At 39.8% G+C, this 144,179-nt stretch overlaps 1 protein-coding gene across 1 annotated transcript; it reads left to right on the forward strand.

Moving 5' to 3' along the window:
• The first annotated feature begins 6,253 nt into the window (after nt 1-6,253).
• On the forward strand, nt 6,254-112,061 carry lcor (ligand dependent nuclear receptor corepressor). Its single transcript, XM_077006627.1, has 7 exons — nt 6,254-6,391; nt 39,306-39,371; nt 43,459-43,538; nt 63,186-63,312; nt 65,410-65,754; nt 106,047-106,143; nt 106,601-112,061. Exons 1-7 carry the CDS (start codon nt 6,295-6,297, stop codon nt 107,670-107,672), a joined length of 1,884 nt encoding a protein of 627 aa, XP_076862742.1. The 5' UTR covers nt 6,254-6,294; the 3' UTR covers nt 107,673-112,061.
• Nucleotides 112,062-144,179: the final 32,118 nt, after the last annotated feature.

Raw genomic sequence — 144,179 nt, forward strand, 5'->3', positions numbered from 1 at the left:
AAAACACGGAACAGGCAGATGTAGACGGATAACAAAACGCAAAGCTCAAACTTACGAACAACAGGTGTGACGGGCTTAAACAAAAAGACCGATTCGGACATGGGAGACACAGGGACTTTTATACACAGAACTAAACTAGGGACAGATGATGACAATGACACAGGGGCGTGGTAACAAACGAGGAATCATCAAAACCAACGAGCAGGGCGGGACAAACAGGCAGGGAACACGGACATGAGGGAACCCAGAGTGACAGCTACGAGAGGGGGCGTTGCCCTACGTGACACTGCTGCTCCTGAGCCAGTTATGGGGAGACACCCCCCCCCCCCCCCCCCACTAATTGATTTGCAGCATATGTTTTCTGTTTTCAATACCACCAAAATCTTGGTGCTGCTGGTAGAGTTAATAGCACCAGTAAGGTTAAAGGATCATCACAGACAGGATCAAAAGATCGGATTTTTATTATGGTCCAATTTGAACTCATATACTACAGTGTTTAAAGCAGCAGGGAGATTCATAAAATCTAAAAATGTATGGTGCAAATGATCTCTCATATGGATAAATAATCCCCTTCTCAGAGGCGGACAAAGTACTCAATTTCATTACTTGAGTCAAAGTACAGATACCACTGGTCAAATGCTACTCCGATACAAGTGAAAGTTGCATGTTCAAAATCTTACTTAAGTGAAAGTACTGAAGTACTTGCTTTTAAAAATACTTAAGTATTAAAGTACACCTTCCTTCACATTTGTAAAAAAGTTATAGTTTAAAAGTATTATACATCCTACCAAATCCATTTTGGGCATAATAATCATACGTGTCACGTTGAGGACCCCGGCCCCTCCCTTTTGGGCATGTGTTTACGTAGTCTACGTGCATCGTCTGCGTCTGTGGATATTCCGTGGTGATGGCTATGTCATGTGATAATCCGTCTCACCTGTGAATCGTCTCGTAATCACATGGGGTTAATGTGGTTTGTCTATTTAATGTGCGCTCGCGCAGTGTCCTGTGCTCGTCGTTGTCTAAGTCTACACGTTTCTGTGTATATGGTTGAATGTTCCTCGTGCGCTATTGCGCAATCTGTGCCTGCTATTAAAAGTGACCGTTTGTTACGGAAGGATTCAGTGTCTCATCCTTCGCCCTGCCCGCGCGTCACAGAACGACGAGCCGTCTGAGACACCAAGTGGAAGATGCCAGGCTATAAACCAAAGCCAAAAAAGGGGAAGAAACCCAGCAAGCGGCATCACCGCTCTTCTCCCTCTCCTTCTCAGGAGCTGTCGCCCCTGCGGGTGGGCATGCTCGAGCTGGAGGAGGACACCCCCGGTCAGGAGGAAAGCTCCTCTCCGCGCCAGGAGGCTGTGCCTACGCAGGAGCAGCTGGAGCAGGATCCTGTCTGCGCTTTCCAGCTGGCCGCGGCACGGAGGACGCAGTACCCCGAGTTGGCAGAGGAGCTCCGCGAGGGGGCGGTGCGGATTTGGCATGAGCGCCAACGACGCCTTTCTCCAGCACGCGCCCTCTCGCCTCTGAGGGTGGACTCCTGCGTCTACGGGGCGGTCGAGTCCACCCCGGAGAACAAGTTCGGAGAGGGGGACTCCGAGGAGGAGCAGGACGAGGAGGAGGAGGATTATCCTCCGTCCATCTACTCCACTCCCACCGTGGACTATGTTGGGGAGGGGGAGGAGGAAGAGGAGTACCCTCCCTCCGTCTATGACGACACAACCGTAGACTACGGTGAGGTGGAGCAAGAGGACTACCCTCCGTCCGAGAGCGACGCGTCTACCGTCGACTACGGGGAAGAGGAGGAGGAGGAGTCGGAGGAGGACGACTATCTCCCTCCGTCCGTAGTTCCCACTCCCTCCGTAGAGGAAGGCGAGGAGGAGGAGGAGCAAGAGGGCTATCCTCCGTCCGTGGGCTCGGAGAGGTCCGAGTTCGCGGACCACGACCTCTACACCGAGGAAGACGCCTACACGGAGGATGAGGAGGAGAGCCTTCCCTCCTCCGTGGGCACTGTAAAGGGGCGGAGGACTCCGGGGGAGAACGCGCCCTCCAGATCCTCCGGGGCCAGCCCCATGGACTGTTCCCAGGGTGAGAGCCAGGCAGAGTCCATGGAAGGGATCCTGGAGGGTGAGGAGGAGAAAATGGACATAGCGGAGGAGCTCCCCCACGCTGCACCCGGTACGTCCTACAGCCACGGCGCGGCGGGCGGACGTGCCCGGTGCGGCGCGTTGCACCTGGCGGAGAGTCCGCAGCGAAGGCAGGGGGTGGACTGCCCAACGCAGTGCCAGCAGCTCCGGATCTCTCTCCCCTGCTCGCTCTCCTCCTGGCGCGCAGCCTGGCGCCCATGTCGTGTGTGTGTGTTCCCGTGTTTGTCAGTCTTCCCCTTTGTGTACCAAACCCGTTTTTCCCTCTTGTGCCACTGTGTGTGAACGTGCCTGTGTGTGTGTTTGTGAATGTGCCATTTAATGTGTTTAACATCTTTTCCCCCGTCTTCCCAGGGAGGGTGTGCTAGGCGATTCGTGACGGACGCTTCGCCAAGGGCAGTCACCTCCCAGACGCAGGACTGAGCGCGTCGGATCCGCCCATCGTCGTGGGTTCGGGGCACTCGGTCCTGTTGGCACCCCGGGACGGGTAGTGCCCTTGGAGGGGGCGTCTGTCACGTTGAGGACCCCGGCCCCTCCCTTTTGGGCGTGTGTTTACGTAGTCTACGTGCATCGTCTGCGTCTGTGGATATTCCGTGGTGATGGCTATGTCATGTGATAATCCGTCTCACCTGTGAATCGTCTCGTAATCACATGGGGTTAATGTGGTTTGTCTATTTAATGTGCGCTCGCGCAGTGTCCTGTGCTCGTCGTTGTCTAAGTCTACACGTTTCTGTGTATATGGTTGAATGTTCCTCGTGCGCTATTGCGCAATCTGTGCCTGCTATTAAAAGTGACCGTTTGTTACAGAAGGATTCAGTGTCTCATCCTTCGCCCTGCCCGCGCGTCACAATACGGTCTTTGATAATAATCCATAAGGCATATTCCAATGATGTACATCATTCAGGTAGTGGTAGCAGAAAAGTTTTAACCTACATTTTATTTTAAGGAACAAAAACATTTTCTAAAACCATAATTCACTGATTAGCCTAGCCTAACCTGTCTAAGCAAATTATGTTACCATATTAAAAGTCAATAATAAAATGATGGTTTTCTCTCTTTGCTAGTTAGGTATTTAGTCATCCAATACAACATTATGCTACAGTCAATATTAACAAAGACAAAGTAAAATTAGCAGTGCGGCATCTTGGTAGTCTAACCTTGCCACAACCTTTTGCTATGGCTACAGCCCGCCAACTCCATGCCACCCGACATGCTAGCAAACTCTTTTCAAACTAGAAATCACAGCCACATTCGAATTATTGACATTAATTCTACACTGACATTAGAATGGAAACATTATTTGACAAGATTTGATTAACCCACATGGTTTCCCTTATTGATGTTTCCGTAGTTTGAATTACTTGCCAATATAATGTTAACATTATTTATAGTGATCCTAGCAGACCTAGCAGTGGAGTGAGCAGGCAAAGTCATTTCACTAGCCTTACTGCAAAGCTCCACTGACTACATAGAAAACGGTCACTTAACAAAACATTTAGGCTGCATACTGTAATATGCTTCCTCAGGTGGGACGGTGAATTTTTGTATGCAGTAGTATAGTTTGTTTTTGGCAAACAAAGCACGCATTTAAAATGATAGGAATGATTCATCCGTTCAGAAAACTGGAACATTTTGTCGAGATACGGCCATGAGTGCAAGTACTCGAAAAAGCATGCCAGGGTTGCCAGCTCTCACGCATTGAGCGTGAGACACACGCATTTGACCGTTTTCACACGCTCTCACGCCACACTTCCGATTTCTCACGCAGAAAAAAAATCTAGTTTATTTACGTCTGATCTATATCTATCAACCACCGGCGATCGCGATATAATACTTAATTTGTGTCCATTTTTCACCGCCCCGGTAACGTTCGCCACCCCCCGATCAACAATTTACACTCGCCACCAAGTCCAGGTTCAAATCTCACTCCAAGCGATCTTGAAAAGTTGGCAGCCCTGGCATGCTCCATCACCGCCGTCTCCGTTCATGTTGCTGTTATTTAGGAAAAGAACGACTAGCGACACCGAACGTGATTTTACACCTCACAGACACATCCTTGATTGCTGATAGGCTGTCACCTGTGAAAATACTATCGGGGGAGGGGAGGAGAGTTGTGTGTGGAAGTAACGAGTAACGAGAGCTGGACAGAAATGTAGTGGAGTGATAAGTACTGTATTTGTTATTCAACTGTAGTGAAGTGCAAGTCATAAGTATTTTTTAAAAAATCAACTTAAGTAAAGTACAAATACTCAAGAACTGTACTTAAGTACAGTACTTAAGTAAATGTACTTAGTTACTGCCCACCTCTGCCCCTTCTATTCAATTACCAAACTTGGGAGGAGTTTTATTACTCTTCAAGATATTATTGGGGCAAACACCAATAATCCTTACCCTTAGTTTTCAAAGATTGTGCCTCTCATTATGTTGATAGACCCTCTTTTTTTCTACTTTAGAGTGAGATCAGCTTGGAAAGCCTATGGCTTTACATGATTTAAAGGACCATCCATTTTATATTGGATACAGAATGCTCCAAGTGTCATAATCTGTGATAAATTAAACTCCAAGAAATGTCCACATCAGGAAAGCCTGGGATAGGGATATATCAGAATTGGGAAGAGTTAGGTATAAATTCCAATATTCCCTACTGAACATCTGCTCAATGAAGATTCTCAGCTTTCCCCTACAAATAAACATGCTTGCTTTAATATTGCTCAGGCTTACAGGCTTGACTGCAGCTGAGGTAATCTGGTATTGGAAAACAAGTCACAATATTTCAGATACTTTTTGGAACGTTTTTGTCATTAGCAAGAGTCAATGATGCACACACTTTTAATTTGTACAAATTTTATGTCTAATTTAAAGGTGCTTCTGGTAAAACAATATCTGTCTGTGTACCTATTATAGTTGGATGAATTGATTTGTTGCACTCACAACCTCATTCTTCTCTTCTTGTTTCAAGGGCAGAAGCTTTTCATCCGCACCCTTTCTGGACAGAGAAATATGTCTATCATTAGGAAATGAGAGAAATACTGAGGGAGTCTGACGGAAATACAGTGAGCCAATAATTAGGCGAGAAATTCAATCAGAAATTTGGGGAGCTACCAAACTTAATAGGAATGGGCAGACAGGTAGAAAGACTTGAGGATGGGCAGACATCAGCTTGGGAAGGTACAGTAAAAAATAAATAAATTAAATAAATGTGTCATAGTTGTTAATTGTAACTTTCACCCCAATCACAGAATTTCACCCCAATCACCGCATTTTACCCATCAGTGCAGTGATAACATATATATATACACACACACACTAGTGATTACTAGGGTGCTGTGGTGCACACGTGCCCTAGCCCAGCACCCGGGGAGCAGTTGGGGTTAGATGCCTTGATCAAGGGCACCTCAGTCATGGCCTCAGGCCTGGGAATAAAACCCACAACCTTCTGGTCACAAGACCAGTTCCTGTATGTATGTATGCTGTATGTTGCTACTGTTTTTAATAGTGTACATATTGCTAGTTATACTTAATATAACTAAATTGTCTTTAGTTATCATGAATGAATAGTATCTTCTAACATTGCTAACATTTTATTGAACATGGAATTCAAATTTCACACAGAAAAGAGAAGTTAAGAAGTGTAAGAACACTGAAACCAAGGAATGGAAATGCACCCATGCATTCTAGAGAAATACAAATGTATAATTTCACAAAACAACAACAATAAACTAATGCATGCAATTCATTATAGTGAAATTCAATTTCATTGTACTGTTTTGCCTTTACAGACATCATTAAGTATTTTTGGCCGAAAATAAACTTAGAATAAGCTACATTGATTGATTGATTGCTTTGTTTTCACAACACATGTGAAGTAGTTTTGTGGGAAAGAATTAACAACGTTGCCCAAGCGGAGGACCCTTTATCCAAAACCTTAAAACCCTTCAACAAAATTAGATATTACAATTACAAATATTAGAAATAACTATGTATTTGTTTTACCTTTTAAATAGTAGTTTCAGTAACGATACATGTAGAATCATACTTTGACAAGGACAATTTAGAACATATTCCAGTACTTCAGCTCTCAGGAATACTGATTACGTATGCACGGGGAAGTACCCAGCAGTGCACGCGCGCCCGCGGGAGGGGCCGATAGAAAATGGCGAGTCTGTGCAAACGGCAGCAATGTACTATCGAGAGGCGCGGCTTTCGGCAGGAACTTGACTCGTGGCGGCATAAGCTAATTCACTGTGTAGGTAAGCTCATTTAACATTGCATGCAAAAAGGTTAATGCATTCAATATGGGCTGTGTTTTGTAATTCATACGTGCGGTGCTGGCATGGCTAGGTAAAATCTGCTGCCATTCGTGGAAAGAGAAGCGGCTTTTTGTTTCGCAAGGCTGTCTCTTAAGCCGGTCGCCTCCCTCTGGACCTTATCCAAAATTGCACTGATTTGAATATTTTAATGCGACTAATGATTACTTGGCTCACTGTCACTCGATCCCTCTGTGTTTTTTGTTTTTGTTTGTCACTTATGTTTGGCTCAAGGTTAAGGACTTGAAATATAATAATTAGAATTTGTTTATTGCGAGCGGGTGTGTCACGTGTAGGGAGGGAATTGCACTTGGGCCAATGAAAACGCGTACCGTCGCTGTGTTGCGCGCTCCCCTTTTATTGTAGGCCTGCTCTATTATTTTTCGTGGGGGAGGGCTGAGCGCGCCCCTTCCCATATTCTTGCATGTAAGGTGGTGCGCGTTACCTTCTTGTCCTCAAATCGGTAAAGGGGACGCGCATTGCTGCACTGGGGAAATGTCACAGAAAACAGTTTTGTATTTTAGGGTGGGGGATGACAAAGGAAATGACATTACGCTCAATCGCTAAGCAACCATGAGCTTGAACGCCTCGGTCTCAGTCGAAGGCATTTTATAGCGAAATGATTTATGAAATCTGCCCATTATTTTTTAACGTCATAGACTACAGAACAGCCGGTTACAGTTACAGATCTTGATAATTTATTTAGAATAGTTCTACAGCATGTGTTGCTCATGCAGGGGTTAATGTAAAAATTATACTAAAAACCATCATAGATCATAATAAATAATGTCAAAATGTTCTCATTTAAGATACTAACAGTGATGGGCTTCGAGGCTTGACCACTGTTTTAATCACACTAGTGGTCTAAATATTACTGGAATAGCGATAGCTGGAGTGATGCTAAGTGGATATTCGGGGAGTGTTTGACGCTCTGGACGTCGGGCTGTGCACTGCCCATCCCCCTTGCTGCTGTTTTTTTAGCATTGGGTAATCGTTTATATCGTTATATCCGATGATACTGAGAGATTGTAACTTCTCTAGCAGCTGGACTTTTCTTCCTTTACACACCCACGGTTTAAATGTTTGCATCGCTTTTAATGTCCCATGTCAAGTGCCCTTTTCAACATCCCGACGGTTAAGTGCTGTGCTGTTTACTGCCGATGGTAGAGACTTTATCTTATCCGTCGCTAAATATGAATCTGCGTACTGTCTTTAAACCTTAATATATCCACGTTTTGAATCTAGTTAAGGAGCTCTTAGATAAACCCTACGTTCTCTAAACGTTATGGTAACCGAATCAGTGTCAAATACCATTGAGCATAAACGGCTTTCTTGCTTTAAGTAACGCAGACTTTGCTAATTTTTACCCTTTTCCTCAAAACGCATCACATCTTTACACCATTGTCCGCATCGCTCTGCAAACTATTGCTCAACCAAACCAAACATTAAAGCTTATTTCTGAATATCAGCTTTAGATTAATATAGTCTATAATATTGTCTTTAGATTAATATAGTCTATAATATTGTCTTTAGATTAATATAGTCTATAATATTGTCTTTGTTGTTAGCAATACCGTTTTTATACCTGCCTTTACACTCTTTACACTTTACTCTCTCCTAGTCTTCCTTTAAATTCAGCACTATGGAAACCCTGCCATTTCCTTCTCTGCAGTAGCAGTCTTGTAGCTGTGCAGGTGTTTGGAGACCAGCATGAGTTTGTGTGTCTTGTCATGATCTGATGCCCATCAATGTGTAACCCATTGTCTCGGGTAATTTTTATGGCCATGATAAATGTCTTAAAAGACCAAATTCTCTCCTCTCTCTCTCAACTTTGGCTGACAAATGTGGCTGTGACTTAACATATTTTAATTTTGAATCTACATATTTGGTTTGTGATAAAACCTGAATTGCTAAATCTATTTTTATGTACTGTAATGTTAGTTTCTTTTTGGAACTACACTGCTTCATGTCAAGTATATGTAAAGTTTTACCATCAAACACTGAAGGAATCATTACCAAACCATTTCCAAGGCCATGCACCGCTGTACTTTGCTGTATTATGATACATGGTACATGCGTGTGGATGCTGTATGGTCTATAGCATTCATACTCGAGAGCAATATTTATGTGTTATAGTCTTGAAGTGTCATCTATCCATCCCTACTTTCCTTTGGTTAAAATGCAGAAAGGTGAATCAAATGTGGACACAAACAAGAGATGCAGTTTACACACAAGTCTCATAATTGCATTTTTTATCTTCAGTCTTCAGAAGCTCTGTTATGCTTGAAGTATAGATTTAATTTTCACTTTAGCACATTTGTTGGCCATATATATTCTCAGTTCAATGCCTAAAACTTGGTGTATACTGCTATTTTGATTCAGACATTAAGCACAAGCAAAGTGCTTGTTGGAAATGGTACAGCAGTTATAATGTATGGCAGAAGATGAAAGTAATTACTAAAGCTCTAAAATGGGCAATCATTGTCTAGGAGGTCAGCAGCTTAAACCATTGAAGGTTTATGTGTAATTGCTCTTGAACAGATCCATCCTTAATGTACATAAAGGACGGGTTGAAATGAAGGAGGTGTTTACCTCAAAGTATTCACTAACCTGTTTATCCATACCTTTCGTCAATGCTGTGTGAAATAATACAAGATGCTATTTTCATTATGTGCTAAAGCTTTGTACACTGGACAGCACCTAATATGCTGTGTTTTAACAGAGTAATGTAGTGTATTGGGCTCAATACACAAGCATGGCTTAAGTTAAGTCTTTGGGTCTGCTTCAGTGCAGCACAGTTGTTTAAAACCAAAGTTGCATAGCAGATTGCCAAAGTGTTTTGTGTGCTGTGACCAGAAGTTGATAATTGGGTTCTTTAACCATTTGTTTCTTGAATATCTAGATTTTTTCTGTGCTTAGTTTCCACCACATTTTCAGGAATATTGCTTTCATCACATTTTTCCTCAGTGTAACGTTATTGAAATTTCAGCAGTAATTTGTAAACTTAAATGTTGCTGGCTTTACTCTGATTTAACATTTTAAATTTTATTACTTGGATAATGAATTCATGACTTGATTCTTACACATGCATATACAACAGAGGTGATGTGCCTCCATACTAAACCAATTTCATGTCACATATATACCAGTGTTTTTCACATTTTCAAACGTCAGTGCATTACACTATTACGTACATTAAGAAGCATTACTGTGTATGAACTAGACTAACAGACATGCTCATATTCTGGTGTTATGAAATTATATTGCTTGAAGTTGAATTTTTGAGAGACTCTTTGGATACTTGTTTGGAAATGCTAAACAAGCATTCAAAACATGTAAAATGGAAATCAGGCAGGCTAGGCTTTTTTTTCAGGATTTCTTTGAGGCCCCTGTGATGGACTGGTCCCCTGTCCATGTTTGGATCTCACCTTCTGCTGCATGGTTAAACTCTGCCACCCTAAATTGTACTGAATTACTGTACTGTGATTAATGAATGAATGAGTTTAAATGAGTGTGGATATTGTTGGGCATATTTATTTTTCTTAACAGATTACAGAAGCAAGCTGTCAGCAGTTTTAGTTTCCTTTAGCAGTTTTTATTCCTTTTGTTTTTCTTTAATGACCTTTTACTTAGTTTTATTCCAATTAATTAGGGGTGCACGATATGGACTAGAATTGCGATGTGCGATAACATTGTTGGATATCCCGATATCGATGTGAACCACGATAAATTAAGATTAAAATACAGAAATGTAGTGTCTCTGAACAGCAGCACGTTAATTTGTTTTGTTTTTTACTGTGTAATGAATCCAGAATAATTCCAAATATTTTGCAGGTTTATTCAACAATAGATTCAATCTAGGTTTATACTTTCAGGAGTGAGTGACTCCGCACACCTCGTTAACCTCCGCGAACGGCGGAAGCGTTTAATCTTGCCGTGTCACATTCTTTGCAGTGTTGTCCGAAACGATATGTAGGCCTAGTAGTATAAAAAAACACCCCTCAAATACAGGGGAATGAACTTTTACCTGACCAATTTTAATGTTGCTTTGTGTTTCAGATTTGAAAAGTGCTGGAATTTAGGCTAAAGTATTTGAAAAGGCTTGAAATTGTAACTACTTCGTTTCACAACAAATATCTGTCTGACTGAACAATTCTCTTGTATTACGTTAACAAATACGAGTCTCTTGTAATTCCAGGACGAAACATGAGAGAACGTGAAGACGTTAAGATTGGGCGTTTTGAAAATAAATATCCATTAAATAATGTGATAAAAAAGCGAATTATTTCTAATCATTTAGAGTATATGTATAAATATTTAATTCAATAACGTGCTGGGAATTATTGAAATGGACCTTGAAAGTGACGTACAAGTGCTTGAATTCCACCTTGTATAGGTGTATGAACCCTGCAAACATGACTGTTCTCATTGCGCCGAGACGCGGCGCGCGCGAACTTACAAAATTCGAGAGGTGCACGACCTCGTGAATCGACAGCGCGCGAGGCAATTGCACACGGGCGAAGCCACCGCGATTACGTTATTTTCGCCAACCAGGCTTAAACCAAATCGCGTGTCTGATGAGCGTGTTCACCTCACTCCAGGGTTGCCAGGTCCTACAAAAGTTTTCCGCACAAAATCTGCGAGTGTAAGTTGTCGGCGGGGGGGGGGTGTTGCGAGTGTGAACTGGAGACAAATTAAGTATTATATCGCGATCGATTCTTAGTGTTGACTTGTAACTTCCGCAGTAGCCCAACTCAAAAGTAGCCCAAAAAACCGCACCCCGCGGCCCCAGAATTTTTACCCGCGGCTGGATTTTCAAACAAGCCCAATTTGGTGTGAAAACCGCGAACCTGGCAACTCTGCCTCACTCTGCCTCTTGCCTACTTACGTCACGTGATCATAGTCTGCAGCGCGAATAGCTCCCTCTATTGCTGGACGAGGATAATGCAATTTGAGTTTGCTGTTATTCAAGGAGTTATCGTGGCTCTTTCGATGTGTTTATCGTGAAACTTCACATCGCGATAACGATAAAAATACGATTAATCGTGCAGCCCTACAATTAATTCAATGCATGTATCCATAAAAATAATGCATGCTGTATTTTTTGTTTAATATTTTGTGGTTTTGTTATGATTTTATATATTTATTTCCTGGTTGTGTGATCACTGTTAATTGCCTGGTAAATGAGGTTCAGCTGCATTTTGTCTGGCCTGAATCTAAATACCGTAATTTCTCGACTATAGAGCGGATCTCAATATAAGCCGCACCTACAAATATAAAAAAAATGGAAAATGTTGCATAAGCCGCACCGGGCTAAAAGCCTCATATATCTACTGAACTGAATACATTTAACTGAACTGATCAGTTTGCGAACGGTGTCTGTAGCATTTCACATGCGACAGATTTGGCTTTCAGCCGGTGTTGTGCTGAATTCCGACTCACCTCATTTGTCCACGCATAAATACGCTACAGATTTATATTGTCAATTTATGTTTCTATGCATAAATAAGAGCTAGACTTTAATTATCAATCACAGCAAATGGCACGGCATTATCTATGTCTAAAGCTACACTGGCTCAAGGGTGTTATTTTAAATAATACCTCTGACCACAGGACTTTGCAGTATTACAGCAGTATTATGTCTAAATATCTAGTTGGGATAAAACTAACTAAAAAAGGGAGTGCTCAGTGAACTAAGTTATAATCACTGTAACTCCCGATTATCATCTGTAGCGTCTTTATGCGTGTGCAAACGAGGGGAGTGAATTTTCAAATTAATGAAAATGAGCACTTTCTTCTTTGATTTACAACTTTAACCTACCACCTGATTAACTTTCTGCTCTGCCCCCTGACGGGTGAAGAAAAATCTACAGAAAAGCCGCACCTCATTATAAGCCGCATGGTTCAAAGACATGGGGGGGAAAAAAGTAGCGGTGTATATAGTCCGGAAAATACGGTATATACAAATATTTCTATCTTCTGTCATATAATAATAATACATTTTATTTAATAAGCGCCTTTCAAGTCACTCGAGAACACTGTACAGTAAAATATAAAACATTAAATGATAAAAATAGAAAATAAATAAATAAAAATAAAGTAAAAGTAAAAAAAAAAAGATTTTTAAAAAATCTGTCTCTCAACCACAAGCCAGCTGAAACATGTTTTTAGCTTAGCTTTAAAAACGGCTAACGTCGAACAAGCATGCAGCTCATAGGGCAAGAGATTTCATAATTTTGGTCCAGCAACACTAAAGGCCCTATCACCAACAGTACACAGCTTGGAGGGGGGAACTTTAAGCAGGAGTAAATCTGAGGAACGGAGAGAGTGTGATAGACAGTATAGCTCAAGAGACGAACGAAAGTTGTTGAGCGGAGGGGGGGGTGGCGAACATAAAATGGACACAGATTCAGTGCTATATCGCCGGTGGATGGCGCCACAGCTAGCGAACTAGTAACGTATTGAATCATATATGTGGATCTGAGGTAAATAAACTGGATATTTTTTTTCGGCGTGAGATATCGGAAGTGTGGCGTGAAAACGGTCAAATGCGTGTGTCTCACGCTCAATGCGTGAGAGTTGGCAACCCTGGGATAGTGTGGAGTCAAAGATAACGCCTAGATCCATCACTCCCCCAGCAAACCCAAACCTTTAGGACCTATTGCACAATACTATTAATATAACTTTGCACCCAAAACTTGTATTGCTGCTATTAATATTTTTAGTTTAGTTATAATACTTTAATACTATACATAATGTAAATACACTGTTATACCATTCCACATAATCAAAACAGTCATACCATCATGCCATAATTGCCTCACCTACACCATGTTACTGATATAAACCAGCATCCGTATCTGTCCCGACAGACTAGTGAAATGTTTTATGTATATATGTTGTCTTGCACGGTTTTTATTCTTTTTAATCTTATGTGACTAAGAGGTACCACTCAGAATCTCTTGTATCATGTACAATGACAATAAATTCTACTCTATTCTAGATTACAAATCCTATCTTTTACATTGTAGCTGGAGAATCAATTAGTATGGCCTCGGATATATTCAAAAAGTTCTACTGCATCCATGCCCTAACATCAGCTAAGCAGTTAAGAAGGGCCTGGGGTGGTAGACCATGTGCAGGGTTGGTACATATTAGGGGTGGGCATAGATTAATTTTTTAAATCTTGAAATTAATCTAGATTAATCTAGATTAATCTATATTAAAATGGTTCATATGCGTGCTACCCAAGTAATGACTAAAAGTCAGTTTTTGAGATAGGGTTTCTTAATACAGGGGGTGCGTTAGACCAGGGGCTCATCTCCTGTTTCCAAAATGCATCAATGACTGCTTGAGGAAGCTGTTCTACTTTGATACTTGAAGAAAAAAAACATGCTCAATAAAATGTAGGCTACTCGTGTTCAATGGTTTATTCAGTTAAACATGAATTTGTAAGCCTACATACTGTACATTAAAAGGGGTTGATAACATGTTTATTCACCTAAACATGATATTTGAAATGTAAGCCAACATTTAGTACATTTAGCCTAACCTCACGGACGTAATTTGTAATTACGTAATTTTTTTCAAAAGCCGGTTTTGGTCCTCTGCAGTTTTAACGGTTAAAAAGAAATATTTAAATAGCGACGAATCTAGCACTAGGACCATGCAGAAAACGACCACTCCAAGCTCCGCTCCGGTAACACTTTACGTTCCTAAAAATGAATTTTCCATGAAGCAAACCTGGCGACTTCGTGGCTGCATCCATGTAAACACACGAACGATTTGTAATTCACAGGTTTGAAAACTCGTTCTCACCCCTACTGTGCAATTTGGTTAGGAATACAGCCGAGCTAAACTATCAAGTTGAAAGTCATCATAGTTTGCTTACCCATTTTGACCCAGTTCCCAACCCAACTTTAAGAATAAATTAACGGCGATAATTTTTATATCGCCCGATAAGAGTATCAAATTAACGAACGCCGTTAACGGCCCACCACTAGTACATATATAAAGTAAGATCTAATAATACAAGCAAATTCACCATCCCATAATCCCAAAATCTCAGTTTGTTAGATTCAATATGATTAATTATTTGGGCAGCAACAGCCCACTCCAGTATCTTGGATGGAAAAGGAAGATTAGAAATTGGCCTGTAATTTGCTAAAATCTTGGGGTCTAAACCATTGCTTTTTAAAACTGGGGTGATAGCAGCTGTCTTTAAAGAAGAAGGAAACTCTCAAAGACGAAGTGAGGAATTGATGACCTGGGTAACCATAGGGCTGATGGAGGTGAGACATGGTTTCACCAGGTGTGTAGGCATAGGGTCCAGCTGACAGGAAGTGGCTCTAGAGGTCTTAATGAGCTGTGAAACAAAACTATTTTGCACATTAGTAAAAGCAGATAAATAATTACCTTTATCTTGTACAATGGATAGGTCAATATTTGGTTCCACAGGAACCAGGGAGTTTTTCCTTGCCAATGTCGCCTTTGGCTTGCTCAGTGGGGGCTAGGACTTGGCACTTGTAAAGCTGCTTTGTGACAACAACTGTTGTAAAAAGCACTATATAAATAAAATTTGATTGATTGAATGAACAGCCTGGAACTGAGAATAAATTAAGTCAATCTTTTGATTAAAAAAATTCTGAAACCCTGAGCAGAGTTCAGGTGATTGAGTCAACGGAGGGCACTTCACAGGTTGAACAAACTTGTTGACCATAGAAAAAAGGGTTTTGGTGTTATGAGCATTCTGAATAATATTTGAATAATAAAATGACTTAGCTTTCTGCAATTCTAAAATGTGATCTCAATAAGTGAGGGCATGCACACTCAAGCCAGTTTTTTTCCAACGACGTTCAAGTTGCAGACCAACAGCTTTTAATTTGCGCAATTCAGGTGTATACCAAGGAGCAGGATGTGTAAAACTAACGGTACCTGTTATGAGAGAGGGGCCATTTGATGTAAGTGTTCTGTCAAAATGCAAAACTAGAGAGTCTGGTTTAATACATTCAGGTGCAGGGACCTGACTTAGCATGTCATCAAGGACTGTTGTACTGATATTCTTTAAATTACTAAAAGTAAACTGGCATGGTTCATGTTGCCCTCGCTGACAATTGGGAATAAAAAAATCAAAGAAAACAGCCTTGTGATCTGAAATAAATAAATCATTGCCATGTACGTTAAGAGAGAGCCATGAGGAGCAGACAATGTCCAAGGTATGACTTTTTATGTGTGTAGGAAAATCCAAATGTTGGATAATATCAAAAGACTGAAGCAGGTTTCAAAATTCTATGGCAAGTGAACAGTTTCCAGAATCAACATGAATGTTAAAATCACCAAGCAGCAGCAGCAGATCAGAGTACATAGGAGTGATATCAACAACTCATAGAGCTCAGATATAAAAACAGGTGACACTTTAGTTTGTTGATATATGAGCACAATGACCAAAGGTCTAGCTGCACGTACACACACTTCAAATGAAGTGAAAGGGGGAGTTGAAACAGTGTCAACTCTAAACCTCGAGCAGTGCACTACAGCAAGTCCTCCATCCCGGCCCGTTAACCAGAGTTTGTCCACATACTGATAGTTGGCAGGCAGAGTTTGATTGAGTGAAATAATCGCTCGGTTGTTTCCAGGTTTCCGTTAGACAAAGTAGGTCGATATTATAGTCCATGATAGCATCTGCAATAAACGTTAACTTATTGTTGAGAGAGTGAACATTGAGAAGTGCACATTTCACATTCTCATCAGTACTCTGTGGGGGCAGAGTTGTAGAAGTGCAGATAAAGTTTGAAGTACCTGCCGATGCCTTATAACCTTCAGAGCGGTGCATTGCCCAAATGAAGGAATATTGTTAGAGTGCTCATAAACTCGATCCTGGAAATATTTAGGTCTTCGCAGTATATCAAGATGCCGATAGACCAGTAGTGAAGCAGGTGTCTTGTCGTGCAGGTTTTTAAGTGTATAGAGCTCACCAAAAGAGTACCTTATGGTCATAATGAAACTGCTGCTGAAAATGCAGCCATCACCTCCCAGTAACCAGAGAAGTACACCCAGAAAAATCCACATAATGGGTGAGTAGCTAAATCTGTTCTAATTATCTTAATAGTTTTCCCGATTATTATTATCTTATTTACTTTACTTTTTTTACATTTTATTTTAATATTTTTATCTTTAATTTCTTTCAACATTTTCTTTTTGTCTTATCTCCTTTTAATGTTTCTTTTTATTTATACTGTAGGCCTAAAGCACTTTGAGTTGCATGTATGTATGAAAGGTGCTATACAAATAAAGATTTATTATTATTATTTTGAAATTATTATTATAGTATATCTCGGGGATTAATTTAATAACTGTTAAAAGGTAAAGCCCAAGAGCAATAAAACATTTTATTTATTTTAAGTTTAACAGGTGGAAAAGCTGCAGCCATTTGCGCCAGCGTGTCTTCCCAACCCGGAACTTACTTACATAGTGGGCAGAGAAATACCCTAGCTCCTACACATCCAGTCTTGTCCACCCCTGTTTATTTTATGTGAGGCTATGAGTTTATAACTTAACAATTCTTATTTAAAAATTTTTCTCATTAGAATACATTTTTTCAACAAATGCCTGTTTTTACATGTAGACAATAGCACTAATTCTGACCAGCAACACATTGCTCCAGCACTATTTTACTTTCAATAAAAGTTTATGAATGATTTGAGTTTGTGTTGAGGTCAGTAAAATAACTACATTTTATTTGTTTAACAGTTTTTGCAAAGCAGCTTACTGAAACACAGGTTTAGGTCCCATCAGAGCAGTCCTAAGATGACAGTGCCAAAGAAGAAACCTCCTGTATGAGGAATAAATGTTGGGAGAAGCAAGATTAAAAACAGGAATCCATTCTCAGGATTTTACTGTGAAAATAGGTGATGCGCATAGACAGTGCAGTGCAGGTATCAGGATTAGGAAGCCCAGTTAAAAGACATTGGTAAGTATCAGTCAATCAAAATGTATTTATATAGTGCTTTTTACAACAGAAAGCAGCTCACAAAGCAGCTTTACAAGTGTCCGAGTCCAAGCGCCCAGTGAGCAAGCCAAGGGCGACAGCACCAAGGAAAAACTCCTTAAGAGCATGTGGAAAAACCTTGAGAGGAACCAAGACTCAGAGGGGGGAACCCATCCTCCTCTGGCTACTGCCGGTCACCATGACAACAATAATTGAAGAGATACATAAACAAAGAAGTTATGGGAATGATCAATCTAATCTTTTTGTGTATTTATATACATTTGTTCTCTATGTAATTCTGAAAGAGATGCAGCCAAAGTAGGGGGAGTTTGGGGTGGTGAGAGGGGCCAGGGCAATGGGTTGATCCTTCATCCATAACGGTTAGGCAGGAGGTGGCTGGCCTTTCCTGCTATCCACCCTGGGCATGTCTCTCTTCATCTGAGTATTTCTCAGGTAGGAGGGCAGTCACTTGGAAAAGAAAGAGGGACAGTTAGCTCTCTATGGGACTGTGGAACAGAGGAAATGTACCTTTATGTAGGTACCTACCTCAGTAGCTGTACCTTTATATATGGGGGTATAAGTTTTCAATCTAGACTTGAGATTGAGACTGTTAAAAAAAAAAAAAAGAAAAAGTAAAAATGTTACATTTCTACATATGTATTTAGTAAAGCATGTTGTTTGGAAGTCTTTATTGAAATTGATTGTAAATGGTACAGAACAACCCATAGGCTCTGGAGATATGAAGCTGACCTGAAATAAATGCTGAAGTGAACTGAATGCAGAATCTTGGCTCAAACCAAAGAAAAAAGAATCTCAAAGTTCCATCCACTTGGATTCTTTGCACATTTACATACAATGAGTCCCCGCTTAACGACGGGGTTAGAGACTGAAAAGTCCATCGTAAAGCAGTTTTCGTCGTTAAGCGTGACCCTAGATTTAGATACGCTTTGATTGAGTATAGAAAAAAATAAAAAATTCCAATGCATGCGTACAGCGTGAGAGAGCGATCGCGTTGCCAAGATGGGCTGCGGTGGAGGCTGCGCTGCCTCAGCTTATCGTACACAACACTCCACTGTGCTGCCACTGCTCCTCCACGCACCACACGAAATAAAAAAAGTGTCATAACTCTGGTCCGTCATTAACCAGACCCGTCGTTAAGCGGGGACTCACTGTAATGCGCAAAACCTACTTTTGTGAACTAGTCTCTGGGATTTCACTTGATTTGAATATTTGTAAAATTATGTATATTTTAACTGTGGGCAGAGCAAATCAGGGAGCCAGGCACAAGAGAAGTGGGATTTTAAATTGAAATAAAAAAGGCTTAGCCAAGAAGGTCAAAGACAAAATGGAAAAAAAAAGTAAATATTCTGGAAGAGGGTAAACGTTGGATGGTGTGGCGTAGCATTAGTTTATTGTCAGGCTTATATGAAGCCTGTGAGAAGGAGACGTGGGAATAAGTCAAATGGGCGATCACGTTGGTGATTGCTGGAAGTGTTGGAACGGGTCTGGCTTGGTGCTGACCAGGACATTACAGCTGTCGTATGCTTAAGTATGGAACTTTATTTACTTAAACATCTTTTTTTTCCCCTCTCCACTCAAAAAGGAGTGGGAGGAAGAAAACTTATGTAAACCCACCCCTTGCTTCAAAATTAACATAAATTACATGGCTCACATTGCCACTTCGCATCCGCTTAAACTAAATCAATTCAAAATGAAAGAAAAAATTATACTCGTGAATACTTGCAATCCTTCAACATAAATACCAACAACGATTGGAAAGAAAGTTATCAAAACTATAAACAGTAATGAAGCACATACCAACAATGGTATGTGCAACAATACCAAATACGGCCGGCGAAAACAAGCATACCAACCATATACTAGGGCTGTCCACGACCAAGGATTTTTTTGGTCGACCAATGGTCGGCATTTACTCCAACTAATCGACCCCCCCATCCAAAAAAAAAAATAATAATCCCATTTTGACCGGGATACACATTTGTGAAGTTTTATCTTTAATGCCGGGCTGCCACATCTATGCGCATTTACCACTAACGCTGGGAGTAACCTTGTGTGACTAACAATGTTTCCTGGTTCATCTAAGCACTAGTTCTATAGCCTACACAAAAATCGGTTATCTGCTCAGTTCTTCTCCCAGTCGAAGAGTTCACGCATTGTCGTGTACAAGAGCGACCCTTTTCCCGCGGGGATTCTAAACTCTGCCATTATTTGGCTGAGTCGCTCTGCTATGTTAGCAGCTGTGTGGGTCACTCCCAAATCTTTATTTCCCAGCACGAATTAATGCAGTCAGAAATAAAATGCGCTATGACCGTCATGTGACGTTCCATCTGGTTAGATGTCCATATATCCGTTGTGAAGCTGAGTGCTTTACCGTTTTCGATCTTGCCCTGAAGTGTTTGTTTTGTTTTGCTGAATTTGCTCTTAACTGCGTGCATCACTGTTTCACGTCTTGGCAGGCTATTTCCGGGCTCAAGGCATTCAATTCGATTTTTAAATCCCTCATGACTGACGATATTCACAGGTCGCATGTCCAGCGCTGTCCTTGTCAAACAAATCACCAATGGTAAATTCGTGTCACGCCGTTGAAATTAAAAGTCCCAGAAGCCCTTTGACGAGACGCAGCTTTTTCCCTGCGACCAATTGACCAATGGAATTTGGTCGACTAGTAATTTTTTTTGGTCGACCAACGATTAATCGATTATTTGCCATCAGCCCTACCATATACCAACAAACAATTTGGTTTATAAAAATTCTGCTTCAGTCTATAAAATCTGCATGATCTACTACAGTCTGCTTTGCAAGACAGAATGACGAATACAAAAAATAAAATGTCTTTCACATTTAATTAACAAAAATAAAGTGCTTTGGTAAAATAAAATGCTTTTTGTTGTTACCAAAATTCTTGAGCTTCATTTTGCAAGCCTTGCACACGAGCTTTACTGTGTCAAGTTCGGTCTTCCCCGGCATTCAGTAAAAATGAATGATGGGACAGGTTGAATATTTCTTTCCTCCATTTGTTTTAAAATGTTTCCGTGCATGCGTGTGTCCCAGAAGCTGCTGCGTAAAGTCTCGCATAATTTTGTAATTACGTAACTCAAGACTTAACCACGACTTAGAATCGATTTTGGGACATTTAAAATCGATTCTGAATCGTAGTAAATGAGAATCGATTTTCGATATGTGAATCGATTTTTTTTTTTTGGCACACTTACTTTTAACTAGTGCTGGGCGTTATACCAGTTCGCACCGAAAACCCGTGTTTATTTTTGTTATCATAAGAATTTTTCATAAATCGGCCACACTGGTTTAAAATAACCTTCACGTGTCCGTAATGCAGCACGGTCGTTAATTGTTTCTCAAGATATGCTTTTTATTGCTGCACCGCTAAGCACACACACAACAGAGCGCAAATCTAGCTTGGTGTTGTGGCGAATTCCCGACTCCCCTTGTTTATCTGTGTTACGACCCGTGACACCACAAAGGTGAACTCAGGGGTCGCACATATGCTGTTACTATGTTCTGTGTTGTGCTGGCCAGAGAACCCACATAAAAAAATAGTAAGACACGGAAGCCAAGGTTGGAGGGATCAAGACTCAGTGTATTGCACGTATGCAAGTAATGCAAGTAACAGCTCAGAGCGCAATACACAACCCTTCAGCCCTGGGCAATGGGCTAGGAGCGGTGATGAAATAAAACAAACCAAATAAAACCCCTATGCTAAACCTTATCTCCCAACAACCCATCACATACAACAGACACAACCACTCTACACTAACCCACTATTCATCCTACTATTCACATACAGTAAACACATCACCGCCGCTTACCTGAGGTATCTAGACAAGAGTTCACCTACGTGATGTTAGATGTAAGAGTGCACTCATCTACTCTTGCCCAGCCCAGAGCAGACAAAAGAGTAACAATCAATCACCTCTTCTCAATGCAACATAACCAAAGAAAAAGACTAACAAACGAGGGAAGTGTACATAAAATCAAACAAAAGTACAGCAGCATGGCTCCCCTCATGCCTCCCTCCTCTCTCCTTGTCTTCGTCTGCTTTTATCCATTAGTCTTGATTGTAAGCCCCGCCTCCACTCAAGCAAGCCTGCAAAATAAGAGTCATGCATGCAAAGCAAACAACCCTTACCAGAAGGGCGTACCAGGTCTTGGCACGTAACAATCTGCATACGCTACAGACGCTACAGATTATATTGTCGATTTACGTTTCTATGTATAAATAAGAGCTAGGCTTTAATTATCCATCACAGCAAACTGCATTATCTATGTCCAAAGATACACTGGCTCAAGGGTGTTAATTATTTTAAATAAAATACACACTGGCTATACCGAAGTTCACCTCTGACCAGATGACTTCACAGTATTACGGCAGTATTATGTCTAAATATCTAGTTAGGACAAAACTAGAGTGCTCAATTAACTAAGTTATAATCGCTGTAACTCCCGAATATCATCTGTAGCGTCTTTATGCATGTGTAAACGAGGGGACTCGGAATTTGGCACATTTGGAAAAAAATATATATCCGTGCCTGCTGCTTGCATGCGCTAAATTAAATTGAGCAGTTTCTTCTTTGATTTACAACTTTGTCCTACCACCTGATTCACTTTCTGTTCCATCCCTGATGGGTGAAGAAACATCTACAGAAAATCCACACCTCATTATAAGCTGCATGGTTCAAAGCGTGAGGGAATAAGTAGCGGTTTATTATCTGGAAAATACGGGTAGCATTCGCAATCGCGGGGGCTCCGCTGTGGCGTGTCGAGGTCAAGTTCCGCTCTTCAGCGCTGTTGTTTGCAGGGTTCATCAACCTTTACAAGGTGGAATTCAAGCACATGTACATCACTTTAAAGGTCCATTTCAATATTTCCCAGCACGTTAAACTTAAGTTAAATATTTATACATATACTCGAAATTATTCGAAATAATTCACTTTATCTAATGGTTGGTTATTTTCAAAACGCCCAATCTTCACGTTCTCTCCTGTTTTGTCCTGGAATTTAACATAATACAAGAGAACTTTTCAAACCTGGAACACAAAGCAACATTAAAATTCGTCAGGTAAATGTTCATTCCCCTGTTTTTGAAGGATGTTTCTTTATACTACCACAGAGAACACAGCAAAGAATGTGACGCGAAAAGTATAAACGCCTCCACCGTTCGTGCAAGGTGGGTGGAGTCGAGCGCTACGGTCACTCGCGAAAGTATAACATTTTTCTAACAGTGGAATAGGGTACTCTTAACCACTCTACCGCAGTAATTCTTTTCGTAATCAATGCGGTTAACACATGCATGGGGGGAAAAACCGTCAAATACTGTGAAACCAATATAATTTTGAAAAATGCCGTGATTGTGTATCCAACCATTTGTGTATTAACCTAATTCAGCTGGCTACTTGTTATCAAGAGTAAAACGCTTTTCAACATGAGTTTGACAACAAAGTAAGTTGGCTAAATAACTTAAACTTTAACACATGCTTGACAACAGAGAATTGGAAACTGTAGTAAAACTAAAGTATAAACTAAAATAATGAGGTGGTTTATAATACCCATTGTATTAAAGGGAACCTCAAATTAAATACAATTAAAATAAATATTTTCACAAATTCAATATTAAACTGTTGAGGCTCATCTACAGTAATTTATATTTTTTTTGTTTATGTTGTATTAAATGATCGATTTACAACCACATTTTTAAATGAAATAGTACCATTTTAAAATATAGCTAGATAATTGATCTCCATTCTATGCAGTTCCTGTGCTTCTTGATCCTAATTGCAAGATTTAATATATTTGATCTCTGTCATAATTTATTACTATGCTCATTAGGTATAGCTCTATTAGCATTTTTTTTTAAAACAAGCTTTCAGTATCTGTCTATTTTATCTATGACTTTGTACGTGCTTATTTTGTTAAGCACTTATGCACTGTATCTTAGCATTTTTGTATTTGACATTCTATTGTTGTTCTTATATTACTCTATTACAGTTTTTTTCAGGATTAAATAAGTCACTTTTTAAATAAGTGATGTCTTGGCTGTTTACAATAAGATTTTTACCTTAAGTACTTTACCAGAGTTATTTGTTTACCTTTTTTAAAAATCAGTCTTAAAATTACACACACATTAAAATCTGTTCAAAAAGTTGGTTTAGCCAAAATTTTGTTATTCTTTTAATGCTTTTATCAAAAAAATTGGAGATTAGTTTTGTTGTACAAAAAACCCCTGAAATGAATCGTGATAAATCGTAATCGTCATCCTGAAAAAACAAAATAGTGATGTATTTTTGCCATATCGCCCACCCCTACTACAGACTAACTGAGTATTGGTGCTAAACATGTCCATTGCTTTATGACCACAGTGAACCGAATTTCTGACAGCTTCTTCCAAGAGCATAATGTAACCTGTCACAATCTGCATTAATGAACATGACAATGGGTTCACTGTACTAAAATGGCCTGGTGACAGACACCAGATCTCAATCCAGCAGAGATAATTAAGAATTAAGGCACTTCTGAAGGCAAAAGGGGTCTAATCTCTTACTAATAAAGTATAGCTAATAAAGTGGTTGGTGACTTTTTTTTTTTTGCTTCAAAAAACCCAAAACTTAAGCTAAGAAGGAGCAACAAAGCTCAAAAAATAATTGTTGGGTAGAGTGTACCTACATAGGTGTTGGGTAGAGTGTACCTAGGTGCTACTACAGCACACCCTATTGCTTTCTAGTCTATAATTCAGGTGACTGTATGGCATGCAGATAATATTTTTTTACCCCCAGTGGTTACTAGTATTTCAGCCTACAAAGTGTGGCCCACTAACTTCCACCCACTTACACTGAGTGCAAGCTAGTCCTAGGTATTTCACCAAACCTATGCAAGTTTGGCTTCCAGAAAAGGGAATACTGTTACAGTTCAGTTAAGAAACAAAGTAGATGGAAGGCAAAGGGCAGCCAGCTCAGATCAGCTGCTGGAAGAGGTTCTGGATGACATGAAGACTGGGCTGGTAGCCAGCAGAAAAGCTAAGTAACCGGGGGAAACCTCACAGCAGCCAGTAAGTATGGTTTGGCAGCAGCCACCAGTGCAGAAGCAAAGAGAACTGGCGGAGAAGATGTAACCAGCAGGAGTGGGTCTGGTACAATTAGGCCAGTGCAGCTGTGCAGTCTTCTGAGATACAGTGGAAAGATGTAATGTACAGCTTGTGTTGAACTTTCACTGTGTTGTGTTTGTCACAACAAGTAACAAGTAACCTTGCACATAAGGCTGATTCATACTTTTCCAGAAACATTTGAGAATTGCCTGAAATAAAATATAAAGGCTGGAATCTTCAGAATAGTAATAGGTTCTTGGCTAGACATCAAATGTTGGGAGGATGTCTAGCAAATAAGTAGTAGTAATAGGGGAAAGGGTTTGTTTTGTTGTATGTTCAAAAGAATATTGGCATGCTCCCACAAGTTTTTTCTTGGCATCTTTGTAGTCATAGTAAGAGTAATTATATAGGTGAGAGTCCTAGTTCACCATCTCGGACATCATATCACAGCAGCAGTCAGAGGTTTTGTTGTTTCCCAGCCCTTTTCGTGTAGCTCAAATTTAGTTACAAATTTAGTTAGTAACACGTTTTACAACATATGTTGTTACAATGCAGCTTTACAAATGCATGGGTCTGGATCTGTAATGAGCAAGCCGGGGTGACGGTTGCATAGAAAAACACCCTAGGGGGGTTTTGGGAAGAAACTTTGGGAGAACCAATGCTCAAAAAGAAACCCATCCTCCATTGTGGAGCCCAGCTAATAGCATACCATTCGTTATAGCAGAGATATCAAAAATACAGGCCACCGGAACCAGCCCGCATATTTTAGTAAGTTCTGTCGCTTTACCCGCTTTTTCTGTTGACCCTGGCACCCTCTTAAGTAAAATGTCTTTGTTAAAAAAGAGAAAAATGGACACAGTGTCGGGTTTTTCAAGAAAAATCGAAAGTTCATGTGTTCAGAATTGCTTCCCAGATGTGGAAAATGACACTGTAATCAGTTTTTATGCATAATGCACTAAAATAAATGTTTAGCTGGGTCATTCCTGCTATTCGGTGACATTTCAGCTCAGTAAGTTTGTATAAAACAATGTGAAACTTTTCATGATTTTATCATTTAATCTGCAGGAAGACTTGATAAACTGTAAGAAATAGACAATGGTCCAGCTCAAGATGTTGTGCTCTAATCATTTTAAACCAATTTCTTTTGATGACATAAGACAAATGTCCACTCTGTTACAAGACATTCTCATCTCTATTAATAAGTGTTCTGAATGCAGTTATTTTAATATTCATATTTTCTAAAAGTCAAAATGTCCCTCACTTTATCCTGCAAATGTATTTTAAGGAAGTATTAATAAACAAGCATTATCTAAAAAACATATGTTGTATTTTAAGTCACAGTGTAATTTCCATACATTTCATTTAGAACAAAAATGAATTTTAATGGAATTTGGTTCCATTCTTAAATGATTTAATTTTTCCAGTTCATTCCCTGCATGTAACCACAAAGCTATGCATATTAATTATTGTTTTTATTTAATTAATATATAAAAACACACAGGTAACAGGGTGGACAGAGGAGAAACAGGGTGGACAGGATGTAACAGGGTGGACATCACACCTGTGAACAACAATACAATTCATTAAAGAGAAGCAACTCATGTCCCCCACCCCCCACTTTCAACCATAAAATGTACTGAGCACCTAAAGTAAATATCAAGAACATTTTCAGTCTAATGATTTCCTTTGTGTCCACCCTGTTACTGTGCAAAACAGTAACAGGAGGGACATTTTATGCTAAATTTAACATTACTACTTGTGTGATGCTAGTTCATGTTATTTTATAGCGACCACAGAGGAAGATTTTTAACATGTTTATTAACTATATTTTTCAAATTACAAAAAATAATTAGTTTCCACTATAAATATGCATAACAGAATGGACATGTTATGCTTTACCACATTAGTGAACCTTTCTAAAACACTGAAAAAAGACTGAATAAGGAATGGTACTCACTTTGCTTCTTGCAGATGATTTTCCTCAAAAACTAATGCTACTTCCTAAGAGTCATGTGACTAGAGGAGGAGTCAGGGGGGCGTGTCCAGACAGATTTTCCATTACAGTAACAGGGGGGACAGTCAACTCGGGGACAAAACTTATTTTAAAGATTTTTAATGTTAAAAATGCATTGATATAAAAAAATAACATTTGGTGAAGAATATTGTAAATAAAGCAACACAACAATACTTTTTTTTTTTGAATTTTTAAATTTAGTATTACATACATTTGTAAATGAATTTGAGGAAACATGATTGGGGACATGGCAGTCTAGCCTACTTGAGCTAAAATCACAGTATTAATTTTAAATTAAATAATCCTGGGAACACACCATTGTTTTCTATGGTAGAGGGGAGGATAATCATGTAGGACAAGCTTTTAGAAATAAGTATTAGTTAATTTTTACACAAAATATATAATATTTTGTCATGGGGACTCAAATGGCACCGAATAGCAGGAATGACCCAGCTGAGTAAAAGTGTTGAAATTGCACATACTTAAGAAGTAAAAAGTTTGAAACTCAGATTAAGTTGTATGCGGACCCCAGACCTAAAGGAGTTTGACACCCCTGTTTTATAGTGCTATTTATAGGCCAAGTAGACCTCTGATGTAGGCGTCAGGTATTTGAGTGGGACCAGTTTCTTGGGCGATAATTGCGTTATCATGTACACTGTTGACATTGGCAAATCCACTGGCAGATCATAGCATTTGTGCTTTGTGGCAAGTATTTGCATAATGCAAAATACAGGTTAAATTTGCAGAGATTAACCATCCATATATAGTACACATACCAGTAATTAGCATGTGATTAGCATGTGGCTGTAGCACATAACTAAACTAAAGGGAGGAGCTGGAGGTGACCACAGTCATGAGGGCTCACTGTGCTACTGCATTCCACACAAAGAGCGCAGAGGTGTGTGGAACATTACAGACATTTATGTTTTGGAGAACAACTGCTTGTCGTAGTCTCTCTTCTAGATGGTTTTATTGACTTGTCAAAGGCTTTGTAAATAGGCTCATAAGCACATGAAACAGTCTAAACAATACAGTGTAAGTTGTCGACGGGGGGGGGGGGGAGGGGGTGGACGAGTGTGTAAAATGGAGACAAATTAAGCATTATATCGCGATCCATTCTTAGTGTTGACTTGTAACTCCCGCAGTAGCCCAACTCAAAAGTAGCCCAAAAAACCGCACCCCATGACCCCAGAATTTTTATCCGCGGCTGGGTTTTCAAACAAGCCCAATTTGGCATGAAACCGCGAACCTGGTAACTATGGTAGTATAAAGTATAAACTGGTAGTATAAAGAAACACCCCTCAAAAACAGGGGAAGGAACATTTACCTGACGAATTTTAATGTTACATTGTGTTTCGGGTTTGAAAAGTGCTGGAATTTAGGCTAAAGTGAGGGCAGCCCTGTTCTTAATCAGAATGTAGACAGCGTGACGCGTCAGTACGCAACATGTAACAATTGTTAAATTGTATTTTTCCATTTTATTAAAAAGGGCACCAAATTATTTATATCTATTTATGTTTTGAGGGTGTGTTTTATTTATTTATATTAAGTTTGAGGTTGCATTGTGTCAGTGCTTAAACTATGTTGGAGAAAGCCTTCTAAAATTTACTGAATGTTCTCACTTATTTACAATTGTTTTTTGCTTGTTTCTGGTTGCACTTTAACCCCAAAGGGGAAATCTAAGTGAAAAATAAATTAAAACTTTTTTAACCATTCCTTTATCATCTGTAGTGTTTTAGTAGAGGAAAATAAATCTATTAAAATCGAAAATCGGATAAAAAAAAAATTAATCGAAGATTTTTTTGGAGGGCCATATCGCCCAGCTCTAGGTGCTCTAGATAAAATAAAATAAAAAAAAACCCAATTCAACTATTAGTCGACTAAAGGGAAAATCTGACGAATCAGATTCGACTATGAAAATCCTTTGTTGAATACACCTCTACTAGGTATCTTCAGGAGAGCTGGGAGCAGATTGGGTGTAGTTGAGGACTCGTGCTGGTGCCCTAGTTGTCAAATTAGGGCTGGCTGCAGCAATTAAGCAGAGGAAGTTTGGCATGCTATATGCATGCATGTTTGTGGTCATAAGAAAATCCCCAGTGTGCTTTCTGAAAACAGTCAGTGTACTACTGCAAGATGATAAACATACACAGTGTAAAATTACAACTGTTAATTGTGGTGACTAATTTTTACTAATTCTCATACTGCATTTATAACTACCTAATAAACTTGGAAAATGTATGATTAGAAGTATTAGGGTTTTTTGTAGGTGTATGAAACAGGGTGGTGTTCTCTAAGCTATTTTTTTTTATTGTAAAAAAAAAACTGCAAAAAGTGCTGAATACTGCATGGATAGCCTTGAACAGTCATAAATATAGAACCTCAGTACCTTTATATTGTTGTGTCAATTAATTATGAAAAGTTAATCACAAATTTTTGTGTTTTAATTGTGTTAACATCAGTAACGATAATAAAACAACGGCAACAACAGTATTAATAACTGACAAATCAAATATTGATGATTCCATTTTGTCCATCAAGTCCAGTTTTTAGGAAAAACTCATTGAAAACAGTCCTTGATGTTCAGAACCCTACAATGGTGCATCACTGAGATTGTGTAGATGAGTTCATGTGAGTGAATTCTCTCCTTCATCTTCAGGAAGGGCTGGGAGCAGTATGGGTGTAGTTAAGGACATGTGCTGGTGCCCTACTTGTCAGTTTGATCTATTTTTATGGTTGTTCCTAAGTTTATTCAGTTGAAGAAGTGAACTGGAAGACTCCTCTGATCTATAGTAACATTCGATCTGGTTTCTAGGAGAAACATCAGCAGCAGTCTGAGTTGGACCTGTGTTTTATAGGGAGATGGGGCTGTGTTATCATCGATATAAACCTTGTGGAATGTTTATGGGATGATGCTAGCTAAAATGCTTTCACTGTGTGCTACCATGATTTCTTGTTTGAAGGTGAAATTACATTTTCTTTTTTAATCTATCTCTTCCTCAGAGTGGCCATACAGAGTAGTTTAGTATGGGTCAGAAAAATACACAAATGGTGACAAAATATGTACAGAAATGTTGAATGTATTAACAAAGTTTTCACAAAGAACAGAGTGACATTTACAGGCCCGTAGCCAGGGGGGATCGAAGGGTTCGTTCGATATCCCCCCCCCCCCCGGCGCCCTCCGTACACACATGCCCCCTCAAGATAGGTAGACTATTCAATGAATGAATTGTTAATCTCCGGTGAATATACAGACGAACAAATAAGGACAGCAACATCAGACTCACAACAAACTTAATAACAGTGTTGCCAACTCTCACGCAATGAGCGTAAGACACACGCATTTGACGGTTTTCACGTGCTCACACTCCATACATCCGATTTCTCAAGCTGAAAAAAATCTTGTTTATTTATCTCCGATCTACATCTATGATTCAATGAGTTACTAGTTCACTCTGGCGCCAACCACTGGCGATCGATCGCTTTAAGCCAGGTTCACACTGCACGACTTTTCAGTCGTCAGGTTTTTGTGCCGTTCGCACTACACGACTGGTTGTGCTGTAATCGCGAGTCTTTCAGTTGTTGTGGCTTTCACACTACATGACTGATCGGCGACGCGGGCTCACGAAGACTCAGTCGCCGACTGCTAGATATTAAACATGCTAGATATCTGCCGGTCGTCCGCGATGAGTCGGCGACCAGTCGGCGACGGCTCGGCGAGCGTCTTTCAGCAGTTCACACTACACGAAATGAGCGAGCGACGAGTGATCGCCGATTTGCCCCGACCACAGTTTCTGTCGGCGATCTACAAAAAACAGTCGGCGACTGAAAAAACAGCCTAAAATCGTGTAGTGTGAACCGGGCATTAGGCGCAGCATAGAGGAAACATATAAGACATAACCCCCCCGTCACCGTTTGACACACACACCACCCCCACCCCACCCCACCCCCCCGTGCCCCCAAATCAAATCTCAGTCTTAGTGATTTTGAAAAGTTGGCAACCTTGCTTATAATGAATAAAATCAGGGCCTGAATTTCAGTGCTGGATTGCGGGAATTGCGCACTATTTCTTCGATTCCCGCAATTTTATCCATAATAATGCGGGAAACTCCCGCACACAATTACAGCGAAAACGTTCAGCAAAACAATAGCTCTGTTTGTATTGTGAGACGGACAGATAGTCGGACAGACCGACGCCCGTACTGGACGCTGCACTCGGCGCTCTCACTCTTCCTAGCACCGCAGCGGCGACGTTGATCAAACTAATCCTCAGGATTCACACACAGGTGACTGTAGTAAACTAAAGCAGCAGTCCAAAGATATGTTTCAGTCCAACTGGTCAAGAATATATCCTTGGCTCAAACTTAATAGCGGTGAAATGAGCTGCTCGATTTGTAAAATGTACGGTGCTGTGCCTTTTACCAGCCAATGCTACAAAACATCGACTTTTTAAGTTGCCACTCGGCTAGTGTCTCTCATACGGCAGCACTGAAAGAAAGCGCGAGGCTGATCTGAAAGAGGTGGTCAATAACGGAGGAGAAGGGCAGAAAAACAGATTACTAGGGTTGCCAACTTTATCACTGAGTGAGATTTGATTTTAGGAGGGAGGGAGGGAGGGGGGTGGCGGCGTGTGTGTAAAATATTGGCCGGGGGCGGGGTGTGCGTGTGTAAATTGTTGGGGGGGTGTAAAATGGACACATTTAAGTATTATATCAGAGCGATATAAGCGAACTAGTAACTCATTGAATCATAGATGTAGATCAGAGGTAAATAAACTAGATTTTTTCAGCGTGAGAAATCGGATGTATGGCGTTTGTGCGTGTGAAGACGGTCAAATGCGTGTCTCACGCTCATTGCGTGAGAGTTGGCAACCCTGGATTACTGCAATGCATAAAATTCTGCCTGATGCCCAGTCAGCTGATTGTGATGTGATGACACATTTCAGCACACAAAACAGATGTAAAATTAAGTTATAACAAGCCTAACCAATGTATGCTAATTTCAGCTTGGCCCTCCAAGAGAGCAGTTGGAATGTTTTTTTTTTGTTTTTTTGAAAAGAAAGACCAAGGAGAGGACAGATCAGGGTAGAGAAGAACCAAGAGACAAGTTACAATGTATATATATTAAATACATATATATGTGTGTGTGTGTGTGTGTGTGTGTGTGTATATATATATATATATATATTAGTGGTGGGACTTTAACGCGTTAATTTCGATTAATTAATTACAGGAAAATTAACGCACTAAAAAAATTAACGCATTTTAACGCACGATACACTTTTGCATCGTGGAATGTTTCTCAGTGCACGAGTTCCAGGCGTACAGATTATATGGACGCACGATAAGATGAGCATGATGCAGATGACTGAAGAGGCTACGCTGGTGGATGGGAAATTTAAATATAAGAAACTTCCAGATGGAAGTTCAAACAAAAATAGTGTTATTTACACTTTATGTAGGAAGGAGTTCGCTTATCACAGGAGCACTTCCACCCTTCGTTACCACCTCAACGCAAAACATGTTGCAGCTAAAGCTGGGCGTACACTGTACGATATTTTAAATCGTGTACTCAGCTCCAGCTCAAACTGTACGACTAAATCGCAGGGAGAGTCGGCTCGTGGAGCTGCTTCAACAGTGCGATACTCTCACGAGGAGCGATTTGAATGTCAAACATGTTTGATATTCTTGCGACGCTGCGATTTCTGATCGGGAGTTGGTCGTGAGGTGAGAATCGCTCCTCGTTTACCTGTGTAAACGATACGATGCACGACACGCGATTGAGCCGAAACTAGTGAAAAATCGGCTGAAAATGGGCCAAAAATCGCACAGTGTACGCCCAGCTTAACGCGCAGGTCAGTAATGATAACTTAACTGCTAAATGTATTCCTAGTACGATAGGGTGACCTAAACGTCCGCATTTCACATCCTGTCCCGGTCGTCCCGGGTTTTTTTTAAAGTGAGGAAATGTCCTGGTTTTTAAAGTACCTTCATTGGACCATTAAGACTGGATTAAACTTTCGCGAGTGACCGTAGCGCGCGACTCCGCACGCGTTTATACATGACGCGTCATATTATTTGTGTTGTTCGCTCTCTGTGGTCGAAGATAAAGGCTTACAAGAAGCGCTGCACATTGCGTCAACTGATGCAAGTTATGAACTACCGTCCAGGGGTGAGTTTCCCAAAACGTTCTTAGCACCAAGTACTTCTTAACCTCGTACGTAAGAACGAGGGAAAAAAAACAGGTTATTGTGAAAGGGAAGTAAAACAGGTTATTGTGAAGAGCGCCACAAATGTGGCTCTGACTGGGGATCACTGGACCTCTGTTAGCAACAAGAATGATCTTGGTGTGACAGCTCATATTATAGATGATGAATGGAAGATCCAGTCATTTGCTTTGAGCATGCAGAAGACCACTTCTAGGCACTATGGAGATGCCTGTGGCAGAGGCCTGGGAAATTTAAGAAAAGTATACCATCTAAAATGGTATTAAAAAACATCTTCTGATTTACTTCAATTCTTCCAATATCCTGAGCAAAACTCCCAAAATTAAACAACATTTTTGGTCAGAATTTCCAATGTTCTGAACTGTTTTCTGCACTCATATATTGGTCTGTGTAGTAGACTGGTGGAAAAATACACAAGATGTTGAAGTTTGATTATGTTCATTGATTCATTCATCATTCAAACTTAAATTAATATTTCTCATGTTAAATACTGAAATGCGATTAAAATGTGATTAATTTCGATTAATTAATTACAAAGCTTCCGATTAATTCGATTAATTTTTTTAATCGCGTCCCACCCCTAATATATATATATATAATGTATTTAGGTTCACCAGAAGTATCCCCCCCCCCCCCCCCCAAAATGTAGAAATTCCCCTTATGTGACACATTTAAGGGGTATTCCCACTCATTTTGAAAAATGAATTTCAGGCCCTGAAAATATGTGTCAATTAAAAGGTTTGAAGTGTGCTCGTGTATTTAGGGGGCATTGGAGTAGAGAGCCAAATTAAGTCCACTTTTGGGGGAAAAAGATCCCCCCAATCACAATGCTGGCTACGGGCCTGATTTATATTGGTGATAATGGGCAGATGGGTACAAGCCAAATGGAGTTGTTGAATTAAAAAAAAGTTAAATTAAACAAGAATTTAATTGTATTATTTAATAATAATTTAAAAAGTAAATTTAATTATGCTTGGAGGTCCAGTCCTTTCTGGAATGTTCTGGAGTAGATTTATTTATTTATTTATTTGTCTAAACATTAGTATAGAATCAGATGCTTGTCTCATTTCCCCAGTTGGATTTTTAAAGATATGTAGGCCATGTAAGTTTGGATTTTTTTCTCTCTTTATAATAAACACCTTCATTTTAAAATAGCATTTTGTGCTTACCTGTGTTGCCTTTGACTAATATTTAAATTGGTTTGATGTTCCGAAACATTTAAGTGTAACAAACATGGAAGAAATCAGGAAGGGGCAAACACTTTTTCACACCACTGTAGTTTATCTGTTGCTATCTTACAGATGTCATGTGTGTCATATTTTGTCAATTGTGATTTTTCACTGCAATCAAAATTTGTCCCATTACCCATCTGACTATCTTGACTATAGTGCATCTCAATATAAGCCACACCTACAAAGTTTTAAAAGAAATGGAAAATGTTGTATAAGCCGCACCAAGCTAAAAGCCACATATGTATACTGAACTGAATATGTTTAACTGAACCGATCAGTTTCCGAACCGTGCCTGTATTATTTCATGTGCATTTTACGAGTTGTGCTGAATTCAGACTCCCCTCGTTTATCCGTGCATAAAGACACTACAAATGATATTGTTGATTTACGTATCTATGCATAAATAAGAGCTAGACTTTAATTATCCATCACAGCAAACGGCATGGCATTATCTATGTCCACAGCCACACCGGCTCAAGGATGTTAATTATTTTAAATAAAATACACCTTTGACCTACCACCTGATTAACTTTCAGCTTCGCCCCCTGACGCGTGAAGAAAAATTTACAGAAAAGCTGCGCCTCATTATAAGCGTAAAAAACTGTAAAAAAAAAAAAATCCTAAAAAAACGGTAAACGACTGGCAGCAGGGGCTGCCAAACAAAAACTTTAAATTTAAAGTGAAAAACCCTGATTTAAATTAAGTGGAAAAACAATAAATTTACAGAAAAATTCATTAAACATTCTGCAGAGAAATACCGTTATTTTACAGATTTTTCCTGGATTATTATGATTTACCACTTTTAATAAAGTGACAGCACTAATATTTTTGCAGAGAAATATCGTTATTTTACAACTTTTCCCTGAAATATTATGATTAAGCAATTTTTTAAAAGTGACAGCACTAATAATTTTGCAAAGAAATACCTTTATTTTACAAATTTTCTCTGAATTATTACAATTAAACACTTTCAATAAAGTGACAGCACAAAAAGTTCTGCAGAGAAATACCGTAATTTTACAGATTTTTCCTGTCTATATTCATAACTTCCAGGACAAACTCAAATGTGCAATGCAAACTGCAAAGTTATTTTATACAAATGAAAAAGTATATTATACCAATGTTGAGCACCTCAATGTCCTCTATCATCACTTTTAATCATTTAAATCCCCAGACTGTACTCAGTGTCTTTCTCCATCACAACTACAAACACACAACACTGATGTGAAATGAAAGATACACTCCTTATCATTTACATGTAGGGCATTTAGCAGATGCTCTTATCCAGGGCGCCTTACAAAGTGCTTTGCCATCTGTTCACAGAATTAATTCTAAATAGTACATAGGTCAGAATTCAAGATACCCTTGGACCAGAATACTACTAAACTACAGAAATCAATGCAAATACCTAGAAGTACACAAAACATAGGCTGAATATTGCTAAACTACAGGAATTAAAATGGATACCTACAAGAAATGCAAATTCACATAGGTACTATATCATACAACGGAAACAACTATGACAAGTGCTAGAGATTTAGTCTGTTCTACAGATGAGTCTTCAGTCTACATTTGAAGACTGCTAAGGACTCTGCAGTCTGGACAGCCAATGGAAGCTCATTCCACTATCTCTGAGCCAGGACAGGTCTTGAAGTTTGTTGTCCGTGAGACATTAAGCATGGCGTTTTAAGCCAAGCCGTACTTGAGGTTCAAATTACTCAAGGTTTGGATGGGGCTTTGACCATGGCCATCATGTAGGGAGGGGTTGGTCCATTTTTGGCTTTGCAAGCAAGCATCAAGGTTTTAGATCTGATGTATGCAGCTACTGGAAGGCAGTAAAGAGAATGCAGCACTGGAGTGACATATGAACTTGGGGAGATTGAAGACCAGTCGTGTTGCTGCATTCTGGATCAGTTTGTAGAAGTCTGATGACCCATAGAGAAAGATCCATAAGGAAGCATTTGCAGTAGTCCAGCTTTGAGATGATGAGAGACTGTACAAGCACCTGGGTAGCTTCCTGTGAAAGAAAGGGTTGTATTCTCCATATGTTGCAGAGAAGAAATCTGCAGGATCTGGTCATTGGCCTCTCAGAAGTGAAAAGCAGAAGTCTGCCTGTTTAAAAGTTGCAGACAAAATCCAAAGTTAGCTGCTGTTAATTTTGTGCCAATAACATTACAAATATTATAGTTCTTATGAGCTGAAATATTTACCATGATTTGGTATAAATGATAAGTCTTTGAATCATCATTTACATGGTTAGATTCTGAATCTTTGTAGGTAGAACATTTATTGATATTGAAATTACTACTCAAAGTTCATCCTTGGAAAACAATTGATGTCTAGGGGTTAGGGCTGCCATGATTAGTCGACTAGTCACGACTATGTCGACTACTAAAATAGTCGACGACTAATTTATTAGTCGATGCGTCGTTTTTTTTCCTCTCCAAACTGCTGCGACAGTTTCCACTGCTGCGTCTGCGTTTCTGTCCTTGACGCACATGCGCAGTTTAGTGGAAACCGGGGTAGACAGTTGACGACATCCCAGGACGTTATACAGACAGGTTCTGGTATCGTGGCTACCCGGCTACGGAACTCAAAAGTGCGGGATCATTTTCCGTAGTCGGGTTCCGAAACGCGTGCAATATCTGCAAGGCAGAACTTGCCTTCCACGGCAGCACAACCACGTACCTGAAGCATGTTGTGGCTACTTGTGACAACGATGAATAGGGACCGTCATCTCTGTAATCTAAATTGCTCGTTAGCTGCTAAAGTTACCATAAACAGAGCGTTAACTTAGTACTTACTTATCGCAGGGTTGCCAACTTTTTTTTCGGCGTGAGATATCGGATGTGTGGTGTGTGAGCGTGTGAAGACGGTCAAATGCGTGTGTCTCACTCAATGCGTGAGAGTTGGCAACCCTGCTTATCGTGGTAACTGTAAAAGTTAACATTAGTGATGGCGATTGGTTTAATTAGCCTTAGCACGCATTCGTGTATTTTCTGTAACGTCAGTGAGACCAAAACTTTATTTTTGTGAATAACTCCTTAGTTTCAGGTCCCTACCTAATTTGATTTAAATGTAGCGAAGTTTGATGCCAGAGACTAATGAAAGAAAGAAAAACCTAAAAAAAAATTCTTTATTAATGTAGGCCTATTTATTTTTGTGTTTTTTAAGGCAGTGCCTTATCCTTATTTTAATAATTGTTTGTTGCAACAAGCTGCATATTTCATTAAAGGTATAATGAACTATGATCTTAATATAATAGCAGTTGCATTCTAGTGTGATAAGCTGTATGTTTTATATTCAATTAACGTACAATCCGACTAGTCGACTAATCGTAAAAATTAATCGGTGATTAGTCGACTATTAAAATAATCGTTTGTGGCAGCCCTACTAGGGGTACAAGTGTGCAGGTTAACAAAGCTCTTTCAAAGAGACAAAAAATGTGATACGTTCACCTTATCGGAGTCCCTTTGAAAGCCTACAGAGCTTTGTTAAGCTTATACATCTGGACATCAGCTTTCATCCAAGAATGAAAACTGCAAAGCCATTTCAAAGAGGGATCAGACTTCTCTGTTATTTTGAATCATGACAATGACATCTGCTTAATCTTGGAAAACACACATAAACAGTGAAGAGAAATTCAGGACGTGGGGGATCCCCAAGATCCAGTGTAGTGGTGTAGCAGGGAGAGTCACTCACCTCAACATAATGGCCAGATTGATTTGAACTGTGAGCTGGCGCTCCTGCTCTGGGCTGTGACGCTCCTGTTCTGCGCTGTGATGCTCCTGCTCTGGACTGTGTTGCATTCTTGCTCTGTACAGTAAACAAAATGTAGGCCAAACTTGGTGCATATTGTTTTTTTGTTTTACATATTTAACATATGAGAAAGCATATTTATTCCCTAAGGGTTAAAATGCAATGGACAAAATCTTCACAATGATCCCAATAATTGTGTTTTTATTTTTTTACACAAACCATACCTGGTCTCCTTCACCCTTTCTTTCTTCAGTGCAGATCTGCATTAGCGTAACTGAGAAGTGGTCCAGCTGCAACATTAATTTTAATTGCATAGGATTTTCTCTATTAAGCTGGAAAGGTTTTGACAAAAAAATACTGCAGTTTTAAGTCTATTCATATTCATTACATATTGTAACGGCGTCGAGTCAAAAGGACCAGAATGAGCCATGACGCCAACGTTGGCGAAATGTTATTTTATAAGCAACACACTAAAAGCATAAACAAGTACCAAATACACTGATTCTAAGGGGGAAAGGGAGGGGGAACACTAACCCACATACAACACACATCCAGGGAAACAGGGAACTCACTGCGGGGCCTGCTGGGAGGCCTGTAGACTCCACCCCTCAACGCTGCCCATTGGCGGACGGTACAATATTTTGAGGGAAGAATAAATTTTATAAGCTACATTATATAAGCTGCACCCAGACTACATGTCATTGTGTCAAAGTATAATTTTGTCAGTGTTGTCCCATGAAAAGATGTACTTAAATTTCTGCAGAAATGTTAGGGGTGTACTTTTGTGATGCACTGTATATATTACACACTATATATAAGGTTATTGTCTAGGTACTGGAAAATAACATGCTGTTGAATGAATTTTAGCTTATTTTGATCATTAAAACCAGTCATATTAACTCAAAAAAATGTATTGTTGAATTTAGTCCAGCAAGCCTGTTAAAGTGCTATCCAACAAAATCGCAAAGCTTGTACACAATAATTTCTGTACAATTGTAAAAATGCATGACATTTGACCGACAATACAAGCTTTTGTTATTCCCCAGACCACTCACAAAGCATTGAAGAATACCTGTGACTGGCCAGTGCACTTGCATTAAATGCATTAGATGCTTAACAGTTAAACACTGCTGTAGTGTGGTGCTGGGGTTGGTTGCGATGTGCAAAAATACACCTAAGTGCAACATATTAAGACTTTTCCTCAGGTTTCTCCTTCTCCTTCCCCCCCATTACTTTTTATAGTCTTTTCTTCTCTATATGGTGGAATGAATGTACTACACAATGCTGTTGCCTAGCAATAGAGCTCATTTTAGTATATACACTTAGTAAAAAAATAAGTGACTAACAATGTTATATTAGAAAAGGGTTTATTAAATCCTAATGTTAAGGTTGGGGAGGGTTTATTTGTGTGGGTGGGTGCGTGAGTGAAAGACATGCAGTATGTATAAGTATACAATTATATGCATCTCCTGTCACCATCCATCACAGCCCCAAAGCGCTAATTTTCCATTTGTGTCCTTTGCAGGTTTTGAGAGCATTTTGGAAGGGCTGTTTGGGCCAGGGCTAGTAAAAGATCTTACACTTTTTCAAGGTAAGCTTAATATAATTTTCAAGGGGCCATTAATTTAAAATGGATGGATGAAGAGTCAGTTAGCAATCAGGACAAAAATAAATAAAAAGGCTTTTGAATATTGAGTGTCATGGCAACAAGCCAACAGAAAATAGCAGCAGAAGTTGGCTTTTTTTTGTCTTTTCCCACATTTGCTTTGTTGCTGTGAAAATAATTTAGCCATGAAATGTGAAATGGCTGCAATTAAAACAAGAAAAAAATAATGGTGCTTCCAACCAGCAACAATTCTTTCATTTATAAATTACTCACCTAGAAGTCTGATGATGTGTTTTATTGATGTGAAGCTTGTGAATGTGGTGTGCTTGATGTTACATCAACACACTTTGTCCTCTGGAACAAATTTGGCGTGTTGCATCAAATTTACACAATATTATAACTATATTTGTAGATATTTTTAAGATTTTATTTGGTATATGGTTCGTTAATATTTAGATACCATAGCAACAAATGATGAAATAAAAATAATAAAATAAAAATATTTTACATTTACATAAAAAAAAATACATTTTTTTTTACATTTTAAGTAGTTTCAAGACTAATACAGAATTTATTTATACTGTGTGTGTGTGTGTGTGTGTGTGTGTGTGTGTGTGTGTGTGTGTGTGTGTGTGTGTGTGTGTGTGTGATATATATATATATATATATATATATATATATGTCAGTGTCATATATATGACACTGACACTTGTTAAAGATGCAGTAGTACTGGGCTTGAAGATAAACTAGTGCCAGTCTAAACTCAACTATCACATCACTATGATGATGAAGATAAACTAGTGCCAGTCTAAACTCAAGTATCACATCACTATGATAATGAAGATAAACTAGTGCCAGTCTAACCTCAACTATCACATCACTATGATGATGACGATAAACTAGTGCCAGTCTAAACTCAAGTATCACATCACTATGATGATGAAGATAAACTAGTGCCAGTCTAAACTCAAGTATCATATCACTATGATGATGAAGATAAACTAGTGCCAGTCTAACCTCAACTATGACATCACTATGATGATGACGATAAACTAGTGCCAGTCTAAACTCAAGTATCACATCACTATGATGATGAACTTCAGCTATCATGTCATTGTGATGCCTGTGGTCTGAGTAATCCGCATACAAATTATATTTTGTCAGCACTGGTTGTGTGGTCAGAAAATTACCACTTAAAGGGCAGATAATGGGTTAATAGGATTTGAAATGTATGTTGAGCTGTGAGAAAAGCCATTTGACAAGATATGGTGTGGTTCTGCATTGATGCATATCATGACTGTCCTAGCTGATACTGTAAAAATAGTATCTTGTCTGATCTCCTCAATTCTTGCATATTTGTCAAAGTAATTATCTGACAAAATGGATAAAATCCTCTTGCAACACATGATGTAATTTCAAAGCGTTTAATTTCTGATGCTGGATTGCCTTTATTATTTGGATGGTTGTAGTGCTACACAAGTCACTTGCAGGGTTGCCAACTTTTGACGTTCGCTTGGAGTGAGATTTTAACCTGGAGGAGGTGGCGAGTGTAAATTGTTGAGGGGGGGGGGGGGGGGGGGGGGGTGGCGAACGTAAGTTGTTGAGTGGGGGGGGGGGTGTGTGATGTAACGTAGCGAACGTAAAATGGACACAAATTAAGTATTATATCGCGATCTGTCGATCGACTGTGGTTGGCGCCAGAGCGAACTAGTAACTCATTGAATCATATTTATGGATCAGAGGTAAATAAACTGATTTTTTTTTCTGGCGTGAGATATCGGAAGTGTGGCGTGACGGCGTGTGAAAACGGTCAAATGCGTGTGTCTCACGCTCAATGCGTGAGAGTTGGCAACCCTGCACTTGTGCTTTATCTTAAGATTATGGACTGGTGAGCATTGTTATGATGTTAGAGTAGACTGAGGTTTTTAATCCAGGCCTTGAAGCAACAAAGCATTCCCCGTAGTCACACCACTACCACCACATTCGACAATTGGTTTTATTGGTTTGGAATGCTGTGTTTTCAGTCCAGATCAAATTTATTTGTGTGGAGGTTTTGTACAACACACCACAAATCATTTAGTAAATTTGTTTGTGCTGGCTCTATGCCCCTAATTAGCAAGCCAAGGTGAGTATGCAGAACTCTGTGCTACCTGTATCATGTGCATTCATTGTACTCTGTCTCATAAAGAAGAAAGTAGTTTACATAAAGATCATGTTTTAGAAGCACTTTCCAGGTTCTATTCCTTCTCTGCACATATCATAACATTACATAGTAAAGAACTTTTTAGGTTATCAGCTCCTGCACAGCTTTAACTAATTAATAAGCACAGATGAAAAAAAAACAATAAATACATTGTCATTTTAAACAATTAATGAAAGCCTTGTAGATATTAATGTTTCCTAAAAGTCTTATTACCTTTATTTTGAAACATACAGGACAAACTATTTAAACATGTAAGAATCATTATAAAATTGCTGCAGTAATAAAACACTATTTCATTTTGTCACTGGTGCTACTATACAAGATACTTTCAGGCTCCTTCGTAACTGATGGGCTTTTCAAAGAGAAGTACAACCAAAATACAGTTGATGCACTGCTGAGGAAGCACCCACTGTTCTGTGTTGCAGTTTGGATTTATTGTCTGACATGGTAAAAACAAAATTATGTTTTCTTAACATGTAGTTCTAAGACAGGCTGTTTACAGCTTGGCTTCGTTTGCATTGTGTGTGTAGATCACATTTAGATTTAATTTCGTTACATGAAAAGCCAGGTATAAACACCCTCAGCAGCTGCAAGAATATGAGAAGTATAAAATTAATTCACAGTATATTCAAATACGATCTGGATATCAAGGTGTAAACAGACCCTTGGAGTCTGTTAATTAATGGTAACTCATTGTTGTTTGCCTACAATTATCTAATGTTAGATAGCTATCTCACAGAGCTACAGATTTAGCAGTTATAATACATTCATTTAGGTTTGATTGCTGATGGATGGTTTAACAGTGTGGATGAGTTGGCAGACTAATATTTAGATAAGGGTAACCACAAAAGAATAATGAAATGACATAAGAATAATCAGATAACATGCATTGCACGCTGTACAATCAATAATATAAAACTACAAAAAATTAAGGCAAAATAAACCATTTTAATAGAGCTGGAAAAAGAACAGCAGAAGAGTGGATTTTTTTCAGTCCAGTAGCAGTGGTGTGTTTGGAAGTAGTGAATTAGTAATAAAAAAAATAAAATTTAAAAATACATGGAAATGCCCACCTATATTGTAGGTCAGCCTAAGCTTGGCAATCCAGATTTCTGGATCGTTCACTGTTTTAAGTGCTTGTACCATCACCAGTTTTCACCATTACCATGGCTTATCTGCCATGTTGGCTTTGTGGTCAGTACTGAGGTGTAAGTTAATAGGATGGAGGCAGCTAATGGTTACACATCCTTTAAAGAGCTTAGCTTTGATATCATTAAATGTAGTTTTGGGTTTTGGCTAAGTCCTCATTGATTACAATCTGGTCAGTTTACTTTTGTGTTCCACAGAGTAGACTCTTTAAAAGCAGTGGCAGCAACAAGGCTAAATTTTTCAGTGGGACTTTGGTAAAGGACCTTTGGGGAAAATGGCATTTAAAACAACGCATGTGCAAAGGTAAAAAGGCGTTGAGAATCCCCAACAACTGAAATTGTCTCATTGTCTAACGTTGTTGTTCCAAATTTTGTGATATGCTAACATAGTATTTCATTATTTTACATTAATGTCTTGCTATGTCAATATATTATACTGAAATAACAGCACTGTTTAGGGCTTCATTACTTTTAGTGGCTCATGTTGCTTAAAATAAACACCAGTACATTATGATGGTCTCTGAATGTACATGCTTTTAAGGCTTTTATGTTATTGCTTTAAACGTCCCTTTGAGGACAGAAAATTATTTCATGGTTTTAATATTTGTATTACTGATGTCCTTTTCTTTGGCAATAAAATTTTCAGAGCTTTTAAGATATGAGGGTGTGTTACTGTCCCCAGCCATAAGATGCTCTCTCTCCTCCGCCCAACTCCCTGCAGATTGTGAGCCAAAGGGGGTTTCAGATTGGTCATTTGATGAAAATTGTCTCTTCTGCTGCTTAAGACGAGAGAAAGTGAAGGTAAAGGATTTTTCTTTCTGGCATTTCTTTGGTGTCCTTATCAGTATAGTTCTTTTTATTCTACATTAATCTCTTACAAAAGAGGTTGTTCCTCTGCATGTCTCATGGGTTTAATATGCAGTCAGTAGAGGAAAGCAGAATATTTAAGAATTTGTTAATTTATTGTAATCTGTGTGTATGAACATCAGCAATGTCCATTTTATTTATTTGAATTTAGTTTCTTTATTCAGGTTTCATGTTCTCCAACATAAAAATAAAATCATATTAAATAAGCTTACACGGCCTCTGATTAGATACACCACATTTTTAGGAACACGTGCAGTTATAACATGGATCTGGTGGTCAGATGTTAAGCAGGGTTGCTGATAATTGGTGCAGTTTTCGTGCATATGTTTTTGGTATCAAAACCACTTTCAACCCAAAGCAGTGACACTGACATGCTACAAACCCACTGTACTTGATTGGCTAATGCTAGCTCAGGGCTTGTTACTAGGGCTGCACAATGCGTCATTTTGTTTATTCAGTTGTGACATGCATTTCCACAATAAATACTGCACAACATGCTGCAACAGCCACATTTTATAAAACACCCAGAGGTCATGTTTCCTAGCGTAACTGCCCTAAATTTACATTGTAAAAATCTGGACAGAGACGCATAAAGATCTGTACGTCATCCTTAATTGCCTTAGAGAAAACTGATATGTATTGAACTGACATTATCAAATCCTCTGAGAAGTGGTCAGAAAGATGGCCATTATGATGTGATGCACCTGATACCTGTCTTAGCTGGATATGGTGCTTCAGAGACATGTTTAAATCAGCCAATTTATCAGCAAGAGAGTATTGCAACAGTAAGTGAATATGAAATTACTTTTAAATTTATTATAAGAATGTAGTATGAGAGATTAGTGGAGTAGAGATTAGTAGAGATTGATGAGGTGATGATGAATGTCATCAGTGCTTATGCTCCTCAGGTAGGTTGTGATGTGGAGGAGTAAGAAGAATTCTGGAGAGAGTTAGATAAAGTTGTTCCTAAAGAAGAGAGAGTGGTTATTGGAGCAGATTTAAATGGACATGTTGGTGGAGGGAACAGTGGTGTTGAGGAGGTGTTGGGTAGATATGGTGGTAATGAAGGGAATATGGAAGGACAAATGGTGGTAGATTTTGCTAAAAGGATAAAGATGGCTGTAGTTAACACTTTAAGAAAAAGGAAGAGCACAGGGTAACATATAAGAGTGGGGGAAGATGCACACAGGTCGACTATATCCTCTGTAGGAGACGAAACCTGAAAGAGGTTAGTGATTGCAAAGTGTTACCAGGGGAGAATGTAGCTAAACAGCATAGGATGGTGATATGTAGGATGGATTTGGAGGTGAAGAAGAGGAAGAGAGTGAGAGTGGAACCTAAGATCAGATGGTGGAAGTTAAAGGATGAGGACTGTGGTGTAAAATTTAGGGATGAGGTGAGGCAGGTACTGGGTAATGGTGGTGGTGTTCTGGATACCTGGGATGAAACTTCAAATGCAGTGAGGGAAGATGGAAATGTGTTGTCTGGTGAGGAGAGTGTCTTGGGAAGGTGGAAGGAGTATTTTGAGGAACTGATGAATCAAGAGAATGAAAGGGAAAGAAGGTTAGAAGAGGTAGAGGTTGTAAATCAGGAAGTGCCTCAGGTGAGCAAGGAGGAAGTAAGGGCTGCAATTTGGAGAATGAAGTGTGGTAAGGCAGTTGGACCGGATGATATTCCAGTGGAGGCATGGAATTGTTTGGGAGAGACAGCAGTGGAGTTTTTGACTGGGTTATTTCACAGAATCTTGGAAGGTCAGAAGATGCCTGAGGAGTGGAGACGAAGCATAATGTGGTGCTATTAGAGCCATATTTAATATTTTGTGTGACTTTCACGAGCTTGAAGGACCACATCCATGCGGTTCGACAATGATTCATACAATTTATTGATGAAGTCATCAGGAATAGCAAAGAATGCAGTCTTACATGCCTCCCTGAGTTCATCAAAATTCTTTGGTTTTGTCTTCCAAGCTTCCTCTTTCATCCTACCCCAAACATGCTCAATGATGTTCATGTCTGGAGACTGGCCTGGCCAGTCCTGGAACACCTTGATCTTCTTTGCCTTGAGGATCTTTGATGTATACATGGATGTATGAGATGGAGCACCATCCTGCTGCAAAATCTGACCCCTTTTATGATTGGGAATGTAAGATGTAGCTAATACTTCTTGATATTTTAGGTTATTGATATTGCCTTCCACCTTGCAAATGTTTCACACACCCCCATACTGAATGTAACCCCAGACAATGATATTTCCACCACCAAACTTGACTGTTTTCTGGATGAATCTTGGATCCATACGGGCTCCAGTAGGTCTCCTGTAGTATTTACGGCAGCTGTGGTGTAATTCAACTGAAGCTTCATCTGAGAAATCAACCTTCTGCCACTTTTCCAGCGTCCATCTGTTTAGCAGGCTGTGGGCCTTGGCAAATGCCACATGTTTTTTACCTGCCTTTTGTTTAGTGCTGGCTTCTGGGCACTGATTCAAACATGGAGGCCATTTCGAGACAGAATCCTACAAACTGTTCTAGTTGACACAGGGACTTGAGGTGACCAGGCCTGGTAGAGCTCTGCTGCAGTGGAAGAGGGACTGGCTTTGGATTTTCTAACCAACAAACTTTCCTCCCGAGCAGTTGTCTTGTGGGGTCTGCCGGATCTGGGCTTGTCAACAACATCTCCAGTCTCTTCAAATCTTTTTTTAAATTCTTTGTACTTGACGCTTAGACACGTTAAAGGTGCCAGCCACCTCTGCAGTGGAATTGGTCTTCAGCATCTTGATAATCAAGGCTTTGGTCGCAGGATGGATTTTTTGGCATGTTGTCAGAGGTCAAGTTGCAGTGCAAGTGAAGGTCTGGGGTCCTGGAGTCCTTTTTATACACACCCACTAATTAACCAATCAATTAGTGAGCACAGGTGAGGCTGTAAACTAGGATTGGGTGCATTATATGACAAGGTGACAACTTTTGTCTTGCCAAAATCTGACCTTTCTGTGTTCATTAAATGATCAATATTTCTGCCGTGAAGCAAATTAATTTTTGTAAATTAAATCTCATTTGGAAGGGTTTCACCTCTCATATGAGTCAATTCTAAAACCAATCGATGAATTTAAAGTCAGGTTATAAGCTTTTGTTTCCACAACATGGATAAGCGACAGAACTTATGTCAGGGACTGTATGGACTGGAGACAGTGGCACTGACAAAGAGACAGGTGAGGGAGATGAAGATGTTGAGATTCTCATTTGGAGTGACAAGGAAGGATTTATTAGAGGATCAGCACATGTAGCATGTTTTGCAGATAAAGTTAGAGAAGCGACATTGAGATGGTTTGGACATGTACAGAGGAGGGTGGAGAGGTATATTGGTAGGAGGGTCTTGAGGATGGAACTTTCAGGCAAGAGGAGGAGACGTAGACCTAAGAGGAGGTTTATGGATGCAGTGGTAGAGGATATGACAGTGACTGGTGTCAGTGGCTTAGGTTTGGAATTACATTTTTATCTCTGGGTGTCATAATAGTTTGCTAATGTTGAATGTTGCTTATGATGGGTGTTTGGGCTGTGGTCTAGACATGTACCTCCTCGTGCACGTACATATTCCTCACTCAGCTTCACTGCTTTACATAAAGATCTAAGACTCATACTATGCTCATGTATTTTCATTATGCAATTGGTGGTGTATGTTTTTCAGTAAAACATAAAATGAAAAAGATAATGTAAGTCATGTAGTTATTCCACACATCTCATACTCATATGATCATCATGACTATCGTTATACTTAAATCTAACCTTTAGTCTGATTGACCAAGCTCTCACACATTTTCAAAAATATGCTCACATTTTTCTTGTTCTGCAGTACCACTCTGAGATACATTCTCCTTCTGTTCAGATTTGCCAAACCTGCTTGTAGTTATTTTGGTTAGGGAGGCTGCTTGTGCATTCAGATTTACTCCATGTGCTCATTAAATGTTTCCATGTTCATTGCATCAACACTACTATAAATCATCAGCTAATCAGAAGAAGGTAAATATTTTGTCCAATTGAATTATCACTGACTCTACCCATCATTTCCATTGGTTAGGAGAAGTGTAGTGAAGACACTGTGTAGATGAATTTCAGAAATATGAAGTCATTTTGAATTATACTTGTCCTGAATATTGAGGTAGACATCTCAATTAGTACATATCCTCTCAGTAGGGGAGGACACTCATTATTAGTGGTAATATATTGTTCATGAGTCAAAGTCTTATTGGCTTACCCCAACCCATCTCGATAGGGTTCAGGTCTGGTGACTGTGGAGGTCAGGTCATCTGGAGCAGCACCCCATCACTCTCCTCCTTAGTCAAATAGCCCTTACACAGCCTGGAGGTGTTTGGGGTCATTGTCCTGTTGAAAAATAAATTATGGTCCAACTAAACGCAAACCAGATAGAATAGCATGACGCTGCAAGATGCTGTGGTAGCCATGCTGGTTCAGTGTGCCTTCAATTTTGAATAATCCCAGTCTTACCAGCAAAGCAGCCCCACACCATCACACCTCCTCCTTCATGTACCACACACCATCACACCTCCTCCTCCACGTAACCCCACACCATCACACCACCTCCTTCATGTACCCCACACCATCACCTCCTCCTCCTCCAAGTACCCAGGCCCGTTGACAGTCTTGCTGGGGCCCGGGACAAGAAAGTTTCATGTGCCCCCCCTCCCCCTCCAGCTTACGTCATTTGAATTTTCTCAATCCTTGTGTTAGGTCATATAGTATATAATATAGCCACACATCAAAGCTGTTTCTGACAGCTGACTGGTTTATATTCCACACAGCGAAAATGACGTAATAGCAGTAGCAATGCCCGTGCGCGAGGGCCTCACGCACTGTCGATTCGCGAGATCGTGCACCTCTCGAATTTTGTAACTTTGCGAGCGCCGCGCCTCAGCACAATGAACAAAGTCATGTTTGCAGGGTTCATACACCTTTACAAGGTGGAATTAAAGCACTTGTACGTCACTTTCAAGGTCCAGTTCAATATTTCCCAGAACGTTAAACTTAATTAAGGTAAATATTTATACATATACTCGAAATGATTCGAAATAATTCGCTTTTTATCACATTATTTAATGGTTGTTTATTTTCAAAACGCCCAATATGAACGTCTTCAGGTTCTCTCATGTTTCATCCTGGAATTACAAGAGGCTCGTATTTGTTAACGTAATATAAGAGAACTGTTCAGTCAGACAGCTATTTGTTGTGAAACGAAGTAGTTACAATTTCAAGCATTTTCAAGTACTTTAGCCTAAATTCCAGCACTTTTCAAACCTGGAACACAATGCAACATTAAAATTCGTCAGGTAAATGTTTTTCCTTTCTTTTCTGCGCTGCAAATTTCTGTATTTACTTTAACTATCCACCACTGTATTTCCCGCTGTTGGGCGGGTACCAGCTGGCTACGGTCGGTGCTGGATCAAACCATTTTTCAGTGGGAGGCGGGGGTCTATGCACTTAATGGAAAATATGCAGATAGGTAAAAACATATATACACTGCTCAAAAAAATAAAGGGAACACTTAAACAACACAATGTAACTCCAAGTCATCCACACTTCATGTTCAGATAGGAAGCAACACTGATTGTGAATCAATTTCATCTGCTCTTGTGCAAATGGAACAGATAACAAGTAGAAACGAGAGATTTTCAACTGATTTCAAAGATTTTTATTAATTGAGATCTAGGATGTGTTGTTTTAGTGTTCCCTTTATTTTTTGAGCAGTATATTTTAGCCATTGAGCTTATTTTGAGTACAGAATTTTATATTAATGAACGATTTCAAGATTATTTAAAATTATAGACTTTAAATAAAAAATAAATTGCTGGGCTCTTTGATGGGCCCCCCTGGCCCTGGGGCCCGGGACAACAGACCCGGTTGTCCCCCCCTGTCGACGGGGCTGCATGTACCTCACTCGCAGTCAGTAACACTGGGTCTTCCTGGCGGTAGTGGCTGTGGGAGCGAACAATAGGCTGAAGCGTTGGTGGGATGAAGCCGGTAAATCCAAAGTGCGTATCTGATGCAATGTCCAGTAAAGTCTATCTATTATAAGTTAGTAGTGCATAGCAATTGTGCACTTTAAAAAGTAAATAAAAAGCTAAACAAAAAGTAGAAAAGGTAGACAAGGACATTTGTACATGTGCATATGAGATGTTTTGAACATTCCAAACATCAGTTTCTCAGTGAGAAAGGTGACAACCCTCTCCTTTTTCTCCTCTGCAATTTTATTTTTGTCTCTCCTCTTGTTTCTCACACGCACTTTCATTCTTTTCTTTGAGTTCACCAACTTTCCGTTACAGCTTTTTTGCCTTCATTCTTTCACTTCATTCTTTCATTCACTCACTCTTTTCTTCAGCACTGTTGTAACGTTTCAAGGGGCGGGTTGTCGCACATGCAGAATATTTACAGATTTATTAGAGAAAGGGAAACAAACACTGAACACATAGGAACCCACAGAGATCACGGTAAGTTGACAAAGAAAAACATGACTAAATGACTGACTAAACCATCATGAAACTGAACTAACATGAACCGGGCGTAAAACCACAAAACAGTAAACTGAAACAAAGAAAACAAGCATGGCGAGGGAGACACATAACCAACGCACTAAAGAAAAACCCAAGAAGTAATTACGGGGAGGACGGCGACTAAAGGGAAGGGGAAAACTAACAGGGCAAGGAATTACACGAATGAATACACCAGACTACGCAACTGAAATCAGGGAGACGAACAAACAATACGTAATAAGATCAGGACTACGTGGGGCTAGGAGACAGGGCAACGAGAAGGAACTATAACTTTAACTAACATAGAAGGGAGATGGACAAGAAACGTAAAACACGATAGCAGGGAATACAAACCATGAGCAGGAAAACAGGGAAGTACTCACACTACAAGCACACAGGAGAAACGAAGAGGAAACATAGACTACTGAGTAAGGACAGGGACATGGCAAAACACGACGAACAATGACCGACACAGAAGCGAAACACCAGGGGGATTTTTTAAATTATTATTATTATTATTATTTTTGTTTTCAAAATACAACAATACAAACAAGCATTATAGACAAAGTTGGATACATAAAACTATATACATATCATAAATGAAAAAAAATAATAATAAAATAAAATACACACCCAAAAAATAAATAAAAGAAATGCAGCCGAGAGATTCAATAGACATTCAACCTTCTGTTACAATCTCACATTAAAAATACTCTTTTGAGTAGCAAATGTTAATTTTTCCAATGCCATAGTTTGAGACAACGATTTCAACCAATGACCCACTGTTGGTGGTTCCATACTCTTCCAATTACAAGCTATATTATGTGTTGCGTGAAGGAGACATATGTTGATCAATTTTTTATTCGTATTTGAAAGTATCATGCTTTCTGGAAATAAACCTAGAATGCATAATTTGGGGCACAGGGGTATTTCAGTTGAGATGATCCTTGATATAATTTCAATAACATTCCCCCAAAAAAGTTTAATATAAGTACATTCCCACATACAATGAAATAATGTTCCAACTTCCACCACACATTTACTGCATGTATCTGGGTTGTTCTCATCAAACTGGTGCAGCAAAGAGGGATAATAATATAACCTCATAATCCACTTGTACTGTATCAATCTAAGCCTAGTGTTTAACGAATTAGATTGTGAGTCTTGGCATATTGTTTCCCATTCATCATCGTTTATTTCTACCTCCAGGTCTTTTTCCCAAGCAATTTTTTTCTTCTTTGAGGACTCTGTACAATAATTGTTTAGGGTATTATAAATAGTGGATATTTGGCCTTTTTGGGATGAATGTTCCAGAACAATTTTTTCAAGTAATGAAGGCATAGGTTTATTGTTAGGCCTCTCCTGTGACACTAAAATATACCTTCTGATTTGTAGGTATCTAAAAAAGTGTTTTGTGGGGATGTTAAACTTTTTGCTAATTTCTTCAAATGAATATAACAAATTATTTTCATCATACAAATCAATCAACTTAGTCCCTTATCCGCCCAAAATTTGAATCCAATGTCATGTATTCCTGGAGGGAATCTATAATTTCCCCAATTGGTGTAAGAGGTGACATTTTACCCGTAGTGCCCAAATATTCCTGCACATCATGTCACACTTTAATTGTGTTTTTAACAAATGGATTATGGGTATCTTTCAATAAATGTTTTATTGGTTTTGAGTTAAGGTACAGATTAAGTGGTAATTCCGAGGTAGATGATCTCTCTATTATCACCCATGAAAGTGAGGAATTTTCTAGAAACCAGCACATGGCTGCCCTGATCTGTGCTGCCCAGTAGTACCAACGAAAATTTGGGATTTTCAGTCCTCCTCTGTCATAAGGGAGATATAATAATGTGAGTCGAAGTCTTGCTCGTCTCTTATTCCAAATAAATTTAGTTATGATCTTATTTAATTTGCTAAATAAATAGGGTGGAGGGTCTAGTGGTATAGACTGGAAGAGATAAAGAAATTGAGGCAGAACATTCATTCTAATAATATTTATGCGGCCAATTAGTGAAATAGGAAGTTTGTTCCATTTTTCCATTGTTTCTGTAGTCGATTTTAAAACAGGGTCATAATTTTTAAATGATACGTCATCTATTCTTGGTGTAATATTTATTCCTAGATAAGTGAAACCATGGGGTGAATTTTGAAAAAAGGAATGGGTTATTTCTTTCAGATTCTTTTAAATATAGAATATTGGACTTACTACTGTTAACTTTATACCCCGAAATGGATCCATAAGTGTCCAGAATATTTACTAGAGAGGGGAGGGATTGAGTTAAATTTGATAGAAACAAAATAATATCATCCGCATATAAAGAAATTCGATTTTCGTGTCCATTCACACTTATTCCGGTAATTTCAGGGTGTGTCCTTATGGTAATCGCCAAGGGTTCAATCACTAAAGCAAACAGGAGAGGTGATAAAGGGCATCCTTGGCGACTTCCTCTATAAATGTTAAAGGCCTCAGAAACAATGCTATTTGTTTTTACTACTGCTACTGATTTACAGTACATAAGCCGAATCCAGTTTATGAAATAATTTCCAATCCCAAACCTAGTCAACACTTCAAACAAATATGTCCATTCCACCCTGTCAAAGGCCTTTTCTGCATCTAGGGATAGAATAGCTACATCTGGACTATCTTTTTTAATATGCATAATATTTAGCACCCTTCTTATATTGTGAAATGCTTGTCTGCCTCTAATAAATCCATTCTGATCTATATGTATCATATCAGGTAGGAACTTTTCCAATCTCAATGCCAGTACTTTCGCTATTAGTTTTGTATCGCCATTAATTAGTGAAATAGGTCTGTAAGAATCACATCTGTTGGACTGTTTGCCAGGCTTCAGGATGACCATGATGAGCGTCTCGTACATTGATTGAGGAAGATTATCTTTAACTACTGCCTCATCCAGCATTTCCAGAAAAGGCGACATAAGCTGGTCCTTAAAAGCTTTATAGAAATCTATAGGAATGCCATCCGGACCAGGACTCTTTCCACTTTTCATATGTCCAAGAGCTTCATTCAGTTCTGCTATCACTATGGGCCTATCCAAAATTTCTTTGTTTCCTTGTGGCAATACAGTGAAGTTAAGTTTATTTAAGAACACATTTTGTGCATCTGTGTCAGTCTGTAAATCTGATTTATAAAGGTTTTTATAGTAGGTTTGAAATGTATTATTACTTTCTTTGGGATTTGTTGTATTGACTCCTTCTATATTTCTTATTTCAAATATTGCTTTTTCATTTTGTAGAGTTTTGATTCGCCATGCCAGTAATTTCCCAGCTTTTTCCCCTTGATCATAATACTGTTGTTTCATTTTATTAATACTAGCTAACGCTTTATTTGCCATTAATTCCTCATATTGAGCCTTTAAAAGTGTGAGATTGTGTTGTTGTTCAGGACTATTATCTACCACTAGGTGAAGTTCCTGTGCTTTAATGTCTCGTTCAAGTTTAATCATCGTGTTTTTAAACATTTTGGTTCTGTAGCTTGTAAAGCTCAGTATCTGGCCTCTGATGAATGCTTTAAATGCATCCCATTTAACCAAAGATGACGTTTGTGAAGTGTTCACTTGAAAAAATAGATCAATTTGTTCCTTGATATATCTTAAAAATTTGGGGTCACATAGCCAATTGGTATCAAAGCGCCATCTTGGGGGTCCTCTAAATTCCTTCGATGTTCTGTATTCGAGAGAAATTGGGGCATGATCAGAGAGAACAATACCATTATAAAGGCAGCTGATCACATCTGATACCAAAAGTTTTGATATTAGGAAGAAATCCAATCGTGAATAGGACTTATACATTGCTGAGAAGCAAGAATATTCTTTATTGTTTGGATTTAAGATTCTCCATATCTCACACAAACCCAATTCATCCATAAACCTGGTAATACAGCTTCTTGACTGGTTATGAGAACTATCTTTCCCACCCATTCGATCCATCTCTGGGTCCAGTGTGCAATTAAAATCTCCACCTATAATGTTATCCCCCTTTAATGTTGCCAGAGTTAAAAACATGTTTTCAAAGAATTTTGGTTCATCTTTATTAGGCGCATAAATATTGACGAGATTAAGACTTTTCCCAAGCAAATTACCCTCTAGTATAATTGACCTGCCACATTTATCCTCTGACATTACTGACCTGAAACAGAATAGATTTGTGAATTAGGATTGCTACTCCCCTTGCCTGAGATGAAAAATTAGCTGTGAAAACTTGACCTTGCCATCTTTTATGAAGTCTAGTGACATCATGCGAAGTTAAATGTGTTTCCTGGAGAAACACTAAATTTGCCTTCATGTATTTAAGTCTGGTCATCACTTGCTTAAGTTTGGATAAAGTTCCCAGTCCTATAACATTCCATGACGTTATTCTACATAAGTCTTCAAACATTTTACGTATTAATAATATATATTGCAGTTATGAATGTATATGGTAGTATGTTTTAATGCTAGTTGAATTATGTAGGCTGATGAACTCTGGGGTGTATGATTGGATGTCACTGCATTGGAAATTATCCCCCCCCCAAAAAGAGAAAAACAAAAACATTAAAATAACACACACAACCATAATAAGGAGTAAACATATACGAACCTGAACTTGGTCCTACACCCAACTGACTGCCTTTACCTAATACAGTCAAATCTAATTATTTATAAAACTTCCCTAACATTCTCAGGCTACTTGAAGATAAAAATGATTAGTTGACTTTAAGCTAAGCTCCGGAACAAATATGAATCTACTATCAATTGAACATTACTTAGTATATGTTGAAAAAGCCATTTTTAACATTCCTAAATTCGTTTGGTAATTAAACAAAACTTCGTGTATTTTGTGCTCAACCTACTTTGGTATAATAGACTAGTAATAGTGCAGCATCACCCTGTGTTATTCAAATACGTAATATTAATAAACATATATACAAGTTTGCGTATTACTACCATACTCACAGTGAGGTTTGCTGTGTCAGAAATCACAGTGATCTAAATGTCTTATCCATTTAGGATTAATGACCAACATCATGGTCCCCGTCTTTTCATATTCAGTCGTGCGCTGATCCGTTTTTATCTCTGATGAACGCCATGGCATCGTCCGGGTTGTGGAACAGTAAATTTCGACCTTCATGGTTAATGCGAAGTTTCGCAGGGAATAAAAGTCCGAATCTGATTCCCTGGGAGCGCAGCGTTTGTTTGACGGGGTCGAATGTTTTCCTCAGTCGCTGTACCTCTGCAGAGAGATCCGAGAAAATTTTCACCTGTGCGCTTCCATACATAACCCTGCCTGAGACCTGTGCGGCTCTCATCACCCGAACTTTGTCCCTGAAGTTGAGAAACTTCATTATTAATGGTCGTGGATTTGGTCCTTGATTTCGGGTGTTTTGGGAGCCGCTCGGAATCCGATGCGCACGCTCAATCACTGGCGGTGAGGGAAAGTTTTCAGCCCCGAGAACCTCTGGTAGCCATTTCTCCAGAAAGCCTTCGGCGTCATTCCCCTCCACACCATCCGGTAGCCCGAGGAGACAGACATTGGATCTTTGTGAGCGGTTTTCTAGGTCCTCGTTTTTTACTGTGAGCGATTTTACTTTAGATTCTAGCTCGCAGACTTTTGTTTTCAGTTGTGTCGTTACGTCTTCCGTCTCACTTATACGAGACTCAGCGGCAGTAAGACGCGTTTTAATCGAGTCTAAATCCGCTTTAATACTCTCCATACTCTCCATAATTTCAGTGTGTCTCAGTACACTTTCTGTTTTGAGAGAGTTGATTGCTTCGAGTATTATTCCATAATTGGGTTCACCCGATGGCAGAGTCTCAGTCAGTGATCCGCTGCTTGCCGTCGCCATTGTTGACTTGGACTCAACAAACTTTTTTAGAGAAGAGCTACACGTATCTGTTTTCGTTCGTGATTTTGTTGGTTTAACTGGCATATTTTGCTTGAACTTAAGCGATCTACCTATTCCTAAACTAAAACCTCAAACATGGACTTGGAGTAATGTTAAATGGTCAGAAGTTCCGAGAGCTCAAAAAGTCACGTCTGCTCACTACGCTGCCATAACCGGAAGTCACACCAGGGGGATTTATACACAGAAACAAGACGGTGAAACAAGACTCAGGTGTGTGCACTAACGACAAGGGTGTGATAGACAGAGGGAGGAACGAATGGGAACGGGAAGCTAGGCGGGACCAGGGAGGAGGGAGGGGCTGGACGTGACAACTGTGCCTGTGGTCTCTTTAAACTTGGCTGCACATAGTCATAATCAGCAATATACACTATGGGCTCTGAAGGGGCATTAAAAGCTGCTCATCTGCTGTTGAATTCAGTTATAGATGAATTTCAAAACTTCAGCAAGCACCCGTTTCTTCTTCTCTCTGATACTGCTTCCACTCTTCCCTCATCTGCAACTGTGCTTCCCTGGGCAGATTTGTGACTGGAATGTTTGTGATCTTTCCCAGTCTCTTTCTCTTTGATAGCTAAAGTACAGAAGATGACTGAAACTGTTAGTCTAATGTCCAGGGCCTTAATTTGTTTTCCATTTTGACTTCAAGCCTCTCAATAAAACTACCTTTTAAGAGACCTACATCACTGATTTTACTTTCTCATGAAACACTAGCATGTGTATGTGAGGGTGTATGTACATATTTTAACAAGGTAATTTGCCCTTGCAGTAGGATCCGCATTAACACGCGTTCTGTGCCGAGCCACTTTTTCTTTACTTGTAAGAGGCATCTATTAGAAGAGGAGAGAGTATGTTGTTGTTGACTTGTGGCAGTTGGGGTCTTCAGAGGTACTTCTGTTTGACATCACATTCTATTACATGATCTTCTGGCTCAAAATGGCTCCTAAAAGGGTGGTTATACCAGTAGACATATCAGACGTTTGACTTGGCAGACATGATGTTAATGGAAATATTCAGAACTGCCATGTTTCTCTATTATTTGATATTTAAAAATACTTGTTTAAGATTATGCCAGTGTATTTCAGAGGCTGTTTAGAACGTCATTAAACATTTTTTCAAGAACTTCTATTCTTGGTGCTGCATTTTTATGGTTAGACAATTTTGCCCCTTTTCTCTCAATATTATCTCAGAACATTAAAACAGATCTGTCATGTCAAGATAGGGGCCCAAAGAAAAAGATATTTCAAAGTAAATTATAGCTTTATTTTCAATATTAGGGGTGTGACAAGATCTCGTGTCACTAGATCTCACGAGACGTAACTGCAAGATTTGTGATAACGTCAGAATGATGTCGGAAAATACAGGTATTACTATTGAAGATGCCCCCGCCACTTTCAAATAGTTTGTTTGGCAGCATTTTGGAAACCTGGCGGAAATGATAAATGGCAAGAGAGTGACTGATAAGACACGGGCCATATGCAAACATTGTATGAAAATAAAGCTGTACACAGCGACTAATTCGAGCAGGATGCAGAGACATTTACAGCACCACCACAGCTCAGTACTCAAATCAACATATCTCACTTGAATATAGGTAGTAGGGGAAGAAAGGCACGCTTTGGCAAGTTGAGACAGCAAAGGATATCGGGAGCAGTGTGGGGATGCTATTATTCTTAAAAATGAACATGGCAGTGTAGTTGCAGCAAATTCAGTGACATACTTGGTCAGGCTCTGTTTGCACTATTTGCACTCTGTATTGACAGAGAATAACTTTTTGTTTTGCACATAATACAGTGAGTCCCCTCTTAACGATGGGTCTGGTTAACAACGGATCAGAGTTACGACTGACTTTTTTGCGCAGAGCGCGGAGGAGCACTGGCAGCAGGGCCGGCCCTTCCATTAGGCGATATAGGCAAATGCTAGGGGTGCCGTCTGTCCAGGGGGGCGCTCTCGTGCATGCATTTATTTTTTTTTTAACAAATGAACAATGAATAAATGTGAAAACAAGCAAAGTCCACATAATCATAATTTCATTGTTTAATAATATTAGTCAAATTAATAATTATTATAATAACACATGACACCTATCACCCGCGCGCCAACCCGCCCTCCCCCGCGCGCTCTGCGCACCTCGTTACTGTTTCTCTGTGGGGAGAAAAGACACCACAGAGTGAGTGACTCTGATCTGGGTGATCTCCTCGTAAAGACGTCAAAAAGGCAGAAGTCCTCTGGTGCCCAAGGTAGAAAAAGGAGAAAAGTGGAGGAAGAAAGGCGGCAAAACAGGTAATATAAGGGTAATATGTGGTGAATTAACACTATACCATTGGCGAACCGTCAGGGACTTCAACGCCTTCTCTGAAGGTTAATTGATCTTAAAAAGGATGCTTTATCTATTATATGTAATATATGTTAGTAACGCTTCACTAATAATTTGTATTTTTCCTGTAAATCGGCTTTCAAATCCACTTTTCGTACCTGTGCTGGAAAAAAAACCTCAGCGGTGAAATAAAAAATCAACCAATCAGAATATTTCACACCTTTGTTTCTAGGTAAAAGAGAGAAAGGACCTTTTACATTGAGAGCTTATATTATAGATTGGCAGTTTTATCAACCAATCATATTATCGAATTAGAATTGTAGGGGCGTGCTCCAATGGTCTCTCATTTTTATTTGAAACAAATCCAACATGTTGCCAATCTATAGCTGTTGTGTTTTTCTTTGAAACCAGCTCACTTGACTCACAACTAACACTCAATCGTCATTGTGGCTTTTCCCCTCTGTATGATCTTAGTGAAAACCACCACTGTCATCATACTGCCCAATCCTAGTAGGTGCTATGATTAGCTTAGCTCAGCAAGTTTTAAAATAAATATATATTAAAACACTCCTCTGTTCATTGCAGATGCACTTTTGAAATAATGTTGCAGTACACTGTAAAAAATGTTTGTTGGATTTACGGTAATAAACTATAAAATAGCAACAGTAAAAGATCATAAAGTAGAAAACAGTATATCACTGTAACAGATGCAATAGTTTACTTAAAATAAACAGTATATAAAATTAATTTTTACAGTCATAATATGTATAAAGCACACATTTTTAATGTTAATTTCAATATTTTAAAATATATTGGAAAATTCCGTAATGTAGTAAACAACGAATTACCCTAAAAAAATATATATATTCAGTCTAAATTACAGATTTTGCTGATGAGTGTCATGGAACAGCTCCGGACCCCTCCCTGTGGGCGTGTCTACGTCGTCTGCGTCTTGCCGTCTGCCTCTGTGGCTCCTCGTGGGTGTGGTTGTGTCTGCGTGTGTTCATTCGTCCCACCTGTGGCCCGTCTCGGGGCTCATGTAGTTTGTCTATTTAATGTGCGTTCGCGCAGTGTCGTGTGCTTGTCGTTGTCTTTAGTGTGCACGTTGTGTGAGTGTTACTGTCGTCATATGTTGAATAAAGCAGTGACGTTGGCTGCAAAGCAGGATTTGTGTCTTGTCCTTGCTCCTACCCGCCATCGTTACAATGAGTAGCCTACATTTCAATTTACAGTGAAAACCATTCATCAATCAGCAAAATCGCACCTTGATTTCTACAGAAAGAAAATGCTAAAAATATGGCCAGTGCTGAAAGGTAAAGCATGTTGAAATATAGGACAATGTACTGCCATTTTAGAAATTGTCTTTGTAAATATGGGTCAAATATTTATACATATAAGGAATACCGTGTTTTCTGGAACATAAGGTGCACTTAAAAGTTTTCGATATTCAAGTCTTGTGCTATCATTGCTGCCTTCAGTCGAATGGTGACTGTAGATACGCTTCTCCCGGCTGTTCTTTACTCAATTACATTTTATGTAATGTTCTCTGGTTAGTTTATCGCTGCCAGCGTACACATTACGTATCTGTGTCAGGGACAGATTTTTGAATTCAGTGCACATACAAGGAGCACTGCTGATTTTTGAGAAAATTTAAGGCTTTTCTGCTTAAAGTCTGTAAAATTGTGTAGCGTCGGTCCACTGGGGGCGGCGCTACTTCCCATGAGCCCCCGCGGCTCCGTTATTGAAACGCGTTATGTGTAAGTGTTATGACATGCTGTTGTTGATTATGTATTTGATTATATGTTTTGTTAAAGTCTCCCTGTATTAGTTTATGTAGTTGTACATTGTCTGAGTCTACCTACCGTGTTTGTGTAATGTTACAGTGCTAATGACCTGCCCTCATGTTTCACGTACTGTGTTTAATGCGCGTAATTATGGCTTCATGCGTGATTACATTGCTAAGGCAAAATAAAAGTGCCTTGTTGCCTTAAAATGTGGCAACCAATGATCTATTGGTGGTAACAACTGGGAGGCCCGAGTGATGGCGGCCTGCCAGTAATTTACTGTGAAGTTGGACTTTACAAATACTGTAAAATAATAATGGTTGTAATGTGTTCATCATAGAGATAAACAGTAAAACAGTTGTTTTATAGGTTTATTTTTAAAAGTTGTTAATTTTACAGTGTATTATTGTAAGCTGTAAAGTCATTTTCCGTAAAAATAACAGTTCTAAATGATGAAATTTACGGTTGTCAAAAAAGATACCGTAGTGTTTTTTACATTGTCACCGTTTTTTTTTACAGTGTATTATTGTAAGCTGTAAAGTCATTTTCCGTAAAAAGAACAGTTCTAAATGATGAAATTTACGGTTGTCAAAAAAAGATACCGTAGTGTTTTTTACATTGTCACCGTTTTTTTTTACGGTGAAGTTCTGGAAACCACAGCTGCCAGTCTTTTACCGTAAATTTAACTGATTTTTTTTTTACAGTGTAGGCAAATTGCCCTGATTTGCACTGGTGGCGGTAGTTGTTTATTTTTTTATTTATTATTAAATTATTATTATTAACTATTTATTTATTTTATTTTTATTTATTATTATTACTACGTTATGTAAAATAGTTAAAAAATATTTTTTGTGCAGCACCTTTATATTTATTGCTTGTTATGTGGTAATATTTAAGTTATTTGCTTATTTGTTTCTTTAATAGTGACACAATCAACCCAATGATTGATGATGCAGGGGGCACCAACCAAAATCTCGCCTAGGGCACCACATTGGTCAGGACCGGCTCTGACTGGCAGCACAGTGGAGTCTTAAAGAATGTTGTGGAGGACCGCTAATTGTACACTTCACAGACTGGATATCAGATCTAATGTTCATTACCTTATCCACAAAGAAAGATAAAAACCTATTACAATCTTCGACTGAGAAGCATGGTAAGGTCTTGTTTGGAGGGGCAACTATTCGATTTAAAGTATCAAATTAAATCCTAGGATTTCTCTTAGAGGATAAAATTAAATTAGCAAAATAGGTCGATCTGGCTTCTTGTACTAGCACATTAATTATGGAGTCATTTCAAACCATTAGCTTAGGAGATCTGATGGACATTATCGCAAAAACTAAAGCTTCATTTAGTTCCTTGGATATAATTCCACCTTCACCATTTTTAAAAAGTTTTTCCAGATATAGGCTCTGCAGCCTTAACTCTTATAAATTCTTCCTTGTTGACAGGTTGTGTTCCTACTTATTTTAAACATGCATCTGTCCAGCCAGTGATTAAAAAAAACGAACCTTGATCCTGCAGAGCATAAAAATTATAGTAGGTGATTGTTCAGTTTTAGTATTGCTTGTTCTGCATTCGATACTGTAGACCCCCCATACTCAAATAGCGGCCGCTATCTATTTCTGGCCCGCGAGCTGTTTTGAAAAGTGGTTTTTTTTTTTTAGGAATCTTTTTTTTCAATCGCGCTATCCGCTCTTATTTTGAAATCGCGCACCGCGATCTCAAGACGATGCCGGGGATTGCCTTTATGGGAACAACACACGTAGCAGACGCCCAAATGCGTTCAACCCCACCCACCCATTCCGTAACCGGCCCCGTCAGTGATTGTAAAAATAAAATGTGGCCCGTCATCATTTCTATTTGGGTACCCCTGCTGTAGACCATCAGATCTTAATTAGGAGACTGAGAGATTGTGTAGGTTTATTGAAATGGTTTAAATCTTATTTAACTGAAAGACGCTTTGCTGTTAATATGGAAAATTGTCTCTGACTCTGTTCTTTTGTCCTGTGGTGTTCCGCAGGGTTCGGTCCTGGGCCCACTGTTATTTTCTCTCTACATGCTTCCCTTAGGCCAGATAATCGATGGTTTTAACATTACTTATCATCTGTTTGCTGACGATATTCAGCTTTACTTCTCCTTTAAACCGAACGAAATTCAGAGTCTACATAGGCTACTTGACTGTTTGGAAGCCATTAGGAACTGGTTGTCAAATAATGTCCTAAAGCTAAATGCAAAAAAGACAGAAGTTTTGATTGTTGCTCCTAGTAAGGTGACTCCGGTGATCAAACAATCGCTTGGTTTTCTTTCCCCAGTCACCCAGACGACGCTGTGTAACCTCGGTGTTATATTTGATCAGTCATTGTTGTTCGATAGACATGTTAAACAGCTGACAAAATCTTTTCTTCCATTTGAGAAACATTGGCAAACCTAGATCTGTAGTCTCAAATTCAGAGCTCGAGATGCATATTCATGCTTTTATTTCATCTCGCATTGATTACTGCAATTCCCCATTTACTTCACTTAGTGTGTCTGCTTTGAATCGCTTGCAGGCAATACAAAATGCTGCCCGCTAGACTGCTTACTCGATCAAATAAACAATCCCATATTACTCCACTATTATCATCCCTGCACTGGCTTCTGGTCAAACAACGTATACATTTAAAAATTCTCACTCTTACTTACAGAGCGCTGCATGACCAGGCTCCACTGTATCTATCCGAGTTACTTAAGCCACATGTAGCCACATGTTGTCTTAGGTCATTCAACTTAGGTTTGTTGTCGGTTCCTCGCTCCCGCTTAAAAACTTATATATATATATATATATATATATATATATATATATATATATATATATATATATATTACTCTGTGTGTGTGTGTGTGTGTGTGTGTGTGTGTGTGTGTGTGTGTGTGTGTGTGTGTGTGTGTGTGTAATTGATTTATTCAAACTCTTCACAATTGAGAGAGCCCAGTTAAACACTACCCAGATCATTGTAATTAATTTGTTCATTTAAACTTTTTATCACCTTTAGGAGAACTTGGTTGGTTTGAGCAACCAAGTCTTATCAGAAGTGGGCAGATATAGCCAGGAGAAATCCAGTATCAACAAACTTGAGAGGCAAGCAGAAGATTTTCTCAATGCTGTCTTCTGTAGAAGGGGTAAGTTGGATTCACTTTCTCTATACATTAGCTACTTAATGAATACATAAGCTGGTAATTGCAGTTGGAAGAAACATATATGAAGTACACACATCCGTTTGAGGAAATTGTTAGTAATTACCATATTTTCTGGACTATAGAGCGCATCTCAATATAAGCCGCACCTACCAACTTTAAAAAAATTTTTTATGGAAAATGTTGTATAAACTGCACCGTATATATACATATATATATGTATGTGAGTCCCCGCTTAACGATGGGTCTGGTTAACGACGGACCGGAGTTACAACCGACTTAAAAAAAAATTTCGCACAGTGTACGGTGGAGCAGTGGCAGCACAGTGGAGTGTTGTGTACGATAAGCTGAGGCAGCACAGCCTCCACTGCAGCCCCTCTCAGCAACGCGATCGCTCTTTCTCACCCTGTACGCACGCACGAGAACATTGTTTTTTCTATACTGTATTTACGATCAAAGCGTATCTAAATCTAGGGTCATGCTTAATGACAAAAACTGCTTTACGATGGACTTTTCAGTCTCTAACCCCTTCGATAAATGGGGACTCGCCGTACATTTAACTGAACTGATCAGTTTCTGAATGGTGCCTGTAGCATTTCATGTGCGTTTTGGCTTTCAGCTGGTGTTTTGTCGAATTCCGACTCCCCTCGTTTATCCGCACATAAAGACGCTACAGATTATATTGTCGATTTATGTTTCTATGCATAATTAAGAGCTAGACTTTAATTAATTATCCATCACAAACGGCACTGCATTATCTATGTCCAAAGCCACACTGGCTCATGGGTGTTAATTATTTTAAATGAAATACACACTGGCTATACTGAAGTTCACCTCTGTCCATGACTTCGCAGTATTACAGCAGTATTATGTCTAAATATCTAGTTAGGACAAAATTAGAGTGCTCAATGAACTAAGTTATAGTCACTGTAACTCCCTACTATCATCTGTAGTGCCTGCTGCTTGCATGTGATAAATGAAATTGAGCACTTTCTTCTTTGATTTACAACTTTGACCTACCACCTGAATTACTTTCTGCTCTGCCCCCTGATGGGTGAAGAAAAATCTACAGAAAAGCCACACCTCAGTATAAGCTGCATCGTTCAAATCGTGGGGGAAAAGGTAGCGGCTTATAGTCCGGAAAATATGGTACATTTCCATTGTCATTAGATGGCTGAAACTAGTTTCTCAAAAATGATAGATTTCACAAATTATAGAAGACAAATGCCTGCATAGCTCCCCTTCTTGGAATCGGCTAAAAGCTAGCTTTATTAAAGTACACAGATGTAATACCTGAGTGGTGAGCAATGAACATTTTATAAAAACGCTCAGGTATTTATAACCCTGAGCGTTTATACCCCTTATGTTCATTTAGTCCTCTGTGGATTCTAGTTCTGTCGTATGTTTGTGTGTTGTCTTCATAGTAAGTCAAGATTAGTTCTGTCTCTTAGTGGTTCTTAGTGCCGTCTTGTCATTTGGATGTTTGCTTTTACGTATATTCTCGTGTGCTTTGTAGTTTCCGTCAGTTTAATCCATTGCTTGTTTCCTTTAATAAATTACTTAAAAACTTGCGTTTGCGTCACGCCTGTCCCCTTGACTCGTTACAGTACCATTCAACGAACACTATTGTCTATGTATCTGATCAACTGCATTTTTTGTGTGTATCAATTTTCATACAGGCAACAACAATTATTTTTCACTGCCTGTGTGCCTATATACATGTCTGTCTTTTTTCTTTACAGACTCTTTCCAGTTTTTGTTTGTATTTTTATTGTTTATGGTTTTAGTTGTATTCTTATGGACATCTAGAGGAATTTAAGTTGAACTTGTGCTAATAGCAAAGGGGACATTTAAATTTTACTTATCACTTATCACTGCTTTTTAAATTATTTCCTTCAAGCATGTCGTCACATTGCTTTTGTATGTGTGAAGTGCAGTTGATTTTGCCAAATATGACATGGCAGCTAGTAAACTGAAACTGAAAACTAAACGCCTTGGACTAGTGATGTTTCTGATGATCAAAATATTTGTGAACATGTGTATTCACTTGTGCATTTGCTCTCTGGGTTAAATTTTTTGCAGACCTCCCAAGCTTCACAGATCCCCACATTCCTTTAGTGGCACGGGAAATAATGCAGCGAATGATTAGACAGTTCGCCGCAGAATATACCTCAAAAACCAGCTCAACTCAGGATATACCCTATACTCAGTCCCAGCTCAACGGCACCAAGGACCAAAGCCTGCCAAAAGCGCCCTTGCTGGACTTGGCCCTGACTCCGCCCACTACCCTCTTTGGTGGTACCGGCCCTGGGACCAGCGCTGTGGCTTCAGCACAGAACCCTGTCCTCAGCAAGCTTCTCATGGCTGACCAGGATTCTCCACTAGACCTAACTGTTAAAAAGCCAGATGTGGAGCCCAGCAGCCAAGGTATGATTTAAATGAGTTTTGCTTTCTTTTACTTTACAAATAAAATCATCTTTACTCTGCCAAAAAGGCTTTGGCTTTCACAATTGTTCTGTAATTTAAATGATTACATATTTAGAGTAAACTTATTTAAAGTCATCTGTGACAATGTAATACCTAATAATGTAATAACTAGCAGTAATAAATGGGGGAAAAAGGGAACAAAAATGTTTTTTTAAGAACCTATATGTATTATTTATTAAGAACTTTTATTACACATACATTAATTATAAGTTCTATGAAGTCATGCCATCCAACATACAACACTAACCAGACAAATATCCACATGCACACACAATCAAGAGGAACACTAAATAGACATGCGAAAGAGGATTTGCGGAGGAGAAGGCTGTTACACTTTCAGAATATCATGTATCAGCATACCACCCCAACTGGGGTGGTGCGGTGGTTAGTGCTGTCGCCCGCACAGTAAGATGGTCTGGGTTCGATTCTCGGTCCGGTCCGCTCTGTGTGGAGTTTGCATGTTCTCCCTGTGCCTATAAAGTAGGCCTGTAAACATTTTTTGTTGTTCTTTGATTTTTAAACCCCGTTACTTAAACCTTTGCTTATAATTTTTTTGGAGTTGTGTGGCAATTTTTTTATATTTTCAGGCAGGCATATTTTCTTTAAAATATTTTTGACATTTTGCACAGTGTTAATGTGCCATATTTTGTCAACTGTGATTTTTCACAGCAATCAAAATTTGTCCTTCGCTTTTTACCCATCTGAACACACACACACTAGTGATTACTAGGGGGCTGTGGTGCACACGTGCCCAGAGCGGTGGGCAGCCCTAGCCCGACGCCCGGGGAGCAGTTGGGGTTAGATGCCTTGCTCAAGGGCACTTCAGTCATGGCCTCAGGTCACAAGACCAGTTCCCTAACCACCAGATCATGACTCCTCCCTACATAATAATAAATACATAATAATAAATACAGTGCCTGTCTGACAGTTCGATATGCGCACTGATGGTGACTTTTTTTTTTGTTAATGTTCTCTAACGTTTCATTAAAAAAATAAGTAAGTAAATAAATAAATATTTAGTTATGCTCTAGATAAAAAAAACCCCGATTTCACTATTAGTCGACTAAAGGGAAAATCTGATCAATCAGATTCAACTATGAAAATCCTTAGTTGAAGACACCTCTAATGAACATCAAATATTTTCACTCAATATGTTTACTTAAATCACAAAAGATTGTCTCAGTGAAAGCCAAAGTAAGGAATCACAAAAGAAATGCTTACAAGTTCACTCCAAATTGCGCAAAACCAGTGTTGTATGTTTATCATACATTATATTTTACTTTACAACGATGTCAAACAATTCACAAATACCTTTATCATGCCTATATCATAACTACAAAAATGTAACATGTAAAATGTTCCTTATTTAAAATACTGAATATGCAGTTATAGAAAAATAAACAATTTTTAGATTTCAATAAAATCTAAATTCAAGAAACAAGTTTACATCTTATTTTACACACAATTTTTTTTTTAAGTTTACATCTTATTTTACACATGCGGTAAAGTCTTCAAACTGTATCATGTAATTAAACAAAAAAACCCCAACAACTTTACACTTCACAAGAACTTGACACTTATTTTGCAAACTTTACTGAAATTTTGATTGACAGAATTCTAGCTAGTAATAGTTATGCAGCATTCCATTTACCATCATTAGAATGCACAGATACTGTGGGAAAATGTAATCTAAGAAACTCCTGAAACTAACAGTGAGGCAAAAAAATATTAACAGGTACTTTAACAAATCCTATTTAGTAAAACTTCAAATTTTTAAAAACTTTTTACTGACATTCAGAAATATAACAATTGTTTCAACAACAAAAACATCTGTGGAATATGTAACACACCTTTATCGTATTGTCCAAAGGAGTAGGACTAGATCCACTCATGGTCAGCAATGTGAGATGAAAGTGAGGACTCTGGGATTGACTGAGAACACCTTTTTCTTCTTGGATTCAACCTTGGTGCCTTTCTCAGGATTATGGAAAAGAAACACCTTTATGAAGAAAGAAAAGTGCGACAGAGAATTACTACTTGAGCTGGAATATCAAACTGATGAGTAGGCTACAAAAAAAAAGAATGCATAAAAACTGAAATTTTACAGTTGGAGGAACTCTAGTGTTGATCGTAGTTCCACAGGGTAGTGTATGTTATAGCAGTAGTGTTGTGTATTTACTTAGTTAGCTCGATAATGAGGAGACAGATAAGAGTGAGGTAACGGTATGTTTACTGCAGATTGAACTTGCCAGAAAACAGGGAAAACCATCCCAAGGCATAGTGGGACTACAGTGGCCTCAAATGGCCAAACATGAGGACAGTATATAACTTTGCTCCCTACCTAACAAGTAGTAACTGCCAAACATCAGGCAGATGGCGGAGGTGAAGGTTGTGAAGTGGTTGTTGACAATCTTCTTGTCTATGCTCAACATGAATCTCTCAGCAGCGAAGCAAGAGGAACCTGAGAATAATAAAAACAATAATTCAAACGTTTAATAACAAGGGCTTCAGTGTCAATAAACACATACTTGAAACAAACTGGACGATGGATCCTGCCAATATTGATAGTAAATACAAAAAAAAAATGGCTTGATGAAGTAATTAATTTGCAAACTTGAGACAATTTGGATTTTCCTTTAAAAATGTGTGACACATACACGTTACCGTCACAATAGACCAGGGGTGGCCAACCCGCGGCTCTTTGCCTGGTTTCGTGCGGCTCCCCAGCCGGTCCGCGGGCTCACCTGCACTAACGGGGCGACACACTGCTACATTTTCATGGTGCGCGGTTTGTTTACAAGCCTAGCGAGCCGCTAATACTTTTAAAATCGCCGTAGTGGAAAACACGCATTTGACTGTCTTCACAGCTAATAACACCCCCCCCCCCACCCCCCCCCCCCCCCCCGCTCGTCAACTTACACTCGCCACCCCCCCCCCCGCTAGACAACTTACACTCGACAACCCCCCTCCCCCGCGCAACAACTTACACTCGCCAATGCATGATGTGGCTCTTTGCCGTTACACAGTACAAAAAATGGCTCTAGGTCTGTGGCGGGTTGGCCACCCCTGCAATAGACACTGAGAACATCAAGAGAACATGATCTTGAAACAACTGGATCCACTGATATGAGACCTTGCCAGTGTAGCAGATGTCAACGGGCTTGGCACCCAATCGCGGAAGAAAGCCACAAGAAGTTGGGGATCTCAATTTGCCTCACCGTTTATTTGTGCCTGTACAAGACATAAGGCGCAATTGACACACACACGCACTTAGTTGTTCTTTCTCTCCCATATAACGTTCGCCATCCGAGTGACAAAAACCCGGGAAAACACTCAGTGAACAGAAAACAAGACAATACAGATATCCTGAACAACGAATGACCACAAGATAAACAGCAGAAAAAAATAAGCGGGAGCGAAGATGAGCTAACGAAGCACGACATTAAACAGCACAGTGACGTTACAGATCGGCAATATCGATACATATAGTTAATCTTACATTTTACATTTAATGTTGAACAGCAAATAAAACATACCTGTACAAGACATAAGGCGCAATTGACACACACACGCACTTAGTTGTTCTTTCTCTCCTAACAAATAAGGGGAAAAACACGAGGATCAAAAAATTGTGCACAAAGAACTGTGTATGCAGTAAACTCAAATAAAATCCCACTAACAATGTTTGCGATGGTTTATTGATGTTTTCGTCAACTAAGGTTTTACTGCGGTTTTCATATTAAAGTCCCCAAAGAACAACTCTGGAGAGAGAGAGAAATCGTCGTGCCTACCCATATAACGTTCGCCATCCGAGTGACAAAAACCCGGGAAAACACTCGATGGATAAGAATGGTGTTACATCAATTAGCGCCCTACGTGCAACCGATTAAGGGGAACCCCCCAAACAAAATAAACATGTATATATATATACATAAGCCCTTCCTCCCACAACCAGCTAATCTCAAGCGGCACATTTTAATCATCACTAAACTTTGGGGAGTTCATTTCAGGACATTTCAGATGTAATAACATACAAAATAAAAAAATAAGAATTAAAGAAATCAAAACGAAAGCACCACTGCCACATACTCCCCTCTGAACTTCACAAAGTTTGGCCTCAGGAGATAAGAAATACATAGGTAGTCATCCCCCTCAGTATGATACACCATGCAACGTACACGTCACCCGACTCTTTGGGAAAGAGGCATAATGGAGTTGATCAGGCTCACAAATGCCGTCTTGCTGCAGGGGTGCCTTATACACCACCTACTCGTATGACTAGGATGACAATCTACTCTCCTGGCCTAAAAGGGAATGTCACACCTTGATTCACGTTACTAAGATGCACTATGATGACAAAGCTTTTACAAAACTCTTGACTGAACTATGTGTAGCCTTCTGTGTCATATTTTGTATAAGCCTATCCACAGGTCTTATTATTCTACCAACTCGCGACCTAACCTGAGCCACTACTCCAGGGACATGTGATGGTGAGCAATGTTCAGTTGACGTGTTGGGCCTCACTGGGTCCTCTCGACCACCGGATACTTCGACATCAGCGGACACTGCTAAACTGTCGTTTTCGGCAATGTTAGAATGACCAGCAAGGGACTCTAAATCCACATTCACCGATTGCTGTTCTGACTCTCCTTTCTCTGAGGTGCACTGGCCTTCCGCAGAGCCATCCAAAGCGGCTATCCAACTGGCCGTCTGATCGTCTTTGTCTGGTTCGCCTTCAAACATGGAGGACTGCCTGGGAGATAAGTCTGCTTGGCTACCATCTGATTCTGAGCCACTAAAGGACGACTCTACTTCCCTGTCAGTGTCAAAGGGTAGAAAGTTGACCTGCAACATTAAATTACGGTGGACCACCTTCTCTTGACCGGTTCTATTACTTCTTACACAATAGGTATGGCACTGGGGGTCTTTGGAGACTACGGTGTAAGGAACAGATTCCCACCTATCTGCTAATTTCCGCCGCCCTCGCTCACCCTTGTTGGCCAATAGCACTTGGTCACCTTCCTCAATGTCCGAACCCTTCATTCTTTTGTTGTAAAGTTCAGCTTGACGCTGCTGACTTGCGTTTGCGTTGGTTTGCGCAAGGGACAGAGCTTCCTTGAGGTTATCTCGCATCTTTCTGACGTAGCTATCGTAATCAGTGATGTCATTGTCCCTTTCTACACTGTGAAATACCACATCTACAGGCAGGCGTGGAACTCTACCAAACATCAAATAGAAGGGAGCATAACCAGTAGACTCATGGGCTGTGCAGTTATATGCAAATGTCAGGGTCTGCAGCATCTGAGGCCACTTTAATTTGTCTCTTGGGGGCAAAGCTCTAATCATGTTTCCCAGAGTGCGATTAAACCTCTCAACATGCCCGTTACCCATTGGATGATAGGCTGTGGTTCTTGACTTTCTTACCCCAGAAATATGCAATAATTCTTTAATCAAGTGGCTCTCAAAATTTGCGCCTTGGTCTGAATGAATACGTTCCGGAAACCCGTATACACAAAAGAATCTGTCCCAAAGCTGGCGGGCTACTTGTCTGGCTGATTGACCACTGCAGACGAATGAATGAGACATTTTAGTGAAGTGATCCGTGATCACTAGGACATCTACACTCTTGCCACGGGAATCTTCTGCACTCCAAAAGTCTATGCAGACCAATTCTAATGGCCGTGATGTTTTCACACTTTCCAGTGGAGCCCGTCCCTCAGGTTCAGGGGTCTTACTCACCACGCATCTCTTACAGCGCCTGACATGATGTCGTATGTCTTGTTCCATGCCAACCCAAAAGAATCTCTGCCTTGCCAAGTAGAGTGTTCTGCCTTGCCCTTGATGACCAGCATCATCGTGGACACCCTGCAACACCATATCCAACAGAAGAGCAGGAACAACATACTGGTGGCGTTTTTTTCCTGACAAGGGGTCTTTGCACACACGGTACAGTATGCCATCCAACATTTTTAGCTTGTCCCACTGTTTCAGGGTTTTCAAAGTTTTGAATGTTTCCTGAGTCCTCTCTCGCCTCGATGGTTTCCTGCCACGTGTGATGTAATATAGAACTCGAGACAGGACAGGATCACTTTGTTGTTTTTCCTGCAGCTCTTTCAGTGACAAAACTGGTAATGCGCTCTGACCTAATGGTAACAACTGATGTATGTCCTGGGACAGCCACAGCCCCACGTTTTCACCAAAGCCTGTGTCCCACTCTATGTGATTATCCAGTATGGCAGACACCTCAGCGCAGGACAGTGAGCTGTGTGCGGGGTCTTTGAGGCATGGTGCAGGTTCAACAGTTTGGCACTGAGCACTGACATGGAAGGCACGTTGGACAACATCCTCTCGGAAGCGGTCTGCTTCCGCCAGCAAGTCTGTATACGGTTCTGTCACCAACCTTTGGCTAACTCGACCCTGGGTGAAGGGTTGTCTGCTTAAGGCATCCGCCACCACATTCCTGCTGCCAGGGATATACTGAATACTGAAGTTGTATGGAGCCAACTTAGCAACCCACCTCTGCTCGCATGCGTCAAGTCTGGGCTTTGTTAAAATATAGGTCAGCGGGTTATTGTCTGTCCAGACAGTGAAGGTATGCCCCTTCAACCAGTGACTAAACTTGTCGCATACGGACCATTTTAGAGCTAAAAATTCTAACCGATGAGCAGGGTAGTTGCTTTGGGCACGAGTGAGGGCTTTGCTAGCAAAAGCAATGGGTCGTGCTTTTGTCTCACCATCAGAGACCTGGGATAGTACAGCACCCAGCCCATCCAGAGAAGCATCTGTGGACAGGACGAACGGTCGACTAAAGTCAGGGTGTGCAAGTACTACAGACTCCAAGAGTGCTGACTTCAGTTGTTCAAATGATTTGCTATGCTCCTCTTTCCAGTCATCTGGGCTCAGCCTCCTAAACGCAGCAGGGCCACGCCCATTGGCTTTCCTCCCCTTTGGTGCAGCAGTCAGCGTGAACAGAGGTTTGGCTATACTAGAACAGTTCTGTATAAATCGCTGATAGTACATTATCATGCCAAGGAATCCCTTAATCTTCCTCTGTGACGGAGTGACTCCATCGTCTGTCATTAGGTCGGCTTCCGTCACGGCAGTGATAGCTCTGACCTTGTCAGGGTCGGTTGCCACCCCCTTTTCGTCAATAACATGACCCAGAAACCTCACACTACGCCGCAACAGATAGCATTTTTTGGGCGCCAGCTTTAACCCATGAGCACTTAATCTGGTGAAGACTAGTTCAAGTCTATTCAAGGCTTCCTGTTCGTCGGGCGCAACCACAAGTACATCATCTAAATAACAAAGTAGAGTGAGGAAATTTTGGTCTCCAAACACACCCATCATGAGTCGCATGAAGCTCGCAGGGCTGTTACACAGTCCCTGCGGTAATCTGTTGAACTCATAAAGCCCCATAGGGGTGGTGAATGCGGTGAGCTTTTTATCTTCCTCGGCCATCTCGATATTGTAGAACCCCGAGGTAAGATCCATTGCGCTGAATATAGCATTTCCACCCAAGGCAGCCAGACAGTCGGCCTGATGTGGTAGAGGGTGAGCATCCTTAATAGTGCGAGCGTTCAACCAACGATAATCCACGCAAATACGTAGGTCACCGCTTTTCTTCCACACGAGCACTAGCGGTGAGGCCCACTCACTGGAGGATTTGCGGATGATCTCACGTTCCTCCATATCCGAAAGCACCTGTCTGAGTTTGTGATAATGTCCAGGGGGAACTCTGCGATAAGGGAGTCTGAATGGCCGGTCATCTGACAAGTGTATGCGATGAGAAAAATCTTTGGCCTTGCCACAGTCTAGTTTGTCTTTTGAGAAAACCCCTTCGTGCTTACATACTAGCTGTGCTAGCTGTTCCTTCCAATATGTCGACACCTCACATGATTCAATATCGAGGTCGGCTAGCCCATGCTGATTCAACTGTTCACGAAGGCCGGGCTTAATTGGTACACTGTCGGTTGCAGAATTATTCACCTCTTGACTCAACACCCTCAATCCATCACATGGCGACTGCTGGGGATCGACATTGAGATCCTCCAGGGCTAAGCAGGGAAAAACATCAGCCACTTTTGAGTTCCTCCTCAGGGTGACTGGTTTATCACATAGGTTTAGGATTTTGACTGGAACCCACCTATCAGCACTCATTGAGGCTATAACTCTCCCAACCATGATACTCCTCATATGTACTGGGGATTTTGGTGGTTCGACCAAGATAGTGCTCCCCTCTGAGATTGCTGCAGATGCTGGCAGTCTAGCCCACACTAGGTGCTCCTGTTTGGGCAGTAAGGTGACGGCTTGTGTCAGTTTAGCCGTTCCGACAGTGCTAGGAATCTCTTTCCCTTTCCATCTATGCAAGCCAGACAACATGTTCAGGAACTGCTCGATTTCTGACTCTCCGGAACTCTCGGGCTGGCTGAGAATGCGCCAGTAGCTGGGGGTCTTCTTGAGTTGGGACAGAATGTATTTGATGACATTGGTGCCCAAGATAACTTGATCACGTTGGCCGGGGACGACTAGAGTAGGCACGATAACAGCATGGCCGTACACCTCCATTTCTATCTCATAAATGGATTTAGGCTTAACCTGAACACCACCACAGCCTACGAGTGTGATGGCTGAACACGTCTCACTGGGTCGAATCATAATTCCTGAACTCTTAAGCTTTTGCTCTGCTTCTTCATTCATCGTGCACGCCATGGACCCGCTATCTAATAATGCTCTCAATGAAACGTGGCCGTTTACTAAAATGTCAGTATAAAACAAGCTGTCTGCCTTTTCCAGCTTCATCACATTTTGGAACAAGATAGCATGATTACCAGGGGAATTCTTACAGCACTCTTCATATAACGATACATCGCTGTCTACACTGAGGGTCTGGTTATTTTCACTCACATTGTCCCCTCTCGAATGTGAGTGTGCAAGTTTCCCTGGTCGCGTGTTGCAGCGGTCATCTGTGAGGTAGGCGCTCGAGCATTAGGGCAGTCTCGTCGCTGGTGTCCAACATCTAAACAAGTTAAGCAACGTTTCTCCTTCATGCAATGTGAACGAGTAGAATGTGATGTGTCACTACAAACTCTGCAAGCCGTGTCACGAGCCCATCGTGCCGCACGCGGTGTATCAGGACCACGGGGAGGCTGACTAGTACGCTCTAGCACCTTTTCCAGCATACTGAGAACACGCTCTAGTGCATTGGAGCCAGTAGCAACATTATCACAGAGCTTGGGGATGTTATTGGAGATACCCTGTGGTAAATGGGCAATTGTGTGCTCTTCAGGAGTGGCCTCTTCTGAACTAATAGCCGATGTGACCTGGAATGTGCGGGGTCTTAGTACACTGGGGGGTTTGCGTGACTGGCTCTCCCTCTGGTATTCGTCTATGGCCTCCTGAACTTCCTCGAAAGACCATTTAGTCATTGGCTTACACCTAAAGACACTGGACAAATCAGGGCTAGTGCAGTTTCGTATGAACATCATGGCAATCTCGGAATTTATGCTCTCCATTCTGCCACCATTGCGCTGTAAATAGCTGTCAGCACGCTCTGCAGCAGCATTAAGTCTGACCCAGTAGTCAACAGGGGTTTCTTCGTCTTTTGGTTGTGTGGCATAGAAATCAGCGAGTGGCAAACATGACACAGGGCTATCACTGAAATAACGCTTCAACATATCATAAATTTTCTCAGGACTTATAACAGCGTTGGAGTCAGAACTACTCTTAAGCCCCACCTTCACTATGTTTTTAGCCCTACCCAGGAGATGACTGAAAATTGTGTTTGCTCTTTCTGTGTCGGGACAGCTGCTCTTCTGTAAATATAATTCCATAACGTCTATCCACTCCTGGACAGTATATTTGTCACTACTATCTCCTCTGAACATGGGTGGCTCTTTAATGTCTGACCTCACAATTACACTCATTTTGGAAAGGTCGAGTGATGAGCTAGGACTTCCGGTTTTCCCTGTGCTAAGTGGCACTTGAGGTGTAGTAGCGACTGGGCTTTGACTAGCTAATATCCGACTTGCAATGCTCTCACCAATCTGACTTCCCAGTTCCCCTATCAATTCACGCAACTGTTGTGTGACATCTCTGTTATCACTGGGGGTTGAACATATGGGCATCACTGGTTCATCACTATGAGCCCCACCCGGACCTGACAGGTTATCTTGAAACAGCTTTAAACCGCCCGGCTGACCCACAATGCTATCATCTACCCTGTGTGACGCCCTGCCCCTTCCAACCAGTGGGGTGAATACATTAAAAGTATCTAGGCCTCTACCAAACATGGTGTGGGAGGTTTAACTGAACAGATTAAATGTACACAAGAATCAGGCAAAAATTAAAAAGAAAGTAAAATGTAAAAATTAAATAAAAAAAATATATATATACACAGTTGGATCAATTTGATGTAAAGCTGACCGCTGGCTATTGGCGTGACACCTGCTGTATGGATCCTCTGACCTCACGGGCACGCAGCTTGACCTCGGCGTCCGGCAGCGGCTGAACAGATGAATCCGGGTCACGGCACCAGTTTTATGTAGCAGATGTCAACGGGCTTGGCACCCAATCGCGGAAGAAAGCCACAAGAAGTTGGGGATCTCAATTTGCCTCACCGTTTATTTGTGCCTGTACAAGACATAAGGCGCAATTGACACACACACGCACTTAGTTGTTCTTTCTCTCCCATATAACGTTCGCCATCCGAGTGACAAAAACCCGGGAAAACACTCAGTGAACAGAAAACAAGACAATACAGATATCCTGAACAACGAATGACCACAAGATAAACAGCAGAAAAAAATAAGCGGGAGCGAAGATGAGCTAACGAAGCACGACATTAAACAGCACAGTGACGTTACAGATCGGCAATATCGATACATATAGTTAATCTTACATTTTACATTTAATGTTGAACAGCAAATAAAACATACCTGTACAAGACATAAGGCGCAATTGACACACACACGCACTTAGTTGTTCTTTCTCTCCTAACAAATAAGGGGAAAAACACGAGGATCAAAAAATTGTGCACAAAGAACTGTGTATGCAGTAAACTCAAATAAAATCCCACTAACAATGTTTGCGATGGTTTATTGATGTTTTCGTCAACTAAGGTTTTACTGCGGTTTTCATATTAAAGTCCCCAAAGAACAACTCTGGAGAGAGAGAGAAATCGTCGTGCCTACCCATATAACGTTCGCCATCCGAGTGACAAAAACCCGGGAAAACACTCGATGGATAAGAATGGTGTTACATCAATTAGCGCCCTACGTGCAACCGATTAAGGGGAACCCCCCAAACAAAATAAACATGTATATATATATACATAAGCCCTTCCTCCCACAACCAGCTAATCTCAAGCGGCACATTTTAATCATCACTAAACTTTGGGGAGTTCATTTCAGGACATTTCAGATGTAATAACATACAAAATAAAAAAATAAGAATTAAAGAAATCAAAACGAAAGCACCACTGCCACACCAGCATACTTTTCAAAGTATTTAGCACAGAAACATAATAGGTAAATCTCTCTGTTCTGATCTCATCTCCACCCAAGAATACTTTTTTTGGTTCAACATACTTGAACACATCTTTAAAGCACTGAACTCTTGAGTAAGCAGTTCTCATGGGCCCTGTGTGGCAAGCTGAGATGAGTCAGATTGTTTTACTGTGTCACAGATTTTTTTTTTACATCCTCATCAGAAACTAACATCTTTAGAAGTGAGCTTAGTCTACTCGGTGTATACATTTGTCCCAATTCATGTATATTTTGTATTTCTTCAACAATTGTTTGAATAGTAGATGCTGGCAGAAGATGCTGTCCCTGTAGTTTAATGTACAACATACATATATTTCTGAGATACAGGTCACTGAAATTAGGCCCATACATACAAGGGTTTTCTGTATCTAAGACACTGGCAGCTTCCTGTGTGGTGGCACTTGTAGTTGGACTCTCTGACTGAGTATCTTTTTGAACTGCAAATCACATTTTCAAAATCTTTGTGTTTTCTAGACATATGGAAGGTAAATGTAGATTTTACAGAGAACATACTTTGACATCCTCTTACTGGGCAAGTTACATGTCGTTCCTCATCTATGTGTTTCTTTACCCAGTGTTGCCAACTTATACTATTTTTTACTATATTTAGCTACTTTTCAGACCCACTAGAGACTTTTTGTAGTTAAAAGTGACTAGCGACAAATCTAGCGACTTTTTGTGATGTTATTGGAGACTTTTGGAGACTCTGAACACACACGCTCTTCAGTTGCTGTCCTCTGGGCCGTGAGCCCCGGCGGGTGCTGCCATGAGCCCCGCCCCACAACACTCAGTGCAGTCTCTCACTCAGAGCAGACCCTCACCGCTCCACGTCCACACTGCAAATGAACTGCGCATGCACAAAGCTGCCGCTGACGCACCACCCCATATTTACAGAGCGGGATGTAAATAAAAATGCTTTAGTCTTCAGTGAGACACGAAAAGATATCACTGCATTTACCTCAGGCAGTCTGTCATTCTTCACCTCATTCATTCCTGCTAACTGCTACTCTTATACTAACATTTATTATTATTATTATTGTTTATTGAGCTCTTATACTAACATTTAACAACACAGCAAAAAAACTATTTATGTAATTTACGTAAAAATGATTTCTACAAAGCATTAAAGTGATGTAGTTCTTTAGAGAAGTGACTGCCTATTTCAACAGATGTTGTTCATTTGTAGTTCTAACATATTTAGGGTGTTTTTTACTCACTTTTTTCTCTGCCAACGTTATTCCTTTACAGCTTCAAAAATGTATTATGGAAATTAGGTAATGACATTACCTAGGACATAACGACTTTTAGGACAAACAATAGCTAGTTTCCTTACTGAGTAGTTGGCAACACTGTCAATACCATAACGGTAGTATCATGAGAGAGGGCTACTGTGCCAGTGTGGTGGCGGTAGAAGTGAGACTTCAAAGCAGCATAACCAGAATATACCTGCTTACAACCTACTTCAACACATTTAATAATATGCCAGGGTTAATTCCGATGCAGTCTGCAGTGAAAAACATAAGCATGTGTGAGCTGTAACATTGAGTAGTGGCCGAAGCAACTTCTATACTCCTGTCTGCGTCATTAGAAAAGTTACTTCCACAGGACTCCATGTAAAAGTGAATAAATAACTGTTTTATTACAGGATGATGAAAAACAAACAAAGGTAAAACTTTCAAAACTATGGTAGAAAAGACATGTGCAGTAACAATATACCTTAACGCAAACACGGTAAGAAAACTGTGTTGCCACGAGCATCCGATGCAGCTCACTCTGCTAACATGTCTAAACATGTAGCGACACATTCCCGTTTTCCTTAAAGGGACAGTACACTTATTAACACATTAAGCAGCTATATATATATATATATATATATATATATATATATATATATATATATATAATATTTATATACAAACTCAATTAATGTTTTGGCTCCTACATACCAGCCCCTAATTGTCCTCTTATTTAGAGACAATTACCAACTAAAACAGCGAGCCATACTAAATACACAAAATATTCTTCTGCTGAGTATCTTGCCTTCGTTTCTTGATTTACCATTACCTGGTACCAGAGGTTACAAGCACATGGCACACCGTGGGAGACCAGTCTTTACCACTGCCTCAATATGCTTCTTGCAAAAGACAGAGCTTGGTAATTGTTCTGTCCAATGTGCTTGTCTTGGTTTTAATACGGACCTGACGCACTAGTCCATTTATATCAGGATTTTCCCCAACAGCAAAGTTGCATGATATGCAAATCCACTTCTGGTGCTTTTGTAGCTGAGGTAGGTACTCACTTGTCCATCGTTTCCAGAAGATGTCCACCATGTATTGGACTTATTTCCACCTTCTGCGGGCATACATGTCTTCTTTTACAAAGAGTCCAGGTGTTAAAGATTGCTTGGCATTAAGAAGCAATAGGTGATTAGGTGTAAGTGCTTCCAAGTCGTTCGGGTCACTGGAAACCTTGGTAATCGGACGACTATTGATGATTGCCTCCGCCTCACACAAAACAGTGTGGAAGCCTTCTTCATCCAACACCTGGAGCTTTAAAGTGGTATTGAGGATCTTCCTAACTGATCTGATCAATCGCTCCCAGGCTTCGCCATGATGAGAACCAGTAGGGGGATTGAACATCCACTGGATTCCCTTTTGACGTGTAGCATCCTCGATCTTGGAAATGTTCCACTCTTCAATGGCTTTCTTAAGCTCACGCTCGGCTCCAATGAAATTTGTCCCATTGTCTGAGCGAAGAATCTTTACTTGTCCCCTTCTTGCAAAGAATCGACAAAGGGCATTGATAAATGATGATGCTTTACGATGCTTCTACCTCTTTTGACTTCGAATGGGCCAAAGTAGTCTACTCTAGTGTTGGTGAATGGGGGATCACCCGGCATGATACTGTCACGAGGTAGGTCAGCCATCTGCTGTTGTCCAGTGACGCCATGCATGCGTTGACATGTGATGCATTTGGAAATAACTCTTCTTATAGCTGCCTAATCACCAGGGATCCAAAACTTAAGCTGCAGCTTGGACAGCGTGTGATTTCGACCACTGTGACCTAAGCTCTGACGGATCTCTCTAAGGATAATTTTGGTCACATGCAGGTTATTGTGAAGGATAGCTGGGTGCTTAACTTCTTCAGGCAAAGCAGATTTGTGGAGTCTTCCACCCACTCTGAGGATGCCATCCTCCAGTATAGGATTGAGCTTATAGATGTTACTACTTTTCTTCAATCTTTGACCTTTACACAGCACTGAAATCTCTTCTGAGTATTTTTGCTCCTGACTGAAATGAACAATCTCAAGCTCTGCCAACTTTATGTCCTCAACCGTCAGTGCGTTTCCTCTAAAGTAAGTCTTTAACTTCTCCATCATTCTACAAACTTCTGACTGAGGAAAAGAAGCCTTCAGCTCCTTTCTTTTCCGACATAGGTGTAGCAGATTGTTTTTCACTTTTAGGATCCACGCAACTGCCTTTCTTAGGCAAAACCAGGAAGAGTAATGCTCCAAAAAACGCTGAACAGTGTCCACCTGCTCCTCTGCTGCAGTAGCACTGACTACAACATCTCTGACTTCTGGATCTTCAGTGGTAAGCGCCTCAGAGTGGTCTGGATTTTGTGGCCATGCATCCTCATTCTTGGTGAGAAAGCCTGGTCCCTGTATCCAAATCTCATTCTGCATGAAAGCATGTACTTTGAGTCCTCTTGACACATGGTCAGCGGGGTTCTGGGAAGTACCAACATACCTCCACTGTCTAACCTCTGACAACTTTAGAATATCTTCCACACGATTGGCGACAAAAGTGAGGAATCTGCTGGTTCTATTTCCTATGTATTTGAGCACGGTGTCTGACCAAAACACAGATTCTTTAAGCTGAAGCTCTGACCTCAATGTTTTGTCCATGCGTGCTGCCATGGTAGCTGCTCCCAATTCCATGCGTGGGACAGTGATTGGCTTGAGCGGAGCTACTCTGGCTTTAGCCATGACCAGGGTGCAGTGAACTCTGTTGCTTTGGTTCTTTTGTAGCAGGTAACTCACTGTTCCATAGCCTGTCTCACTAGCATCTGCAAAATGATGCAGTTGGCTGAAAGTTGTCTCACCAAAGCCTATAAGCCTATAGGCTTAAAGCACTGAGCCACCATTAGATTTTCCAATAGGGGGAGGTCTTTCATCTAGTTGTACCACTGCTGCATTACATGCTCGGGAATTACTTAATCCCAGTCTATTTTCAATCTACAGAGTTCTTGTAGAGTTGTCTTTGCTGGCAAAATCACAGGAGCTAGAATGCCTAATGGGTCATACAAAGAGCTAACAACAGAAAGGATGTTCCTTCTTGTTGGTGGTTTGTCCTTTGGGCAAAGCTTAAACTTGAATGTATCCGACTGGATACAACAATGGACTCCCAAAGCACGTTCAGCTGGAAGTGTGTCCAAGTCCATATCCAGGTCTTTTAACTCTGTGGCTCTTTCTTCTGCAGGAATGGCAGACAATACAGCCCTGCGGTTGCTTACCCACTTCAAGAGATGGAAGCCACCTGTTTCAAGGATACCCTTCAAGTCATGGTATTACTGCAAAGCTTCGTCTTCTGAGCTGACTGATTTCAAACAGTCATCGACATAACAATTGTGTAGCACTGTGTTGATTCCTAGAGCTCCAAACTGACCTCTATTATCTTCAGCGCATTTTCGAAGTGCAAAGTTAGCACAGCTGGGAGATGAAGTCACACCAAACATATGCACAGTCATTCTGTAGTCCTTCAAATCTTGGCTGATGTCACCAGAGGGCCACCATAGAAACCTAAGATCAGCATCCTCTTCGGATACCCTGACCTGATGGAACATGGCTTCCATGTCAGCCATGACCACCACCTCTTCTTGCCTGAATCTAAGGATGACACCAAGCAGTGTGCTGGTTAGATCCGGCCTCTGTAGCAGCTGGCCATTCAGAGAAGTACCCTGATAAGACGCTCCACAATCAAAACACACACATATCTTCAGCTTCTTTGGGTGGTATACCCCATGGTGTGGCAAATACCAAACCTTCCCATCACTGCGACTCAGCTCTTTGCTGGGAACCTCAACTGCATAGCCCTTGGCAATGACATCATTAAGAAATGCAGTATAATCAGCCTTAAACTGAGAATTCTTCACAAACTGTCGTTTTATGTTGAGAGCTCGCTGTTCAGCTACTCTACAGTTGTTAGGCATCTTGATGCAGTAATGACCTACTAGTCTAGCAGACTGAGACAATTTCCATGAACTGGATTTCATCTCTGGACATTTCCAGTTGGTCGTCTTGACACTCTGGGAAGTCGTTCTTAAACTGCTGATTCCACAGCTCATCCACCATTGCCACTGAGATGCGATTGGATAACACCTGTACAGGTTCACCTATTGTGTCGTAACCCTGATCTAATCTTAGAGGTCCATTAATGATCCAGCCCAGTTTAGTTTTCACTGCATATGGTCCATTGTCCACGCTGGGAACTACGTGCCATGGTTCCAGGGCTCAGGGCACATTGGTTCCAATGAGAAGATCTATGCCTGCTGAATATTTGGAAGGTGTACTTCACTAAGATGTGGCCACTTATTAACATCCACTTGTTTAGGGATGTTCTCTTCATGTGCTGGTATAGATACCTGTGAGAAAACATTTGGCAATTCAAAGAAGTCATTGTTCTCAAGACTGCTGACCTCCAAACCAGTGACTAGTAACTATCTTCTCCCCTCCCATGGTCTTCAGCAAAATACTTGTGCGCCTACCAGGGAGATTGAGTGTTGCCATCAACTTTTCTGTGCAGAACGTTGCTGTGCTACCAGGGTCAAGGAAGGCATATGTTTTCACCAATTTGTTCCCCTTCTTAGCCTTAACCTGTATCGGAACGATTGCCAGTATGCTGTTGACATTATCACGTGTAGTGACTCCGAAATTACTTGTCTTTGCACCAATGCATCCACTGACTACTGACTGACCATCACTTTTATCTGATGGCAAACATTTGTGCTTGTCTTCTGTACCTGCCTTAAACTTCATGTACAGAACTGTAGGGTGAGACATTTGACAGTCTTGGCAGCTCATTCTTTCTTTATAGGCTTTGCACATGTGTTCAGATATTAAGCAGCCGAAGCACAAACCTTTGTTCTTAAGGAAGTCAATCTTCTCCTTGTGAAGAGATCTCTTCATTTTCTTGCAATGTTGCATGGTGTGCTGTTCTCCTTGACAGAAAAGACATGGCTTGGAAAAAGCACAGACTATCATCTTGGCTGGTTTCTCCCTCACTAGATTTTTACTGCTTTTGTAGCAGTGGTGAAACCTCATCCTGAGCCACTTTTTCTGAGTGAAGTTTCCCTTGCGTACACTTTAGCTTGGCCTTTGGATCCATCTATTATACTGCCGGACACTGGGTGTGAAGCTTCTCTGGCTTGTCTGTTGACAAAATGCACAAGGTCGCTGAACTTGACTCTACCCTGTTGCTTGTCAAGAACACCACAAGCTATGGTCCTCCAACGTTCCCTCAGCTTGTAGGGAAGCTTGCTGATGATGGAGCGCATGGTAATCACACTGTCAAGCTCCTCCATGTATGCCACATCTATCATAGCATTATAACTAGTGAGGTATAGTCCAAAGTGCAGCGCTGTCATCAGATTCATTGCCTTTTCAATATATGCCCTTGAAATTGTGTACTCATTTCCAAAGTGCTCTTGCAAAAGCCTTTTTGCTTCAAAATAGCCACGCTTTGGCTCCATGTGGAGACAACTCCGTATTAGCTCTCTGGGTTGCCCACTTGTGTACTGCTCCATATAGTACAACCGATCCCTGCAACAGTCTGTCTTATCCTCTACTCCGTGCTCAAAGGCTCTGATAAACAGTCTATATTCCATAGGGTCCCCTTTAAATATAGGAATATTCTGTGGTGGTAGAGCAGAGAGCTTTTGCTGTTTCACCAGGAATTCTGCAATGGCTTGCGTATGCCCTGTTTTGTCTTGCTCTGGCTGTGTGGCTGTGCTGTGATCACTATGCTTATCCTCAATGTGTTGTCTCGCAACAGACGACTCATACCCAGTATAGCTTCTAAACTTCCAACATCCAGTCAGAATCCACCAGAACAAGCCAAAACTGCACTTACTTTCACTTTGATGCTTACTTGCTGCAATGTCCGAACTGTTGCACTGTAATTCCTCTCTTCCAAAACTCGGACACTTTCCAAATTAGCAACAGTTTTCTTACTAAAATGTGTGAGCTGTAACATTGAGTAGTGGCCGAAGCAACTTCTTTACTCCTGTCTGCGTCATTAGAAAAGTTACTTCCACAGGACTCCGTGTAAAAGTGAACAAAAATAACTGTTTATTACAGGATGATGAAAAACAAACAGGTAAAACTTTCAAAACTATGGTAGAAAAGACATGTGCAGTAACATTATACCTTAACGCAAACACGGTAAGAAAACTGTGTTGCCACGAGCATCCAGTGCAGCTCACTCTGCTAACATGTCTAAATGTAGCGACACATTCCCGTTTTCCTTAAAGGGACAGTACACGTATTAACACATTAAGCAGCAATATATATATATATTTACATACAAACTTAATATTAATGTTTTGGCTCCTACAATAAGCGTTCACGGACTTAACTGATTCATCACATATGCTGCAAGAATACATCAAGAATATGGAGTCATGGCCTGGCGGTTAGGGAACTGGTCTTGTGACCGGAGGGTCGTGGGTTCGATTCCCAGACAGGCCATGAATGAGGTGCCCTTGAGCAAGGCACCTAACCCCAACTGCTCCCCGGGCGCCAGGGCTAGGGCTGCCCACTGCTCTGGGCACGTGTGATCCACAGCCCCCTAGTAACCACTAGTGTGTGTGTTCTGACTGCACAGATGGGTTAAAAGCAGAGGACAAATTTCGATTGGGGTGTAAAAATCACAATTGACAAAATATGGCACAGTCAACCCGTAAAAATGAAAAGCTGATTAAAATGTAAAAGAAAAGGATTCCATTTGGAATAGAATGCTGCAGTTTTGCCTCTAACTGTATATCTTATTTTCTCCAATTTAAGAAAATACAAGACGTCTTGGAGCCATAGAGAAAAAGATGGGGGCCTTGTTGACTTCCATGCCAATAGAATCCGACGTCTTGCCAATAGAGATGTGAAAGACAAAACATCACAATGAGGTGTGGATAGAGAGGGAAAACCAATAGCCAGGACAAATATGGCTATTGAGGGACAAGGATCAATATGAATCTTGACAACTTTTGACATAGTGTCAAAATAAAAAGACCAATATTTGTGCAATGAAGGACACAGAAAGAACATATGACTTAAATTACAAGGTGAGGCGTGGCATTTATCACAGCAATCACTGATTGAATTGGGGTAAAATTTTGCCAATTGGAATTTAGATCTATGAACTCCATGTAAGACCTTAAACTGTATTAATTGTAGTCTTGCACATGGTGCGCAGCGACGTATTCTGCTAATAGCTTTGTTCCAATATTGGTGAGAGCACAATGCCCAATTCCTTTGATGTTGTCAATAGAGTGAGCATTCAGAGCCAAAATATTGAAATAAAGTTTGGAAACAAGACCTTTACAACTGGGCTCTAAAGTCAACAAAGCATCATATGGTTGATCAGCAGTGTTGGGAACGTTACTTTAAAAAAGTAATTAGTTATAGTTACTCACTACTTGTTCAAAAAAGTAACTGAGTTAGTAACTGAATTACTCTATAATAAAAGTAACTCATTACCAGGGAAAGTAACTATTTGCGTTACAGTTAAAAAAAGGTTATATGCCAATTCATTAAGTTTTTTAAGCAGTTTTCACAGTCAGTTGAAATGAGTAGATCAGAAAATTGTTTAACTTTTGATATTTATTGCACATCCACAGACCAGTGCAGGATAAAATCCTTTAAAATCCCAAATCTTTGGGGGGAAAAAAGCAAAAGTAAACAGTTACACTATATAAAGTGCATTTACATCTATTAAATTAAATTCTCTCAACCTGAGACAACTGGTTTGTTTACAACAGAAGTAAACTTAACAATAAAACCTCTATTCTTAATTAAATAAATCAAATACCCAGTCTGGTAGACATTCAGGAACTTCAAGTATTTTCTTAAATAATGTTTATATCGCCTTGAAAGTTCTAGTTTTTTTTTGGCTTGCACCTGACGCCATTTCAGCCTCTTCTCCGTTTGTGTCGTGTCACTCGCGTGCTTCGGCGCACGTGTAAAAACACTGGCTCTGATTGGCTATCATAACGCTGCCTTAGCCAATCGCTTACTGACTTGTTAAGTTTAAACAGGTGTTACACCGAGAACTGTGACCTATCTGTATCTGTTACTCCTCACTAGCCTGGGCAGCGGTCCGCTCGGATTAGTATATCAATATATAGTAACGCACTGCTTTTAATGACCAGTAACGTAAACGGCGTTGTAACGACAGGAAAAGTAACTAATTATATTATCCCGTTACTGACAAAATGACGACGTTACCTAACGCCGTTATTTTTAACAGCGTTATTCGCAACACTGTTGATCAGACACAGTACCATTATAGGTTGGGAAGAGAGATGAAACAAAGTACCTAATTTGAAAATACCTGAACAAGTGTGAAGAGAGTAGTCCAAAATCTGAACTTATTTGAGTGAAGCTTGAGAATGTGCCATTCTTGTACAAATCAGAAAGGGAGACAATACCTTTGTTAAACCACAATTTAATAACAGAGTCATGACAGCCAGGGGGGAATAAGTGGTTATTCAATATAGGCATTTTATAAGAGGGAGATATCAGTTTAAAGTATTGCCTAAATTGAGTCCAAATTCGAAGAGTAGAGACTACCAGAGGGTTGTTGCAATGTTTTACAATTTAAATTGGTAAAGCGGAGGTCAGTAATGATAATAAGGAAGAGGGAAGACACGATCGAGTCTCCAACTCCCACCAAACTGGCCCTGATGACTGGAGCAGATAAAGTAATTTTTGGATATTTGCTGACCAATAGTAAAATAAAAAATTTGGAAGAGAAAGTCCACCTTCAGAAACAAAATTTTGTAACAAAGATTTTCTTACCCTGGGGGCCCCTCCGTCCCAAATAAATGAAGCAACAAGCTGATTAAGTAATTAAAAAAAATTTGGACAAAAATATGGGTATATTCTGAAATAAGAAAAGAAAACGAGGCAGTACATTCATCTTAATGATACTGATTTTACCAATGAGTGATTGTGGGAGAGATCTCCATCTCTGTAAGTCCAACTTAAGCTTATAAAGCAGCGGGGAAAAATTACTATCAAACAGAGAGGCCAAAGTACGAGTAATATTTATTCCCAAGTACTTGAATCCGGATGATGAAAATTTAAAGGTAAAAGATGACCGTGTGAGACATTGCTGATGAATTCATTGGAAAACATTCACTCTTGTGCAAATTCAATTTATATTCTGAGAATGAGCCAAATTTACTAAATAGCGCCAAAATGGAAGGAAGACATTCCTCAGGTTCAGAAACATATAACAATAAATCGTCAGCATACAGGGACAATTTAAGTTTAATGCCCAAGCTAAAAATACCCCTAAATGAAACCAAAGATTTCAGTGCTATGGAAAGAGGTTCGATAACCAGAGCAAAAAGTAGCGGAGATAGAGGACATCCTTGTCTAGTCCCATGAGATAAAGGAAACATGTCGGATCATACACCATTGGTACAAACACTGGCTTTAGGAGAGGTATATAACAATTTGATCCAGGACACAAATTTATCCTTAAAACCAAATCTATACAGTACACTAAATAAATAGTTCCATTCCACATGATCAAACGCCTTTTCTGCATCTAAAGAAACAACCACTTCTGGGACATGGGTTGTGCTTTTTGTAAAGATAACATTAAAAAGTGTACGAATGTTAAACAGCTGCCGGCCCTTGATAAAGCCATTTTGATCCATCGAAATTGTTTTTTATGGGTTTTTTCTAAACGCATAGCCAAAACTTTAGCTAAAATCAACATTTAGAAGAGACAAAGGCCTGTATGAGGCACAAGACGTTGGGTCCTTATCCTTTTTCAATAATAAAGAAATCGAAGCCTGAGTCATGGTCTCAGGTAATGACCTGACCAGTAACGACTCTTCAAAGACTGCTAGAAGGAGAGGAGCCAACTTGTCTTCAAATTTCTTATAAAACTCAGCAGGATATCCATCAGGACCGGGTGCTTTATTTGTTTGCGTGGCTTTAATAGCAGCTGTAATTTCTATCAAAGTCAAAGGAGTTTCAAGCTCCTATGTAACATTCTGGTCAATAACTGGAAACACAAGCTCAATAAGAAAGTTAGTCATTTCTGCATCATCAGATGATGATTCTGAATTGTATAAATTGGAGTAAAAGGATTCAAAAACTTTGTTAACTGACAGTGAATCAGTGTGATGTGTACCTGTTGGATCTACAATTACAGGAATTGAACGTGATGCTATTCGTCTCTTCAATTGATGTGCCAAAAGCCTGGATGGTTTATCTCCATGTTCATAATAATTGCTATGAGCATGGAGTATTAGACACTCTGCCTCGGTTGTTGTAATGAGATCGAATTCAGTTTGTAGTTGAAGTTGGTGTTTTATCAAAGCAGGTGATGGGGAGAGAGCATTGAGCTTATCTAAGTTATCATTTTTTAGCTGTGTAAGAAATTATTTGTCCCCGTAAATAGGCTTTGAGAGATTCCCAAGGAAGAGAAGAAGAAGGAACACTTTTCTTATTGATGAGTATAAATTCGTCAATACAGTAAGAAATAAATGTATTGAATTTCTCATCTGATAGAAGTAAAGTATTGAACCTCCAAGATGTTGAAAAAGTTGGACGGTTCTTGAATGTTAAATTAAGAGTCAAGGGTGCATGATCCAAAATAACAATGGAATGGTATTCTGTAGAGTCAACTTTCTGAATGAAAAAGTTGTCTACAAAAAAATAATCAATTCGTGAATAAGTATGGTGTGGATGAGAGTAAAAAGAAAATTGTTGGATCTGTGGATTGTAGAATCTCCAGGGATCTACAAAACCATTTTTTGTTGTAAATTCTGAAATAGAGCGTGACATTAATGACTGAGAGAGCCCACGAGGATTAGAATGATCCAAATTAGGATTCATAATACAGTTGAAGTCTCCACCCATTATCAAAAAATTGGTGTTAATGGAAGGGAAAGAACTAAACAGTTTGTTCATAAAACTAGGGTCATCGAAATTGGGTGCATATATGTTTACCAAAAGCACAGGAGTGTTAACCCTCTAACATCCATCAGATTTGTGAGTTGGAAAGTCCCTTTAGCACTTACATGAGCTTTATGATCGCTCATTTAACTAATAAAGTAAGTCATAATCAGTGATGTCAGTAACGCGTTACTCTAATCTTACCACTTTTTTCGGTAACGAGTAATATAACGCGCTACTATTTCCAGTCCAGTAATCAGATTAAAGTTACTTATCCAAATAACTGTGCGTTACTATTTTTATTTTCCCTAGTAAAAATATATATTTTTGCTTTCTTCTTGGCTCAGTTCTACTTTTGCGTCTGACCGTAGCGCTCGACTCCGCACGCTGCGCGCGACCCTGTGAGAGCGCGAGCGCGTTTTACAAGTCATTTTTTGCAGTGTCCTCCCGTAACGATATGTGGTAGGTAGTATAAAGAAACACCCCTCAAAAACAGGGGAAGGAACATTTACCTGAAGAATTTTTATGTTGCACTGTGTTCCACGTTTGAAAAGTGCTGGAATTTTGACTAACGTCGCCTACTTTAAAATGCTTGAAATTGTAATGGTATTTCGTTTCACAAGCAGTCTGACTGAACAGGGGTGGGTTTCCCGAAACGTTCGTAGCGCTAAGTACTTTATAACCTCGTACGTTTCATACGAGGTTAAAAAGTACTTGGCGCTACGAACGTTTCGGGAAATCCACCCCAGTTCGCTTGTATTACGTTTACAAATAAATTTACAAATAATACCGCGCAGCTACACAAACGTAATGTCAGGAGAGTCTTGCCCTTTAAGTGACACTGGGGGGGGCGCCGCCAGGGTTGCGTTATCAATAAAGTTTCCCTCCTCGGGATTTTTGGATTAAGCAGTTTCTGCCTCGGTTACCGAACCTGCTTCAATACATTGTTACTGTTAAAAATGCACTTCCAATAAAGTGAGTATTGGAAAAATTTATTTTGCTGCTGAATGTAACTACTAAAGTAACTTGTAATCTAACGTAGTTACTTTTAAAATCAAGTAATATGTAACGTAACTAAGTTACTTTTAAAAGGAGTAATCAGTAATCGGATTACTTTCTCAAGGTAACTTAGCCATCACTGTTCATAATATAGCCGACTGACAGGGGAAGGGAAAGGTACACATACACAAACTCCCACACACTTACAAACAGATAAACCCACCCACAGAGACAACCCACCCAATGTCCTCGAACTGAATATACAAATATAATACAAACTACTGTAACGTTTAAACAGAATAGTAGAGCAGCAGCAAAACTATATTTTGAAACATAACATCGTTATCATATTATATAAAACAGCAGTTCACCTGTATTAACCCAGGAAAGCCAGGTACAGTACTGACCTATTAGAAAGTCCGGGAAATAATAGTAATAAAAAAAGTACTGTAGCCATCAGTTTCGTGAGGGCAACACAGTTACTTAATCAATGTACTAATAAACTTTTTGGCCTCTTCTGATGATGTAAAGTCATGATGTTTACCATCGCGTGTTATCCGAAGTCGTGCAGGATAAAACAGGCCATATTTAATTCCCTCAATGGTTCGAAGTTGTTTATGGGCTTCATTGAAGGCAGCGCGAGCTCTCACAGTTTTGGCAGTCAAATCCGGATAGAATGAGAGAGACATGTTGTTAACTGTAACGCGCTGTTGCCGTCTGGCCTTTGTGAGGATATTTGCACTTCATAGTTATGGAGCTTTGCAATAACCGGTCATGGCGATTCACCGGGTTTTGGTTTCGGTGCTAAAGAATGGTGAGCTCTTTCCACCTGTGGACTTTTATCCAGGTTAAAAGCTTCTTTAAGAAGCGTGGAAACTGCACCGTTAGAGAGTGCAAAAGAATCGCCCTGCGGAATTCCAATGATCCGAATGTTTTGTCGTCTGGATCTGGCCTCCAAGTCCTCACACTTATCCTCGAGTTGTTTAACATTTGCAGTTAAATGTTCAACTTTAGCCTGTAGAGCAGTCATTTCATCCATACACGTTGATAAAGAGTGTTCAATATCTGCGACGGTATTTTTAATAGTACCGAATTCTGACTAACACAGCAAAGTCCCGCGACATCTCAGCCTTCAACTCCGAAATATCGGAACTCGGTTTGGTTTGGAGGTCGGTTCGCATTTCGCTGACGACCGCTTCCACCAACTCTGATTTTAAAGCTGCCACGTCCAAAGACGCAGCAGCAGCAGCATGTTCCTCCTCCATCGGTGAGACCACGCATGTTGGTGAGGACACCGTTTGTGTAACAGGCCGAATTAGCGATTGTTTAGAAGTCGTCAACTTGTTTGCTTTTGGAGACATAATGACTTCTGTAATCCTGCAAATTTTTATAGTTTAATGAAAATAAAACGGGTGCAAGAATTTTACCAAGAACGGTGCATTAAAGATACAGATATAAATTCTATTTTGCGGAGACCACAGAAAGCACGTCTACTCCATGCTGCACCAAAACCGGAAGTCGTAGACTATTTTAATGCTTTTGAGAATAGAACATATGATTTCACTCAGTCTATCATTAGCTGTTGGTGCATCAAGTTACTGGTCTTTGAAATTTAAACCTAATGGATAATGGAACAAACTATAAATCTGAAGGTTACAGTTCAAATAATAGTTCTGGCTTCAGGTTGTAACAGAGAAACAACGACTCAAACGACAGCATTTAAACATAAAACATTTATTAATCACAAAGCATAATAGTTAAAAACATCACAAACAAAGGGGGCAACAGGGTAGGCTAGTGTGTTTGTGTGTGTGTGTGTGTGTGTGTGCGCGTGCGTGTGTGTGGATGTGTATTCGAGTGCGCGCGGATGCGCGTGCGTGGGTACGTGCGTGTGGACGTGCGTATAGGGGAGGAGATCCTTTAGACAAAGAGAAACTCAATGGCGCGAAAACCAAACCGAGCTCTCACTACAGTCACGAACACAACGCAAATTTACTCTAACTAACTAAGGCACGGTTTCGTCAGTCACTATACAGCCCCAACGAGCGTATAGTGGGACACACGTTTAACAACTACACAAGGAATTGGATATTAACTATGAAATAAAGGAATCAGTGTGAATAACCGAACAAGTTTAAACAGAATACCTATTTAAGCTTTGAACAGAATATCTCTTTAAGCCTTAAACAGAGTACGGTTTAACATGACCGTGATTATAAACACCACTGCAAACAAGCATTCACAAAATATCGATCTAAGCACACAGAAAAGAGTAAAACAAGATATTGTTCTAAGTCTGCCCAGCTGCACAGTCTTACTTTGAGTTGTCCAGTCCGCGGCCCGCGCAGTAGGCCAGGTAGCCTCTTGAGGAGGACTCCTTCGTGTGCTTTTGAGGAGAAGGTTCCGCTGGATCACGTTGCTCCGTCCAGGGGAAGCTGCGGTGGCCGTTCGATCGGCGGTCCCTCGGTGGTCCATTGCGTGGTGTCCCGGGGAAGTTATCGCTGTCGACGTTAAGATGAACTTGCGGAGGTCCGGCCGTCGCGCGAATGTTCAAACAGTTCTTAATCGTCAGCTAGCTGAAGCGATTGGGTTTTAGCGAACTCCGCAAAAGAAATAAAAGTAGCGAACTAGTTACTTCTTGCGTCGCTCGCGTGCTGCACGGGCCCGAGTGCAGAACCAATACTGCTTTGTTCTCGAAGGTATGCGTGCTCTTCGTCTCTAGGTAGATGCAGCCAGGTAGAGAGACCGAACAAAGGGGGATCCCCCCCTTTTAAAGGGGATTCGTCTGATGACGTAGTTCCACATCCGTCCTGATGTGGTCATGCCGCGAGGGAGAGCACACCCCCCCTCCTTTGTGGAGGCATGGTACCTACACAGTCATACATAATGTAATGCATTTACATAATAAGTGTTAGCCAACCGCTAGCCCTGGCAATGAGGGATTATACCTGTGAGATATTTCCTTTGAGATAATGACTTGATAATTAGGTTACCATTCGCAGAATTCCTGAAAACTACTGAAGCATTTATTAGGCAAAGCGAGACTCACTAAGTTTGAAAATCGTTAAAGGACAAAAAGGAGGGAAATGTGGTGGAAATTTTAGTCTTTTACTCGATGCTATGCTTTATTAGTATATGTTAAACACAACAGTCACATGATAGATGTATAAGCTAGAGCTTTTTACCTCTATATATGTGTTATGTGTTAATCATGTAAGAAGGGCACTGAAGCCATTCAGTGTCTGGTGTGGCTCAGTAGGCCTTAGAGGAATACTGTCTTTCCTCTACCATATCATCGGCCCACTCTGGGTGCCTAATGTTCCTAGAGTGACCAATGGGCTGGTCATTGTCTGGTTTGCCTTCCGAAAATCGCACAACACAAATGCCTACTACGAGCACATTATTGTAGTTTATTCTTTAGTGCGATGAAGTAAGCATAAAATGCGAATGAAACATATAAAATGGGCTAGTCTGTGTCTGGTTTGCCTTGTGAAAATTGCACAGCACGTACGCCTACTACAAAAACAACGCGAGGATTTATTTCAGTTATTCTGCATAGGAATAATTACCTTCGCGCTATAAAAAAGATAGATTGTAACTTTTGAATTGCTTCTTGGAGCTGTGATATACAGATGAGCTGGCCAAGCTGGATTTCCTTGGAAAGGAGAAGGGAGGTCGGCGCTTCAAACGCGCACCATGTCTTTAGCAAGACAAAGGGCACTAATCTCTTCACAGCGGGGAAGTGGGCTACTCGGTGGCTGAGTTTCCTCGTGACTTTTTGCGTGGCGTTTGCCGTCCTAGTGTTAAGGGTTACAGAATTTCAACCACAATGTAAACTTGTATATAGTATATATTAAATAAAAAATAAATATATATTTTAAGACTTTGGAAAGAATAGCTTTGGTGTGGAGATGGCCCAAGGAAAGTCAGACACTCCATCTAGTTTGGCATCTCACAGGAAACTAAGTCAAAAAAACATTAATTGAGGTATGAGATTAGCATAAAGAAGTATAGTGTTTTCAAGATACCACCTCCAGTGAAAATAAGATCCAAAGAGATGCAAATAAGACTGAAAGATGTATTAAGGCTTAAAGAGCAATGTTTTGTTGCAGTAATCGTTTGCAGTAATAGGCAAGGTAGTAATGGGGGCTTGTTGTGCCTGTAAATATGAGGGAGAAAATTGATAATTCTGTAACATGAGCAGGCCATTTAGGTCAGCAGAAGCTGCTAGCCAGAACATCATCTGCTGGAGGAGAATATGAGGGCACAAGTTGTGTTATGACAAGTTGTGTAGAAAGAGGATAGAAAGTGCTTTTGTTGTTGCTAACAGCAGATAGTGGTCTTTCAGTGAGGTTGCAGAAGGTAAAATAGTCAGAAGTTAAAATGGACAAAGGACTGTGAGGACACATTCTGAAACCTTAAAGCCTGTGTGGAGAGCTCATTCTACAGAGCCCTTTGATGTCCCTTCACGGTCCAGACGGATATGTCAGGTACTGGATTAGGAGCGATAAGGAGAATGAGCACCGGTGGCCTACATTAGTTGGAAAATTTTTCAGAGGGAGACAAGGTATACCACAGTCGAAAAGGAACATTTGGCAGTCAGGTGGGCATTAGATGCTGCTTTAGTATTTGATGTTAATAACGTATTATTGTTTGATTAACTTTGTACTGTTGACGTGGTGACATGTTGCAATAATGATTGGTTATGTGGTAGAATTTTTATTGGTCTGTATAACATTGTTTCCCTGTCTTGCACAGAATGGATCTGCTCATGTGATTTGGTGGAAGCAGCCAGACAATTTAAAGGCAGACTGAACCAGCGGGTGGGAAAAACGAAAGGGCTGATGATGTAGACAACCAGAATGTTGTTAGTTATCCTAAACGTTTTTCTCTCTAAGCTGTGTAGGGGTTGATGAGGTTGTTGAAGCGGTTGGTACACTCTTATTATTCTGGGACAATGGACATCTCTAAGAGTTATTTTGTTGCCCTTAACACCTTGCACTGGATCCAATTTCAGAACCCTCCTTTCATGACTTCTCCCAGAATTGTCCATTTAATAAACTAGCATTATTTGCAACAGCAACGCTGTTTGCTTTAAAACTCTGTTTGGGGAATTGAACAGGCAAACAGTTTGAGACACCTTGGTTTGGGTGTTTGAACGGTTCCATAGTGCGGAGGTTTATTCTCGAGTTCCCTATTCAATACTTAAAGGGAACTTGAGCTGGGGAATGAAACGTATGCAATATAAGCTAAAGAGAATGTAAATCACAAAATAGTGGCAACATTGCTTGTAAACCTCCATACTTTGATGGAAACATCTTCAAACAACTAATGACGCGTTCGTTAGGATTCTCATATGAGAAGCGCTGGATTCTCATATGAAATCTGAAAAACACAAACGATATGATAGCACTCGTAATAGTAATATGCATATCGAGTCATTCGCTGCTAAATACCAAAAATGATTTGTCTACTGTGTAGGGCGACCAATCGTCCGTATTTCCCGGGATGTATTTCACGTCCTGTCCTGGGTTTTTTTAAAGTGAGGAAATGTCCTGGTTTTTAAATTACCTTCATTGGACCATTACAACTTAAATGTACAGGCACTAGGGCACTGCGCACGGCGCTGCATGTGCCGTAATCCCTGAGCCGCGTCAACCTTGGTTTATACTTAACGCGTCGGGACCGTCGCGAGGTTCCGCATGCCGACAATGATGTAATCACGGTGGCTCCGCCCCTGCGCGAGGTCCCCGTGTGCTGTTGCTTCGCGAGGTCGTGCAACCCCCCCTCCCCCCCAACCCGTCAACAACTTGAGGTTGCCTCAACAATTTACACTCACCACCCCCTCCAGGTTCAAATCTCACTTCAAGCAATCTTGAAAAGTTGGCAACCCTGGTATTATTATTTCTTGTGAGAGGTATTAAAAAGGTCTTAAAAGTCATTGAATTTGAGATAAAAAAAAATGTGCAGATGCCCTGGATGGAATAATTGTGTAGAGAATGTTTTGTTGGCACACCCTGGGTCTTCTGATACCTGTGGACAATGGGGCCTGTAGTGGAGACACCAAAGACTTTTCTACTACTTCACTGATCACAACACAGAGATGACCTTCCCTCGCAAAGTGTAAGAACCTGACCTTATCTAGTCCCTTAAAGTGCTTGGCAAAGGTATCAAGGAATGCAAGATGGTTTTCTACCCATCACCTCCGCTCAGAAGAACTCATAAATCACAACCACAACAATGATCTCCCCTCATAAGAATCCTAACCTTATCTGGTGCCCTAAAGTGCTAAGAAGAGGCAATAAAATATGCAAAATCCTCTGGTCAGGATCCCCCTTCTGAGGAAAGTGTGCTTGCGGACCCAGGAAGGCCCTTCACTCACTCAATTCTAGAATCCAGCCTTATCAGACTTCCCTTAAGTTTTGGCCCCAATTTGCCATCTCTTGGAAATTCCTTATTAAACTTACAATGCAAATGTTTCAGAGGTCCTTATAACGTTACATCAAAGACAGATACTGGATCAAATCTAGTCCAGAGGAAGTAACTCTGTGAAAGCAGTCTAAAGACACCAAACTCTGCAATCCTCCAACCAAGGGAAGGGTCATTACCCTCAAAACCATTTTTACCAGCTCATTAGGGACTCTGGACTGAAGATCGATGCACAAGCTGAATCCTGTGCCTATAACATTTAAACATTAAGTGATCTATGTTTTAATGTAAACACATGACTTGGGATCCCTTATGTGTTGGATGTTAATAGATTCCACCCTAATACCTTTTATTATATAATCACACCACATGGATACATATCTGTGTATTTTTGTGTGTTCCACTATTTTAGATATGTATTTCCATGTATTCTTGGGTTGTATTATCATAACATGCATACCCATGTATTCCTGTGAAGCACTATTTTAGACATATATACATATATACCCTTGTATCCTTGTGTGGTATTATTCTAGATTCATGCATAACCAGTATCAATGTGCAATGTGTTATATTAGATGTATGCATATCTATGTATTCTTGTGTGCTACCTCATATTCAAACCTGTCTATGCATTATGTGTCGTTTATCATCTTAAAATATGAATGATGGATTGCTTAGTGTTTAGAATGACAAGGAACCAAACTAATACTTAGACTAAGTGAGTCAAATTAGAAGTAGGGGATTCTCTTTGTCTCAGTGAGAAATGTATTACTGTTTCTGTCTAGTCATGTTGTCGTTATCTGTTAACTGGACCTGGGGAGACACCCCCCCCCCCCCCCCCCAATTCCTCTCTCTTTCTCTTAAGAAAAAAAAAAACATTTTTATGATGGAGGTAATGAATTTTCATTAAGTAAGTTCCAATAGTCAGCAATTTAACTAACCAATAGTTGTACTATGATCACGCCCCTAAAAACATTAAATAGCATTTCTCATGAAGGAATCGATGAGTTTGATTGATGCCAAAAGATTGCTACTAAGTTCGAACTAAATCTCAGCCTCCAAGAAAAATCAGTTTTATTTCTCAAGAAAAGTTAAGGACTTAACCTTTTGTTTGTTGTCGTCGTCGTCGTCAATTTGCTTTCAGCTAGTATTTTAAGTCAGTTTTATTTCATTTTCACTCAGTTTGATTGATTGATTGATTTAATTTTTATTTCAAGTCAAAAACAATAGTACATACAATATAACATTAAATAAATTCAATTGGAAAAAAAGAATAAAAGTTCAGTTTGTACTAGCTAATACACACTATCCACTAATTAACCCTTATATGGTCCAAGGGTCTGTGGGACCCATTTTTTAAAAATCAGCTTAAAAAAATTCTACAATTTTTTTTTTTTCAAACTGAGATTCATTGGTCCTTGGCTCATTTTCTGTGAGCAACATAAATCAGAAAATATTTTCAATGACCACCCCCCCGTACCCCCCCCTTCACATTTGTATTACATACAGGGTCCAGGGTCCACTGGGCCCTGGGCTAGTCAAAGTGGGCAATCAACATTGGGTTGGGTAGTTGATAGTCGTCTGTATGACTTTAAAGGATATACAAACAAAGGACAGAGGAGTTTGGCATGCAAAGGTGAGCAACCATCAACACTTTTGATGGTTGTCACATCAGGGGTTGATTGCATATTGTCAGACAGCGGACGAAGAATCTCTATAGAGACAAAGGGGTGAGATCTGAAAGAAGCATCTTTTCTTTCAGCCCTCATTATCCCTCCCTCCTCTCTGGACCTGTGTGTGTGTGTGTGTGTGTGTGTGTGTGTGTGTGTGTGTGTGTGTGTGTGTGTGTGTGTGTCTATGTGTGTGTGAGTGTGTGTTTCATCCAATCATGGGGACATGATGCTATAAATGCTAAAAATGCTAAAAATGCTATAAAAGATGGCAAAGCGATTCTCAGTTCAGACTGCCTTACAGCTGCTATTGGAAGAGACAGAGGATTTTGATGGTGATTCAGAAGAAGAAATTTCAGGATCACATTTCTGAAATATCAGAGTCTGATAGTGATAATGAAAAGGAGGATGAGCAGCAGCCAGCTCCGTTAGCACCAGCCCGTCAGCAGCTAGCCATAGGACCAGCCTGTCAGCCAGCATGATTTATGATTCATTTCCTTATTGTGTTACATTTTAATAAAAAAGTAACTAATAAATAAATGAGAGCAAACTAATTTAACATATGTATTGTTTATTTTACTTGCAATTGGGCTAAATCTGCTGATTATTTTAACAAAAAATGCAATGGGTCCCCCACGCCCAGCTGGACCCCAAGAAGGTAGACCACGCCCGGATCTCATCAGGGTTAAATAGATGGATATTTGGGCATTGCTTGAGTTGTAGACTCAATCGGTTCCAAAGCTTTACACCAGACACAGACACACACCACATTCTCCTTGTAGTTCTCCCTGCTTGGACCTTAAAGTTACTACAACCCCTCAGATTATAACCTCCTTCTCTTTGCGTAAAGAGTTTCTGAATATTATAAGGCAGTTCATTTTTACTTGCTTTATAAAGAAGTTGTGCAGAATAAAAATCTACTAAATCAAAGAATTTTAACAATTTAGACTGCAAAAATAGAGTATTTGTGTGTTCAAAAAAATCCAACTTTGTGTATCACTCTCATTGCACGTTTCTGGAGTATAAGGAGGGGTTGTAGTGAACTTTTATAGTTGTTGCCCCAAATTTCTATACCATAACATAAATAAGGTGAAATTAATGAACAATACAATAAATGTAGTGCATTATAATCTAAGAAGTGTTTGATCTTGTTGATAATCGAGACACTTTTTGAGACTTTACTTTGTGTGTGTCTAATATGTGGTTTCCAGCTTAGCTTACTATCAATTACTATTCCTAAGAATTTAATATCTGACACGATCTCTATTTTAATACCATTTATTTTTATTATTGAATCTTTATTTTCTTTGCACTTTCCAAATAATATTGCTTTTGTTTTAGCCAGATTTAAAGATAGTTTGTTTTTATCCATCCATAATTTTAATTTATGTAGTTCAGTATTTATATTATATATTAAATCACTACAATTCTCATTCGAATAAAATATATTTGTGTCATCCGCAAACAAGATTAATTTTAACACCTTGGATACATTATATATGTCATTGATATATATATTGAACAATTTCGGACCCAGTATAGATCCTTGTGGGACACCACAAGTAATACCCAAATACCCTGATTGTGACTCCCCCATCTTCACGTACTGTTGTCTCTCTGTTAAATAGCTTTGGATCCAGCGCAAGGCCACCCCCTTAATGCCATATCTTTCCAGTTTTTTGAGTAATATGCTATGATCAATAGTATCAAAAGCTTTTTTTAAATCAACAAATAATCCCACTGCATAATTCTTATCTAAGCTGATTGTGATCTCTTCCACTGCATCCATTATGGCCATTGATGCTGACCTTGCTGCTCTGAACCCATACTGACCTTCATTAATTATATTATGTTTATTTATAAATTTCTCCAATCTATTATTGTACAGTTTCTCTAAAATTTTGGAAAATTGCGGGAGCAGAGAGACAGGTCTATAGTTTGTGAAGATGTGTTTATCTCCATTTTTAAACAATGTTAAATTAAATTTAAGTTAATCCTGTTCAGCCGACAGTCATTGATTTTAAGTTAGCTTTAAGTTAGTCTTCGGCAAGAAAACAATTGCAAATGGAAGTCTGACTGAACACCTGCGATCCACCACTAGTGAAGAAAGACTTCATTGCCCAAGGAATTTGGGAGCAGCCTGGAAGAGGCTGATACTGATACTGAATGTCTGATAACTAATCTCGAGGAGGTGACCCGGGTCGTACAAGTGCCAACTGCAAGGCCAAGATCCGCACTACAAGCATGCGCGTAGATTCAAGTACATCTTCAAAATGTTGACAGTTGACCGCCCATGGGCATGTGCTCCTCTCATTCTCCAAGTAGTCAACAGTTGTTTATTATTTTCTTTTGATTTAGATGAGTAAATTTACATGTAGATTAAGCTACCTCTCTGAGCCAACCCACTCTGTTATTCCCAGTAATGCTTCAATTGTGATATTAACCATTCAATAAATTTGAAGATTTATTCATTAATTTGATAATGATGGTAAATGCATATTTTTGCATTTTTTTTAATATCTGCTACAGGCCTAACCTAAGCATTGTGAAATTCATATCTTCATGTCAGCTGTTTACTATAAACTCTACCTTACTCTGTTTTCAGTCAATCTGCCATGTTCAAAAAGGGTCATATAGTTATGGATTCTTTTTGGGAACCTGACCATCACAATCTTAATTCTATAGAGCGTCTCTGGGACAACATTGAACAGGCTGATCAGAGCATGTTTGTACTTCCATCTAATTTGTAGCAACTGCAATAAGCAATAAACTGCAACCTGCAGAACAATCTCAGCACCTAATGGATTTTATGACGTGATGCATTACGGAACTTGTGAAGACCAAATGATGTCCATTGTGCTCTTGCATAAGTGTCCCTGTACTAAACAGCCATAGTGGCCTTTAAATAGTATACTCATGGGCAACACGGTGGCTTGGTGGTTAGCACGTTTGCCTCTCAGCACTGGGGTCTTGGGTTCAAGTCCCTATCTGAGTGGAGTTTCCATGTTCTCCCTGTGTTTGCGTGGGTTTCCTCCGGGATCTCCGGTTTCCTCCCACAGTCCAAAAACATGGAGGTTAGGTAAATTGGCAGTCAACAAAAAATTCTCCCTGAGTGTGTGTCTGTGTCTCTATGTTCAATAAAAAGTAGTGTCTGTGTGCGTGTGTGTGCTTGTATGCCCAGTGGTGGATGGTGCTCTGCCACTAGAGTCTGTCCTCTCTCCCCTTCCTGCACCCCATTCAGTCCCCCAGGGGGCTGTGGCTTCCGGTAGAGAGTACGCTGTGCGCAATTGGCTGCCGCTTCTCGCCGGTGTGTGTGTGATTGATTGTCTGTGACTTGTAACTGTGTTAAATTGTAAAGCGCCTTGGGAATCTGGAAAGGCGCTATATAAATCGAACATTCATTCATTCACTCATACTTTTGCAAGGGCACAAGGGATGGCCAAACAATGAAGGGGATGTCCTTTCAGATCTTAGTTTCAGATAGAGAATGGCTGCACCATTTGTTATGAGAATGGATAGAAGCTTAGAAAACATGATTGGCCTGAGTATGAAGTGCAGCTGTATGTGTTGGGTGAGCATTTAAATATTCAACCATGTCTTATGGCTGTAGTTTGGAATTTCAAATATGAAAATAGATGAGAGTGCTAAGGGATAATGAAGGAATAAAACAAATTCTGGGTAAAAATGTGATGTCTGTGCTTTGTCATTTGGCTCAGTAGGTATGAATCTTGTATAGCACATTTTGAATCTAATCTCTGTGCTTTACAATGAAAAGAAACAAAGTAAAATTACCTTAATTATAAATAAAATTACCTTGTATAAAAGAAGCAAACAAACTAAATATTATGTAGGAATCATAAGTGTTTCTTCTGAGTTGAAAAACACCCAGGCCTAATTCCTTCTGGAATACTTTTCATAAGAGAAACATTGTCCACCAACTAATTTGTAAGTATGCCTTGAGATTAATAAGCAGTGTTGGGAACATTACTTTAAAAAAGTAATTAGTTATAGTTACTCACTACTTGTTCAAAAAAGTAACTGAGTTAGTAACTCATTACCAGGGAAAGTAACTATTTGCGTTACAGTTAAAAAAGGTTATATGCCAATTAATTAAGTTTTTTTTAAAGCAGTGGTCACAGTCAGTTGAAATGAGTAGATCAGAAAATTGTTTAACTTTTGATATTTATTGCACATCCACAGACCAGTGCAGGATAAAATTCAAAATCTTTGGGAAAAAAAAAAGCAAAAGTAAACAGTTACACTATAAAGTGCATTTACATCTATGAAATTAAATTAAATTCTCTCAACCTGAGACAACTGGTTTGTTTACAACAGAAGTAAACTTAACAATAAAACCTCTGTTCTTAATTAAATAATTCAAATACCCAGTCTGGTAGACATTCAGGAACTTCAAGTATTTTCTTAAATAATGTTTATATCGCCTTGAAAGTTCTAGTTTTCTTCGGCTTGCACCTGACGCCATTTCGGCCTCTTCTCCGTTTGTGTCATGTCACTCGCGTGCTTCGGCGCGCGTGTAAAAACACTGGCTCTGATTGGCTATCATAACGCTGCCTTAGCCAATCGCTTACTGACTTGTTAAGTTAAACAGGTGTTACACCGAGAACGTCAACGGCGTTGTAACGACAGGAAAAGTAACTAATTATATTATCCCGTTACTGACAAAATGACGATGTTACCTAACGCCGTTATTTTAGATGATCAATTAAATGGAAAGCATACTGCTTTTTCCATAGTGCTGAAAACTGACTAATCATTACAAAGGACAGATTAAAATAAGTGGATTGAGTGGATTTTTCACTAAATTAAATTATGCTTAAGCATGACTAAGTTTAAAAATTGACAAAATTGACGATTGGCAAACGGTTTTCAAATTTTTTAAACAAAGTTTAAAAGTGTATTTGGTCTAAAGTTATTTAAGTTAGCCACAAAACATTACATTTCAGGTTTACTCACTGTGGAGAGCAGAGGACCAGAGTTACACCAAAGAATACAACAGGCATTGGTCTTTAAATTATTAGCAAGAAACAGGTTAAACGTATATGTCTTGTATTAATAGTTGAAATCCCTAGTAGAGGTCTGCGCGGGACTGCTTTTTTAATCCCGCTCCCGCTTGTTTTAGACCCGCTCCCACCAAAAAATCGCTTGTTTTAATCCCGCTTCCGCCCACACCTGCTTGTTTTAATCCCGCTCCCGCCCGCACCGGCCAAAAATTTGCTTGTTTTAATCCCGCACCCGCCCACCACATACACATTTCTGTCGCCCCCACCCGCAATCCTAATATGAATTGAATTAATTAGATTTAGTACTTGAAATTTTCTTATGTATTTATTAAAATAGCAATATAGCGATTGATCGCGCTGTCCCATTTCTTATCACAGTCCAAACACATCCCGTTAGGTGACGTACACCAACACTTTCTGACATGTATCACAACAAGCCGATTTCCATCTCCATTAATTACAATGGAATATGACTTCCATACATCAGACTTTCCTGTAGTTGGCTTAATTGTGGTGTATTCGCCTGTTTTAATAGAATTTTCCACAGCTGAAACTGGTTGACCGTCTACAGCAGGGGTCGGCCACCTATGGCATGCGTGCCACCATTGGCACACCGAGGCATAGTCACTGGCACGCGACACGCTGGACCAGCATCAGCAAAAATATATATTTTAATATAAATTATATTAATGGATTATACTTTCGCGAGTGACCGTAGCGCGCGACTCCGCACGCACACCTCGCGCGAACGGCGGAGGCGTTTAAACTTGGCGATCGACCGCGATATAATACTTTTTGTGTCAATTTACACCTCCCCCCCTCCTCGGTCAACAATTTAAACTCGCCGCCATAGTGGCACACTCATTGACTGGACATGTTAAAGTTGGCACTCCATGTCTCAAAGGTTGCCAACCCCTGGTCTACAGTCTCTGCCATTTCTGTATCAAAATGACAAAATGACGCACACTTCATGTTCATGTGATCAGTTGCTTAGCCAATATTTTGAATTAGTTTATTGCTTACTTACTGAATGATTAGTTGGTTTCATCCTGTTCCTTATGCATGGAAATCATTGCGTTGTTATTATTATAATTTTCTAGACTATTAATTTGCGGGATTTTTCTACATGTATATGTGGTCCCGCTCCCGCATCGCCTGGACTAATTCAACTCCCGCTCCCGCCAATAACAATTAAATTCTGTCCCGCGCCGCAAGATATTCTGTCGGGTCCCGCGGGATTACCGCGGGAGTGCAGACCTCTAATCCCTAGTACAGTGTTCCATGAAGAGTTTATTTTTAAGATGCCACAATATTTGCAAAGGGTTGCTATGTATATTTATATGTAGCTAATATCAGTAAATAAGCTTGATCATATTGAAAACATCCAGGTATACTCATCAATTGGAAAATACTACTCCAGTTGAGGCCATATCATGTTGAACAAAGTGGATAATCATGTAAACAATTCATTATATTTTAGATTAAAAACCATAAACTATAAATACCATAAATACTAGCTGGGCCACCCAATGGCGGATGGGTTCTCTTTTGAGTCTTTGGTCCTCCCAAGGTTTCTTCCTAATCCCTGCCTAGTGAGTTTTCTTTGCCATATGACGTGTGTTGTAAAAAGCACTATATAAATTTGACTGACTATCATACGATCGACTAACAATTTCTTAATTATGACAGTTATATAATTATTTTCCATGTATTTAAACAATGATTTGAATGTGCTGTGAAATTCTACAAAGGTGTACACAGATTTTGCTGTCATGCTGAGAAAGATTTGATGGACAACACACACACACAAGACAAAGACTAACCGAACATGACAAAAGGGCATGGCAAATTCTCACATGACAAACAGACACATAAGGGAGAGGAGTCATGGCGGAGGGGGCTGTTCATTCATACATTCATACTTTTATTATTTTAAATATTCAATTATTACTTTAGAATTATTACTTTAGAATTATTACTTTAGATAACTAATTTCTCACTAGTCATCCCCCCCTTCCCACCTGTCAGGTAAGTCTCCCCTGTCACACCATAGCTGCCAACCAGGATAGCCAGTGTCACTGTAATTAACAAGTGTAAGCATAATACTCCTCCTTCCCTGAGACTACAACCAATTTGTTCTCTCAGGCTCCTAGCCACAGATGGCTGATGCATCATACGGGATCAAACTCCCAATACCCCAACAGTGTCCCAGTGATATGACGAACACTATTCTGTTGAACTGTACTTTTGTATTAGTTGGACTAATTTGGCCTGTGACCTGTCTTAGAATTATGCATGTGGTGTAAAAATGATGGCTTCCATCTGTAAGGTTGTGCGGCCTTGTCTTATGGGGATATTACATTTGTATTCACAGATGGAGTTCTTGATCTCTCAACAAAGAAAAAACAGAATCGTAGCAGCTTCTCTTTCAAAACAACTCAAGGATTTTCTGTCATGCCCCTAGTGAAAGGGTAATTCCAACCATTTTATGCTGCTGTTTTCATTTTTTTTTTCTCTCACTCAGTGTCTGGTCTTTTCTCTAATGCCTATGGATAACAAATGAATTATTTCGTTTCGAATTTTACATCCATTATAATAATATGCTAAAAGCCCTGTTGGACAAGGACACGGATAGATGATCTCACCTAATCCCTCAGTACTGTTTTGTTTCCTAAATACTAGAAGCACCAAGTGCCTGTCAGTTGTACATTGTGATGTTTTACTAGAAGCTTTGTGCATGTTTGATCTACTCATACCTAGAAATGCTGAGCACCAGTCATTGACCCCTTTTATTTTCCACAGAATTGGCCTTTTAATACATTATGATTATTATATTATAATAGTCAAGTTCATAATATATGTAAGTCCATAAATAGTGTTTCATGGTAGGATATATGTCTTCCATTCACATATTTTTGTCTCAATTAGGCATTCCTTGATAGTCGATCAAAAATACAGAGATGTTGACGAAGATGACCTGCCAACAAAAGGCTTGAAAGATGCTATTCGGGAGAATCATACTGGCCCTGCCTCTATCAAGACACCACTTGCTCGCTCACTACTCATTAAGGAGGAGCTGCTAAGCCAGAAACAACGCTTTCTTGGACAACCTTCCCCTCTTTCATTGGCCACCTTGGAGACGGTCGGTCTTCTTAACCACAGTCAGACAAATCCTCTCTCATCTCATGATGGTTCTTGGGGCAAACCTCAGTTAGATAGCTTATTGAAGTTCAAACAGGCTAACAGCAACTTCAGTGAATTAAAGGATGTGCCAGTTGTTTTGGAGAACCAAGGCACGTTCAACAAGGGCACAAATGCCTCTCATAGCAAGTCTCTAGATGTCTCTGCCATCACAGTGAAGAAGGATGCAGGGAACTCTCCTCCAGTTGACTTGAAGATCCCTCAAGTCAGGGGCATGGATCTTTCCTGGAACTCCCATGGTAACTCTTCTGATCTCTATAGTTATACCTCGATGAATATAGGCAGTGCGCACTCAGAGAGTTCTCTAAGCAGGAAGCTTAGGGCCATCTTACCCAAACAGAGTCGCAGAGCTGTTTTGGGAGGCCTCCTTGAAGGAAGTACCATAGGTGAGTATTGGAGCACAGATCCTGACCAGTCAACCTCTGGACCACAATATCCAACCTCAGATCCAGAAGCAGACCCAACAGGTTCCAAGCAGCCACGCAAGAAGAGAGGCCGGTACCGCCAATATAACAGTGAGATCTTAGAAGAGGCTATTGCTGTGGTGATGAGTGGGAAAATGAGTGTTTCAAAGGCACAGAACATCTATGGTATTCCTCACAGTACACTTGAGTACAAGGTGAAAGAGAGGATGGGCACGCTGAAGAACCCACCAAAGAAGAAGCTTAAACTAATGATGAGGATGGAAGGACAAGACTCTGGGGTCACACCTGAAACTGAATCCTCAACACCAGTTACCACCCCCAGCACAGTGCAAGTGGATGTATTGCAAGGAGTGGGAGACACAAAAGATGAGTAATTACTCAAAGCTGGGACAAATACTACTAATACTAATTGGGGAAAAAAGAACATGGCTTTAATTGTGCCAATTTACTTTGCAGTATCTGGGTGAGCACAACCACAGGGATCCAATAATTGGGGATGAAAATTATTGGCTGACATTACAGGGGTCACTTTATCACTGCAAGCATCTGTTATGGTTTTTATCTCATAGATCAACAAATGCTTATTAAAGCCATAAGTGAACCCCATATATTATTTTGAAAAGTAGGCTGAAAACCCCTACTTGCACCTTTCAACTGAACTTTTAAATGCCATTACTGATTTTTAAAAAGGCATTTGGGGTCAGTGTCTAAATATGACAAACATATGGGGTGCAAAAGATGATGTGAAGGGTTGAAGTGAGCACCTCAAAAATCTGCCCCCTTTTCTCTCACCCCCACATCTCTCTCTCACTCTGTCCTACACTAATGAGTTTGTAATAGAATTTGGTAAAGCTTAAGAGTATTTCAAAGTCCGGATTCCCACAGGGGATTCAGTGCTAGTTCATCTGTTCTTTTGCCAGTTAAAATCATATTTGCTGTTGTTAGTTTCAACCCTTTATATTCTGCAACACTGAAATCGATTTAGTTATGTCTTTTTAGAACATGTTGCATATGAATAGTAATTCAGGGATGCTTGATTGTGAGGATTTAAAAAAAATGAAACTATAATTTTCTTTTAATTTTGCGCTTTCTTTTGCACTATACTTTCAGTCTGGCATTTTCCAGACCATAATTCTGGCGATTACACCTAATTACCTCGACATTGTCTGCATTGCGCACTTAATATTCTGTGTATCTTTGATACTATAGTCTTTTTTTGTTGTTGCTGCTGTTTTCTCAAAATTTTTCAACATGAATACTGACTCATCACACTAAATATGATTTTTGTTTTAAACTTGTTTGTTATACATTGAAAATGTGGCTTTTTTTCTCTTTGTTCTTCTTTTCTTAACACTGCTTTAAAGTCAGTTATTGACATTTGCAAACTTAAGACTTTTTGTTTGTGGGGGTTGGGGTAAAATGTAAGAAGGGTGAAGTAAATTATACTAATAGAAGGCCAATCCCAACGCAAAACCAATTCTTGTCTTAAGATAATAATTTCATTTTCTCATTTATAACTCAGGGCAACTGAGATGAATATAGCGATCATTTGTGTTAGATGAAAATACACTTAGCCACTCTTCTGGATACAGGAATATATGCAGGTGACTGTGAGGTCGAGCTGAACCAGGATACATTAAACATCAGTAGTTGAAGAAAATATACATTGAAATATCCACTTTTTTGAAAGTTCAGCAGGATACCTCTGAGAATAGCACTTTGTTGTAAAAAGAAAATGTTTGGAATTCTGAGTGTATAGTAGCTATTGCCGTAGCAGATGGAATGCAGATGGGTGATGTAAGGTGGGGGTGGGAGGTTAGGATCATCCCCCCGAATGCTGCAGCTCACACCCAAACATACTCTTTTCTTTCAATTACCTCTTCAAAATACCCTGGTTGACTGCTTGAATTTTGTCATTTTTTTCTAATATATTTGTCAATATTTGTTTTCATCATACTGTTGAATTGGTTATTCGCTGATATGTTGTGTAATCTTTATTTCTGTACAGCAAAAAAGAACACATTCTTTAATTTTTAACATTGTACTTTTGTTATCAGAAGGTCGCATTCTTTGTAAAGCAGTTATTTGCTTTCTCACTGCCTGGTGCGCACCCAGTCTGTGAGGATTTTGTCAGGACTGTACATCAAAGACACGGCTACTACTTGCTTTCAAAACTAGATGAAAGTCACTCCTTTAAATATCTGGCATAATTTATTTTGATGTATTATTTATTTATTTCATTTTATTTAGGAGATAAATGGCATGCACCCATAAGCTGCTCTGGTATGTCGAAGCAGAGAGATAAATATATATTTAAATATAACATAATATAATTAGGCACTTAAGTCTGACCTAAGACTGCAGCTTATCCTTTTTGGCAAGTACCGTCAACATTGATTATGTAAAACAATCATAGATACATAGATTCAATTTGTAGTGTTCCTTCTTCCAACCTCCATCAGCATTTTATCTTCATTCCACAAACATCAGCCAAGTTAAAATCCGTAAAAGTTGTCAGTAATTGTAACTATATCTGCTGCAAACTTAATGCTCTTGCAGAAAGAAGTCATTAAATGCACTAACACTTTGTTAATGCTGAGCATTTAAAGTGTCTAATTGGAGTTTGCTCATCTGTATTCTGTAAAATAATGTTGCAATAATACTGGTTAGCAACTAGTATGGATAGACTGTCAAAATCCAACTTTCTTGCATCATCTTTCAACAGCTCTACACAGAGTAGGGTATACAAGTTTTGAACATAGAAGTGAAAGGCATTATTGGAAGTTTGCTCCGCCATTTTTATTCCCTACTAATATTTAATGTTTAAAGTGTTTGAGTAAATATTGTTAAGTCTACATAATGATTAAATACAGAGCTGACATTCCAGTTCTCAGCCATTAGGTCTGCATGTGGTGCATGCCATTTTTTCAGTCTTTGGTCTTCACTGGGCTAACATTCCCTATCCAAAACCAATCCCCCTTTTATCTGAGTGAATTTCAAGAGATCTTTACGCATATTTGAATGTAGAAGGCCCATCTGAATTTCACACATACATATATGTGGATTGTAAAAAACAAACAATTAATTGACTAGTTGTTTATTTGATTCTGCTTTTATTTACCTTTGCTCCACAAACTTATCGCCTTCAACATTATGTATCTCAGGATAGATTTAACTGATGGGGTAGCAATATTTGTCAGTCAGAAAATGACATGGACTTAACTACCTTTTATTAAGAATTTGTAAACATAGATATGTCCATATAGACATATGTGGCTGTCTTTGTCCAACTGCTATACCTCAGCCTTGGAAACATATATTCCTTTGTGTGCCTCATGCCTCATTTTCAGGAATACCTGACACAAAGCATTCACTGTTGTATGAAATGCTCGCTCTGGCTCTCCCTCACACTTGCTCTTTTGCTCTCATACCTCGTGAGGGAAGACAGCAGCAAATCTGTCACGTGTCTGACTGACCAATACATGCACCCTATTCAGTCAGGGAATTTGTTTTTTGTTTGTTTTCATTTTGTTTTGTTTGTTTATTTTTAATGTGACATGTGCTTGTTTGGGGATTCCAGTCTGTGCCAATAAGTCAAATTAAAATTATTGTTTTCCCTGCATGGAAGGCTGTAGACAAGGCATCACACTATGCACTATGAGACATATTTTCCCCTGCCTCTCACTTTACAGAAGCATAAACCCTTAACCATGATCTCTACATTTCTGGCCTCTGATCCATGACAGGAGTAACGAGGAAAAGCAAGGAAACAGGAAATGTTAAAATAGAAATGTTAACCTTCTGCTTTCTAGTATTTAAAAATGTTTTAATTTATATAATCTTCAAGGTGAATCACTGAACCCTTTTTTTTCTTTATAGCACACTGGAAGAAATACATCATGTACTATTCATCCATTCATTTTCACAGAAGACTTATCAGATTGCCATTTTTCTTTTTGCTCTGGGCTGAATATCCAGTTAACAGCATTACCTCAGGTCAGACCTTTCCAGAGCAGCTGATTGTACTAGTTTTACCAATCAGGGCTTTTTTCCTGTTATTTGTGTTTCTGGGAACTTGGATACAATTTATGGAAGCAGTTTTTTAATTATTTAGCCCTTTCTTCTAGTAAAGAAAAGATGAAAGCTGCTTGTAATTACTTGTTAAACATAACCCAGGTCTTTTATGAATGCAGCATTGCTGTACTGACATTAGTGCACACAGACTGAAGATTTGCACACAGCTATAGTTAAGGAAAGACTGGTGCATAAATATATACACACACGAGCATAAATCTAAACAAACAGGTATGTATAGTACCTCTGGGCAGATTGTTTAATTGTAATGATAATGTTTGGATATGGTGGATGTCTTACAGAAGAACCACTTTTAGAACAATTTAACAATGGAACAATGGAAAAATTTGACTTCATTTTTTACCCCTGATGTTTGGGATTGAGGGGGAAAAGAGTGAATTCAGGGCCCCTGTCAGATTGTCATTGTAAATGTCCTTTGAATTTGCTTTTATTTTTTTTTTAGCTTTGCTTGTTTTTTTTTTTTTTTGTTGTTGTTTTTTTTTTTTAGAAAAAACATAAATTGCATCTCTAAAAAAGGATAGGCACACCTTTTAAGCTGCTTTTTAAATGTAATCAGACATTTGTTGAATGGTGACACAAGAAATGTAGTGATTGTTTTTCCTGGTGTCTCACTTATGTACTAAATGTTAAGAGTGCCACATAATGCAGTTTTTTTTTTGATGAAACTAGAGAGAGCTAGACAAACATTTATGCACAGGGTTTCCAAATAAAGCATTAGACAGCTCCTTCATAAGCTGTGCTGGCAAAAGGCTTCTCTGATGTAGGTTCCCTGCCTAAATACTCTTGTACATTGGAATTTGAATCAAAAGGGTACTCTATGGCAAAAACCACTCGAATTATTTGAATTAGAACTGTCTTAGTGCATTCAGTAGGGAAACTGACTTTTACACCACTGAGAACATAAGAAAAAGATTTGTGCTACCTAAATACAATTAAACAAACTTGAGTTTACAATAAAAGAGGACAGCTGGATAGCAGTAGAATAACAGAAATAGGAGAAAATGTCTGATCAAATAGAGGTCTGTGAGAGTGTCTGATTATAAATGTGCAGAAAAAGGTGTACCTTTCCTACAACACTATTTCAATCCAGCAAACGTGTGTGATTTTTTTTTTTTTGTTTTTTCTTGGTTATTACTGTTTACATGCAAATAACATTTTAACGTAGGAATTATTTGTTTGATTCCTACCACAAATTTTACTTTATTTTGGGGGTTCATATACACAGTTGATGACACTGACATTTTTGACTTTCTGTACATCACATGTAAACTAGTATTGAGGGAAGTAATGAATTTTGTTTGGTTTTTATCTGCTTCCACGTTTTGCTTTGATGATACATAAGAAATACTTTTGGTCCTTGTTTGCCTTAGATCTTTGACATCAGATTTGTATTTTACTGTGTACTGCACTGGTGACTGTTCCAGCCTTGCGGTCCAGTGGACTGTAAGATTTTTATTATTATTTTTGCTACCTCAGCCTGCCAGTTGTTTTAAGAGTCGATGGTTTAGGTTATGAAAGGACTGTCAGGATGCAAGCTTTGCGAAATGCCATTACTTGTCTCTAAACTGTAGCATTTCAAACAGAGAAGACTGGCCCATTATTAGAACCATGTTTGTGATGCTTTTATCTGCTGCAAGACGAGTAGCTAAATCATTTCTGCTGTATGGAATGTTCATGTGCAATCCATCCTAGTTGCATGACTATGTCCTTATCGCCCTTGTGATTCCCAGATTATCTCCATAGCTAAAACACTCATTATCCTAATTGTTAAAGCAAGCTGTATATTTACACTTTGTAAAAATTTGAAGTCCTGATTATTTTGACCAACTGAATCGGGCTTGAAATAAATATTTCTAGACATTTCGGCTAAATTCTTAGTTTAAATGAATAGTGTATTCTTTTCTGTTGCTGTGTTAAACACTTTCTAAGGCAAAAGGAGATTGTTGCAAAAAGGATTGCTGCTCAAGACAAATGTTTGCTTGTAAATATTTCAAAGCCTAAACACACAGCATTCTTGGTATTTAAAGTTATGTGATAATTGTGTTTAAGAAAATAAGTGAGCATTTCACAATAATTGGATCTGGTAAAGGATATTAACCTTTCTTTTGTTTTATATTTCAGTTTTTTATTTAAAGCTTTTTATCTTGATTTCATGCCTTTCACATTTTAGCATGATTTTCATTCAGTGAAAGATGATGCATCACCCATTGTCAGATCTATCACTTTATTTTTGCCCCCCACCCCTATTGAAATTGTTGAAATTATTGTAGATAAATAGCGAATTATATTGCAATATTTATCAAGTTGTGCCATCAGTTTTGGCAGATATGTTGTCTCAGAAAACTCCTACTTAAACACCACCACTGTTCTGTTTCCAGTAAAACTGAGCTTTGTTGTTACTGGCCAAAGACACCAGCTGTCCCCCCAACAGCCAGACAACTGAACTTAGTAAGATTTCCAGATACAATAGCCTTTTGTAAATAAACTGTAAAAAAAATCAGCCAAATACCCTTATTTCAGTGCTTTATAAACAGCAAGGATTGTAAAATAAAGTATCGGCCAGCTGGGGAAACAAAAGGGGGACACCTCAAACCAAACATAATCGTTTGGTCCCCCATAGGCCAGGAAGACTAGAAGGGCATTTTATTTGTTTTCTCCGTGTTTGTGCGGTATGTGATGGTGCGTTATGATCTAATGAAAAAAAAGTTACAACATAAAATACCTCAGAAAATAAATCCTTGTAAATCTTGACAACCTCCACATGTAGGTAGAAAACCATTCATGTCCTCGTTATCTGAGCGCTGACCATATCTTTCTCCTCATTTTGAATTATTTAATAGCCCATGTAGCACATGATGGAGGGTTCCTCTTTTTCATATTTTCTCATGGAATTTCTTTTAGGCCATTCTTGCATTTGGTATTATGTTCACTGCTAATTTTTCTTGCTATTGGTATTATGTTCACTGCTAGATTATTATAGTGGTACAGTGGTAATCATACATTGGGTAAGCACTTGGGTCTTAAGATTGTATTTGCAAGCTTTGCTTTGTGAATAATGGGTGTAAAACTTATCTTTGTTAAATCAGTAGAAATTAGTGATTATCTGTCTCTAATATAATATATAATTTATATATAATTTATCATTTTACCTCAACAGAATGGAGAAAAGAAACATCTCTGATATAATTAATTTTTTTAAGGTTTATTTATTGTGTGTGTGTGTGTGTGTGTGTGTGTGTGTGTGTGTGTGTGTGTGTGTGTGTGTGTGTGTGTGTGTGTGTGTGTGTGTGTGTGTAATTACACTGCTCAGAAAGACTAAGGGAACACTTAACTGCATTACACAGTTAGTTAAACTTCAGCACTATCAATCTGTCCAGTTAAGAAGCATAAGCAAACGGTGAATCTGCTTTGGTGCAAATGCAAGTACACTGGAGAGACAACAGCAAGGCAACCCCCAAAATGGAACAGTTTTGCAGGTGCCAGCCAGAGACAATTACTTTCCATATACTTGTCTTGGTACTGAGACAGTACCAGCAGCCCTTTCAGGTTACACAGGTAGTCCAGCTCCTCCAGGATGGTATTTCCATACATGCTGAGCACATGTGAAAGTCTTGAGTCATCATGGTGAACATTACACTGACTGCAAAATAATCCAGCATGACCATTTAACATTAGGTCAGTGATTGTTTTGGGAAGCATATCCTTGGAGTCACATAGACCTCCACATGATAGTCAGTGGTAACCTGACTGCAGTTGGGTACCAGGATAACACAGTCATGACACAGGATGATAGTGGAACCTGGGTTTCTCCTGGTGCAGGACAATGTTTGGCCTCATGCAAACAGTATGTGTAGCCAGTTCCTGGATGAAGGAATTGATGTCATTCACTGGCTCCTGACTCTACGAACCTCTAGGAAGTATTACTACTTCTGTCCCCACTAATTCACAGACTGTCATCTCCGAGGTCAGTCTGCCAGGTCATCCAGAGTATGCCCAGACATTGTTGGGACATACAGCCACTTGGGGGTCATACAAAATACTGAGGCACATTGACATGTAGTAAAGAAATTCATATAATTTGAACCAATTTATGATTTCAGTTTTTGACTTAATTTTCAGTGGGATTCTGAATGCAACATTCAGTGGGTTGATTTTGGATTCTAAAGACCATTTTATATCATGATGTTGTAAGGAAGTACACAATTTACATTTTAGTGATTTAAGTGTTCCCTTAATTGCTTAAGCAGTGAATGCCCATCACATTGCATTAGATAATATGTATAGTGAGTTCTGTATTTTATCTTAAAGGAAGGGACACACCTCTTTCTCTTTTAATTCAGGGAACAAAATTTTTAGTGCAGTATATAGTGGCATTTCCTTTTCAGCTCTATCCATTTTCTGGCTCATTTATGTAAGTTGTTATAGTGGTTAAATTTTTTTCATACAGTAAGTTAGTGTATGACTTCAAACATGAAAATGATAACCTCTTATCCAGGAATACTGCCAGTGCTCACAGTTGACTGCTGTACACAATGCTGTAAAGGTTCAAAGTGGAACAAAATTACGGTTTAGATGTATACAGTATATACATCCGTTCCCTGCTTACTATATATACCTCTCATCTGCCTGTGTGTAAAATATTTCCATTATACACACACCCCCATCTGTTCTGATCAAACTCCACCCCTCCCCGCATAACTCAGTTAATTTATTTTCTTTAATACTTTATTGCAGTTATTTGTGCATGCTATGTAAGTAAATATGGAGTAAAAACCTGGAATATATAGGTCTGATGGTTACAATCATTTTAAAACATTTGATGGCCATTGGACAAATGTCCTAAACCTAAGTATGGAAATGCACCCAAGGTGTGATATGCTAAAATTGGTTTGGTCTGGTTGGTTGTGGGTGTATTTTTGTCAGTATGTGTGTTTGTATGTATTGTTTATTTATATATATATATATTATTTTTAAAGAACGTTTGCATGTCTTAAACATGTTCAGATTTCTGAAGAGACAAGTGTTGTTTTCCCACCCATATTTGAAAGAATGTCCTTATCCATATTTCTGTTTATCTTTAATCTATCGAGCTATCCTACAATTTAGCCACAGCCACCAACCCCTCAGGGACAAATAACACATTGGTTAAATTTATTCAGGTACTTTACAAATGCAGCCTAGTTTTCAATATTACTAAAATCTTTTTATTTATTTAGCAAAATTTAACAAAATTTAACAAACTTGATTTCTTAATTTGATAAGGCTGTTGAATGAATAAAAGCAGGTTAACTTTTGTATTATTTAAATTTTAAATGTCAAAAACGTACTCAGCCAATATACTTACAGATTGTCAGCTGAAGATTTTAGTTTGAAGTAGAAGGTGTCTAATAGGCTCAGCATTCAGTTGTGTGTAAACTCATCTCTACACACTGTGCCTCATTTGCCTTGTGACAATACAACAGTACATCACTTTGTAATAGTGGTGTTAAAAGTCTTCAGCACTCCTCTTAAACACACCCCATAATAGTGAGAGTGCAGTTCAAATTCTTCGCTGTATACCAGCTGTAATAATTCTCTGATTATGTAAGTATTTCAGTTCATAAAATAGCCAGAAACATACATATGTTTTAAAACATTTTTTTTAGAGTTTTGAATTTCAAAAAATAAAGTTATCTTCTTGGTCAACGTTTGTCGCTTTATTAGTTAATTTTTCTATTGTGTTGTTGGCTTAGAGTATGCTGGTTTTGTGAAAATGTTGCTAGATTAATTATGTGAATCAGCATTGAAGTATTTTATGTTTGTTGAGAAAGTAGGCATTGGAGTGCCAGAGCCTCTTGCTCTAAGCTTCATAGGCCTTGGTTGGGACTGGCTGTGGTTCCCTCGTGCTCCATGAAAAGGATGACTAACGTATGTGCACCATAATATGAAAGTGTAATATTTTATTTAAATGTAATACATATGTTTTATCTTGATACTCTGCAGAACTTAATACATTCTAATACATTCCTAGTATTGTGGTTTGCAATTATTGAGGTGGGGAAGGGAGGAGTTTTTTAATGCATGGGACTTGGAATTAAACAGAAATTGCAGGCATGATTTTCTTTTTTATGTATAGAAATGAAATACTTACATGAGATGGACCCTACAAGTTCATAACATACAGGTATGCCAGGGTTATTTGTTGTATTTTTAGGGTTGTCTTTGTGTCCAGTATACCTCAAAATCCAGATCAAATAGTGGTCTTTAGTGAATGGCTACAAACCTTCTGACTCTGGTTACTCAGTCACTACAATCCACTGAAGACAGACATAACCATAATGGACCTCATTTCGATATTTGTTTACAAATATAAAAACGTATAATGTAAGGATTTATTGTATGGGCTTTTTTGTTTGTTTTTTGTACTGTAATTTGGACTTTGCTCTAGGCCATGATTGATGTCAGCAGTTTTGGATACATGCATAACAATAATTATGTTGGTTTGACTGCACTCTTTACCTGTTTGAAATTTTAATTGATTTAAAACCTGGGCTAATGAATAATAAGTTGTTTCCTAATATGTGACATCTCACCCTTAAAATATTTTTGTGCATGTGTGAATTTTATCAATTATGTTATATCCAATTAGAAACCATTTCTGCATAGCATTTCAGATGTAACTATGTGCAACTTAGTACTCACTGGATGCTAGAACTTTCTTTTCAAAACCACTATTCTTCTAATAAATTTTGTTGTGAAAAATAACCAATGAATTAAACGGTGTCAATAACTTGGTGAAAATAAATGAGAGATTTGTTGATGCACAATCTACTGTACATCAACAATACAATGAACACTTGTTATACAGTAGAACCCCAGAACTCAACGCTACAGATTAATCTGTTCTCAACCATCAAGTTAATTCCAATGCTAAGACCGTCGCACGAATGCCTTTTTCATACTTCCCTATGATCGCCTTTTTCAACTCTATTGTTGTTCTTACCATTTTCCTCTTCTGCTTTTCTGCTGTGTCTTTCTTGGGACCCATATTTTTTGTCTGAAACAGTACAAAAAACGAAAAATACAGCAAAAACTTGGAGCACAGCCTCAAATTGGTTTAAACCCCATTGAACAACAATGCCAAGTAACACCAACTAGCGGCATGTGACCAAAGCATGAACTGTAACTTCTTTTGTTTAAGAACTGTAAGTTTTGTTCGAGCTTCAAGACAAAATTTTCTCGAAATTTTGCGTCAAACTCTGAATGAAAAACAATGGAAACAGGCAACACACCCAGAGTAAAAAGGTAAAGTAAAAGGTCCTTTCTGAATATGTCGAGTACTGAGGCAGTCGAGATCCGGGGCTCTACTGTTTACATTTGTATTTATAGCTAAATTTTACCATGGGGCATCTGTATGATGTTTTTGTATGCCAAGGAATAGTTTAGCTACTCATTTTAGACATGAAAAATAACTATTTATTTATTAATAGGGCTCATTACTTACATTGGGTAATATATTTTTAGTTAATGTCTTCCAAAAGTAACAACAGGCTGATAGAACACCTCAATAACAACAACAGACTGGTAGGACACCTCAATAACAACAACAGGCTAGTAGGACACTTCAAAAACAACAACAGACTGGTAGGACACCTCAATAACAACAACAGACTGGTAGGACACTTCAAAAACAACAACAGGCTGGTAGGACACCTCAATAACAACAACAGGCTGGTAGGACACTTCAAATACAACAACAGGCTGGTAGGACACCAAATTAACCACAGACTGGTAGGACACTTCAAAAACAACAACAGACTGGTAGGACACCTCAATAACAACAACAGACTGATAGGACACCTCAAAAACAACAACAGACTGGTAGGACACTTCAAAAACAACAACAGACTGGTAGGACACTTCAAAAACAACAACAGGCTGGTAGGACACTTCAAAAACAACAACAGACTGGTAGGACACCTCAAAAACAACAACAGACTGGTAGGACACCTCAAAAACAACAACAGACTGGTAGGACACCTCAATAACAACAACAGGCTGGTAGGACACTTCAAAAACAACAACAGACTGGTAGGACACTTCAAAAACAACAACAGGCTGGTAGGACACTTCAATAACAACAACAGGCTGGTAGGACACCTCAATAACAACAACAGACTGGTAGGACACCTCAATAACAACAACAGACTGGTAGGACACCTCAATAACAACAACAGGCTGGTAGGACACCTCAATAACAACAACAGACTGGTAGGACACCTCAATAACAACAACAGGCTGGTAGGACACTTCAAATACAACAACAGGCTGGTAGGACACCAAATTAACCACAGACTGGTAGGACACTTCAAAAACAACAACAGACTGGTAGGACACTTCAATAACAACAACAGACTGGTAGGACACCTCAATAACAACAACAGACTGGTAGGACACCTCAATAACAACAACAGACTGGTAGGACACCTCAATAACAACAACAGACTGGTAGGACACCTCAATAACAACAACAGGCTGGTAGGACACTTCAAATACAACAACAGGCTGGTAGGACACCAAATTAACCACAGACTGGTAGGACACTTCAAAAACAACAACAGACTGGTAGGACACCTCAATAACAACAACAGACTGGTAGGACACATCAATAACAACAACAGACTGGTAGGACACTTCAAAAACAACAACAGACTGGTAGGACACTTCAAAAACAACAACAGGCTGGTAGGACACTTCAAAAACAACAACAGGCTGGTAGGACACTTCAAAAACAACAACAGACTGGTAGGACACCTCAAAAACAACAACAGGCTGGTAGAACACCTCAATAACAACAACAGACTGGTAGGACACCTCAATAACAACAACAGGCTGGTAGGACACCTCAATAACAACAACAGGCTGGTAGGACACCTCAAAAACAACAACAGACTGGTAGGACACCTCAATAACAACAACAGGCTGGTAGGACACTTCAAAAACAACAACAGGCTGGTAGGACACTTCAAAAACAACAACAGGCTGGTAGGACACTTCAAAAACAACAACAGACTGGTAGGACACCAAATTAACCACAGACTGGTAGACCACTTCAAAGACAACAACAGACTGGTAGAACACCTCAATAACATCAAAGGACTGGTAGGACACCTCAATAACAACAACAGACTGGTAGGACACTTCAAAAACAACAACAGACTGGTAGGACACCAAATTAATCACAAACTGGTAGAACATTGCAACAAAAACAGGCTGGTAGAACACCACAGTAACAACAACAGACTGGTGGGACACCTCAATAACAACAGTAGTCTGGTGGAAAATCCAATTACAACAACAGACTGGTAGGACACCTCAATAACAACAGACTGATGGCAGACTGCAGTAACAACAATCTTTATAAGACTGCCCTTGCAGGCCTCTGTATTGGGGTTCCTGTCCAGTTGTCAAGAAGGACACACATGTTTGTGTATGTCTACATTCTCAACATGCTGACCCTGATGGCAGTTGGCCTTGTTGCAGTACCCACCACCATTTCCTTGGTGTTGGATAATGAGGAGCAGATGGTGCCTTTCACATTACTTAACCAGAAAATTGCTGAAGGTGGCAGGAACCTGACCTGTACTGGAAACAATTGTTTTGCAGGGTGAAAAGGAGAGAGAACACAGTTCCCTGGTTCTTTAGTATGCAGTATATCCATAGGTGACTAGATAGTATTGAATGCACTGCAGAAATCAAAATGAGAGTGTGCCCTCTGCAGTAAATTTTTGTCGCAAACTCATAAGAAGATATCTGTTTAAATTACAAAGATGGAACTATGGCCAAATTTGATGTAGCTGTTTAGCATACCCCTTTCTGCAGAAGCACAGAATTTGATGTTAAATCACATCTTAAACAAACTTTTCAATCAAACCAGATAAATTGAAAATTTCGTATGCCATTACAGGCATACAGATTTTTTGCCGTCTACATGCAGCTTCATTCGACATTCAACATACATCATGTTTTGTCACCTAAAATTCCCTACTTAGTGGGCCAACCAAGAAGCCTCGACAGCGACAAGCTGATACCTTCAGAGTGATTGAAAGCTGTTCTAACCAATAGTTCACTTGAAGCTGAAAAGATTAACACCTCATTTGCCATAATTAGTGAATGTTTGTATTTGACAAAGACATACGCGAAACAACAAGCTAGTTGGGTTGTAATGTACACATGCTTGCATAAAATAGGCTAAGCTAAGCTCTCCAGAATTGAATTGACTGTTTGGCGAAACTGAAGCAGTCGTGGATTATTTTGTTGATATTTTGATTGCGTATACTTTTGGACTTAGAAAAGAAAAAGCTTACTTTTGCTGGAGTTTATGTTGAGTTGTTTGGGTACAGCGTTGAACAGGAAGTTTGTATGAACAACAGCTACGAAGTTCTACGCAGGACTCGTGTGTTTGTGAGTACAAATAAACAATTGTGCATACAATAATTCATACTATACATCACCTAATAAACTGTTTTGGAGCATTTAAGTACTGTAGTATTTCCTCAGCATCATGTAGGGTCTTAGCTAGCATGGTTAGCTTAGCTAGCCTCTTGGACTCTTGAACATTTTTATCCTATTATTAACATAACATTTAATTTTATGTTATAACTTCATTTGGAATTTGAGAGAAACAAATGTCACAATTTGAAGGTTATACTCAGATAGCTACACTACTGGCTGATTACCATTGGACGGTAGGTAAAATCATAAAATTTTACTTTGTGGAACAATGTATTTTTCGTCACGTGTCTTTTGGTTTGCGCACTTGGCGTGATTGCTTCTATTTTATTTCGCACTCCCTTCTCATCACAGAATGACCAAGCCACCCTTCAGAAGCTGCCAGTCTCTTTTTTTTTCTCCTTCCTTCGTGGTCATGTCTCTTGGTAAGTGTTTGTGTGATGTTTGTTGTTTGTGTATAGAGAAGAGCTGGGTCATTTATTGTTCGTCCCGCCATGCTTACATGTTGTGTGTGGCATGGCATACATTACTACCGGGGATTTCCCCGGTGGGCCAATTGGTTAGTGGGCCGTCAGGCCGCCGTCCGCCGGTGGTTTAACTAGGCCCGTGGAGGAGCCATTGCCGCGCTCTGCGGTCTGCGTCTGTGGATCTCCGTGGGTACGGGTGCATCTTGTGTTAATCCGTCTCACCTGTGGCTCATCTCGTCATCACGTGGGGTTTGTGGTTTGTCTATTTAATGTGCATTCGCACAGTGTCCTGTGCTCGTCGTTGTTTGAGTCATACATGTGTTTGTGTTGCTACACGTTTTACATGACACCCCTCTCCTTCCCGAGACCTCTCCCCGATACGGTTAGACATCCTTGAGCTCTGCTCTACCGCCAAGACCCCAGAGAGCGAGTTTGGGGATGAGGAATCTGAGGATGAATAGGAGGAAGAGGGCGAGGACTATTCCCCCTCCGTGGGCTCCGCCCCTACCGTAGATCACGGTGAGGGTGAGGAGGAGGAGGAAGACCAGGCTCCCTTGGTTTGTTCCGCCCCCACCGTAGGCTACAGTGAGGGTGAAGGGGGAGAAGAGGAGGACTATCCCCCCTCTGTATGCTCCGCCCCCACCGAGTATTACGGTGAGGGTGAAGAGGAAGAAGGCCATCCACCTTCCGTGTGCTCAGGTTTCACCGAGTACACGGACAGCGAGCTACTGATGGAGGAAGAGGATGAGGGGAGCTCGTTCTACTTGGGGTGCTCATCCAAGACAGTGAGGGGGAGGAGGAAGCCCGAGGAGGGCGTGTCCCCCGAGCACTTCGAGGGAAGCGCCATGGACTACTCCAGGGGTGGCAGCCCAGAGGAGCCCATGAGCTGGAGCCTGGGCAGTGAGGAAGGAGAGGAGATGGAGGTCACTCCTACTGTCGGGTCCAGAGAGGAAGAGTGTGGTTCCCCTGAGAGAGAGAGAGGGCGGGTCGGCTTGCCTGTTTTATTTAATTAATTATTCTATTGCTTGCATTTGCGTCACACCCGCCCCTTGATTCGTTACAGAAGCAGACCTTAAAATAAAGTGTTACCGAAGTCACATCATGATTTTAAAACTGTTGCGTTTTTATAAATTGATATCTTGGCCATTTTGGCCTTGGTGGCCATTGATGCAAAAGACATCTTCCCATTCACTCCTTTCCAGTTGATCATTTTTGCCACATTTTCTGCAAACAAAAAGGCTAAAATATTCCATGTAAAGACAATCAAAATCACCTGTCAAAATTAAGTCTTTAGACTAAAATTTATAATAGTTTAAGTCATTATTAGTTTGTCAAGGAAAACTAGAAAAAATTGTCTATTTTTAGTCAATGCATTCCTTAAATATTTAATAAAATTTTTATTTTTTTATTAGTGATTATTTGGATGATTATTCTAAATATTTATCTCTAACTTTTATTAAAGCAATAGTCTTGTTTACTTGATGCATCTAAATTATGCAAATATTAAAAAGCATTAAAGCAGGTGCCATAAGATAAAATAAATTAGAATACACCAGTACAGATTTATACAAACATTTCTGGTTTTCAATAGTTTAGACTTTAATTAATGTGCGTTTACTTTGCGTAATCTTCTGTATTTTGTAAAATATCCAGTAAAACAAACCCTCTAGCTATTAATAAATAAAAAAATAAACCTAAAAAAATGTTATATTAACAGGTAAACATGATAATTTTGCTGTAAGGGCTTTCTGTAAAAAAAGGGGGAAAGACGAAAGTTTTATTTGGTTACATTTTTTAGTAACTGTCAATTACTTTTAGCTTATTTTACTGTTCTTGAAAACAAACATACCAGATTTTGTTTAGCTCTTGTGTTGCAGTCATCCTTGGGTGGCTGAAAGCTGAGGACTAACCAAGATCGCAATTGCACTGAAAAGTAACATAAAGTTTCCATACATTGCAGTGTCTAAAACTCCTGCCAAAACCACAGGACCAGTATACAAAGGAAACTGGCGAAACTCAGTTGCTTTCCATCTGTCGACTTCACAAAGTGGTCTAGGTTTCCGTGCAAATTCCTCAGGAATATAAGGACGCATTGCCACAATTTTCAGAATTTTTTTTGACAATATTAGATGGCAGCCGAGTGTTTAGTGGGCCTTTGAGCCAAATGTTCACCATGCGTCTGACAACACCCAAGCATACTAAAGGCATATAGTCTAATGGAAACTGGGACACCAAACCAATAGCTAGTCCTTGAAAGGGAAGAGGACCTTCATGGTGGTGGTCTTCATCAAGTTTTAAAGAAAAGGATTCATCTGTCCTCAGTTGACATTTAGTTAAGGGAAACGCCATACACCTGTTTACAAACAAACCAGTTTGTGAACACTTATCACATCAAAATCAAATCAAATATATTTGTATAGCGCTTTTCACAACACATGTTGTCACAAAGTGTTTTACAGGATTTACAAGGTTAACAATACTATGGGTCCAAATCCCTAATGAGCAAGCCAAAGGTGACAGTGGCAAGGAAAAACACCCTAGATGGTGGGGAATAGGAAGAAACCTTGGGAGGACCAAGACTCAAAAGGGAACCCATCCTCCATTGGGCGGCCTGTTAACACACAAATTACACAAAAACAAATTATACAGACGAATACACACAAGTTTCAAACAAATCACACAATCAAGCCAAGTATAAGGTAACTAGAATGAAAGTTCTGGGTGTTGATATTGTCAATGTAAATGTCTTATGATGAACGCCAGGTTTTCATTCCGTGTCGGAGCGATGATACTGGTATTGTAGGCTCCAACTGCAGTGTTACTCTCCAAGTGAACCTCGGAGAAGAAAGATATGTGATGTGGTAAATATGTAACAGATTATTCAAAGGCCAAACTAAATAGATAGGTCTTTAGTCTAGTTTTAAACATTGAGACTGTGTCCAAGTCCTGAATAAAGGCAGGAAGATTATTCCACAGTTGTGGAGCTTTAAAAGAAAAGGCTCTTCCACCTGCTGTGATCTTTTTGATCCTAGGAACAGTTAATAACCCTGCGTCCTGAGAACGAAGTGAACGTGCTGGGTTTTAATGATCAATAAGTTCACTAAGATACTCTGGAGCTAAGCCATGCAGTGTTTTATACGTTAATAAAAGTATTTCATAGTCAATACGGAATCTAACTGGCAGCCAATGTAATGACGATAGTACAGGACTAATGTGATCAAATTTTTTAGTTTTCGTTAAAACTCACGCTGCTGCGTTCTGAACCAGCTGGAGTTTGTTTATCGATTTACCAGAATATCCAGCTAGAAGACTACTGCAATAATCTAGGTGAGAGGATATGAATGCATGGATTAGTTTTTCCGTATCACTAGTATTTAATATGTTTCTAATTTTAGCAATGTTGCGTAAGTGAAAGAACGCTACCCTAGTTATATTATTAATGTGTGAATCAAACGAGAGATCTGGGTCTATTGTGACATCTAAGTTCTTTACCACTGCGCTGGGGGTTATAGTAAAAGAATGTAGATTCAGTGCTACATTACGTATCTTGTCTCTCGCTGCCCTAGACCCAACTATTATTAGCTCTGTTTTATCTGGATTTAGTGCTAGAAAGTTACAAGCCATCCAACGTTTTATCTCTTCTACACACTTCTCGATTTTACTGTTTACACCTAAATCATCGGGTTTAGCCGATAAATATAGTTGGGTGTCGTCTGTGTAGGAGTGGAAACTGATGTTGTGCTTATGCATAATCTCGCCTAAGGGTAACATGTAAAGTGTAAATAGAAGTCCTAGGACTGTCCCTTGTGGGACACCATATTTAACCTGCACAGATATTGATGTTTTATTATTAACACTTACACATTGGAAGTGGTCAGTCAAATATGATCTAAACCAGGAGAGTGCAACTCCTTTAATACCTACCGTGTTTTCTGGTAGATCCAGCAAAATGTTGTGGTCTACAGTATCAAAAGCTGCACTAAGATCTAATATCACCCTTTCACCCTCACACGCCGCGATCCAATATCACTTAATATCACCTCTCACTCATGATCACTGAGATTATCTGCCTCCACTCATCTGTCTGGTCTTACTATACTATACTATCACATCCACTGTAGCCATTATGGGATTTTACATTTTTGACAAATGACCTTGAATCTAGATTTTACATGAGCTTGTAAAATATAAAATATTTTCATAGAATACTCAGATGGGGTAATTACTTAAGATGACAGTTGGTGCCATTTTGTAAAATGTGAACTGTATAGTTCAGAAAACATTTTAGGGTGCGTAAACAAGCCAAAATTTAGTTTTTGGTAAATAATTTGGTAAAAAATATTTGTTCTAAAAAAACTTCCACCCCACAGGTTTAAATTTTTAATTTTGACAAAACTATGGTACTCATGATGCAAATTCTGGCTAAAATCTCTGAAGCTGATTCCATGAACTTAATTGATCTGCCTTGTGTACTTTCCTCTTGTCTCTCTTGTTGTGCCACAGAAAAATCATTTACATCTCAAATGAAGTTGCCAAGAGTCTCCTGAAAACAACATATTGCATAAGTGACTCCTACAGTTACCTTGGAAAGACAACTGAAACTCCTATTCACAAAAATGGAGAAATAAACACACCAAAACAGCCTATGATTTAATCAATCATGCAGATTGGTTGATATTAAATTAGGCAGATTTAAAGCCATTAGTAGTTTTTTACAGCCAGTAGAGAATTACAGCCAGTAGATTTGTAGTTGGCTGTCAAGAGCACATGACTATCTAGCAACCCTTACACTTTTCTACTTCCGTGTACTCTGCAGACGTAAACAAGTCATGATCTGTTTTAAAAAACGTTCTTTCAGTTTAGTTTACCAATATCCGATTTTTTTTTCAAGTATTTGCATTGTGTCTATATAATATATATTTTTTCTTTTTTTGGACATACACAGCTGCTGAGTTGATGTCAATTTGTAAGTAGAATAAATCTCTTAATGGTTCCATGAAGAAAGGTAAGTAAGTACATTATTTGGTGTGAGTAAAACCTAAGCGTTAATCTCGAACCAAATGCATGAAGCTTGGCAATCATATAACGTTTAATATCACAATAATCTAATTAATAACATCTAATCACTTTGCTTGCTTGGAACAAAGGTAAGGCTACAATTAAGATGCTTTTAAAGGGGCTTAAACGTCATGTTGGAGTGAATGTCACCAGTTCCATGTGTGAAATTGATAAAAAACCATGTCTTGTAACAGGTTGAAAATGCAGTATCAAATGGACTGACAGGAATTGGCTGCACTGATGAACAGCGCCTTTGGAACATCGGCACCCAAAGGAACCTTGCTCCAAAGCTGTTGGCTGATATCACTTTTTCCCATCACAAAGCCACCAATCCCTTCCAGACACCTGAAATAAGGCCTAACCATTTACCTCTGCCTCCCACCCCTATTTTTCAAACCCAGGATGAACTGAAAGAAGGTCTGAAACATCTGAAGCTGCCTGTCTCAAGCCTTCTGTACAAATGTGTGAATGCTGCAACAGAACATTCACAACACTCTGCTGCTTTACACCATGCTGTCCATGATGGCACCAGCATCTGCCAAAGATGCATGTCATTTTATGAAACCTTTGTGGCCATCACCCCAGACAAATGCCTGACTTTGGAGAAGATAACACTGGAGCAGAGTGCATCCCATCTGTGGCATGACTCTCGCAAGGTGAGAATTACAGCCAGCTCTGCAAAGAAGATTCCCATCAGAGGCAGCCCTCAACATTTTCTGCAGGAGCACATCTACCCTAAGTTCCATGGCAATGCAGCAACTCAGCATGGTATAACGAGTGAGGCATTAGTTTTACAGTGGCTAGAAAGCTGCGGATACACTGTCACTCGCAGAGGCACAGTTTTGTGCACACATGAGCCCTGGTTGTCAGCAAGCCCTGATGGTGTATTACACACAGGAGAGCTTTTAGAGATCAAGTGTCCTCTGCTAAAGAGCAACGAGTCTCTGGAAGACCTAATGGGAAGCCAGAGGTTTGATGTGAAGATGGTGGAGGGGACCCAACAGCTACAGCAAAATGGTCCACGTGGCTTCTACATGCAGGTTCAGCTTTGCATGTTGTGTACAGGTCTGAAGACATGTAAGCTGCTCCTATGGACTCCATCACAGCAAGTTCTACTCCATGTCCCATATGATGAGGCTTTCTGTGCAAAGACAGTGACTAGACTTAGAACCTTTTATTTTAAGTATATGCTCCCTTATGTGTCAGATGAGTATCAAGCAGGCCGCCTGTTGCTTTGTGCTAGATACAATCAGCTGTGTAAGTAAATTAGTTGTCACCTGTCTTTGTTGGGAGAAAGTAGATGCACTCTTTAAACATAAAGGTGGTACAAAAAAGGGTATTTAAGTGATGCCATAGAGGAACCACCTTTGGTGGTTCACCTTCTGTGGCATCACTCAAATACCCTTTTTTGTACCACCTTTATTTTTAAGAATATAGTAGGGTTAGGGTTAGTTTTTCTTTTTTTAATGAAATTTATGAATTTTAGTTAATGAATTACTAAAATTAATGGATTTTAGTAGAATAGAATTTAATAGAATATTGTTGGGTTTTTTGTACAGAAACTGTTAGCTTAATAATGTTATTTGTAATAACACAAAGAACTCGCACAACAGCCGGATAGTTATATTAAATAGATAAGAATCATTTATTGGTGAACAGGTTGAGATGTATTTTTTTCTAAACATTGTAAACTTTTTTCCATCAGAATTTTGAAATTGTACTTCTGTAGATTTTGTAAAAGTCAATAGAAAAAAAAACTTACAGGAGAGGTAAGTCAATGGAAGCAGACTATGCTTACAAACAGGGCTTTACTGTTCATCTTCTGAGTCTTGAATGATGTTGCCACGAAGGTTACACAGGGCTGCACAAACTCTCAGGATCTTATCAAATTTTGGTGTAAGGCTAATTGGGACTGTTTAAGAAATGATTCTGAAGTTATTCACTCTTCGTATGACCCGTTCAACATGGACACGTACATTGGCAATGCGTTGTTGAGAAAATAAGTTTTTGCTTAGCAATAACATTAGCAAAAGTATATTTTGCTCATCAATGAAATGGATATTAAAATTAGATATATAATTATTAATTAGATAAATAATTGCTGCCTTAAACTATTAGTTTATACGTAATCTTAAGAAGGGCCTCACAGGGGGCCATATAGCATATTGTTGCATCAGAGAACAGTTTGGTCTATAGGGAGTGAAGTGTCTGTAGAATATGTTCTATACCAGGGGTGCCCACAGTTTTCAGCTTGCGAGCTACTTATAAGATGACCCAGTCAGAAAGATCTAAATACAACCGTCAGTGCAGATGTGCGATTCATCTACTACTATTTTATGTGACGCGATCTACGCACATTCCTTCGCGATTGACCGACACTTCCTTCGCGATCTGTTCCTTCCCCTGTTCTATACTGATAAGCTCCACAGAAGGTCACTTGCACCAACTGCCTGTAAGGACACCCTATTAGGTTGGGACACAGTGGACATGAAATAATGCAGAGTCATGCATGTAGGTTGAGAACTCTAACTATGACCATGCAAGAGCACTGAGGGGGTGGAGCCATACCATATATAGTTAATAAGTTGTTAATAAGTTCGTGTATCGTTTATTGTGTTGATTAGTTGGGTTCGCCACGCCGAGGCTCTTTTTCATGTTTGGTTGTTGGTTCATTTTTATTTTTTATTTTATTGTCAAGTTTGTCCTGTTGATGTTGTTGGTTGTTTCTCTGTATCTCATTGGTATATTGTCTGAGTCATCTGTTCGATTTCTTCCTTCGTTGTTTAACAAATAGCATAGTCTGTTCGTTGTCTGAGGTGTTGGTAGTTTTGTTTAGAAGTGGGTGATTTACTTCTAATTTCCCTATGTGTCTTCATTCTTATGTCTTAATGCTAGGTTACGTCATTTGTTTGAAATTAGGACTGATTGTATTTTGTAGTTTGGTTTTCGTGTACGTTATGCCTTGGTTTTGTCCTTCCTCTGTGTTTAGTAAATTTTAGTTGGTACTCATGAGAAATGCCTCGTAGCGCGTGCACCTGTTGTGTGCCTAGACAAGCATTCCTGCCGCTCTAAAAGTTAAATTTCATTCGCTAGTGTATTTGCCTCCGCCCCTAACCGAGAATCGTTACATCGCTGCAAAATAGAACGGACTGGCTAAAAGTGTGCACGTTTAACACGCAAAATCATCAAACGCTGAAAAGATTTAGCTCTGTGACACATGTACAAACACTGTTTGCTGGGGGTTGTCCACAACCAGGGGTGCACACAGCAGATAGTCAGGAAAATACACCACTGTATGAGCCAAACTCGTTAACACCCATTAACGTGCAGCAAGAGGTAAAAAGGGATTTATCCAGTAATTAATGTAAAAGTAGGAACCGTACAAATAAATAAAACCGATGACGCGCCCTTAATAGTAGGTATGCTGACGAACCAACGTTCGATGCGAAAAATTCTGGCTCAGTAATGTGTTCCAAACTACGTTGTACTTTTGTAAGGGTGTCATAAAACATCACTCCTCACCGCCTAGCAGGTGTGTGTTTTTTCCTGAATAATACTGTGACTTCGTTAAGCACAACCCAGCCAATCATCAGGCACTGCTAATAGTGAACTCTGAGGCGATTTCAGGTCGGGAGACCAGCGATAAGATACTTTGTTGTTTTCAAGCGGTCTGTTTTCTTCATCAACGCTCCGGACACCATCGAAATATATGTGGACCTAAAAATACAGCTTTTATCTCAATACTGACCAAATGTAATCGAAATCCGTGCAGGCGAAAGTATTTTACTAGACCGCGGAAAATAAGTAGTCATGATTGACATTGGTGTATCGAACGTCACGGTAGCGCAACTTTAGGCTAAAAGCGGCGTCTCGGTTTAACTCGTTCCCACAGTGTTTTCTTGAAATTGGTACTGATACCAGTGGTGTGTAGTTTAATCTCATTGTTTTCTGATATAACTTGTTGTTAAATGGTAATATAGTTAACATCACTTCGAATTAGATTATGATTATGATTAATTATTAATTATGATTAATTAAAATTAGATTGTGAATTTCAGTCACACGACTTCTATTGTAATTAATGTATTATATTTTAATGTGATACATGATATTATAAATATCATAACTATCAATTCTCAACCAATTTTCAAAATCCAGGTATCATTTTAAAGGTATATTTCAGCTCTGTCTAGATATGTGATTCTTGTAAAGCTTGGGGCTGTTTGATTTTGTCATCATACCTATTAATAGTAGATATTAATATTTAAGGCTAGAAAAAGGGAGCTCAGGCTGTGGGGTAAAGTGTTAACTGCATGTTAGAAGGGACTTGGGTGGAGTTAGTTATAGATAGTGCACACACCGGGGTAAGCTAAGTGAGGTAGATGAGTCCGAGGAAAGATCTTGGCCTTGGGAGACTTTAGAGGTCTGGTAGTATGTTGTTGCACTGTCACGCTTGGCTCTGCACCCTCCTGTCTGTCACACCTGCCTTCATTTGCAGTCTCAGCTGTTTCTAGGTTATATCTCATTAGGTTTAGTAATTTAGTTCTTGGTTTTCTATGTTCTGATCGTGGGTTATTGTGCTTGTGATCTTGAGTATTTTCCCCAGTTATTTTTGTCATTTAGGTCATAAGTTTGTTTAGGTAAATGTTTAGAAGCTTTGCCGGTATTGGAGTTTTACTGGTTTAAATAGCCCCCTGTTCTTAGTTTGTTTTGATGTCTGGTTAATACTGAAAGTATGATAGATGTTCATGCATTATTAGTTTTGCATCCGCCTGTCTAGAAGTTTTCTCTTTGGTTTAGGTTATTGATATGTTCCCTTCCGTATACATGTTTTTAGCAGTCTGGATTTGTTACTAAAGTTATGTTTTGTTTCTGTATCGTTAGTTTGCTTTAGTTCCTATGGTGTTTTCCCTATGCTTTGTGTATGTGAACATTCCCTTACATAAATTTCTCTTCCTTGCATAGTCACAGTGGTCTTTTATATTCGTAGTGTTAAAGTGAAGTTACTGTTTAAGTTAAGTGTTTTTTAGTATGCAGCAGGCACAACCCATCTGTTACATGAAGTACCCCTCACTAGACATAATGGAGCATTAGGTGATGCCCTCTGTAAAATGGCCAATACGTGCAGCATCCGTCATTTCTAGTCACATGGTTGGATAAGTCAACTCCCACAAGTTATCTGAGCCAAGCAGCATACATCTGGGTGTCCCAAACTGGTATACACCCAGGGTCCCAACGCTCACACCTTAACTGGTTTAGAAAAGGGTGTACGCAGGCAGTGTACGTGTACAGGGGCCCGCCCCAGACTCCTCAATATGTTCCCTAACTGCAACAGGGGTGGGAGTACCCACCAATGAGATTTAACTCTAGTTTAAGAGGGAGGGGTCGGGCAAGGGGCAGGGGTGGTCAGGGTTGTCCTGGCAACTATGGTCGTGGCATGTTGCGTGGATGTTTCTTTGTGGGCAGGAGTGTCACTGGTCGAGGGAGTGTCCTCAGAACGCCATTGGACAAGGGAGGTCCAGAAGTCCGTATGTACCAGCACCAAACCCTTCGGTGGCCTCAGGGTTGTTCCCCTTGGAGAGTGTGGAGTTAACCAGTGGGCATGACGGGGCCCAGATGAGAACTCTGACAGCAAAGCTGTGACAGACCCCATGCTGTCCCTCACTGTCTGTACTAAAAGGTTGTCATTTCTGGTTGACACAAAGGAGCAACTCATTCAGCAATCAACTGCGTTTTACCTGATGCTGATTCTGTGACTGTTATACAGAATATCAAAGTCTGCATAAAACTGTCCCAATGTCGCCAGTTCCTCATATCAGAGACTGCACCTGATAACCTCTGCGGAAGAGACATTTTTTGAACTAGAAGCTAGCCCTCTAGGACTGGTGATCTCCACGGAAGGGCCTCCCACACTTCACATCTTCTGGAGCCAGACTCCTGCACTGCGAGGGGCGTCCACTCTGTGTTCATGGCCTGGAAGCTGTGGGTTACTCTTATTGGTCCCTGCGTCCTGCCACCCGACCCACTGCATGTTCCTTTGTTCTATGACCCAATATGGGATCTAGTTTATGGGGAGGAATTTGAGGGATAGCTACAGTATCAGCTATGGGAGATTGCAACCAGGAGCATATTGGTGACACCTGAGGGTGTGGTGGTCCCTGTGAGGCTGACACCTGCTTAGCAACACTGGTATGATTAGGAGAGCCACTATAGCTAAGAATTGGGTAATAACGAACATTATATGTGTGAGCTATGCTAAGTCTGGTAATACTTGGTTTATTAAAACAATGTCATTTGTCAAAGTTACTCTAATGTGATATGTTGAGCAGATTCCATGAGAGAGAATGCTGTGATCATCTTGACCCTAACTTAATTTTAGATCAGATACCAGCTTCTCTGTGGTCAGAGGGACCTCATGACGTTGGCCTTATCTCACAGCCACCAGCTACGTTTGAGACACAGGCAGATTACCTTAGATGTTTCTGAAACACCCTTTTGTTTCAGAAAAGGGGGGGGGGGGGCTGTTAGACAGCAAAACTTGTTTAAATAAATAGATAAATAAAACGGCACACGTAATCACAAGACATTCATTATATATTCTAACAAGTCACAGCGTTGTGGCTTATGTAAATTTACAAATGTTAACACATACAGAAGGTTTTGATGGTCCCAAACTTAATGTTTTCACTTGAAGGAATTAATATGGTATGTTGAAGGGTCCGGCACATGAGTGTGTAACTGAGGTGGCATATGCAGCTAAATTGAACCAATTCCTGGGGTAGCGAACATGTAGACAGACAGGCGCGGGTTCAGGAGTTGAGATGGTGGTGTTGAATCAGGATTTGTGGTGGTAATGGAAGCTCAGGGAGACGAGTTCTTGGTAGCACATTCAGGTAAAACTGGGTAGTACAATCAGCACAGAGGGCTGAGTCTTTGGCTGTCATTGTAGCACTAAGGGGGGTGGAAGGCAAGAAAGTTAACATCTGTACACACTGCGTACGTGGTAGGAGTGGTTCATGTAGAACTCGGTATGAAGAGAGTAGGTTATACCACTTCAGGAGGAAAACCCATTAAATATTAAGATGTAAAAGGTGTCACTATTGGTAAGAGTTGCTATCATTATATGTTCAAGTTATCAAAAGGGGGCAGTTTAATACAGAGTTAATGCAGCTGTGGACGTGGCCGCTAAAAAGAGGCAGGATATATTACAGGAGCCTATCAGATGGTTTGCAGGGCAGAGGACAGTGGTCTCCTCTGCCATAGGATTCAGAGCTACGTAAACTACAGGAAAAATGTTGTGGTTAAACAAAGGTGGTAAATGAGGTAAGGAGGTTTGGAAAGGACCTAATGGGAGACCGTTTTTACCAAGTCAATTGATTTAATCAGTGTTATCTGAAGCACACGGGACAGCAAAAATGAAGGAAAATGTGTTACTGGTCGCACCCATACTTAACTGACTTAATAGCAGACTGGACTGAAAATGTGAATATCTGTTATGCACATAACTTGTATTTTAAGACCAGGTCTAAGCAAATTTCCTGGGCAATAGGAGCCAGGAGAGGAGATCCAGACTGACTACACTGACATGTTAATACCATACGGGGACTAAGGTATTTGTAAGTGGTCGTGGGCAAATTCTTATGTTGGGTAGAAGTATTTCCCACCAAGCCAGAGGACTCCAAGTCGGTCTGCAAAAGGTTGATAAATTACTGGATACTGCATCATAGTTTTACTAAATTAGGGCGCTTAGATTATGGGAAGCATTTCATTAGCAAGGGTTTCAAACAAAATTTGGGTTTGAGACGCAAATACAGGTTGGCTTATTATTCTCAATCTCAGGCTAAATTGGAATTATAAATGGAAACAAAGGATAAAGGTAAAGGTATGTGCACAAATGTATGTGTTTGTATTGTTGGCCAGAAGATCTTCAGTGAATTTTGTTACAGAATTCACTCCGTTGGAGCTCAAGACAGGAAGAACTTTTATGGGGGCCCCAATGCGCTTGCGACGTCCGACAGGAAAACTACAAGGTTGTACAACAACGGTATAATGCACTAATACGCAATCTGTGAAGCTTATTCTGTTCAGGTACGAGGAGAGGAGCCAGCACCAGTCCCACAACCAGACCCACACGAGGAGTCAGAACCGAAGCCACGAGCAGATCTACCCGTCACCAAGTGGGTCCTGCTGAAGGTCATCAAAAGGAAGTGGTCGGAACCCAGGTGGACCAGTCCATTCAAAGTCGTTGAGAGGACATCACACGCCGTCCGACTGAGAGGCAGAGGAGAGACGTGGTACCATCTCAGCCAGTGCCGAGCGTCAGAACCACCGCTGGAGCGCGCAGAGATACGGAGCTCACAATAGGATCACAATACCACCTTAAGTGAAGCACCAGGGGCTCTTCAAGGTAAAGTCCACCTTGCCCCCAACGAGGGAAAAGGAACGGAAGTTGGGGTCGGCGAAGAAAAAAAAAAAAACAGAACATACTTCGTGGGCCACTTACATTTTAATAAAAGAGGTCTTGAGTTGGGTGCTCTTCTTTTCTTAATACCGGTACAGGTGTTGTGCGGAGTGTGACCAACATTTATATTTTGTTTGGCCTTTGGCATTGTTAAAAAAAAAAAAAAAAAAAAAACAAAGTTAAATTGTTCAACAGGGGACTGCCCACTGTATAGATGCCTTGCTTTTATTATTCTTTATTTCTATTGTATTAAACTGTGCTTGTCGTGAGGTTAAAAGGAGTGTAGGAGTATGAGGTTGAGAGCATACATGATACAGACACCCTCTCTTTTCACTTAAAAGATAAGAGGTTCCAGCATCCTATAGTGTTGCAATCGCAGTACAACATTAGGCAGGAAGTTAAATAAAGATTTAAAACTAAGTATCAAAGTAATGTAGTAACAAAGCAGTAATTTAGATTGGATTGGGTCTTGGGTTTTTGTTTTGCCTTAGCGCCGGACGGAGAACCGAGTATAAGGGGTTTCGGGGTTAGAATCAAATTCGCTTGTGATAACAATAGACGATACCCACCGGGAACTTTACACTTAGAGTAAATAAAAAGGGGGTGACCAAAATAGTTCACTGGGTTGGGCGAAGGGCTGATTGGGTATACCCGCCCTTCAAGCACGAAGGTGTCAAGAAAAACTATTGGTCACCCACAAATTAGAAATAGGATAATGAGTCCACTGAGACTGTTCGGACAGCCGGGGGTTAGGACTGACGTATGGTGGGGACCTAAATGGCTAAGATATTGTGCGGCTGTGGTATCAGTAGGAGGTGTGATACTACTGCTGCTGTTAACACATAGACCACAAAACCACAACAGCACGAGGGTAAAAAAAAAGCGTAACAGATGGTTGTATTAAAGACTATGGGGGTATAGAATTAGAATATGTTCTGGGAGAGACCACTGCGTGGACATTTGATGTCTGCAGCGTTATTAAATGTCAGGGGGAGGACGCTACGTATAGGGGATCGGATATGTATCTGTGTTGGGATCCTATTAATGATAACCGCTGCTTTGAAGGTGGGACAGCTGACATCCCTTGTTGTTCATCATGGCAACAATATTAAGCAGTTGTTTATTACCACTTATAATAAACATAACAGAACCTGGCTTACAAGGCATCTGCGGATCGGATTATACTAAATGGTCTCCCTAGCAAATTTTAGAATTAAGTACAAGCTTTTCAGGCGATAACGTGGGATAAAGTGGATCGCGGGTCAGGCAGTTGAGACAGGTATGGAGAACTGCGTAGCATGTGCAATGGCCTGACCGAAACTGATGGTATTACCGGCTTCAATATTTCCAGAGGAAGATCTCATAGTCTATGGTTGTATGATTAGTCTAAGGGGAATACAAAGGGTAACTACTACATTTACCCTTTCAATCTAAGGGAAGGAACTTTAGGCCTCGGGAACAGAAAACCCAATTACAGGATGGCTGGACAAACACTTTGGAAAATATAAAGCTCTGATCATGTCGGCTCTCACTTCAGTTGCAGTATTTTTGGCTAAAATAATTACTTGTGAACGTTGTTGTACTCCATGTATAAGAAGTTTAGCAGAACGCCTTATCAGCACTATGATTGAACAGAGGGATCCTCAGGGAACAAGCAGGTATGATGTCACTGTTGTATCACGGGGAGTCAGATGAGAGGATAACAGTGGAAAATATGATTGTAATCTCTTATCAGAGAATAAAAGGGGGTTTGTTGAGAAAATAAGTTTTTGCTTAGCAATAACATTAGCAAAAGTATATTTTGCTCATCAATTAAATGGATATTAAAATTAGATATATAATTATTAATTAGATAAATAATTGCTGCCTTAAACTATTAGTTTATACGTAATCTTAAGAAGGGCCTCACAGGGGGCCATATAGCATATTGTTGCATCAGAGAACAGTTTGGTCTATAGGGAGTGAAGTGTCTGTAGAATATGTTCTATACTGATAAGCTCCACAGAAGGTCACTTGCACCCACTGCCTGTAAGGACACCCTATTAGGTTGGGACACAGTGGACATGAAATAATGCAGAGTCATGCATGTAGGTTGAGAACTCTAACTATGACCATGCAAGAGCACTGAGGGGGTGGAGCCATACCATATATAACTTACATGTTACTAGTAACTTTCAGATCTCTCTGGTGTACATGTTTGGTGTGTGTGAGATCTCCAGAGATATCTCTGTTTTAATAAAGGCCTTTTTGGTATTGCTATAATTTTGGTATATTGTTCCTACTATCTCTTTCCCATCAAACGAACACGCTGGGCTAAAGTGGTTGATAGAAGTTAAAGCCCCAACAGCGTCTTGTGTGGGTGGTGTCTTTTTCCGAAAATTGCATGCCTCTCTTTGTAAATGCTGGCAGGATGAGTTTAACTTTCCTTTCATACAGGAGATCTTGTATAATAAACCCTCTGATGGCCATTACCTCGTCACCTGGACAAAGGTATTCCAGAAACCCAGAATTTGCAGTGATAAATATATCACTGCATCTTCCTCCATATGCTGGTGAAATAAACATTATTAGGCCACAGGGTGCTATCATGACAAGGTACTTGATGGTATTTTGGCCATAGTAATGACTGTAAGACTCACCTCTTGAGTCAAGGTTGTGTGGTTTCTGAAGGGGGGTATCTGAACAGTCAATTACACATGTAGTTTTGGGATAATGTTCTCTGAAGCACTGTGGCATTGTTGCTTGGATTGTTTCCCTGGGCAGCCATGGGATGTAACACCTCATCTTTTCCTCCATGGGGTTCAACCAGCATGAAATCACCTTACTCACAATTGAATGTATTAAATGCATCTAGAGGCATTCCAGTGTAAAGGAGGGAAAGATGGTCACTTCTTAGTAGATCAGCATATATTTGAGCTAGTTCAGTGTACTGCGTTGCCTGATCACATAGAAGGGGCTGGTGAGATGCACTGGCAACTGTGGTCTGATATAGTTGGATCTTCCCACTGTGTTGATGCATCACGTTGTGTCTCAGGCGTCTGAACATTTTCCAGTCTCTCCCACTACACTGCTGTTTGAAGCATCTGTGAAAGTAAGTAATCATTAAGTAAAATACGTTTATTATATAAGTTAATATTATACTATTTTTGCATTAGTGTACACTACTACATTTTAATGATTTTTTTTCATAAAATAGGCATTCTTGTCTATTTATTTCTTTACTTCTTAAAATTACAAAATGAATGCAAGGAAAAGATGTGGCCACTGATTATAAATATAAAATTATAAAATACTTATCTGATAGCCTCACAAGCACCTGACGCGTTTGCTTCATCGGAGATTCATAACCGAGCCATTTCTCGGGATACGGATGATCTGGTGTTGGTTTCCCCTCCACAAAATGATAAGAGCAGATGTATGGACATTTGGGTGGATGTTTTAAATTTAGCGCCTTCAGCCTTAGATGCAGGTCCTCTTCTTTGGAAGGCGGTGGATATAAGTTATAAGGTGCCCCACAACACTCAGATCTTTTTGAGCTGTGTTCGTAACACTGTTGGTCAAGCCAAGTTTTCCTCTTCTTCCTATTATTGTGACACCCTCTAACTGAACATTTTATGCTAGTCATTTTGTGTTTGTTGTCGTTTTGCTTGTAATCGGTATCAGCGTATCCGTAGCACCGAAAGTTCTAACACAGTCAACCAAGATGGCCCTGCCCAGCGTTGTCATGGAAATTAGCGTGAATATTTTGTGACGTGGGGATGGAGGCAGCAGGAGGCAGAGGCTGAGAGCCAAAAGCTTTACTGTCCATGACAACAAACTCAAAAACTCAGTCCACTTGGCAGAAGAAAAACAGCAGACAACGTAAAGTGAAACGAAGGTAAGGAAGTAAGGCTTGTACAGACCCTCCAGAAAGTTGCGATGTTGCGATTTGCAACTTCAACGCAACTTGAAGCAAACCCCGCGAATTCAAGGCGGTGTTGCAACTTCAGCCAATCAACGCAACTTGAAGCAAACCCCGCGAATTCAAGGCGGTGTTGCAACTTCAGCCAATCACCGCAACTTTCCCGCAAATTTGACCAATCACTGATGTCATCTTGATGTGACGTCGACAAACTCCCGCCTTACTTCCGTATATACGTTCAAGAGGAGCAGACTGAAAGCAGCATGAGCGATGAAAATAACAGCAAAAAGATCTGGAAAAGCAGTATCCCGGTACACTACATGAAAGCGGGGATAAACTGTTTTTTTTTGTTTTCAGTGTTTTATTGTTTCACAATGATGGGTTCATACATGTATTTCCAACAAGTTTAACATTTCTAGCACCAGCCCATCCACTCCAAGTGATTTTTCATAGTCTTTTAAGAGATGGAAACTCAATTTCAGTCACCGAGCTGTTGCACTTCGAGTGATCATTTCAAGAAAGTTAGAGGGATCATTGTGCATTCTCTGTCCCAAAACATGTGTTTCAAGGGGCGGGGCATACAAAATCTTGAGAGGGATCATTCCTGCCCAAACTATTTCATAGAGCACATGTCAAAGTTAACGCCCGTGGGCCAGATCCGACCCGCGAATTCATTATCTATGGCCCCCTGGATGATATTAAATTACTATTAGAACCGGCCCGCAGGGCACAGCCGCCAGATGGTGTTTTGCACGCACAAACACTACATTCCCCACAATGCAACGGTAGCCCGCGAAGTCACTGCAGCGCACACAAGCGGCGAGGGTCTGAGATTAAGTTTATAAGTTTAAACTTTAAACTGAGATAAAGTTTAAAGTCAGAGATAAAGTTTATTTATCTCTGATCCATTTCGCTCTGGCGCCAACCACTGGCGATCGATCTCGATATAATACTTAATTTGTGTCCATTTTACAGGCCGCCCGGTAACAACTTACGTAGGCCCCCCGTAGTTGGCAACCCTGAATAAATAGGTAAATAGATAATTAAAATGGACTACTAAATAGAGGAAACCATACAACATTTACTCCCTATTGCAATGTACTCACAAAAAAGCAAAAACACACCGCAACTTCCATCGCAATTTTTTTGAAAAACACCCGCAACATCAAACATTTTAGCCCGCAACAATCACAAAAAAGGCCCGCGAAATCCTGGTGAGACTGCTTGTAGTAGAGCTGGACCAGCGTAGCAGACTTCTCCCACGTAGCGAGGCGAGGGGTGCAGGTAGTATGCGCAGCACTGGATGGCACGACCTGGAGGAATATAAAGAGCCCGAGGCTGATTAGTAGCAGGTGTCAGTACTTGGGCGATTGAGAGTGAGGGAGTGACTGGGCGTGAGAGGGCGTGCGCTAGGGTTGCCACCTGTCCCGGTTTTCCCGGGACTGTCCCGGTTTTCCTCCTTTTTAATATTCGGTCCCGGCAAAAAAAAATTCATTTGAAGTCCCGGTTTAGGTTAGTTCAAATGACTATTTAGACTGTTTCTGCACACTTAAAATCCGTCTTTTTTTCTCGCTGTGTCCATTTTACACACGCACCCGGTAACAGTTTACGTTCGCGTATGACGAGTGTCCTTGTTTTTTGTCAGACCTAGGTGGCAACCCTAGCGTGCGCAGCGCTGTAGTGGGCGTGTGTGTGGAGGAAGGAGTGTCTAAACGCGCCCTCTGGCGGCGTCTGGGCTGACCCACCGTAACATATTTATGTCAATGAAAATTCCAAAAAGTTATTTTAAAACCAGTAGACTCTTGGCTAATCAAATGAGTCATCATTTAAGATGAGAAAAAATGAGACACAAATTTGATCACATTTATAAATTTTTACCAAGCTCCTAGTTTTTATTTATTTAAAACGTGTAGTGTTCAGTAAATGGAAAGAAACAACCCACACACTCATAGAATGTGTTCAGAACCATCTAATTCTACACCAGTCAACTTCAATTAGCTATTTTAAATAAAGTGCTATGTTTTCTTGTTTGTTAAAGCAGGCTATAGAGATTTTTATAACTCGTGAATTACCGTTTACATTTCCATTCCTGTTTGCAGTTTGTCAGCCAAAAACCTAAAATATACTGACATGTTCTTTGTCTTTATTTTTATTTTTTAAATACATGATTAAACTACAAAATAAACATATAGTGGTTTGCAGTCACTTTTCTAAAACTTTGATATGACGGCGGAGAGAGAGCAAGTAGATAAAAAAAGAGACTTGCCTCCAGTTCGTTTGGCGACGGAGAGCAATTGTATCGCTTGTGGTGTGCACGCAAGGTTACAGGCATCTAAACTATGCACTATTTAAGGTGGAACGGAGCACGGCGCACTTTTTTTCTGTGATTATATACAACTCACTTCTCTCTCAGATATGAACTACACGTTATTTCACCTGGGGTCGAATGAACTGAATCAAACGAATACTCAAATCAATAAATTTAATCAAGTGGAAGAATGATGAATTTTTTAAGTTGGATAAACTCTGGTCCATGCTTTAGTAACATCGAGACTAGACTATTGTAATTCTATTCTTTTTGGCCTACCTCAGAAATATCTACATAAACTCCAGTTAGTTCAAAATTCAGCAGCTAGGATTATCTCCAGGTCTCCTATCTCTGAACATATCACCCCTGTTAACTACCGGATCCAGTATAAAATCCTACTAACTACATTCAAAGCTCTACATGGACTTGCTCCCTCTTATATCTCTGATCTCCTTAAAACATACCGTCCTGCTCGTACCCTCCCATCCTCGTCAGCTGGCCAGCTCACTCTCCCTCCTGTCCGATTGTCTACTGTGGGAGCTAGAGCTTTTAGCTACTCTGCCCCGTTTCTCTGGAATACCCTTCCTACTCAAATCCGCAATATTGACTGTCTATCTACCTTCAAATCTCGGCTTAAAACCCACCTATTCACTTTAGCACCTCTGACTCCTCATTTTCACTTCTCCCTGTATGTCCTATATTTTATCTGGCTGAAAGTATTTGAATATATGTAGATCTGTTTGTCTGATTTTAATTTATTAACTGTTGTAAGGTGTCCTTGAGTGCCATGAAAGGCGCCATCAGTAAATAAAATGTATTATTATTATTATTATTATTATTATTATTAATAATACATAATTTAAATAAACAATAAAACACACAGTACTCAGCTAAATAAGTGTTTGTGTGCCTGTGGTTTTCCCTTGCCTGCTGTTATTTGCTACTGCTAAGCTACCTAACACTGACACCAACTTTTAGCTCGGACATTTAACCTAGATAGCTATCTAAAAAGGTGCAGATAGCTACACAAATTATGTGTTGTTTCTTTTAAAAAAATCACAATCCTTAATAATCATAATTTAAAAATACAGCTTACCTGGACAGCAGTTGCTCCTTCTTCAAATTTCCCCTCAGATTGTCCTTCCAGTAAAATTGGCACCTAAACTTGTGCAGCTAAAATATTAATGCACTGTGACCGGAACTATTTGATAAATTTATATGTTTGTAATAAAGATAACCATCCCGGTCTCATTCCTCATGCGTATGAAATCGTACGCAAAACTATGCACTGAAATGCGTACTCATGTGTACGCAGCTCGCTGCGTACAAATGTTACGCCGCTATCAAATACATGTAAATACTCGCCGATTCCCTCATGTGGGGATAAATATACAGAGAGACAACAGATACACACAGACACTGAAGACAAACAGACAAATAAACAACAAGACAGGCAGACAGATAGATGATGGATGGATGGATGGATGGATGGATGGATGGATAGACAGACAGACGAGTGGCTCTTAAAAGTGCCGTTGCTATAAAGGATAGTGAGATAGATGGATGTGAGGGGGGATCTGAAAGGTCTGTGAAAAGAAAAAAAAAGATGTCAAAATATTTAATGTTTACATATAACTTTTCTGAGCATATTGCAGATACTGTTAGTAATAAAACAGATGTCTTTCACATTTGCTTAAAAAGAGAGTACAATTAGGTCACTCCAACTAGATTTGGTAGTGCACAGTGTGTGAAATGTTAAAAAATATCATTGTGCTTTTATACTCTGATAATATTTTAACATATTTATTAATACTGCCATGTATCATGAAAAAAATCTTAACTCATGTTTTCACAATTCACATATCAATCAGCTCTAGCTGAAATGTCATTTCTATATCATTCAATAATAGACATACAGTTTGAGTAATGTTAGTCTAGACCTGTGTATTATTAATTAGAGGCACATAATTAGGCCAGCTCTAACGCAAGCTAGCAAAGAACATTTTCACCTGTTAAACACCGACACGCATTCTTAGCATGTCAAAATTAAACTTCTACATGGTGCACTTATTTTGAGGGCAACATAACTTTATAGAAATT

This window comes from Brachyhypopomus gauderio, chromosome 1 (genome assembly GCF_052324685.1).
Source record: "Brachyhypopomus gauderio isolate BG-103 chromosome 1, BGAUD_0.2, whole genome shotgun sequence".
NCBI classification, from domain to species: Eukaryota; Metazoa; Chordata; class Actinopteri; order Gymnotiformes; family Hypopomidae; genus Brachyhypopomus; species Brachyhypopomus gauderio.

Excerpts from the sequence above, each read along its gene's own strand:
- lcor (XM_077006627.1), top strand. The coding sequence starts at position 6,295 with ATGGCGAGTCTGTGCAAACGGCAGCAATGTACTATCGAGAGGCGCGGC. Across the intron at positions 43,539-63,185 it reads TAAGACGAGAGAAAGTGAAG|GAGAACTTGGTTGGTTTGAG; the intron begins GTAAAGGATTTT and ends TATCACCTTTAG. Across the intron at positions 106,144-106,600 it reads GTCATGCCCCTAGTGAAAGG|GCATTCCTTGATAGTCGATC; the intron begins GTAATTCCAACC and ends TGTCTCAATTAG.